This window comes from Columba livia, chromosome 1, assembly GCF_036013475.1.
Source record: "Columba livia isolate bColLiv1 breed racing homer chromosome 1, bColLiv1.pat.W.v2, whole genome shotgun sequence".
NCBI lineage: Eukaryota > Metazoa > Chordata > Aves > Columbiformes > Columbidae > Columba > Columba livia.
Window position 1 is genome coordinate 127,953,499 of NC_088602.1, and position 132,637 is coordinate 128,086,135.

Sequence of the window (132,637 nt, forward strand, 5' to 3'; positions counted from 1 at the left end):
GGTGCAGGGTAGCTAGCGGTGGCCTTGGTGTCACCACAAGCACGTCGCTGCTGCCCTCTGTGCAGGCGGAAGGGACGGGTGACAAGCGAAGCCATGTCGCAGTGTCATGGGCGATCCTACGGCAGCAGCTTGGCAGCAACAGGCACAGCGGTGGTCACTGGCTGTACAGTTAACGCGATAAGCCACAGTAGCTGCCAGTCAGCCATGGTGCATGTTGAGGTCAATGTGCGTGTTAGGTTGTGTGACAAAGGCTTGTCTGCACACCCACAAAGGAAAACGGGACAACGGCATGAGGGGGAGCCCCATCAGCACCCTGCCGGGCTGCTCCCAGGACCATCCCAGGAGCCATCTGCCCACCGAAGGCCCATCTCCACATGCCCAGAGGAGCACAAGGGAACGATGGCACAAACCTTTGTCACACAACCTAATACATGCACACACACACACACACATATATATATGTGTATGCTCACTAGCACACCTCACAGAACCATAGAATTGTTTTGGTTGCAAGAGACCCTCAGGATCATTGAGTCCAACCATAATGAAACCATAACCTCCAACCTGTTCAGCTGGAGGCGAGATGAGGCCACTGGCACTTTGTTCATGTGAATGTTCTGTGTGGCTAGTTGCATAATCTGTGTGGCCATCCCTGTATATATGTTTAAGTGGTGTATATGTGTGTTTGTGCATGTACCTACTGGGAATACAAGCTCAGCCTGGCTACTTCTTGTACCTGGGGACATGGAGCTGTGGCAGCCTTGCCTCTCTCAGGCTACCAGATCTGGTCCAATTTTCCTGTATCAATAAATATTTGTATACGTATCATATGCATACATATACCATATAAATATCATATACATAGGTATATTTCATAGGGCTTCTATATAGCACATCAATTCTATCCATAGAATTGAAATAAGATACATTAAATCAGACAGGCAGCAGCTTTTCCCCAAAGCATTTGCATCAAAAAATAAATAACAGTGACCCTTTTCTTTCAGAGATTTCCCATTTCTTGCCCCCTACTAGTAAGCACAATTATGCTGCAGCAGGAGGTCTGGTTACAGAATTGGTTGGCATTACTGAGATACCTTGAATCAAATTAGCACAGGTGAGGGTGGCAGCAGAGATCTGCAAGTTCTCCTGGTTTTGCTGAGTCTGGTTTCAGGTGCAGCTGAGCTAATATAATGGTGTGATGCAGATACGAGGATTAATTCCTGTTTCCTGTTGCTGTCACTTTTCTGTTCCCTTCTCTCCACCACATGCATATTTGCAGGGATGGTGAAGTACGTTCATTCTGCACTTCTTGTGACAGCCCTCCCTAAAAGGCCACCACAGATGATGCCTTTTTGCAGTACTGCCATCATCTGCAAGCAAGCATGCGTGAAATTTGAGGGGCTGGTGTTACATAAGGCTGCCCAGGACAGGCTGTTTGGGTCTGTGTGATCACTGAGCAACACACCGAAGCTGTAAAAAGTGCCACCAGAGTTCAGACTGTCTGGAAATACAAAGGTCTGAAACCAGACTGACATCAGGTGCCAGTAAAATTAAGATAGAAGGCAGCTTCATTTCTGACAACTGCTTCTAAGTATTTTAGTAACCTGGGCTAATTCAGCTGGAGAGAGTTTACTTCTACACCAATAATACAGAGTTTTTAGAATATTTTTTTACTTCATATAAAAGTGAGGCACACAAGCAGCATGTTTTTAAACACAGTCCTGAAAGATGACAACAGCATTGAAAGTTGAAGAATGACCCTGAACTGGGAGCGAGGGGCGGAAGTGGAGGGGGTAAACTGATCAGCAGTCTTGTTGTGATTGGGTGAAATTCAGGTTTAGGTGTATTACCACTGGCCTCTGCTTTCCCCAGTGCAATGGGATGACAGAAAATGGTATCACGATAACACAGCCCTTTCTAAAAAAGGCCACGGAGCCAGACTGCTAACCATATTTAGCACTATTAAATCACGATTGGCACCAGCAAGCCTTGGTTGTCACCTACTGGCATTTTGTTCAGCATAAAGATGAAAACACGGTTGCCTGCACTGTTTCAAATTATGAGAGTCACTGCAGACTTGCAGATAGGGAAGGAGGAAGATAAGGCAGAGCAGCAAGTTCATCATGATTTAGGATCTCAGAGCCGCCACCACCACAGCCAAAAGCTGTTGTTCTGTGTTTCTGAGGTGGTGAAAAGTGGCCTTGTACAACACCAGTGTCACAAGAGGGTCTTTACAACCAGATGGGGTGAGCACCCACCAGGGAGAAGTAATGTCTGCACCATCTGCACCCCTGAACCTCATTGACATGTAGTAGTACCCATATGCCTGTACTCACCAAGAATATGAAATGCTTACCATGAAACTCACCATGAAATGCTTCAATTAGTTCACAGTGATGGTTAAAAAATGTCTGCTCTCCTTTGCTTCCACAGGTTTGGCTGCAGTAGGGTGACTTTGGTAACTGCTCCCTTCAGGCTTCCTCCCGGTGGCTGGTGGGAGCACTAGAGGGGCTGGAGCTGGGGAGTCTCCCAGCGGTCCCAGGACACTGGGCAGGCAGGTCTGCCTGGCTGCTCAGCTCTGGGCCATTCCCCCTCTTTTTCTGCCCAGGCAGATCAGAAACCCACCATCATCTGCACCATCTGCTGGAACTGGTGATGATGGGAGCAGACAGCATGATGACAATTCCAAAAGCAGGAACCACAAACTGGTGTGGTCACCAAAGAGAGTTAAGTTGTAAGGGGCAAACCTCCATCAGAGAGTGGCAGGGAGCTGACACGGGGCTCTGGAAAGGGCTTGGATCTTTTCCTCTCAGGCAGGGGGCACAGAGTATTATTGGTTCTGCCTCTCACATCTTTTCTGTGAAGTTTCACTCCAGAAGTGACAGTGTTAACAAATACAGTGGAAGCTCTGTAAGCTGAGCTACAAGGTCACATGCACGAGTTTTATTTTTAACATCCCAAAACTACTTGATGTTTCTGTCTGGGCTTGCTCTGTGTCCTCCCATTCTCTCCTCTTTCTTTGCTTGCAGTTCTCCCTTATCCACCTCACTTCAACCCGTCTGAGCACAACCAGAAGAGCAAGTGTTTGGCACACCCACAGGGGCTCTATGATTAAGGTAAGGTTTTGTAAGTAGAGTTGGAGTCTTTATTGGTCAAACCTAATGCAATGGTTATTGTATTGGCCTATGAAAATCAAGAGGTCTTCAAAGCAGCCTTAGTAACTAAGAAAAATAAGAATAATCAGGCACAAGATGTCTTAAATGACACCCTAAAACAGAGACAGCTGGTAACTGTGAACACTTCTGTGACATGCTACTCTAAACCAAAACAAAACAACCTCCATAATACATTCAGTGGATGTGCCAGAGTTTGCAGCACTGTATCTGGGGTTTTAAAAAACTAAGATGCTTATTCTAAGATGGGAGCTTCAGTAGCAGGACAGATGATAAATCAAAAATTCAATTTCTGTAATCACCAAGAAATTCTGAGAGAAGACAAGGATATACAATAAGGGTCAGAGAAGAGGCAAGAGCAATGTTCTGGCAAAAATGCTGACTTAAAATCCAGTGAGTTTTGTAGATTCAGACTGCAAACTATGTTTGTGAGCCAGACTGTATAATAAGATGATGAAGTAAGAATCACAAGTGTTAGAGGCACTACTGTACCCATTTAGAGTTGAGGCTGCTCAGCAATTTTTATTCAGGAATCTTTTCTCTTTTGTTTTCATGACTTTGACTAATAGCTCTGAAATTCTCTGTGTGGGGCATTTGCCTTGGGCTGGGTTTCTTTTGTTTTGCTTAAGACCATTCACTTGATTATCTCGAGAAGTTTAGAGTATGTAAATGAGATTGTTACCTTGTTACCAAGGCATAAAATAGAACCTGAACTCAAAGGAAAAAAAAAAAAGTTTGGACCTTTCTTTTTTTTCCTCAAACTGCAACTAAAGTGGAACCTGTTATTTTGAAGCACTTGCTGAACTCAAACCAAAACCAAAGCCATTTCCCAGTCACCAATGCCAAGTGAGGGTTTGCCTGAATGTGTCTCTACCAAGGACATCACCGGGTCCCCTCATGTGCAGGGAGAGCAGCAGGGTAGCTCCGTGCCACAGCCTCCCCCTTCTCCCTGTCCTGCCTGTCTCCCATACGATGTCCCAACATACTGCCAGCCCAGGGAACCACTTCAGGTGAGCTCTCAGGTGAGCTATGGCTACATTTTGCAGGGTAGGGAGGAGCAAGAAATATTGGTGATGCAGGTCTCACAGCCGGGAGTGCAGTGTGGGGCTGCTGCCAGCAGTGCCCTCTGTTACCCACACCTCGCTGCTCTGAACTCTGCACTACTCCTCCCATTACAGCATCAGTGCATTTCACTGGACAGAAGTTGCAGTAGCAAGTTTCCATGCCTCTTTTCTGTATGCATGCAGCACAGATTTACCATCTGAGGGGGAGGCCTGATGTTGCAACAGATTCTCTTTAGCTCCACACTCCTGCATGCCAGGTTTAGGGAGCTGAAGATAATCTGATGTGCTTCTGTGGGAATGCATGCTCTGAAAGAAAAGCAAGGAACATACCTGACTGATGCACTGTACTGTGGACCTACTTCAACCGTGTAATTTTAAAGCGTTTTTTATTCAGTATAAAGCAATTCCATCCTGTTCGGAAACTCTGAACCAGTGGTTATTGCCATGAAATACCACAGGCTCAAACAGCTGATCCCCAGCTAGAAAATACAGGGAGTAACTCCCTAATTGCCATAGTCTCATCCTTCCATCTTTGGCCTTATCTAACAGGTCAGTTGTCTCACGGGAACACTTTTCACTCTGCATGTCTTATACTGGGGACTTGAGGTTTACCAGAAGGGTTGTCCTGGGATCAAAGTGCCCCTGTAAAACCCATGTGGACTTGTTCAAGGCCTGAGCCTCAAAGACACTGTGTCTTGCACATGCTTACTGGAAATTTATTAGTGCCATTGATGAAGATTTCATCTCTACATTTTATTCTCCCTTTCCACCTACCCTGGGCTGTACCATAGTCATTGTCTGACTCATTCAAAGCTCAGCTGGTAGCATACATATGTGAGATCACTCTGAATGGCACTTGCAGGTGTGCTATGAAGGACAGTGACCCCCTACCCCTAACGCCAAGGTGGTCGCTCAAGCTGTAGCTGTCCCTGCTGTGGGTGTCAAAGTGCAGGGCTTGACTCAGAGATCACCGTGGTGGCATTCTTGGGCTTCCTTTTGATTTTGTATCTAAGGACAAGACTTGAGAAAAATTAGGATTCGGAACACCATGTGTAAATGTGGTACAGCATGGTTTCCAATGGCCTAGTGTTTTCTTCCTCAGCTCCAATGAATAAATATATCTGTGTAGCAAAACAAGACCCAAGCCTGATTTCTTGCTAAGGATGTTAAGTACATAGTGACTGAAGAAGAGCGCTGCACAAAAAGAGAATAAAATCTCTAGTTTAAGGAGACTTAGATGCTCTCCTAGAAAATGTGATTCTACAGCTGGCTCTACCAGCGATTTTGTGCAGGAGGCATGCAACTGCAAGTGAAACATCAGAACCTGAGCATCTCCATGCCTGGTGTGTATATAGATCTATATTTATTTAGATAAAATATTATATTTAATTATATTTATTTTCATCTTTCTATCCTTTAATTGTACATCTGCCAAATAGAAGTAATAGGTGCACTCAAGTGCACCTCTAGCACTGCAAAGATTAATTCGTTATTGGTTGTAAACCTCCTCAGATACTAAGATAGTAAGTATATTGAAAAACCCTGTAAGGAAATTGATAACTCTGTTTTCACCTCAGGTTTTAAGTATGACATACTGGGTAACAAAGATTAAAAGAAATAGACAATATGTCCTATCTGCCCAATACACTTCACCAAAAATATTCACATTCCTTGAAAATATTTTTCTATTGTAACATTATAAATAGTTTTAACATTCTTGGCTCCAGCATTTGGATGCAAACTTTCCTGAGGTTCTTAAATTGCTCTTTATAATATTGTAAAACTTAGCAAGATTGTTTTATGTTCATTTGCAATCTCATCACAGAGGAACTCTTTAAGGTTTCTGGAATCTCTGGTGGCCTTTTTTGATTATTTTTTAAAATGGGAGTCATCCCTTGATTCTGTGAGAAGAGCTCAGATGTGATATAACCTTGGTATGTCATATGATCAGTCACATATAGCAAATACCAAATAAGAAAACAATTGTATTGTTTTGGCTCATTAATTAAACATATTTACTGAATTAAATATATTTACCAAAAATAAATTGTAATTGGTTTATAAACTGAAAGTTATTGTCACTGAACAGATCTGCTCCAGACACAGACATATCTGCAGTTAAAAGAGCAGCTGTGTATTTTTAAACCTTACTTGATTTGCTGTCATGACAGTCTAAAAATAAAGATTTACCAAAGTGGACAGACTGTGAACTGTAATTTGCATCCTTTCTTTCCACAGTAGCTTGGACATGATTCAAGTTAGCATTTCTGTTTTGATATTTTTTTCTAATCCAGCTCTTCGGAAATGTTGCAATTTGTAGGGAAACAAGAAGTGTGCAGGTTTAGAGAACTGTTTCATTGCCTGACATACCTGTGTGTCACCTGCCTCTGGATCTTATGTATCAAATTTACTGAGGCCAGAATTTGTAAAATTTCTGCTCAGGGTTTTGAAAGTTATCATTGGAGTACTGACAATAATGCCATCAACTGAGCCACAGAGCTAAGTAGATCATCAGTTAAAACACAAAGCTCTGTCTTACTGACATATCAGGACAGAAGAAGCATTCAAACCCTGCTAAATATCAGAAAAGTTTTCTCTCCTGTCTTCCTGTCCTCCAGCTTCACAGATTTGACAATGAGAAGAAATTTATAGAAATCATTTGTCTGACAGGACAGCATATACAAGTCAGGAATGAGATAAACTCAACTAGAAATGGCTGATCTGGATAAGGATTGAGACATATTCTGAATCTGAATGCTCTTACATGGTCACTTTTGATAAACAAAGTATGTGTTTCCTTTCTCTACATGTGATTAACATGGAGTTTGTTTCAGCACACGACAGTGTGAAAGCAAACTCCTCTCCAAAAACTTTGAAGTCAGCCTTTCCTGTGATTTTGAAGAACTATAAGGCCCATGCCTCAGATATATTTTGATTTATCAATTATTCCTCTCCAAGAGTTGGTTTTGCAGTGGAAAGTATTGTTCACACATTCATGTTTTTATTGCGGTGTAATGTACCCAGCTTTCCACTGACCTTATGCAAGTCATAGCTGGGACTATTTTTAGAGATTGTATTTGCAGCAAAATGCTACAAGAATGAGAGCAGCAAGGATGCTGCCAATGTGAAATAAATCCATCTGTATCTCCTGCTTCTCTGAGCTGCATAGAATTAGATGTAACTAAACAGCCTAAAGCAGGACAGATACCTCCTAAAATCACATGCATTTATGGGCTGGATGTGGCTGGGGTTGCCCTGGCCAGCACCCTGGTGTCACCTCTGTGCAGAAGCCAGTGGTCCCCAAGACAAAGCAGGGAATGCTATAATGGATGGTCACAAAATATTATTTTTCTGCATTGCTGTCTCAAGCGCTTTCTGTGCAAAGGTGAAGGTACTTGAGCCTTCAGAGTGTTTGTCCCTCGGTTAAGGAACCACCAAGGACTTGTTTTCCTTTACTCCGCAGGACCAAGGAGGAATGGGATTCACTAAGAGATATAAACATGTATTGCTCAGTGTTGGAAATTGCAATGGATGGAACAAAGTTGTGTTGAGCAATTAATGCACATCAAATTCAAACACAACTGTGTGGTCTTTGGTGACTGCAGGAACTAACATGCATTGCCTTTCCCGCACATCTTTCCTTCTCCTGCATTGTTCATGACTTCCATTGCCTAGATGTGAATATGAGAATTTAAAACAGTTCCTTCAAGAAAGAAAGGGAAAGCAGCTTCATGTAGCATCTCTTCCCCTTAAGCCTGAGCCTACTTTCTCTCCAGCACTGCTCTTCTCACGGCTAGGTCACTTAAGTCTGAGGTTGCAGGAGTACTCACATCCAGGCAAATGACACTTCTGTATTTTCTTTAATCTTAGGGGAAAAAAAAAAAAAAAAAAAAAAAAACACTTTAAAATTATTTTACTAATAATGTATATTTTTACCAAGAGCCAAATGAGAGTCTGCTGGGCCTATGGTAGTTCTTACTGCACAGAAGGCGTGGTGGGAAGAACCATCAAAATTAACTTTCTCATTTTCACCAGAAAAAGCACACCCTGGGTCCTATTTGGAAACAGAACTACTGTTCCTCCTTATCATTAGCTTTTTCCCTTTCACAAAAATTCATGGTAGACTGAACCAAGCAGGAATGCAGCCTCTATAGCAAGGACCAGAAAGTCAGAAGTCTGGACTTTTCTACTTGCAGCAGCTCTTCTTTGGACCAAGTTACTGATACCAGCCGAAGTACCTCCAGAGAAGTAGCTCCAAGTAGTGACTGAGCAGCCTCTAGTTCTCTAATCCAACAACTGTGTATGAGGGGAAAGGACTACAGGAGGTCCTACATGTTACTCCTACACAGCATCTCTTTTAGGGGCATTGTTGAAGAAGACTACTGGGCTGGGTAGACCACTGATCTGGCCCAGAATGTAATTTCTTGTCATTTCATGTTCTTAGAGTTTTTTCAACAGAAGGCATGCGTCATGCTAATCACTATCTCCATTTACTTACTATTGGACTCTGTGCTTCTGTTTTCCCATGTTTAGGAAGAAGTAACAGTTATTACTGGGAATTATTGCAAGGGTAGAGATATTATGAGCAATGGGACCTGAGAACTTTTGTAAGCAGGCCTCATAGTGCATTATTTTTACTAACTAAACTGATTTAATTGACTTACTGGGAAAGAACAGAAAGTGTGGTAGTGAAAGCAAAGCTGATCAGCGGTTTGTTCTGACGCAAAGTTAGTAATCTGGTAATGACAACTTTTTATATAAGGATCTTCATACATCATGTTCTTCTGGGTTTTGTTGTTGGACCTCAGGAAAATTGTATGTCCTTTTTATATCAAAAGTTTTTAAGGGGAGAAGAGGATTTTTTTATTATTATTATTATGGAAATGTGAGAACTGTAATGCAATCTTCCTTAAGAAAACATTTAGCCTGTTTATATAATAAAGCTAGTTTAAATTTCTTAAACATTTGCTTTGGCAGCCTCTACTTGTTCTTTTAATCCAGTCTGCTGGTTTCAAAATGTTAACTATAAGGAGCTGCCTGATGCCAGCTGAATTTGTGAAACAGAGGCTAGTATTGCTTATTACTTGTTGCCTGAGACCTCTTACTCTATTTTCTGGCCCCTTGTGGCGTCACTAACACCTTCATAAACTGAATCTAAAATACGATCAACTCAGAATCACCTATTCAGTTCCAGGTAGAGTTTGACACTGACTTGTCAGAAGTATGTAGAGTAAACTGAAAAAGTAGAGCGGTGGTGACCTGTTGTAACAGGTCCTTCTAAAAAGCTTGTCCCCATCTTTCTTAGAGGCCCCTTGTAAGTACTGAAAGGCTGCAATAAGGTCTCCCCGAAGCCTTCTCTTCTCCAGACTGAACAACCCCAACTCTCTCAGCCTTTCCTCACAGCAGAGCTGTCCCAGCCCTCTAACCATCTTGGTGGCCTCCTCTGGACCCTCTCCAACAGGTCCATGTCTTTCTGGTACTGAGGGCTCCAGAACGGGATGCAGTACTCCAGGTGGGCTCTCATACCTGCCTTTTTCCTCACTTTCCTATCTACTCAGTATTCATTGGTGACAACATGGGGAAGAAAGGTGAAAGGCAGTTTGTAAAAAAAAAAAAAGTTAAAGCAAATGGATTTATCTGTGTGAGTACAACCTTGCAACAAGCTCCCTCTGCAGTCTGGAGCTTCTCTCCAAAATGCAGATTGAGGCATCACTTATTCCAGGTTTTGAAACATGAAAGTGGATGTAGCAAATAAACCTGCCTGAAGAGAAGTCCCCTGTGGTTTCTGTTCTACAACATAGAGGCATCACCTGGGAGTGTAAAGGTAAGTAAGGAAAGCAGAGTAAAGGAGGCCAGGAAAATTAGCCTTTAGCCAGGATGGTTTCCATGCTGGGAACAGGGATCATGATGATAATCCTCACTCTCAGCCTTGCTGGTGTAGAGCAAGTAGAGGTTCATTTGCACAACATTAATGTCTTTATGGGGGCTGACAAGACACCTAGGCCAAAAGACCAGCTAATTTTTTCCAAAACAGAGAAAGAAACATCATCTTTCCTATTCAAATGGCGTTGAGGAAGTGGGAAGTTCTCTCACTGTGCCTCTGACTGTCTTGATTTCAGCAGCTTGGTATAGATAGACCCAGTGCGAATACTGGGACAGAAAGCAGCTTGCTCCCAAACCCTGGCTGACCCTCCTGGGCTAATGAGCAAGGACTTTATCTACATCCATGCTGCTATCAGACTACGCTTTACCAAAGGGATCAGGGCTGATACATTACTGTATGGAGTTGGCAATCATTTGCCCACAGCCTTATTCCCTCTAGGAATGCATGTGAGCACCTAACGGATAGAAACCAAGCATGCACATGGAAGGTCTGTGCCCATTCTTGCTCCTTCAGGCAATAACTCTTGTCTTCTTGTCTTTGCTACACACAGCACCGGGCTCAGAAAGCTCCCCCTGGGCAGCACAGGCACTGTGAGAGATGTTTCAGCCGGCAGTGCCGTGCACCAATTGAGCTCTCCACCTCCTGCATGGTGATCAGCTGCCGCTCTCACTGTGGGGCCACCTTCCACATGTGCAAGGAGGAGGAACACCAGTTGCTCTGTCCCCTAGAGCAGGTCCCCTGCCTCAACTCGGCCTATGGCTGCCCTTTTTCCATGGCCCGTTTTAAGCTGGCGAAGCACCTCCAGGTCTGTCCAGCCAGTGTTGTCTGCTGCTCTATGGAGTGGAATCGCTGGCCAAACGTGGATTCAGACACAACCCTTCACAAGAACATTATGAAGGAGACCTTGAACGAAGAGTGTCTGGACACTGCCTTGGCACTCAGAGACCAGAAGATACTTTTCAGGACTTTGAAAATAGCCAACTTGTTTCCAGAGTGGAGGAAAAAGGATGAAGTGGAAGAGCTAATGGATGAAGCCATTGGTGGGGAAGAAGGTGCTGTGGGAGGAGTAGCCTGTGGTTCCCAAGCAACTGACAACCAGTTGTCCCAGCTCAGCCAACATGAACGTGAACTTTTGGCAAAGGACAAAGAGGGTATGGACCTGGGGAGTTACAAAACGTGGGAGAACATTTTCAGCAAAGAGCTCCTGGCTTGCAAGGTAACAGGCTCAGCAGACAGCACAGGACAGAAGACAGAGGAAGCTTCCAAGAAAACAGCGTCAGCCCCTCGTGCTACCAGCTCCACAGAGAAGGCAAAGGAGGTACCTGACAGGGCAGAAGAGGCAAAGGACCCAAAGCTTCAACAAGTAGCACCAAATACAGAAATGACAGGACTGGCTCCCTGGCAAGAAGGTGTCCTGGAGAGGCTGAAGAAGGAAGTTGGTGTAGGTGATTACAACATGTATCTGGTACATCACGGAGGAATGCTCATCCGCTTTGGCCAGCTAGCTGCTTGCACTCCCAAAGAAAAAGACTTTGTCTATGGGAACTTGGAAGCTCAGGAGGTGAAGACTGTCTACACCTTCAAAGTGCCAGTTAGTTACTGCGGCAAAAGAGCACGACTAGGAGATGCACTGGGCCACAAGATGCCAACTTCAGACAAGTCAGTGGATACCTCGGAACTGGGAATAAAAATTGAAGACCTGCCTAAGACAAATATAGTTAAAGCCACACTGCTGTGCGCACTGGAAAAAGAACTGAAAGGCCATGAGATCTCTGAAGCAAGGGGTATCGATGGACTCTTTGTGGATTTTGCAACACAGACATACAACTTTCCTCTGGAATCCTTCTCCTCCAATGCAGTTCTAGCAGATATTTTGGATGAAAAAAGCCCACCAGAGCTCCATGTGGAGCTCTACACTGAATGTGTAACTAGAAGACACAACAAAAGCAGTTCAGCTTTCACATTCACTTGCAGTCATTTTTTCAGGAGGGATGAGTTCCCATCCCACTTCAAGAATGTGCACACTGATATCCAGTCATGTCTGGATGGATGGTTCCAGCATCGCTGCCCACTGGCCTACCTGGGATGTACTTTTGTTCAAAATCACTTCCGCCCTGATGGACTTAAGGCCAAAGTTATATACAGCAAGGCTCTCAATACATTTGCTATTAGGCCAGAAGTAGACACCCTCCTTGGTGAATCAGGGAAGTGCATTTCCACAGTGGCTAATCGAAGGAGAAATACAGACTCGCTGAGCAGCCTCCCAGTGGAAGTGCTCAAGTACATTGCAGGGTTCCTGGACAGCTTCAGTTTATCTCAGCTATCACAAGTGTCAGTGCTGATGAGGGACATCTGTGCCACTCTTCTTCAAGAGAGGGGAATGGTCCTGCTCGTCTGGGAGAAAAAAAGGTATTCCCATGGTGGTACGTCGTGGAGAGCTCGCAAAAAGGCAAGTGACTGTGACACTGGTAAAAAGAGAACCATGGGCTCTCTCCAGATAATACACAAGCATAGCAAGCAATGCTGCATGGAACCATGCAGATTTGGGAAGGTTTGTGAGGTTGTGAATTTGCACCACAGTTATCTGGGATCAGGGCTATAAAATGCAGTACATCCAGCAAAGATAGGAAGGTGCAAATGGCCATCTCTTGACTAGCTGCAACTCCTCACCTAAGTTTGTCTTGGGTAACCTGTTTGCACATGCACTGTATTTAGGCACTGGGAATCAAGAATTACTGCTATTTAAAGGTTACCCGTGGGGTTTTGAAGAACTTGAGGTTCATACGTCTTTTTTCTTTACAAGCTGATCTAGGGTATGTCAAAACTAAAACATGCTTCAGAATGCCAAAGGGCTAAAGAACAAGAAGATGTGGCTGTGAAAGGAGTTCAGGGATTCACATCAACTCCCAAGGGCTTTCATGATTAGTAGTTCACAGGACTGCCGTGAGTGTCTGATTCCTTGGGTTGTGAGCATCTGAGAGAGCAGCATGGGAATAGGAAGCCGCCTTCTGCAAAGCTGGTCTCCTACTGTTTGTGCTAGAAGATTATCATGTCCCTTATTGGCTATTCAGGTAGTCTCGGTGAAATATGTAAATACAGCTCCTTTTAAGTCGTCACTGAACAATAGTTACGACAGGGTTTTTTTATAGCTGATAGCTTTGCAGCTACTCTGACATAAAATTGGTTGAAAGAATGACATGAGAGACTGCAGCTTGAACAAGCAGACAAGACAGAGATCTCGGAACAAGTACTTTAGATCCAAGGAAGACTCCTAAAAGTGATCTAAGGATGTGGCTTTCAAGCAGACCCCTGAAGATCTCCACCTATTGATTCTTATCAAAGGGAAGCTTAGCAGTTTATGACTCTTTATTAAAAGAAAGTACTCTTTATTAAGAGCAAAAAATGAAGTATTCAAAATCCGTATAGCAAAGTTTGGTGCGGGTTGAATTAGCTCAATCCAAAACAGGAATTAGCCATTTACTGGAGGATGTGGCTTCCTTCAGTAAAAGGAAGAAATTCTGGCTGAGTAATCTAATAGCAATTAACTTCAGTTACTGTAATGCAATTTCAAACCAGCAGCCATGAATTTAAACACTGTCTAACCTCTCTCATGTTAACTTTCTGTACTGACCACACAGGAATCTTGTTCCCAGTGCATAGATTCTTCTTGAAAACATCCTGTTTGTAATTAATCTCAATTACTTGATTACTATGTATAATAGCTATGGTTACTTAGGACTAGGACAGGGTCAGGTAATCTTAAGCGTAGTACACCCACATACTGTCTTTCTTCTGAAGGAAGAAACATTTTTAGGGTGAAGAAAGCTAGTATGACTTTTAAAATTTATTTTATTTGATGTACAGCATATATTAAAGTTACTTAATCACAGTCTTATCACAACATGCTAGTGTATCACTAAATGATACTTTGTATCACTACAAACAAAATCATACTATTTTGACTGCACATTTCTGTTTTTTACAAGCTTGTATCTCCTCTAGGAATAACCCTAGCCTTAGATTTCCAAGGTTTGTTCTGGGGTGGGGTGAATAATACTAGTGTTGTGATGTTCATCATGTTGAAGTTACTGATAGATGCTTTAGAAGGCCTTTATGAAGTCAGGTTTCTTTGAGATACATTTCACACGAGCTTGCTGTAGTCATTCTGCTTTATAAATATTTTGGATGCACCTATAAACATCTTAGATCACACCATACATGTGATGGAGTTTTCTGTAGAGGTGCGGTGGTCAGGTGTCCTGGATTTGCCCACACCCCACACTGGTTTGTCACCAAAAACTGTAGAAGGAGAGTTTGCCATTAAAAATAGCAGGTGGTGACTAAAGCAGCAAACCCCGGGAGTACAAGGTACGTAACAACAGACCACATTATTTCTTGTTATGCGAGCCCTGTACAATCACATGTTCACTAACCTGTGCAAGTAATGCCTACCTACTATAAGCATATTTAGATTTTTAAAATCCTGTTCTATTTTTACCAATATTCCCATTTTCTCTTCCCAATTTGTCTCCCCTTTCCCACATTAGATCTGGCAGTTCAGCAGCCTCTTCTCTAGAGTTAACAAGTGGCAGCACAATGACATCACGTGCATGTCAGAGCACTTGAAGAACTGTCCCTTCTACCAAGTGGAGCACAAGACGGACCCCGTGCTGCTGACAGGCATGTGTGAATCTCGAGAGCAAACTCAAAAGACTTTGGTTTCTACTTTCAAGCGCAGACTCTGAACAACCTGCTTCCCCTCTGCCATGCTACTCTCAGGGCCTTTTAAAACAAGATTTGGGAATTTGGGTGTAAAGATTCTTGCTTTCAACTCTCCTTTGGACATACAAAACGGGCTTCTACCTAGTTATGGTTGGAACATCCTGCATTTTTTTTTTTTTCTACAGTAATTTAGTTGTTCAAACTTCATCCACACTGCTCACTGATACCACATGCTTTCTGGTTATGTTTCTCTTCCTTGCTTAATACAGCATCCTGGAGCAAGCAATAAGGATCATGTTTGAAAAGGCATCTTCTCAACTTTGAAGGTAGGCTGCTGCACCTGAGAGATGGAAGAGCAGCAAATGTACCCAGCTTGACTAGGTCTGAAACACCTTCGTTTTGGCTGGTAAACCAAGTTCTGGGAGTACGAGCAGATGCCTTCCTGCCCAGCAGAATTAGGGATCACTACCCTGTTCTGAGACATGAGCAAAAGAAAAGGATCCCCCAAAGTCAAGTGCGCTAATTAGGACTTGGGAATGCACAGCACAGCCACAGACCATCCTTTAGGGCCCCGATTCAGGCAAGCATGCCTAGTTCGTACAGCATTTGAGCACAAGCATAAAGCTGAGCTCATGGAAATATTCAAACCAAACCAAAGCAAACAAACTGGCTCTTTGTTACAAATAACCAAGTAGCAAACAGTTGCAGGGGCTCAACTGACTTTCTCTGTTTTTTGGTTAAAAACATTATTTGTTTTATTTAAAAATCCATTAAGGCCATCAAAGAATATATGAAGTCATATTTAGGATGCCTTACCTACTCAGTTTTGCAATTGTAAATTTCGTAAGCAACTGTAAAGAATATGTCAAAAAAATATTTTTTTTTCTGCCAAAGAAAAGGCATTCAGCAAGCCATTCAGTAACAGTACGGGTAATATTTGCTGGGCTACAGTACAAAGACTTTTTCTTTTTTTTTTTTACAGAGCAGAAAAGTAATTAGGATTTGGTTCTTTTTTTTTAATAAATACATTAATTTAAAAACAGAATGTGCTTGTTGAAGCAACAGATGAGAGAAAATGGGCATGTCACCAACAGCATCTGTCTTATTACACTATTTAAACCCATTTCAGAGGTGCTAGTTAGTAATGCCATAGTTGTGGTGGTGGGTGGTGTTACTCTGAAATGGCTGTAGACTGATTTGACAGCTTACAGCTGCTGCGCAGCCACACCAGTGCCAACTCACACCCCTTTCTTTTTTAAGCCCATAGCCAGAAGTGTGAGCTCAGGACATGAGGTCTGGCTTTCATCTCACCACCTCGGGCAGGAGGACCCTACTGGGAGCTGGGACATCTGCTAGCCTGGACCACAGCTCTTCTTGCTTGGGCTAGCCAGGCAAAAACTGGCCCAAGTGGATGGACACATGCTGCACTTATTACCCCTGGTCTCATTGCAGATCTAGGATAAGGCAGGCTACACAAGAAGGAGCCCTCTCTTACCGATAAACTTTGCCGATGCACCTGAGCTGAGCGTTTGGTAGTCAAAGGCATTAATTGTGTGGTGACCAAAACTGTGCTGTGTGCAGTTCATCCTTGTCTACATTTGTGGTTTAAGTGGTTCCTGTGAGATTTTCAACCATGTAAGGATCTTTTTCTTCTCCACACACATGCCCTCAGGAGCTATTGTCTGAGTTGTGGCAACCGTGGAGTGGTCTCAGGAGCAGGAGTACCAGCAGTTAATTTTTTTTTACGCTATTTTGTTCTCTGTCCCTAGAGATCCTTTCGGGGAAGTCTCATAATGCTTTTACAGATGAGAATAAACTTGTTTGTGCAGGTATCCTGTGGAAAACACGAGAAGTTATGCAGAGGAAACCGAAGCAAATGAACAAGGGAACCTAAGCTGGGCCAAGAGTAGCTAAAGCTGGATGCTCTGATCCTTCATGCTGTGGCTTGAGCCACTGCACAAAGCCAAACTGGCCAACATTTAACATTGTTTACAAAACTGGCCTGTCCTCAAAACATCCCCCTATGAAATAGGTTCCCAAATATTGTCACTCTGTTTTATGCAGGAAGTTGAGAGAGGTGAAAACATAGAGTCAGACTTCCTAGGCCGGCCTCCACACCAGGGCCTCATACTTCACTTGTCATGTATCTGACTGAAAGATGCTGAGCTGCAGCATGATTCATAGCTACAGATCACAGCAGCTGGAAATGCATGTCCAAAAATCCTGTATCAGTATCTGTGCTGGGTACTTAAAATAGAGGCACTCAAAATTTTAGACAATTTGGGGAGGAAAAAAGAAGTCCCATATATAATAGGGTCTCAGCGTAAGTCAGTGTTGAAGGATGGTATAAGAGACTATTAAAAAGTTAGTTCAGCCTGTGAACCATCTCTCACCTGATCAGCTGCTTAGCTCCTGTAAATCGATGTAGCTGACCTGAAGTTGTGGTTTATGTCAGGTATGAATCAGGCTCATTTTTCCTTTAGTGCCAGTGTCACTGGCAGTGCTGCTATTCTGCTTCTGGCCTCCTTTTGTCAACGCCAGTGGACTGCATTCTTGTATCTCCCTGCTCCTGGAGACTGCACAGTTTCAGTGCCGTATTTATCTTGGTGAGCACAACACCAGTTTAGTTAAAAGGCAAGAGGCATTGGTTTGGGTCCAGCAAGCTTTTAGGCTCCTAGTTTAAGCTTGTACCTTGACTGATGGAAAGCTAAGTAAGGAAACTTTCCCGTTAGAAAGTTAGGCTTCTGAACAGGACTTACGAGCCAGAACAGTTCCTGAATTTCAGCTTGAGGGATTTGATTAGAAGAAACAGGGCATTTGATGTTTCTCAAAACAGTTCTTTTGCTGTGGCAGTGTCTGGACTGGAAGAAAGGACCCAAGTCCAGCAGAGTGCTTAGGCTGCTGTTGGTCGAGATCACACACTCCAGACCTCCATGGCTTTGATCCCGTTCGTGCTGCCCACGTGCCTTGTGATGGCAGGAGCGACACTCCGCACACTCCAGGCTGATGTGTTTTGCAGTGTTTCCTCTTACTGGAAGAACAGGAACAGAAATGATGGCATCGTGGAAATCAGAGAGGTCAGGGCAGGGCAAAAAGGCTGAGGACAAAAGGGCACAAAGATGCAGAAAAGGAAAGCTAGTGGGTGTGGACAGAGGAGACCTGCTTGATTGTAGGCATCATGAGGAGAGGCAAGTGGGGAAAAAGGACACATGGATGATGGGGCAGTGGGATGTGGAAGAGGTGATGCAGCTATAAATGTTTTAGGAGGAAACAGTTCGATTCAACAGGCACTAGCACAAGAGTGATGTTTAGGAGAACAGAGACAAAAGGAGAACAGGGAGTTTATTTTACTTGGTTTCTATGGACAAATTAAGACATTTGGATGAGCCTGAAAAACTCAGTGAAATGTAAAATCTGTTTTGAACTGTAATTTATACAGTGGACCTCACTCTGTGGCACAGCCTTGGTTCTGGATTAGAGTATTCAGCCAGTGGATTGTTGAAACATGAGCTGAGAGCCCATGGTAAAATCACAGAGTCACTGATTTTTATGTTCCTGTACACTCATAATTTGCTGCCAACAACAGACATTCTGGATACATGTTTCTCCTTGAGGAAGGAGCTAGAAATTCCAAACCAGTGTTATAACAGTAACATGGGGCAGATGATATTGAGGGGTGAAAGGGTAGGTCACCTACTGACATGTATCATAAATCTGGGTTGGAGGAAGAACTTACTTGCTGGGCCTCCAACTCCAAAAACAAAGTGAGCACAGATAAGGTGAAGTTTATCTGAGTAGTGTTTGTTGTTTTGCAAAACTCTGTAACTCTTCATTGCTTTCTTAAGAATAAAAATTATTATGGATTTTAAAAATCCAGCAAAATCCAAAGTCTTAGCTTGTTTTCTTATTTTCATTACATTAATGTTTACTTTGCTTTCAAATCGGATGTGGTAGTTCCTGTACCCTCATATTCATTACACTCCTTTTCTCTGCTCCACTCTTCATTATAATTGTCCAGGTTGAAAACTATTACTTGTATTTATTTTTTATATTTATTTAGTTTTAACAAATATTTTTATTTTTTACTTCATCCTCTTTGCATAGCCACTCTTTCCTTCCTGGTTCAGTTATTTACTTATTTACTTATATGAAAGACTTTCTCTTCTTTTAAAAATACATCTTCTCATCTTTAAAAATACATTTTACAGATTGACATTACCTTATATCTACATACATTTGAAGAAGAGTTTTCTTTGCCAATGTCTCTTCTTACTTGCGACCTTATGGCTGTTCATCCAGGTAGCTACAGAGAGATTTTTGCTTCTTTACTTGGGGTGCAAGTTCTACAGACACTGTGCATCTCTCTCAGAAATTCTGGGCATCTTTCATGTCTAATTTCCTTACCACTACAGTCCACAATAAAGAGACTTCTTAATTCCTTGGGTTTAAATTTATTTTGAAACAAAACCTGCATGTACAGTACAGGCCTATTCTTATTTAGCTTCCCACCTAATTTATATAGAAGGAAATTATGATCACACACTCCAAATTTGTTTTTATTACCCCCTGCTCTATGACTTAATTTCTATTTACAACTAATTAATCTTTTCTAGGTTTGGTGATGGTTTTATGAAGGAATTTGTCATCTGTCATATACATGGCAGCATATTCTTACCAGGATTTCTCTCTTTTACTATTAGCTCTCTCCCTACACACCCAGTTATGAACTTGAGTGGTTTACAGCTGACTCCGAGCTGCACAAGAGAAAAGCCTCTTCTAAATTTCTGAGTTTCATCTAAACAACCTATAACATCATTCATGTTATGCTAATGCACTATTTTTATCTGCCTTTCTATCAGTCCTGAACAGCAGAATGTTTTAGTACCAGGGATGACTGTTCCTCTACCATATTTCTGTTACTTTCATGATAGCTAGTTTACACCCCAAATAAGTTGCGCATATTTATTTCCTACCAATATCTGGAAGGTAGTTACAAAGACAATGGATCCAAAGTCTTCTCAACAGTAGCAGGTGATATAACAAGGGGCAATGGCAACAAACTGAAGCTTGTCAGGTTCAGGCTGAAATTCAGGAATTACTTTTTTACCAGAAAGGTAATGCAGCACTATAACAGGTTCCCAGAAAGGTGGCAGTATCTCCACCCTTGGAGGGTTTCCAGACTTGATTGGACAAAACCATGGTGACGTTTTTGAGCCAGAGGTTGGTTCAGAGAGCTCTGGACATCTCCTCCCACGATGACTTCTCTGATTCCCCATAATACACAGGGATCTGCTTCCCTGGCCTCACCCACTTCCTTTAGCTGCACTACCTGTATTGTTTGCTGCAGCTTCTCTCATCACAATTAGTATATTCTTTCCCTTTGTGTCTAGGCCTCTGCCCATCGATACCTCCTTATCTGTCATCACGTACTTATTTAACTGGTTTTCATCTCCAGTTGGAGATGTGCAGGAAAACAGATACACGGGCCTCTCCCAGCAGTTGCAGCATCACTGAATGGCTCTCTTGAACATGATACCTACACAGTAAAATTATATTTACTAGCTGGCCTAGTAAGTTGAATATTTTTTTACCAAAGCCGTTCCTTTTATCCAGGCTGATCCAGCATGCAATGGATTGCAGCCCTGGAGAATGGAAGGGAGTTCCACCTTTAGCAGACACCTGGAGAGATTTGTTTGTGAAGAATACTCCAGAGTGGCTTGCTACTCTGCAAAACAAAGTCTGCCACAACCGCAACATGACCTAGTTGAAGATGTACCTGTTCACTGAAGGAGGATTGGACTCCATGACCTTTGAAGGTCCTTTCCAACCCAAACTATTCCATGATTCTATAGTGATTCTATGATTCTATGATGTGCTGTGTTGGAGCCCCTTCACAGACAGTAACTCACAACCCATTTCACAGTCACAGCATAGGCTGCAGACCTCCCCCAGCTCCTCTGCATAAACAGTTGATGGGCAAATCTGCTGAAATGCAGTTTTGGCTCCACTGGAGCAGGTACAAAAAATATCAAAGAAAGGAGCCTTGCCTGAGCAAGCGGATGAAGGAGCTGCACAGACAAATGTGCTCTGCATCATTGGCTCATAGGAATATGTGGTTGCCCTCTAAGGGCACAGATAATGCCATATAATAACATGTAGGGCCACGGGAGTGGAGATGAGTGCACCTCAGATTGAAGTAGGATGCAGGGACCCACAGAGTGTGGCGGTAGGTGTGTGATATGACCTCAGTGAGGCAGTGGGAGAGGTACTCAGAGCAGGTGGCCACATGTGACAGCTCAGGGCTCCTAAGCATAACTTCAGCAGGAAGAGTTACTATTCCTTGTGAGGCTTTTCCAAGAAGGACTGCAGTGGTGAGTGAGGAGGCAATTTGGAAGCATCGAGAAGCTGTATCCAGCCAGCACACGGTGCTTCTTGCGCTGGATATCAGGAAGTTCTACTGGAAGAGCTGTGGCTAGGGGTTATGGTGGCTTCCTGCAAGTGTGCATACATGATCATAGCAGGCCACAGCAAGGGTAAGTTGTGGTACTGCAGGGCTGGCAAAGCTGTGAAGAACAGACCAGCAGAGAAGCAGCCATTTTCTTTCTGTGTGTCTGAAAAACAAGGAAATAGGCAGTAGTTAAAATACCATCAGAGCTCACCCATTTCCTCTCTCACGGCTTGTTTTTTTTCCCAGGATGTTTTATCCCCTGGAGTCGGGGCTGACTTGGCAGCTGGTGGTGGCACCACATGCTGCTGGGCTTGTGGGGCTTGGCCATGCTGCTGCAGAGCAAAACCGGCTCCTGTGCAGTTAAAGAAGAATCCGCAGCGGGGGCGGGGGGGGGAAGCTTCAACATCCAAGTCTCTCACGAAAATAAAGTCATCTGAAAAGCAAGCGAACAGAGATGTGACTGCTTTCAGAGGCTGCTGGAGGTCTGGTGGAGATGAGTTTGCACACAGAAGCACAGTGGGAAAGGCTGATATAATATTGACCTTTAAAAGGACCTGGCAGAAGCAGCTCAGCCGCAGGTTTGGCGATGTCCCTTGATCCCAGCTGATAGCGCCCCACTTAACCCGCTGCCTCACGCCTCCTACGTGTGGCACAGCAAGAGTTAACGCTTTAAGGGTCGAGGGGTTTTTTTTGCCCTTGTGCTTTGCTAGAGTGAAAGCGAAACCAAGCGCAGCAGCCGGGCTGCCTTCCGCCGGGGTTCCAGGGCTTGGAGCAGGCCGGGGAGTCCGCGGCGCTGAGGGGCAGGATGGCCGGGGGGCTGCGGCTGCTGCGCGGGGCCCTGGGTGTCCGGGGGGACCCACATCTCGGCGGGGCCGTGGCGCTGTGCGGGGCGCTGCTGCTCTGCGGGGCTCTGCCGGCCCTGGCGGCGGGTGAGCGGCGGACCGGGGGGAGGGCCGGGGCGGCGGCCGGGGCTTCTCCTGCGCTCACCCCCCGCCCCACCTCACCGCTTCATCGGCACAGTGCAAACGCGGGTCTTCCTGAAGGTCACTGCTGTTGCCAGGGGAGGGTGATGCAGGGCCAGAGGGGGCGGCTGCCAGCAGGGCTGGGAGGACAACCCCAAAGCGGCAGCCAGCCCCCAGCCTCCCCATTATTTATCCCCTATCACACTCTTGTGTGTTTGCAATGGGGTTCATGCATTCAGCCTGTTCTTTTCTCTCCCTAAAGGACCAGCGCAGGCTCCCACACCAGCGCCTCCATTTCGCAGGGTGGATATCGCCCTGGGCTGCTCCTACCTGGGGGAAGATGTGGGGGGCTCGCCCCGTGCCTCCGGGGGCTCATCCTCCAAGCATCCTGCCACCCTCGTGCTGAGGAGTGTCAGCGTCAGAGATGACGGGAACTTGGATGATGTGACGGAGTACAAAGCCCCACAGAAAAAACCTGACTCTTCTTCTCCCCTTGTCTTTGAAGCCTCAGGTGAGTGGGAGAGCTGGGGTGGGAGACCTGCCACCGGGGTTTTGGCTGCTTTCCTATACTGGGCTTCTACAAGATTTTTCTTTGACTGAGTTTAGACAATTTTTGAATGGCCACTACAGTTACATGCGTGATTCCCTGAATTCAGCAATTTGGACTTTAAGAAGGGAAGTTTGTGGAAGATATTATAAATCCCTATTGAGGTACCTCCTTCCTACTAGGGCTATCCTAGATTGCCTGTCTCTTGGGAAATACGTTGCCAAAACCAACTGAGGAATTATTCCACTAAACAGTATTACAGCACTCATAAAAAGTGTTCACATCTTTAGCCGTGAGGATATTTTTTGCTAGAAGGGATAATGGCAGTAAGTGGACATGAAGCAGAACTGTCCTGCTCACAAGGCCGGCTCTGTACAACTTGGCTCTCCTTACTTCACTCATGGGTGCAGACTTGCAGTCCAGTCTCTGTTCCCCTTGCTATGCATGTAGCTTTATAAAGAGAGTCAAGCAAAGGTGTGAGCCTGTACTTCGCTGTGGTCTTGTTTGCTGCCTGCAGTGCCTGTCTGTGAGCATGGGCTTCGCTACAAGCTTATTTGAGGCCCAGAGAATTTTTCAGAGAGGAAACTGAGGGTCCAGCAGGATCCATTGTCATGGGTCCATGCTGTCCTTCAAGTGGTGTGGATGGACTGGGCATGAGTGAGTTCAAACACACGACAGCCAGGCTACTGTTAGGCATTGCAGACACGGAGTTAATTTCCCTGGAAAGCATGTGTAATAGGCCACTAGGATGCTTATGCCTCTGCTTAAGCCCATGCTATGATCAAAGGCACAAATACAGTGTGTCACTACATCCAGCCACTCCTGCCTTCCTGCCACCCTCTCTTTCCTTACCTGGGATTCTTCAGCATCCCCTTTGTTTCTCTATTAAGGCCGAAAAAGGATAAACATTGCAGGTCTTTACTGGGCATATCACATAAACTGCTTGCCTTCTCGAGCTAGCTAGAGGGAATCTGTTCTGTTTATTCTCCTATCCTAACAGCTTCCTTTGCCCAGAGAGAACTCTGTGCAATCTGGCAGGATAAAATACAATCAACACACTGAGGGATGTAAGAAAGTCACAACAAACCTCTCATATTCTTTACGGGCCTTCATCTGTTAAGCATAGCCTGGTATTTCTGGGCTCTGACTGACCCCAGCAGTGCATATTGGCCCTTCAAAATAATGTGTCTCATCAGCTTGCACTTTCTTTCCCCTTTTGGATTCAGATGGCTAAAGCTCTTCCTCTGTCTTCACAGCCCAGTCAGTATCCATCCCACATGCAGAGTCCCTGCTGCACACAGACTGTGATGGGGAGGAGGTGAACTGCGAGATCTCCCCATACAGCCCCCAGCAGGCTGGCGAGGGGCCCTGCCAAACCTCCTGGTTCATCGCAAACCTGCGGCTCTCCAGCGGGATCAGTGTTGCCCTCATGCTCAAAGGACCACATCCACATTGCAGCAGCCAGGAAGAGGAGCACCATGCAACACTGCACCCAAAGCTGAGGATTCCTATGAGCAAGGAGGGGACATTGCTGACCACAGGTGACCAGGTTGCCCAGGGTGCCCCCACAGCACTAAGGGACATGATGGGAGGGGAGCCTGCCTCCCCAAGAGTCCCATACCTGCCCCTGCCAACAGAACCCGAGGGCTGCTTGGAGTAGGTGCCTAGGGAAAGAGGGGTTGTGCAGATTGCCCCCCACCCTGCCTCCTGTCAGGGTTTCCCATGCCCCAGCCCCTGAGGATGACAAGCACCTTCAAGTTCGTGATGTGAACTTGGTGTTTGCCTGTCTACCTTTCCTGCTAACCCCACCAGAGTGTCTTCCTCCAGCTCTTCAGTCCACATGGCCCCTGGGGCATCACATAGGATGCCTGTGCCTCCTCCTCCTCTGGGTGAGGAGCTCACTGCCAGCCCTTCCACCAGCCCTCCCCACCCAAGGATGCCTCTTAAACCACATCTGTTAACTCTCTGCTTGCCTGTGACCTTTCTGTTTCTAGTTGAGTTTCAGTCGTCGTCACGCAACACTTCCCTGCGCGCACGTCTTGGCAGCTCAGTCACCCTTGACTGCCACTTTGCCTTGGCTCCCAGCTCCACATTGTCCTCCCTGGAGTGGAGGAGGCAGCACCGAGGAAGCGGCCGTAGACTTTTCTGGTATGAAGTGGAGAGCATAGGCTCAGCAACACAGCCAAAAGTCCATGTGGATGTGGCAGAGCTGCTGGGGAGTGGAAATGCATCGCTTAGCCTGCAAGAAGTGAGCGTGGGAGATGAAGGGACGTACATCTGTTTGGTGTCCACCCCACTGCATAAGGTCCAGCACAACATCCATCTTCAAGTGGCCGGTGAGGAAGGCAAATGCCTTGGGGCAACAGGAGTCCCATGTCCCCAAGCACTGAAGCTTTGCCCTGCACCTTTAACACATTGCTCCCAACACTCATCATCGCAGGCAGCTTGTCTTCTGCCCCTTGTGCATGGGAACTTTTGTACTCTGCTAACAGTAAGTCAGTTACCTGTTTATCTCCTCCAGAGCCTCCAAGAGTTCGTTTGATTCCAGAAGTGGTGTCATTTGAGAGAGGTGTGACTACTACTCTGACCTGCAACATTGCTGGCTATTACCCCCTGGACGTCTCGGTGAGCTGGACACAGAAGTCTCCTAAGAAAGCAAAAATCCGTCTCTCAAACTCACGTTTCTCCAGCCACCGACAAAACCGGGATGGCACCTACAGCATCACCTCCTACCTCAGCATCAGCTCAGCCACAGCACAGGCACCAGCCACCTACAGCTGCCGTGTTTCACACATGGCCCTGGAAAAGCCCATCTCTGTGAGTGCCCATCTTAAGGCACCAGGTAAGTGTTGGAGCAGAGGAGCAAGTTCTTCGTCCTGCCTGGACTTCCTCCCACCTCATCCACCTACCACAGAGATCAAAACCTCTGAGACACACCACACCTGCCTGTTTCTCCCTGCTTTCCTTCTGTTGTCCTTTCCTACCTATCCTCTCCATCCTGCTCTTCCCTTTCCCTTTCACTTCCTCAGCTTTTATTTCACTCCCTGAACCTTTTGAGGAGCAAATATCTCATTTCATTCAGGGGAAAAGAGATTTTATGACCAAAAGTGGAGCAACAGAGCAAAAGGTTGTAGTATGTGGGCTGTACTCTGCCGGACGGGCACAAGAAAACAGCCATGCTCAGGGAATTAGATGCTGAGCTGGACTTGATGTTCAACTGGAAACTGATGCTTCTCAGGCACTATAGCAAAAAACCCTTCCCTCCCATCGGAGCTTGGGGTTCTCACTCTCCCTGCTGATAGGAGATTGCTCCTGTGTCTCCTCCTGACCCATCAGGGAAAAGCAACCAATACTGTGGTTTAACAAATTACAACACATCAGTCCAGCCAGTATAACTGGCCATGGGTCTGTGTGGCTTTAGCTCATGTGTGTCTTGTCACATCGGTGTACCTGACAAGAGCTTGTGCACCGTCAGTTGCTGGGGAACTTCATTTAACTTGGACAAGTCACTGGCTGTTCAGATGCTCCAGCCAACATCAGATCACTGATCCTCCTCTTCCTCTGCAGAGCAAACGGGATCAGAAGGACTGCTGGGGAGTTTCATCGCTACCATCATTTTCATTGTTGTCCTCTTCATTGTGTTCGGGAGAAGAGCAGGTAGGAGTTTAAAATGCTGAGCCACTTGCCGGGTTGGCAAGAGGCAGCAAGGAGCATCGCTTTCTGCCCTGCACCCCTGCTCAGGAGAGGTGGGGATCAGGATATCCCAGAATCCTGGAGGAGGGATGGGGAGCAGATGAGCTGGAGACTCATTTCTGGTGGAAGGCAGCAGGAGGCAATGCTTTGTACAGCTTTGGTCTTCCTGCATCTTCAATATTTTTCCTCTTCTTTTCAGCTAAACCAGAGTCTGAGCAACTTTCAAGGGCTTCAGAATAGAGGAAACCCTTATGTCACTCACCTGCAGTCCTTTGTTTCCCATCCCTTGACAAGTCCTGCTCCGGAGAGCCAACCCTGTCCAAATATTAACAGAACTATTGGTCAGTATGGGAGGGGTAGGGCTGCCCTTGATGAAGGAGGTGAGTGACTGATCAGAGGTAGACTCACAGGAAGACATGTCTTCATCTTGGGAGGGCAACATCCATCACCTCAGCTCTTTGCTGGGATGCTGAATTACAGGTAACCCACATACCTTTTTAGAAATGCCTCTTCTCTGGTTTCAGGGAAAATTAAATTGTATGTAGATGAGTATTTGTGTGACTGTGTATATGTATGTGTGTATACAGATATATGTATGTGTACGTGTTGTAAATAGGTATGCAACATTTACATATGTATGTAAATATGTATCTGTAGCTGTATATGGATACATTTGGTTAATGCCTATGAGGCAAGTGTTTAAGATATTTATGTGGTGTGTGTATGTGTTTTACCTGTGATGTTGGGCAAATATGTAGGCAAAATTGGGACTTCAAAATGGTAAATCCTCAAACAAGGGAAGTTATGGGTTAAACTGATCACAAATCAAACAAGCAGAAAAATATGACTCTCCAGGAGAAAGTTACAATAATATTTTTAATAGAAATTTCACTTCTAGAAGCTTACAAGATGGAGAAAATCTGCAGTTCTGTAGCTGCAAAAAAGATGGGCTTGATTAAATGCTTTTCCTGCCTAACAGGGAATTTGAAAGTAACATATAGAAATTTTGTATATAACCAGCAAGGGGAAAAAACGCAGAAGGAAGGTGTGGATGGAAAGGAGGTATATGGCACATAATAAAAGTGAGAATTTATGAAGCATACAAGGTGATAAGGAGTGTTCAAAATAATCTGGAAAAACTGGATTGCTGCAAGTGCTAATGGCACTTGGAAGGTATTTTTTCAAAATACGTTGAAAACCAATAAATTCTAGCAATGGCTTAGGCTCTTACTGTGTGGATATAGGTCAAACAGTTGACAGAGATTATTTTTCATGGAAGCTTTCTTATACAGAAAAGATGGTTGGTTGTAAATGAAAAGAAACAGCATTGTGTATTCGTACTACGTGAGGATGGTAAGCGACTTTCTATTTGTGAACTAAGGAGGGTTTTAACAGCATCTGTTAAGTGTATTTTTGGATCAGTAGCCAAGAAAATTTGCATCTCAGAATCATAAAAGATTTGACTGAGGAGACACCTGGCCCAATAGAGTTAGGTTTTTAAAAATTCTGGCATATTAGAGAAATAGCAAGATCTTGGAAAAGTGTGTTGTGCCTGTGTTCACAGAGAGAAAGTGAGATGACATCAACGACTGTTAGATGGTTGTGTAGTAACAGTAATAGGTACAAGAGTGTGAAGTTACTACAAACCAGCTAACAAAGGCTCCAACAATGAAAATAACATCAATAATTTAGTATGTTTAAAAAAAAATGTGAAAAACAAACTTGATGTCATTATTCGATGAAATAATACATTTGGTTGATAAAAACACTGGTACAGATTTAACAAACCAGTAAATTTGTAAATTCTGAACAAAAAAATAATAGTGCATGTATGCATCATAATTTGCATTATAGGGATTAATTATGAGCAAACAGATGAATGGCAAAAATGCGTTGTCCATAAAAGAAACAGCAATCAGTGCTGAAAACATGTGCCTCTCTGCAAGAACTGTGCTGCTTAATATTTGCATCAGGAAATACAATTGTAAAAAAATATTTTTGATAAAATTTCCAAATGGCAAGATCAGTAGCTAAAGTGGAGGGAGTCTTCCAGATCAACATAAGTCACCTGGCCAGCTGAACATGCTGAAACAAGATAAGATGCTCAGTAATGCCAGTGGAGTCTCCTCAGGCACAGGACCACCACGCTGTGTCAATGCTGTTGATCTATGAATCCCTATCAGTTTCCTGACTTGCGAGTGACTACGGACAGAATGTAACTGCTGGTGGAAGCAGTTTTTGCTTGTATCAATTCCTCTTAATTTTTGATGCGTCACCAATAAATGAGTATTTTTAGTTCCAAGGGTTGTCCTCTATGTCTGTGCACCTCCCCACGCCACTCTGTGGGGTCCAGCCCACTGTGTGGCTCCATGGCCAGTGAACAGGGGGCTGAGCCCCACACAGAGGGGGAAACCACCTGGGACTCGGGAAGGGCAGCTCCAAGGGACCCTGGATGTCAATACTGGTCTCCTCACTCACACAGGCTGCTACTCTGGAGCAGGACTCACAGAAGCTCTTTGTAGTGCCTGCTATATTCAAAGACACCCCCAGATAACTGGTGGGTATGTGATAGTGGCTCCTGTGCAGCCAGGGAGGATGGGCAAGCTGCCGAGAGCAGGAACGTCATTGGCGACCACTGGAGAAGTCACTGTCACCCGTGACTGCCAACACCCGAATTGGAAGCCCAGCAAAGCCCGAAGCTGCAACACCCATCAGCAGTGCAGGAGCCCACGTGGGTTTTTAACATGTTGAAAGCTTGGAGGTGATCCAGAGCAAAATGACAGGACCAATTAGGAAAGTCAGAAAGCACCTTACAGGGAGCACTTTGACACATTACTCTGGTCTTACTAAACCATTATCTCTCAATTACACCGCAGAAAATATGGAGTACTGGTGGCTCCACAACCTGCAGAGAAATGCACAGTGAGAACCAACAGCTGCAAGTTATATTTAGGCATGTTCAGAGAAGAATGACATCACATACTCAACAATGAGGATGATTGTCCTAGACATCTGTGAATAAAAATGGTAGGCTATCTCTCAAAGTCTTCAAATAATTTAGTTTTCTCAAGCTACCGTTCAAGAAATTTTTTTTTTTTTTAAATGGCATCAGTTAAAATGGTAAAATTCCAAGGCCTGCGTTACACATGAAGTGAGAACTGGTGGTTTGTCTGTCTTTTTGGCCCATAAATCAACATAAAGGAAAATAAAACAAAGGAAAAGAATAAGGAGGAGATGCAAGAAATACATTATGAGTGACCGTATTCCTCGTGAGGAGAAATATACCATGGCACTTGATTTTATTTGTCTACCTGCTCTCTGATGCTCCCCACTAGAGTTGCTATGAGGCGTCCACATTTACTATGTCTCTGCAGGTCTCAAACTGAATTTAAACCACAAAAACAAGTAAAGCATATAAAATAACCTAAAGTAGAAAAAGTAATACTTACTAATAAACAAAGTGATGTTGTGTTTAACAATCTTCCTTATATTTTAAATAGAAGCCACTTATTACAGAAAATACCACTAAGAAACTGGAAGTTCATCAGAGATAAACCTGATTGCATTATAAATACATGTACAAATAATATTATAAGTTCTGCGCCTCTGGGAGAGAGCCAGACTACCTTCCAAGGTTGAATGTGCCATGGCCAAGTGCCACATGGCATCGATGGCTGGCCACGTGAATTGAGAAGCAGGAATCGGTTATCATCTGATTAGCTGCTAGGCAGACCAAGCCATTATAAGGTATGCTGTGTCTCTATAAATAAATACTAAATGTAGGTATTTTAAACAAGTTCTTTAGGATAATTATTTGATATACAACATGAAATTTGATATGGATTTTGTCAACCTGCAAAACATAAGATTAAGTTATTTGCACTTGACCCAACACAAGATCACTTAGGTAGGGTCTGTGGCTGCGTTGTGAATATGGACAAGCCAAAACTTCTGAAGTGGTATTGAAAGAGCAGTCATTGCAAACAGCAAAGCCAAGCTCAAGATTGTCTTTTCCATATAGGTTCCCCTTGCTTGATTATGCCTCTGCTCATTCCGTTTAAGCTAGCAAAAGAGATCCAGCAGTCTAACTACGTTGGTTTAGATGCACTTTATGAACCTATCTGAAGCTCAGCCAACCTGTGCCTCAAAGAGAATATGCACTAACTAGAAGAGACAGTGAAGTGCCTAATGCACTTCAAAGCTAAACTCCCTCTCCTGTAGCCCACCAGGCATGACAGACAGTAACTCGTTTCAAGCCTACTGTGGAACGGGATACCGATTTCCACACTGAATGTAGAAAAGATGTCAAAATTTCCCCCACCCTGGTCAATGAATCACTGCAACCTACTTTGTAGGGGTGGGCCAGGACAAAGCATCAGAGCCAGCATTCGTGCTCTCCTACTGTGCATTTCTTCCAGATCAGAAGCTTGAAGCAGCAAGCTCCATTGCAGGAGCTTGGCATCACAGTCCTCAGCTGAACCGGCACAATGAGCAGCGAGGGGTTCACACGTACACAGCGAGATGACTCCCACATGGCTACAGCTTCTTGAAAGTCCGTGGACATCAGGTAGTTGTTCTTAATAGCTGAGTGACCTCTTTTCATAGAGAAGGTCATCTCACAGCTGCACAATGGCTGCTTCTCTTCCCTAGCACTGCCTGCAGGAATGCTGCCCCTGGGCTTCTCTCTGTGAGGAGTATGAAATGCTGATCAAAGACACATCTTCACTAGCACTGTGCCTTTGCTTTTCTTAGTAAAAGAAATCTTCTGCATTGATCACTTTCTCCAGCCTGCCTTTTATCTCAGCTTCACTGACAGAAGCAATGGTAAGCTACAGTGGGTAAATAATCTCCTGTAATATTCCACTCTCCCCATCTCAAAAAAGAGAAAACAAAACAAAAACAAAGAAAAAAAAAAAAAAAGAAGGAAAACAAGGGGGAAAGGAAAACAAGAAAAAAAAAGGAAAAGAAAAAAGGGAAAAAGGAAAAAATAGAAAGGGGGAAAAGAGAAATGGGGAAAAAGTGAAAAGAAAAAATGGGGAAAAGTAAAAAAAAAAAAAAAAGAGGAAAGGAAAAAAGAAGAAAGGGAGAAAAAGGAAAAGGGGCAGAGGGAAGGAAAATAAAAAAGGGGGGGTGGAAAGGAAGACAGAAAAGGATTGGTCTTGTCTTTTTGAAAAGCCTCCAGCTCTGTTACAACCACCCCCTAACTTGTGTGCCAGACAAAAGCATGGGACACATGCTTCCTTTCACTGCATATGTGTCATGCTAAATCAGTCCAGCTGATATCCACTGCAGAACTATGCTTCTCCTCCCAGGTCAGCTGAAAATTCAGCTTCTCCCAGCCTCCCAGCACACAGGATGGTGGATTACCATGCACCTCCTTTCAATGACGGATGAGCAGATGCTGAAAAATGGCAGATGCCTTCAGGGCGGAAAATTATCTGAGAAGCTCAAAAAGCACATCTGGAGTGGAGAGGGCTGATTTCAGCTTCTAGGACCAGCAGTAGTTGCCAACAGTTCCTGGTAAGCAGAGAGACCAGGAGAATGAGGACCATCCCCACCCATGTCCCCAGGCAGATGCAATGGTTGCAGCACTGGGAGCTCTTTCTCTTGTCCTCTGCCCCTTCCACCCCTGAATCAGGAGAGGAGAAAGTAGAGGGCCACCACCAGCAACTTCATTTCTGGTGCTGACACAAACTCCTCTATCACTGTTGCTGTCACCTTCACCAGCAGCTGGATCAAAGTGCCTGGACCACAAGACCCATTACATGCTACAGCAAGAACCAAAAACTATGCAGGTCCTAGCTGGCTCCAATGCCGCCAGGTAGCATTCATCCAAGTCCTCAGAAGATGGACAACAGCACACACCTCCCTTAGGCTTGCAGATGATAGTATGGATTTCACAGCCCGCTGGGGACACAAGCACCATGGAGTGGTATGAGAGGCTCAGGACGACTTCTAGTTTCTCCAGACCTTCCTAGACTCTAGCTGTACTTACCTCTCACCTTTTTATTCATGCTATCTTCATCTGAAGCCCAAACAAGTCCCAGAACCCGCCTTCCACTGCCTGCCCCTGCCAAACTGGCCACCTACAGGTCCAAGAGGAGGATGTTTGATTACAGGGGTGTTCCTGGTGATCACACAACCTATTTCTATTCCCTCGTGCTGTTACAACTCCATGTAGAGGATCACAGGGCATTATCCACCACCTGGCACCCTCAGGTGCCTTCAGGAAGCAGTGAGTACTGTTGCAGGTGCTGTGCTCTGTGACCCCTCTTAAATTTCTGTTGTATGTTTTCATCTTATCATGTCCCCCACTCCGCTCACTCCTCACCATAACAACTGGATTTTTCCCTGATTTCCTCTAGCCCCCTCCTCTCTCCTCAGGCAGAGCTCAAGATGAATAGAGCAAATGTATCATACTTCTCATTCATATGATATATCTCATAATATTAAATTCTATTCCAACCTTCAAACATTTTCAGGTCAGGGTTCCTGACTGGGTGTGGTTTCTGTGTTTCAGTCACCCTCCATAGATTGTTTTTTTTTTCCATGAAGCTGTCCATTCTCACTTTGAGACCATGTAGAGTCTCTAAAAATTGGCATCATATTTACTACTTTCCCTACCTCAGGTACCACAGGGGCTGTAAGCATAGGTTAGACACTGCTCGGAGTAGCTCATCTATTTTATTCTTGAGTTCCTTTAAGACTCTTGGACAAATGCCATTGCTCCCAGCAAATCGTTACTGTTCGCTTTGTCAGTGTGTTGAACAGCTTTTTCCACAGCAGCTTCAATTTCAGACACGTTCATTGCCGAACCCCACCCTGCGCAAGAATGGGTTCTGCCATGATGATCTTGTCACTCAACACTTAACACAGAAGCAGAGATTTCTGCGATGGCCTTACCTCCCCCAGGCATTCCTCTCACCTGCCAGGTTTCTGATGTGTTTCAAGAAAGTTAGTTTTGATTCCTTTTGCTAGTTGTACCTTGAAGCCTTGTTTAATCTGACTCACTGTCTTTCTACAGACAACTTGACAAAGTTTATATCTTTCTCTACTTTTCCCATGTGAGGACAACTTCAGGTTTTTTTGATAGATGCTTTTAGTGACTTCTCTTATCCCACTGAACAATAGTTTCTTTATCCCACAAGAAAGGTGTTTATCCCGTTTTTCTTGAGCACACCCACTTAGTAAAGATCGCAAAGGGTGACCGAGGAGTGAATTCAGATTATGAAGATGAAAACAACTGGGGCGGCACTATTGGACAGAGAGAAGAAAATAGTTGTGGTAGGTATTGGTATATGCCATCAACACTGGGCAAAAGGTCAAAACAACAAAGGCTGCCAAAGCAGAGCAGGAAGAAGCAAAGTAGCTGGAAAACAATGAGAGTTAGAGGGTAGGACGCTAAGAGCAGTGAAGACATAAGGTGGGAAAAAAAGGATTATAACACTAAGAATTGAGATGTCACATCAAAAGGGGGCATGAGAAGTAAGAGAGAACAGCAACATTGCCCCAACAGGTACAGTTGGGGCGGTGATGTGGCATTACAAGAGGTGGCAGAAGGGGACAGGATTCACAGTGAGGAGTAGCGGCACAGGACTGTATGGGATGATTACATTGACATCTGGTGGGTCAAAGCAATGACTGTCAGTGAAGCAGGCAGCACTGGACAATGCCGATGGACAGCTGAGGAGAGGTCCACATAGGCTGGATCGAAAATTATAAGGTGCAGCGGAGGAAAGGGAAAAGACTGCAAAGGCAAGAAAGGCAGCACATCATTGTTTTAAGAATTTGTGGACTATCTTCAGCCTCCTGTGCTGTGAACTCTCTGGCATGAGTCATCTTCTGGGAGATATGTGACTTGCCAGCATGTATTTCAGTGTCACTGGGCAATGCAGGCCTTCCCACCACAACCAGGCACAGTTTGTGGGGAACGAGGCCATGGTTTTCTTATTTTTCTGAATTTACTCATTACTGTTCTTTCCATTCAGCTCTCTCTCCTTCCCCTGTTTTCAGCAGTATTTTTTACCATTTTCTTTTCCCCTTTTTCAAACAATTCCGAAGAAATGGGTTTGCTTAGTATTGATTTTTTAATGAATTTTATACTTTTGTATATATCTAAATCATTCTCACAGACCTGCCCTTCCATGAAATACCATCAACATCTTATTAAGTCCTTAGCATGAAAGATCAAATGCCTCAGCTGATAAATATGCACAGCCTCATATCAGGAGGCATGCTGTAAATATTTTGAGATCCTTTACTGACAGGGGATTTGGAAGGCAAAAGGCCCTAGACTCTGCAAAGTGGACTATTTTTCGAGCTACAGGGGAAGATTCTTTCTCTAAAAACAATCCAGCAACTCTATGTGTCTTACTTGAGGAAAATCCCATCCTGACCCCCAAATTTGCCCAGGAGTATAAACTTCTTGATGCATGAGCTGTTTCTGAAACAGTTGCAGTCTTGATATAGAATTAAAAGAAAAGGCGACAGAATGGAGCAGTGACTATCATGAAGAAATCTCACTCTTCTCAGTATCACCAGAAGTGGTCACATGGCTCAACTAAGATCTACCTTTTGTTGGCCAACCACTTCTGCTTAAAATACAGGATGAAAACAAAACAAACAGAACCCTGATGAAATTTAACAAGGGAAAGTGTAGAGTCCTGCACCTGGGCAGGAACAACCCCAGGTTCCAGTATAGGTTGGGAAATTACGTATTAGAGAGCAGTGTAGGGGAAAGGGACCTGGGGGTCCTGGTGGACAACAGGATGACCATGAGCCAGCACTGTGCCCTTGTGGCCAGGAAGGCCAATGGCATCCTGGGGTGTATTAGAAGGGGGGTGGTTAGTAGATCGAGAGGGGTCTTCCTTCCCCTCTACTCCACCCTGGTGAGACCGCATCTGGAATATTGTGTCCAGTTCTGGCCCCTCAGTTCCAAAAGGACAGGGAACTGCTGGAGAGGGTCCAGCGTAGGGCAACAAAGATGATTAAGGGAGTGGAGCATCTCCCTTATGAAGAAAGGCTGAGGGAGCTGGGTCTCTTTAGTTTGGAGGAGACTGAGGGGTGACCGTATTAATGTTTATAAATATGTAAAGGGTGAGTGCCACGAGGATGGAGCCAGGCTCTTCTCGGTGGCAAACAATGATAGGACAAGGGGTAATGGGATCAAGCTGGAACACAAGAGGTTCCACTTAAATTTGAGAAGAAACTTCTTCTCAGTGAGGGTGACAGAGCACTGGAACAGGCTGCCCAGGGGGGTTGTGGAGTCTCCTACTCTGGAGACATTCAAAACCCACCTGGACATGTTCCTGTGCGATGTCACCTAGGCGTTCCTGCTCTGGCAGGGGGATTGGACTAGATGATCTTTTGAGGTCCCTCCCAACCCCAAACATACTGTGATACTGTGAAAACCCAACAACAAACAAACAAATAAAAGCCACATTGGATTAGTTTATAAAAATGAAGACAATCACAAAGTGGATCCTGTTACCCTTAACTTGAATTCATTGAAGTACATCTTGAAAAAAAATGGAGATTCTTTGCTTCATGAACCATTCCAGAACTTCATGTCACTGCTAGCCTCAGATCTTTTGGGGGCTCATAGTGCCTGGGAAGACATAAAACCTCAAGCAGAAAAATGAGTTGAACACATCTGGACAATTATAAAGGAGATGGAAAAGAGGGGTATGCCTTCTACTCTGCCTTTTCGGAAGGTTGTGGTGAGAAGCATTCCATCAAGACATTACACTATGAAATCTTAACCATAAAAGAAACGGGATTTATAGATTAACTTCTCTTTTTAAGGGCTTGCTTCCTGAAGGCCTAACTTCTGGTTCATATTCCAGGGGAGGAGAGGATCACCATCACCAGAGCAAAACTGAGAAGCAGAAGCAACTTGAAACCACTGAGGTTGGAGTGACTGAGGGGGACACCTGGAGAATTACATGAGGCAGTATCAAAAATGAAGGTAAACATCAACTAGGTTGTCATAATGTCAGCTCTAGACAGCTCCAGGTGGGCAGTAGTGAGCACCTGTGTCCATCAAGCAAATGCCTGCTGTGCTGTGCCAGGTGCTGGGTTGGGCTCAGCAGGTGACCGGCCCCAACCCTGAGATCTCCGTCAGCCCGGGAGCAGCAGGCGTCAGAAGAAAAACTGGTCTGAGGTGGCTGCATCTGCCTCCAACTTCCAGGAACAGGCAGGAGAGATCATGAAAGGGGTGGGGACACAGGCCTGGGGAGTCAGGTGGTTGTGGTAATAGTTATATTGTTAAGGCTGGAATGAGGAAATTAAAGGTTTCATCTGTGGCGGGGGGGGGGGCAGGAAACACAAAACTCAAGGAGGCTCCATCTTGATCTCCCCATTTATTAGTTGCCCCACGGGGCAAAGCAGCTGGAGAAATCACCAGCTTTGACATTCAATCCTGGAGTTTTCCTTACTGCTGTTTTCAGCCTGACTGCACACCCAGCTTCCAGATGGGCATTAGTCTAAGCTTAGCTATGCCAGTGGGTGCGAATTTCATCTGTCCATTTGAACAGTTGATCCTATTGCAATAGGACATGACTGAGATCAGTATCTGAGAAGCTGTTGATCTGGCTGAGAGATCCTACATAAGACCCTGGTTTTAGGGAATATGCAGCAGAGGTAGAGCTTGAAGACCCATTTTCAGAGCCTGGCAATTTTCTCACAGAGGACAGGTCACAAGTAGCAAAGGTGGCAGCTGGCTCTGACACAGAACAGTATCATTGAGGTACCACAGGGTCTGGGTCACTGCGCTGCTTCAGCACCCAGGCTCATTCAGGAGGCAATATCCCTCATCCTGCAATACAGATGACAGGTGGGAGAGAGCTACGTTTCTCAGGAGCTGACTCTGATTTCCCACCTAAAGCAAAGCATGTGCAGCCACCATACAGCGTCTCCTCCAGGCTTCATACCACATTGCAGTGTGCAAAGAGCAATGAAAGAAGGTCTATATGGATCTTCTGGAGTTCACTCCGCTAGCTTCATTCACCTAGGAAGAGAGACTGGGTTCCCTCCACGCAGTTTCCAGAAGGATTTGTCTGGTGTTACAGTATTATTTTCATGAGCTCTACCATCCAGTCTGCCACCTTTCATGCTGAAAGACAGAAATAACACACACTGCTTCAGTTTTCTGTCAGGGCTCCTTTCTGTGTCACCAAAGTAGCTCTCTGCAGCCACTCTGCTCCTACAAGGTACATATTAATAAATACATTGAAAAGCAGCCTCCTAGGGACACAAAGGTGTGAAAGTGCATACACGGACATGTTCCTGCTGCTGTAGTACCATTGTTTATTTGGGACAGACACCACTCTGCCTGGCAGGTTCCATCAGTAGGAAGGTAGAACGTATTCAACAGCCCATTAGATTGGCTTGCAAATCCCTGCTAGCTTTTTAATACTGATCTTCTTTAGAGATCACCACCTCTGCCTCAAGGGAGTCCATGAATCCTGGGTAAACAATTCCCCACTGAAAAGCACTACAAAGTGCCACCTCTCATCTACCCATCTTTACCAGCCACTAGGCTGGTGTTTATTTGGCCAAACTCTTCAGTTAAACTTATAGCACCATCCATGTTGTTATTCCTTGACAGTCTGGGTTGCTGGTTTTAATGCAGAAAAATATAAGAAGCTGTAGCTAATCCAGAAATAATAACTGGCTTCTACCTTGCAGCAGAATGAAAACATGGTTGCATGTATGTATATACGAAAGAACTAAACTGATTTAAGGTCTCTCAGATAATTCAAAAACATGTATAAATTGTTATGTTTAGAATCCAGACTGGAAGGGGAGAGGCATTTCATTTTTTTCCCCACTGTAGTAGCAGTGCATAAAAAAAGTTCATTCTATTTTAAAATGTGTGCATTACAGATCACTATCACATTCCTACCTGGACAGACAATAGACATAGCTGGTAAGGAAACATTTCAAATTTGATGTCATAAAAAATGATTCATGTTTACTCAAATGTTGCTCAGCTGCAATAAAAAGCGACCATGCATTCATCTTGTGAAGATACAATACACAGAAGCACTGCCCAGAATAGCAGGGTGCTTCCCTTTTCGAAAGAGAAGGACCTAGTGACAAACATCTGAAGGAGAAGGATCTTTTCAGCATTCAAAATGTTGTTAGAGGTGAAGTAAATAGCATGAATCAAAGGTTCTGAAAATTATTTGTGATGCTTGATGGAAGATCTTTCATGTTAATGCAAGACTTGGGATTTCAGAAGACCATTTATCGCATAATTGCTGAGCCTGAATGGGGGTGGGGAAATAACCATCAGTGTCAAAAACAGTTCCATCAAGTGTGACTCACCTTGATAGGTCAATACATCATATAAATATCCAGAAACTTGTGGATGGGCGTAATGCTCAGAAGACTCTTGTGGTGAGGGAAGTTTGAGATAAAAGTGAATCTAATCACTTAAATTATCAACAGGAGTTGCTTTTGCAAGCTACACTGGTAGTTCCATGTTACTATCTGCTGTCACACTGAGGCGTGCCTGAGGAAAATGATACAATTTATGATTGACAGTCTTGGCCAGAAGATGGTAACTCAAGTGACCTAGTTCATCTACACATAGGAAACAAAAACAGAACAAAAGCTGGGAAGATGTAAATCAAACAAGCAAACAAACAAACCTAAAGAGGTAGCAAATTCTGATGTTCTACAGATGGAGATTGAAACTGGCAGCTGAGGAGGCAACAGATTTGTTGTTTGCATTGTTTCTAAAGTGTTTGGGGAATCAAGTGGTAACGGTGTTTGCAAAAATGTTAAAAATACGTTTTTGGTTCCTTTTTGAGTTGGCAATCAATCTGCAGCACATCTAAAGGACCACAGGAAGGTGAAGACTTTTACAAAGCCACGGCCAAAGCACGATATTCACATGACTGAAATGACTGGAAGTCACCTCAGAGCTGATCCGTGCTGTGAGGTGTGCCACAACAGCAGGTAATGTGCAGCAGCCTGAGCAGCTCACCCACGGGAGAAAGAGGAAAAGGCAAAATGGTGCAAGAGCAAATAACTGTTTTTTTTAATTCTTTAGGGGGAGAAAGAAGCATGCAGAAAAGTGTTCCAAAGAATAAAATAAATATGTATCTAGATGTGCACATAGAGATACATAGATATATGATGTACATCTTTTACACACGTGTAAAAATAAAACATACAATACATGCACCCAAACCCTAATTTTCTGCTATTCTTGTCCTCACTGGCAAAGGCCAAATGTTCTTTCAAACAACATGGTGATGGAAATTGTCAACCATGACAAAATGCTGAGAAAATTGCTTTAGACTGTCATTTGGATATAGCAAATCAGTCTAGATGCTTGAGTATTTAATTATTTCTCAAATCAAAAGAAATCAAAAAGTGTAAGTTAACTTTGTCTCACACCCAGCAAAAAGGACTGTGTTTCTGAAGTCATTTGCAAAGATCACTTGAAGACAGTTTAAAGTGTTTTAAAAGACTATGGAAATCAGAGAATGCTGAACTACCAACACTACCAAATCTGGCTGTAGTCGCTTTGTGGGTGCTGCCAACTTAAATTAGTATTAAATAGGCATTTTCAGGGGCAAAATAATTTTTGTCATTCCAGTAAGACAGAGCCACAATTGCCGTCAGAGAGGCGGTTTGGGAGGATGGTCTGTTAGTGTAACCGTGTAATTTCAAGAGATTACAATAATCTAAATCTAAATAAATAATCTAAATCTAAATAAATAATCTACAATAATCTAAACAAGTTATAAACATCATCTCTGAGAAGTGACTGGATTGTAGTTCCATAGGTTACACTGGTAATTGTAACCATTGATGCTGCATAATTGTTAGTACCTCTGTGTGTGTTCACGGAGGTCAAGGCTGGTTCAAACAGCTCATGTGCATCTTCAGGGATTCTCCAGTCTATCTGAGGGCACAAAACACACAAATGGCACAGGTAAAAAGAATTCACATCCCTCCGCTAAATGGCATCTCCTATGGCACTGCCTGAGACAGGACACAGAGCTGCACAGACTGTTGGTCTGATCCAGGAGGACACTTCTAATGCTGTGAGGAAGCATTAATGGGCTTCCAACACAATGCTAGTTTATTCCCCCCAACCCCTCCCACTTTTGGCAACTCATCTTTGATGGCAGTTCAGAATAAATTGCTTGAGATATAATTAATTTAGAACTGCTTTTGCTCTGCATTGCTTTTTGTCACAGGACAGAGTGGAGGGAAAGCCCTAAGTTGGGTTTTTAACAGACAGCTGGCACAAGGCTGTTCCTGGCATGCTGTCACTTAGCTGCCAGCCTCAGAAGTGCGGTCCTTGCTACTTTCAAGCATGGTGTTTTGCAATATGAAGAGGTAAAAGTAGCTGTGTATTTTGAGTCATTAAGCAAACCACTGCTAACTTCAATAAGGATTGAAATTCAGTGCCAGACAGCTCTGAACAACGACTAATGTGAAAGAGGTATTCATAAGGGAAAGAAAGAAGTGAAAACCTCAAAAAGAGCTAGTTTGAGAGAAAAGCATTTGGAGGAAGGATTGGGAAGGAAGTTCCACTGTTATAATGCGATTCCTGGTCACATTTGGGTGTAGCTGTTCATTTCCATGGTCTCAGCAAATGCACGGAGGTTTTGGGTGATGACAGAAAGCTTTAATTTCCCAGACACAGATCAGTGAAATATGTTCCCACTCTTGGTTGGGCCAGGTAGTTCTGGATACGACAGATTTCTTCAGTTAATGACCCAGCAGAACCAATGCTACCTCATGCATATCACCGTGTTGCCACCAGCCTTCTCTGCCCCAGCACCATCCTTCTTGCAAATCTCACCAAGAACTCTCCATCTACCTGGGTTTTGCTCTTGAAAAGCAAGATTTGGCGACCATAGCTGGGGTTTGTGCACCCCATCCGTGGGCAGGGCAGGGTCCTGCCGCCGCCGAGAGGGGAGTGAGGGGTTCCCGGCCGGCGGGCACTGCCTCCAGCTGCCCTTGGGACGAGCGCTGCCAACTCTCTTCCTGCATCACCTCGGCTCGCTGGGACACCGCGTCCCCGCCGCGGGGGGGTGGGAGGAGGAGAAGGAGGAGGGACAGGCTGTTCCGCAGCAGTACCTGGCCGGGGCAGGGCTCCCCTTGGGGAGGACGGGGGGGGTCCTGCTGCCCGCCGGGAGTACGGCGGCCGCGCCTTGACCCCGCCGGCGCCGCCAAGGTCACCGCCCCCGCGAGTCCCCCGGTCCCTCGGCCTCCTCTGCCCGGCCGCGGACACCTGAGAGCTTAAAGAGGCTTTTCTTCCCCGGGAGCGGTGCCGGGGGGAAGGGGCAGGAGAAGGAAGGAGGGGCGGGCGGGGAGAAGCTGGCAGGGCAGGAGCCGGGCGGGGTGCTGGCTCGAACTGGAAAGGAACCGGTCCCAGTCCAGCCCGGGAGGCTGCGGGAGAGCCGGCAGCGCTCGGGGAGAGCGCACTGGGCCTCCGCCTGCCATGGGCACAGAGCCCCGCGTCAGTCCCACGGCACCGGGCTGGGGGGCCGGGCCGGGAGCAGAGCTGGGGGAGGACGGTGGGGGCTGCTCGGTGGGGGATGATCTGCCCCCTGTCACCCGTGGGAGGGAGCGAGTGCATGAGCGGCCGGGGACCTGCAGACTGGGATGGAGCCAGGGAGGAGGGGGTGAAAGCAGCAAGGTTTTGGGAAGACGAGAGTGCAGGGCCAGTTTTTGCACCAGGCACAGCTTCCTGGAGCCACAATCTTGCAGAGCTACCCCCTAATTCTGAGTTTGTGCTGTAGGGTGGGTCTGTGAAGACAGGGAAGATGCCAGAAGACGAGAAAACAAGGCAATGGAAGCAAGAAGAGGACCAGCAGCAGAAAGAAGAGAAGCGGGAGGGTCTCATTGAATTCTACAGTTCCTACAAGGAGCTATTCCAGTTCTTCTGCAGCAACACAACCATCCATGGGGCTATCCGCTTGGTGTGCTCCAAAAATAATAAGATGAAGACAGCCTTCTGGTCCGTTCTCTTCTTTCTCACCTTCAGCTTAATGTACTGGCAATTTGGGATCCTCTACAGGGAGTACTTCAGCTATCCTGTCAACCTCAACCTCAACCTTAACTCCGACAGGCTGACTTTCCCAGCCGTGACACTGTGCACCCTCAATCCATACAGGTAAGAAGCAGACTCCCAGAGCTGTTGTCTTGCCTTGACTTTTGCAGGCATAGGATAAAAGCATGTGATACTTGTTCTCCTGATGGTCCTTGACTGTCCCCTTCAGTAGCAGTGGCAGTGAAAAGGTCACTTTTCACAGGCCTTTGCTGCTGCAGGGCATTCGCAGTAAGATGTATTAGCTTAGGCAGCTCTGCTTGGTGGTGTATGTTAGCGGGCTGCACTGTAAACTGCTACGGGGCAAAAGCAGATGCATTTATTTCTCTCCTGCATGGACAGTAGCCTGCAGCAAGGGGTTGGATTTGCAGCTGGCAGCAGGAATGTCCTGAATCACGCCAGCAAAATTTGCTGCATGTCTTATTCAGAATGGTTTATGTGCATCCAACCCTAAAGCTGCAGGCCCCTCTTTCCCCCCATATAGATACAGTGCCATCCGTAAGAAGCTGGATGAACTGGACCAAATCACCCATCAGACACTGCTAGACCTTTATGACTATAACATGTCTCTGGCACAAAGCGACTGGTCCATGTTGTCCACCCGAAAGCGTAGCTCAAGGAGCCTGCTCCATCATGTCCAGCGCCATCCGCTGCGAAGGCAGAAGCGGGATAACTTAGTCAACTTGCCAGAGAACAGTCCCTCAGTGGACAAGAATGACTGGAAAATTGGCTTCGTTCTGGTGAGATCCCTAGGTATCCTGTGTCCTTCCCACTCCAGTCTCTGCCCAGCTACTTCTGTCTTGTTAGACCCTTGACCATGCCTTTCTCTATGTAGAAGTCTGATTGATTTGCACTGGCTTTTGCTAATAGCAGATAAAGGGAGAGACTAATCCTTTGCCCAATGCAATCCTGCTCCCCAAGTCCTGACCCTGCTCATGCAGGCTCCTGGAGACTTGTCCATGTCAGTACCCATTTTTTTCCTAGGTAGGGCAGAGAAACCTTGTCCTCCTGAAGGCTGCACCAGCCTTTTGGAGAGCCATTTATTAACATCACCTCTAGTGTTGCCCAATAATAGCAAAGGGGAAAGTACTGGATGGCTGTGGGCCACATGAAATGTGGTTGTGATTGCATTTGTTCCCAGGTAGCAGCTTCCTCGCCTGAGGCTATCTGTGTTTGCATTTAAAAAGGCAGTGAAGGACTGAGGCTAATCCTTGCCAGTTAACTAGAGTTCCCACAGGATCAAAAGCATTTTTCCTAGACATGCCCCAAAGGAAGAGCCCCCCATGCCAGAATTTAAAGCTTCTGGTTTTATACCATGTAGAATTTATGTGCAGCAGATCATCCTGCACACCTCACTAGGACTTGCTGCCTCTTGGGTTTTATTCAGCCTTGCTCATTCACCTGGTGTTTCCCTTCCACCAAGGAGCTGCCCTGGGTTTGCTTTCCCCCATACTGCTGATCACCTTTTGATCGAGCACAGGAGACCTGCAGATCTTGTCCACACTCTCAGGTTTATCTCCTGCCTGTGCTGAGGGAACATAGTTAACCCACAGCCACAACCTCGCCTCTGGGACAGGACTTCCCTGACACGGCCGGTTTTCTTCTTCTCAACAGTGCAGTGAGAACAACGAGGACTGTTTCCATCAGGCCTACTCCTCAGGGGTGGATGCTGTGAGGGAATGGTACAGCTTTCACTATATCAATATCCTGGCGCAGATGCCTGAAGCAAAAGCCCTGGATGAGTCTGACTTTGAGAATTTCATCTATGCTTGCCGCTTCAATGAAGCAACATGTGACAAGGCGTAAGTGGCAGAAACATCCCAATGTGTCTTGCTAACACCACCCATATTTTGTGCCTGGGTCGAGGAGAATTCAAGAAACCCACATTAGAGAACCTCTTTCCCAAGGTGGGATTGTTCCTTGTTCAATTCCTGTTGTCTCAGATGATGTCTCATGAGTGTTTCCTGTGGGTTGTGCTCACAAGGATCACAGTTTCTTTGGACTATGAACCTCAGAGGATGGTTTCTCCTTTTCCTGGGTTTCACACAAATTAAATAGTTGTTCAAACTCTGTTGTGGGTATAGATTTACAGTGTAGAAGTCTCTTTATTCTGCTCTCTACAGTGGTGGTGTGGTACACATCAGCTGACATACAGAAGGAGGAAAAGAAATAATTGTTACAAAAGGACAGTAAAAACAATCGCACTTCTCTCCTGCCATTATGGTAAAAAAGCCGCAAAGAAGTAGTGAAATGAAACCCATCAGCAATGGCTAGGAAGAGCTAGGAGTTTTTTCAATATTAGTAAGATAATACAGTAATTGCTAGTACTGCTAAAACCCATTCAGGCTCTCAAGAGTTAGCAATATGAAAAACCTGGTGTAAAAACCTGTCCAGCTCCAGGACATTTTATACAGCACATTTTTATTGCTTTTCCTGGTTTGGGTGAGTTTACATAACAAATACTGCCCATCTGCTGTTAAGCCCCTCTCCCTACAGGTGGAAAACAGAGTTGTTCCTTTCAGAAAGCCCTTCCCCTTGGTCTCCCAGCCCTTCTCACCCCGTGTGAACGTTTCTGTTCCCATCTCAGGAATTATACCCACTTCCACCATCCCTTGTATGGAAACTGCTATACCTTCAATGACAACAGCAGCAGCCTGTGGACCTCCTCGATGCCTGGGATCAATAATGGTGGGTGAGAGGTGCTCTTTGGTGAGTAGGGAGGGAGAACAGGTCATCTCTGTTTTCCCAAGAGGAGTTACAGGTATCCTGCTGTGCGTTTCCTGGCGGTGGCAGATTGCAGCCCTGCTCTGTCTCTCCCAAGCTGTTTTCACCCATGTGGAGATGGCTGTCTCATGGACATGGCTGTCCCTCGCTGATACCCCACTGAGCTCTTCTCTCTCCCATCAGTGCCTGATCCTTGTGTTCATTGCTCCCTCTGGACCTGTGCTGGCCCTTCCTCAAGTCCTCTGTTGAGTTCCAGTGCTGTGCTCCTGAGAGCCTGTTCTTGACCTTCTCCTTCCCTGTTTTCCTGTTTTCAGCAGCTGACCTATTTGTGTTCCTAAACCTCCTGAAACCTCTCTAGGCCCAGCCTTATGGCCTTTCTTCCATATGGCTCTGAGTCTCTACATGAAATTTCTCTCAGTTCCCAGTTCTGCTTTTTCTAAGCCACAGTGAAGAAATTCAGTTTTCTCTGATCTCTCCTGGAATTTCCAGCTTTGTCTCTGGCTTCTCCCCTGCCACCCTCCATTGCTGCCCAGCTTTGGTGCAGCCCTGGTTGATGTTTTTTTCCTTTCTTACAGACTCACTTCTAACCATTCTGCTCTTTCTCCTGCTCCATGTGACGGCCGGCCATGACATCCCTTGCTCTCTGACATTCCCTCAGGTCTCTCCCTGGTGGTGCGCACCGAGCAGCATGATTTCATCCCGCTGTTGTCCACAGTGACAGGAGCCAGGGTCATGGTCCATGATCAGAATGAGCCAGCCTTCATGGATGATGGGGGTTTCAATGTGCGTCCGGGTATTGAGACCTCCATCAGCATGAGAAAGGTGAGGAAGCAGCAGGGGTAAGAGCTGTGGATGCGGAGATATGAACTTCAGTGGGGGATGATTAACTTAGTAGATAGATACAGATGGGTTGTCATGGACTCCATGTGTGAGGGAGAGGGTTAATCGCATGGAGTGATGAGAGGGAAGAGGAGCTTACTGGATTAGATGAGAAGGATTTGACTGCAATTTATCAGTGAACAAGGAAATGGAGGGAAGCAGGGGGAGCTGCCATCCAGAGGAAAGCATAAAGATCAGATACTGATGGACAAGGAGTGAGTGGCATGGAAGTGTAGAAGGAAGACAACAAAGTGGCAGTTCTTGACTGTAATGACTATGATATTCTAGGAGATTACTATGCGTCTTGGGGGCCGTTACAGTGATTGCACAGAGGATGGCAGTGACGTGCCAGTGCAAAACCTGTACTCATCCCGCTACACCGAACAGGTAACTCGTTATCCCTGGTCCTGTGCCAGCTTGTTTCCCTAGTTTCCCAAAATCCTTCAGTGCCCTAACACTTGTCTGCGGGCACTGTTAACTATGGTGATGTGATACAAGCTGCAGTGGCTTCGGTTGCCTTGTTCAACCTTTTCCACCTCATGCACCTCCAGGTCTGCATTCGCTCCTGCTTTCAGCTCAACATGGTAGAGCGCTGTGGCTGTGCCTATTACTTTTATCCCTTACCTACTAGAGCAGAGTACTGTGACTACACAAAGCATGTGGCCTGGGGTAAGTGGACAGGAAGAATAGTAAAGCTCATGCCCACCTGAACCTGTTTGGTCCATCTCGTGTCCTAGCACCTCTGTCTTCAATGAGCTTCCTGGTGCAGGACATCCAAAAGACACTCTTGTCTTGGATGGTTACTCCTTCTGAGCTTGTGGAAGGAAATCTCCCCTGGATTCCCCTCACTGTCACAGATCACCTTTCGTATACAGATACTGTGAGCTTACCTGGATCTACTTTCTCTGCTGCTCAGGCTACTGCTATTACAAACTCCTGGCTGAATTCAAAGCTGACGTGCTGGGCTGTTTCCACAAATGTCGGAAACCTTGCAAGTAAGTTTGAACATCCATCAGGTGGATTGGGAACTCTTTACTTCTAGAAGTGCTGGAAAGCATCCAATCACCAGGGCAAAAGCTTCAGTCAATAGCTGAGCTGCAACCCAAAATTATATTTCTCCCATCAGGAAGCTGACAGCTGAGGAGCATCAGTGTCAGCTCAGGGGTGAGCTCCTGAGGACTGTGCAGAAGCTCAGTGGGAAGTGGGCAGAACTTCAGCATGGGAGGGAGTTTCCAGGTGTGCTTGGGGATTGAGAGACCTGGCCTTGTAGCTCCTAAAGCTTCAACAGCTAACACAGCCTCTTGTCTTCCAGAATGACAGAATACCATCTGTCAGCTGGATATTCCCGCTGGCCTTCTGCTGTCTCAGAGGTAAGAAGAGAGTTTCCTGGGCTCCCCAGCACTGCTCCAAACTCCCATTTTGTCCTTCCTTGACTGGTACTGTGGTCATGTAACACAATTTATTGCACTTTAATTTCAGGACTGGGTTTTTCATGTGCTTTCACAACAAAACAAATACAATATCACATCCAAGAGGTGAGAGCTACTAAACAGAGGATGCATCCAAACCTGAAACCATCCTAGTGGAGTGTGTGTGTTGGGGGTTGATAGATTAAATAATTTCTGGGAAGATTAGACATGGCACCCATGAACAAGGCCAGTGGATTTGAGTCAGAGTAAACTGAGACTTCAACAAGGACTGGGAATCAAAATGAAGAGTCTGAAAAGGTATGAAAATAAAATAGTAAGCCCCAGGCTGCTTCCATGTGGTCTGGAGTCACGGTAAGGGCTAGTGGAATAGTGGGAATGAGAGCCACACAGGAGCTTGTACTTAGCCAGTGTAGGATGCCGCAAACATTGGGTTTCACAGCACAGTCTCAGAATTGCACTGCAAGTACCAAAGACTGTACTTAGTGCAGAATGAGGAAACCACAGAGATGGGGAAAAGCTTCTGGGTGGTATATGCGGGAGGAGGACAAGTGGCAGAAGGGGACAGAGAAGACAAACTTCATGAAGAATTGAAGGGATTGTGGATTTGGGATTATTGAGCCCCATCTTTCATTTACAGGAACGGAGTTGCCAAAGTGAATATCTTTTTTAAGGAGTGGAACTACAAGACTAATGGGGAGTCTCCAGCTTTCACGGTACACACTTTACTGCCATGTCCTCTCCAGCCACCCATTCCCCGCTGATGTCCCTCTATATTGGCTGGTGTTCATCCCAGCAGCATTGCTCTCTTCTCCTGTGGCAGGATGGGAGGAAGCCCCCACCACCACACGGGCACTGCTAGTGGGAGCAGGCAGGGAGGCGAAAAGCCTGGAATGAGGGCTGTCCTCACTGCCCTCTCTCCATCTCTTGCAGGTAGTGACGCTGCTGTCCCAGTTTGGGAACCAGTGGAGCCTCTGGTTTGGATCCTCTGTCCTGTCTGTGATGGAGCTTGCAGAACTGATTCTGGATTTCACTGCCATCACCTTTATCTTGGCCTTACGCTGGTTCCGCTCCCGGCAGCAGCTCTCCCCATCGGCACCCCCTCCAAACAGTCATGATAACACCGCTTTCCAAAACGAGGCACCAGGTCTCAGCACTCCACACCGCTTCACTGTCGAGGCTGTAGTGACCACACTGCCATCCTACAACAGCCTGGAACCACATGGGTTGAGCAGGGATGGGGAGGTGGGACACGAGTGAGGCAGTGGCTTATTCCACAGCTCAGACAGGTGACAATTGGAGCAGAGGCTTCACACTTTCTCTATGGCACCTGCATTTCTTTATTTCTGGGGTGCTCTACCTGGACCATAGCAGAAGACTGCTCTGTGGTTGGCCTGGGTTCATTGCTTTCGCCACCATAGCTGAATTCTTCAGTCTCATGAAATACTAGTGCTCTGGGATTCACCAGGGATGAGAATTAATCTAGTGTATATATGGGGGAGATATCAGCTTGGTTTCCTTATACTCCTTGCACACCTACACATACATACATGCTTTCTTTTCCCTGCAACAAGGATGCTGCCACAGTTCTGGACTGTCATTAATTAAAGAGATTTGGCAGGTATGAGTGGCCTCCTCTGTGGCATGACAAGGGACAGGAAAGGCCTCTAAACTTGGGTACAAGGCTCTCCACAGGATGAGCTTTGTTAAGCTCTCCTTCAGATTGGAAACTGGTTGCTCTTTCCTAGGCCTTGCTGTCTAGTTTTGATCCAAAGACCAAGCCACCCATCCTCTCCTTCCAGAGAGGAGGGGCTACTTGTGTAGCCAAGACATGACAGCCATTGACATAGTCTTAATTTATATCATGCACAATACTCTGGGGAGGGAGTTGATGCTTGCTGTCACTCAGGTCAGGAAAAAAACAGACCTGGCAGAAGATGGTTTCCCTTTTTAAGCTGTCTATGTGGTACTAGTAGATCATACCTATATAGCAGGATCCTTCCTTGTGATATACCACACATATGGATGTCCAGCTATTTGACCATTTGCCAGAGCATTCAGGATAAATTGATCTATACATAGGAGCAATGGAAACAAAGCGTACACCCTCAAAAACATCCCAAGCAGTATCTCTGCTGCCATGAGATTCTGCAAAAGAGGATCAGAATAGCACAGGTCAGTGCCTGCTCTGTTCTACTCATCCCTCCTCTGGTTCACCCACAGAGGCTCTACTGAGGATTGTGAAGCATAGGAGAAGTGCTGCAGACCTAAAGATCCTTCCAGAGGATGTATTAGCCTATTAGAATGGACTGCATAGGCAGTCAAGGTCAGAACAAAGAATGTCCTCTTCCCAGGAACTTTGCACAAGACCACACATCTTATTTCTTGCAGTAAGCTTGCCATACTATTTTTTACAAATACTCAGACTTCTGCTGCAATGATGTTTACACAGCACTTTATGTAGTATCACGAGAGCAAGGGTGATGTCCTTAACTAACAGGATTACCCACTTGACCGGACACAAACAGAGATACCAGAATTTAAGCATATAGTTTAGGCAAAGACCTGTGGTACCATATACCCAATATCATTACAAACAGCCTCTTTTGAATTTAAAAACTAGTTAATCATAACAAAATAAAAACTTCAGATATTTTTAAAATTAATGCAGATACACCGCCCTTGGGAAGATGGAAGATTCTAGTGTAGTATATAAACTGTTGCCTATTTCTTCCCTTTGAGATGTTAAACACACATTTACTGTACTGCTCTTGCCTTGAAAATGCACTTTTTCACTTCCCAGCAGAGGGTGAGTTTTCTTCCTTCTCACAGACATTAACACTATATTTTTTATTACACAAATATTGATGGTTTTTCAAACTTTATCCCAGTGCTCAGCTGATGACCCTTGTATGAAAGTGAAGGTCTCTCTCTGCTGGGAATAGATGCAAACAATTCATGGGTGTCCTTCAGCAAGAGGGGCAGCCTAGGAGGAGGGAAAGCCCTGCAACCACAGGCATTCAGAGTTGTAGGAACATGTATTCCCCTGGGAGGCCCCCCTGGGAAAAAAAATCAGGACATCTACAAACACAAAAAAAACCCCACAGTTTCTGTGTTTATTGGTGATTTAAAATGAAGAAAGAGAGTGGGTAAAGAAAGGAGGAAAGCTCAAAGTTGCTTTAATGAAGGGACTTCCGTGTTCTGTAAAAACACTGCCCAAGAGGCAGAGTTAAAAGCTAGGTTTAGCAGCTAAAACAAAAAAGCAGCTTTGGTCACAATTAAAAACAAGACAGACAAATTGAGGAATCAAGATGCTGCACTCCCAGACCAGTTCTTGGTCATGAGTTCAGTACTGCAGACTACTGCCTTCCATAGATTCTAGCACATTAATGAGCAAAAACCTGACACTGGACACATGAAACTGTTTGCTTCACAAAACTACCTCCAAATCATGAAAGGAGAAAGAGTAGGTGCAACACCTAAAGCAGTCTCTGTGTATCACAAACATACAATGATTTATACATTGAACATGATCTCTTCAGAATATCTGAATAGCAAGACAATTCTTCACATCACACAGTGCCTTGTGATAACCATACAAATTGATGCGACCCACTGCATCACACATAGATAAATGGGTAATTAAAGGAAGATTAATCAGAGGCATAACTACTTGAAACATTACATTCTCTTTAATGTCCTAAAGAAATACAGCTGTAGAAGATTATGTATTCCCTAGGGGAAGCTTGCACCATATTATTTCTCTCTTCTGTAGAAGTATTAAAATGGAAAAAAAAAATGGCCCACTTCTGCGTAGCTGTAAATCCAGAGTTAAAAGCCTGTATAAATGTGAAGTTGTTATACAAGTTGGTAAATAGGTTCGCTCTCCCTGTCCTGAGGATCAGTGCAAAAATGGTCATCTTAGGAGAAATCAGGTGATCCTCTGAGGAACATCCCTATACTTCTTGTAGGCTGATAAGACCACAAATTCTCAGCTCAACAGATGTGTAGTGAGCTCAGTTTGGCTGAAAACAAGAGACAAGTCCACCAACAGTGCAGTAAGAGCATGGAAAATTGAGTGTTTCACTGAGAAAGTGAAATACTAGAGGAAGTGAGCATTTAAAGGGATTCGTCTGTCAGCAAAAGGTAAATTAAAGGTCTGAGCTGGGGTGAATTTGTACAAGAGGAGAAAGTTGTGGGGAAGTAAATGCTCAGTAGTTATACGTATGTTAGAAGCATGGCAGTTATTTGGAGTACACAGAAAACATGCAAGGAGCAACTGCATGTTATAGGACACTAAAGAAAAAGCAAGTCATGTCTTTTTGGACTAGGAACATTCTGTCATGCAGGGGTAAAGCAGAGAAGTAGAAATACAACTGCTTGAAGGGGGAAGGGAAGTGCAAGAGGAGAAAAATATTTTTGTGGGTAAGCTGGAGTATTAGAGTGGGTTGGTTTGCTGGAGTAATCGGTACAGGAGTCAGTGGCTCCACATGCTTAAGAGAAACAAGGATGAGGAAAAGGTTTATAGGACAGAAATTACAAAGGGAGAAGAGGGATGAGTGTTTAAGAGCTAAAACCAATAACAAATGATCTGTGGAAGTGTTTGGTGCTGCTGAAATACAAGGAAAGAGATGTGAGCCCTTTTGAGATGTGGAACAGCACACAGCGACAGGGTATAAAGGGCACCAGTGTCTGTGGGACCACAGTGGTGGCATTTGCAAGGTGACTGAGGGCTAAGGGCATTTGAAAGTCATATACTTGCCAAGAAAAGGATACAAGGAGCCTGGGAAATGTAGGGACATTGAAGTTTCTGAGGGCTCTAACTGTGAGGTCAGATTAATTTGGAGGATCTGAGAGCCTATAAGAAAACTTGGTGTGCAGCAGCAATAGAAAGTACTGGAAGAAAGGGAAGAATGAACCAGCCCCTCCAGGAAACAGAAAAAGTAAGCACAGGATGGTTGAGAAGGCAGAGAACACCAAGACAACACCAAAGGCAGGCATGCCCCACTCTCTGCTGAAAACTTGTTCCTTAACAGCATGGCAGTCACAATGTGACAGACACCTTTTTTTTTTTTTAACATAAGAATTAAGGTAATACAGGAAATGCATGGAAATACAACCTAAGTGTCTAGAGAAGCTAGAAAGGGATAAAAAGCAACACCTCAGAAAACAAGCATGGCCATGTTCAGTCTTGCAGTTTTTTTATAGTTACCAATGTTCAGTATTTAAAAGGTTCCTGTGAGCACAAGAAAGAGCCTTCAGCTTCCAAGTACATGCTGGAAGGCAATGAGCTAATTAAAAAAAAATATATTAGTATCTGGAGATTATGGCAAATTTATTTAAAAATAGTTACAAGTGGTTTTGGAAAAGAAACCTGACATGAGAGAACATGAAAATAAAGTAATTTTGGCCTCCGCAATAATCATTTAGTGGGTCTTTGCACTGAAGGATGTTATGAGGCTATTCACACTGGAAACCTTGGGAACAAAAAAATAAGAGTGCTTTGAATAACTGTATCTGTCAAAAAAGTTCAAAGACTAACAGAAGTATAGCAGTTGAAGTACAACTTCATTTTGGCCTGTAAACGAGAACTTTTATGAAGGCGCCCACTTAAATTCTCTAAGAGGAAGCATTGTAGGGAACACTGCGCTGAACTCACATATCCAACACACACAGCTGGGTTGCCTATTTTGTAAAAACCTACATCCTTATCCTCTGCATCTCTCAGAGAGCAATTATTTGCTTGGAGATAAGAACAGGTAAAACCTCTGTACTTCCCCGTTATTGCCTCTCTTCTCCAATTTAAGGCTTCCAGCCACAGTGGATACTTCAGAGCAGGGACCTCTGTCACTTCACAGGGAAGCCAGGTCTATTAAACAAACATTGATGCTGCATTCCTACTCTAGAAAAATGTTGTGCATCTTCCCCACCACCTTTCGCTTAGTCTCCAGCTGAGACAAGAAACCAACAATCCCTCCAACTGATTAGAGTATGCAGTCTTCTCCAATCAGTACACAGAAATATCAAGAAAGACCAGAACAAGGCCTAGGGCATCCAGAAACATGAATGTTTAAGACACATCCATTTAAAAGCAGTAGAGTTGAGGTCCCACCACATCTGAAGGTGTCAGGATGAAGCAGTTGAATACAAGAGTTGCATGTGTAAAGGCAGAGCTTGAATATCTAATTATGCTCTTAAAGAACTAGTTTGACAAAGCCTTCATCTTGCTTTTAGTGCACATTTGAAACCAGGATAACAGACTCTGCAGGAGCAGCAGAGGTGCTAAAAGGATGTTTAAAGATTTAAAGAGGTGTTTAAAGGATGGCACCTAAGAAGGGAGCTCCCTGCAGAGCACAGTACTTTAAACATATATAGGACTTATAGTTAGACATGCAATTATTTTTTGCAAACTTGCACAATATGACTCATGAGTTGGCCACAACCCTGGGGCAGCTTTCCGCAGCTTGTTTAGCCCCTATGTGTTCCATACCAGCCGGTCAGCTTCCGAAAGCAAGCACTTGGGTCCCTAGGTTCGGCTAGGGGCTTACAGACTGTGTAGTCAATGATCTGGAAACATATCTGTTGTAAGAAAAAAAGCTTTTCCTACACCTGCAGACAACACAGGGATTGTCAGAGACACAACGGCCAAACTTAGGGAGGGTCTAGAAAACAGGAAGAGATAGAGAAACCCTAAAAGGATGGTTTGAGTCATGGTTTAGCCATTCACCACGGTTAACCACCCTGATATCTACCTTGGCAGGACCGATCATTATGGTCACATTAACACTGATCTTCGGACCCTGCATACTAAATAAGCTTGTGGCGTTTGTTAAAAGCCGGCTAGAGGGAGTTAACATTATGCTGATTGAACGCCAACAACTCCTTTAAAAGGAGGCATTTACCCAGTTATCCCCAGCTATCCTTAGTTACAATCCATTACTAACTGTCACTTTCTAGTTTTCACCAGTCTATGGTATTTTGCTGCTAACATTATTTAGTCTACCTCTAAAAATTACTTACATAGTATTGTACTCTATTACCTCCTAGTTCTAACCAATTTATAGTGCCTTATCGTTCATTGTAATTATTTTACTCACAGAATATTGCACTAAGGTAAAAGCATAACTTTTTCAGACTGTTACATTTTTTTTTTAGCTAATTTAGTTTTGCATAGGGAGGGGGGAAATGTAGGCAGTTAGGGTCTGGTGGCCAGAAGATCTCGTGCTGTACAGAAGGGTAGTAGCCCCTCCCTAGACAGGTAGGAATGTGTGATGTAAGCAAACGGAAGTGACATTGTAAACTCAAGGTATATAAACCTGTGTTACCTGCTAATAAACACCATTTGCCGTCCACCACATTGGTGTCTGTGAGCTGATGGACCGAGCGGCCTGGGGTTGGTCGCCGTGCTGTTCCTGAACCAGGTCGCTGCTGCCTCGCAGAAGGCAACATACACCCCTACATAAACAAGGCTGATAACTAACAGAAAGACAACACACAACTTGGCACGAATTGTGGCATGAGTAGTTCACTCTGGTTGTGTGGGCCTGATCTGTGCTGAAGTTCAGACTGTTCAGGCTGCTTTAAACCACTACCCAGTCCAGACACGCTTCTTTCTTAGTAAAGCTTCCATCTTTGAAAGAATTAGCCTGGGTGCACCGTTCCAAATTTACCACAGACCATACATTGTTCTGGTATGATTTTGGTGATGTTGAAGGTCGGACAAAGATCAGTCATAAGGGATCCACAAGCCACAGGGAGTATTGTTTTACAACCTATGGTGTGTAACTGAATGGACAGATAAGGGCACAAGTACCTCATTTTAAAATAAGTCTGCACTTGACAAAGCTCTGTAATTTCTTTTTAATGAGTTTCAAGCGTTCAGGTGAAGCAAAACAAGGGGGCACTTACCTTTATTCCAGCCATGCTCCAAGATACACTGTGAACAGCACCCTACTCTTGGAGGTCTTCATTTGGATCATGAACACGTCCCAACACCAAAGAAGAATTGTTTTCTGTGTTTAAGGATCTGACGATAGGTTGTTGAAGTGCAAAAGCAGCACAGCTCGAGAAACTAGAGCTACCAGCAACACACCCTCCCATTCAGGGGACTACCTCCCTGTGCATTATGCAGTGGCTAGACATTTGGTGGATAGGAGTTAGACTGGGCAGCCTCTTCCCCAGAGGCGCTGGTCCATACATCTTGTTAGAGACTTACCAGGGAGTTGGTCCAGCACACAGCTAGTTCCAGTATAACTGGAAGTACCACCATTGCAACAGAAGACTACCCAGTGCTTTGAAAGCCAGAACTTGAGGTGTGTGTAGAGTATGAAAGTGACATAAAAATTATGTTCCAGAAGCATTTGGTATCCCAACCCCTTCCCACCCACTGACAGACCAGACAGACTCAGTAAGGTGGTGAATTGTGTTTCTTAGAGACCATTTAAAATACATGAGCTGATTATTATATCATGCCAGAAGAGATTACAGTTGTGTTCATATAGGAAGGAAATAAACTGCACGTGCGTGACTGGCTGTAATGCTGTGGACAGCAAAGTCCCTTGCTTTTACTCAGAGGGCCTTGGTGATTTTCTTTTTTTTGCCCATGCATAGAGACACAAAGGAGGGGAAAGGGAGCAAAAGAGGCAACATACAACATCTAAGAGAAAGAAATGGAAGAGACAGCCTAGGGGGACCTCAGCCCCCAGAGGAATAGGAAGAATGGGGCACCAAAGGCTTGTTTAGAAGAGTTCAAGAGAATTGCTGGTCTGGGGGCCTCAAGCTTGTATGCCCAACCCCCTAAAATGATAGCAGTAAGTAGTACAAGCAGGCCCTGGCTCCTCTTCAGTTGATGCACTTCTGACCGTCCATCACATCTCAGTTCCATGGGGAATTAGGGAAGTGCTCAGGGGACGAGGGCTGCTTCGCTCCAGATCTTCATCTCTGCCCCCACCCAAGGTGGAGAGGGATGGAATTGCAGGGAGATGAACTCAGCGCAAATGAAATGCTGGGGCATGGAAGTAAGCATGCAAACCTAGCCCCTTCTCAGATGCTCTGTGAAGAGGAAAAGGGCTTCCTCAGCACACCCAATGAAACAAAAAGCATCTGCTCCTCCCAGCTTTTGTACTTCATTCCTACCTGGGAACTTCAGTGATGTTCTCTCCTTCCTCCTTGCATCCTCTAAAGCCTAGACAGATCTCAGTGTATTCTAGAACCAAGGCAGAGCTTTCTAAAAGGAGTACCCTCTTTCCAGTCTGGATTACAAGCTACAGCTCAGCTTGTAAAAAAAAATTAAAGAATTAAAAAAAGCACATTCCTCAGAAAACTCTGCAGAAACTGAGGAACAGGGCAGCTCATTTAACCCCAGGTTTGACAACACATTAAAGCAATTCACAGCTCTTGTAATTTTTGAGAAACAAGGAGATTGCTTAAAGAAAGCCACAGCATTCCATGCTGCAAGTTTACTTCCAGCACAGACCACCTTAGAGCTAAATTCAAAGGAACCCATGGCAAGTAGGAGGATTTCAGTTCAATAGGCAAGATCTCTAGAGGTCTAAGCTGCTGTACTGGGACATCTGATACGACTTTGCAACACCCATGCCCAGAGCAGCATTTACCTTTGAATCCCTACCTAACCATTCCACATATTGTCAAACTCATGCTGAAAGTTAGGGCTTTGTGGGAGCAAAAAACAGAACAGTTTGTAATCAGAAAGCTGTGTGGCTTGTTTAGTCTAATCTGGAATACCTCCAGTCTCCTTCACCTCCATCTGCTATGTAGTGGACTTCATTTGGCATTCAACTCAGTAACACAAAGACAAAACACCCATTCCCACTCTGTCACTACCCCAAAGTCTTCCAGAAAGCTACAAGACAGTAGAAAGCACAGGGTCCTGGCTTGTGTCTGCATAGATGAAAGGAATATTTGACACCCCCCACCAGACTCCTTATTGTTTTTCTTTTGTTCCTTCTGGCAGGAGATTTTACTCCCAAACATGCCTTTTTGGTAGTAACAAAGCTCCTTTCACTTAACTGTGTTTAGTCTGTTGCACTTGACTGAGGTAATCATGTAGGCTCTCCTTTATAATAACTGAAATGGCCATGTTCAGACAGCAAGTAATCTGAAAATAAGGACAGGAAGAATAAATTGTTTCTTTAAGTGCTCATCTCTCCATGGCTAGAGAAGTCTAGATGACTGTCTCCAGGCTCGCAGTCACTGACCAGCACAAACTAGCCTTTATTTCAGAAGCTCAACGAAAAGCTTAAGTCATGCTGCCACTCTTTTTAGGCAGAACACTAAATAATCTTATATGCTGAAGTCCTTCATCCCCAAAGGCACTGCATTAAGGCATTCTTATGTTGCTAGAGTCCACACAGGCACTATTTGACAAGCTCACACCCAAAAATAAACCCCAAAAATTCCCTGCAGAAGAGAATGAGCAATAGCTACCCACTCCTCCTCTACTTCCCTTTCTTCTAAACTAGATGACCCCCCCTAAAGCTGTAGCAGCTGTTGAAGAGTCTAACCATGTTCAGTAGAGCACTTCAGAGTCCTATACAGAAGACAAATTAAAACCAATAAAGAAATCAATGAAGAAGCTAGGTGGAAGGGAAGGAAAGATTTAGGGGCAAGAAGAGACAGGCAAGGTGACAGGGGACAGTAGGCTGCAGACTGAAGGAGCTACATTCAAGTAAAAAAGTAGACTGGAGACAAAGCAATAGGGAAAAAAAGGAAAGAACAAAAGGGCAAGTTACACCAAACATCCCCCAGAGACCTAAAAATCCCCAACCAGGGAATGGACTTGCCAGCCCACCCAACTCCAGGGTAAATGCCCCTCATACTTACCAGTTCACCTGATCTGGCAGACAGAATTTCTCATTTCTAAAGTGATAGCCAACCCCAGTTCCTTCTGTTATATGTAAAGCATACCACTTCCACAATAAGTGTGGGAGTTCTAGCACCACCACCTCCCTTCCCCAAGGACTGAAGACAACATTTATGCAACTAAGACCCTCCAGATCTCAAACCAAAATTGGTGCTTTGATCCCGGGCTTTTCAGTACTTACCTACAATCACCACCACCACAATGGCACAAATCACTCCCATCATGATCATCATCTGAAGAGAGATATTGTCAAAGAGTAATACTTAGAACAAATTGACAACTTCCGATCTTCCCTTACAGCCAGTGAACCTATGCCAGACCCTGAAGGTGGGACAGCCAAGGCCTCAAAGTCTTTCCACAGTAAAAAAATCCTATACATTTGAAATAATTAGGCCTCAATTATGCTCTCAAAGCCCTGCAGGAGAAGACTAGCCCGATTTCCTTCTAATAAAAGAGACCATAGCACTAGGAAACTCACCTTGCAGTTCTTCCACCAGTACTTCCTTTTCAGTTTTGCTGCGCTACTTTCAAATTGTGAGGCACCGGCCTGAAGCGCATCTGCCCGGTCATCTAGCTCTGACAGTTTCTGGTCTCGTTGCAGCACCTTGTCTACATTTACACGCATTATATCAACCACCTGCAGAAGTAAGAATAGTAGCAGCAGTTGCATTGGTAAAGAGTGAAAAAGTAAGAGGAGCAACTTGGCCAATAACTAACAAATGAAAGACCCAAACAAGGCAAAAAGGTCATGATAAGGAACACCTTTCCAGGTGTTGCCTACACTGAAGTGGGTGTAAAAAACCTAGACCCCCAGTTCAAGCACACTTAAAACAGGTCCTCAGTCCCACATTCTAACCTGTTTTCAAAAGCTCTCAAATCCAGCAAGCCTAAGCCACCCCCCTCACTAATCATATCCTCACTGCCCAGTAGCTGCAAAGACAACTTTGAGCTACATGTTGCTGCCCCGGTGAGGCACAACGGCGTTACTGCATGTCAGCAACCACACTACAGAGACTGACGCTGGAAAGTCAGGCAAGGTTCCTCACACATCGAGCCTGCACATAACCTATTCTCTTGAAGCAGCTAGAAAGGATTAAGAGCTGTTCTGGATGCCATCTAGCTGTATTTCCATAACAGATGCAGAACACATGGTATCAAAAGCGTAACAAGCCTGGTCCTCAGAAGTCATATCTGAAATAAAAAAGTTCTTAAAGATAAAGCATTCTGTCCTGCAGCCTCTTTATAGGTCTGCCGTTATATTTTGTGTATTGGGTGTTAATGCATTTCCGGTATTAGCATGACAAAAGCATCCACCCCTTCAGCAACAGACACTTGTCAAGAGCACCGCTGCTGCAGAGCAGTAGGAAAAGGCTCCAGGCAGCCTGTGGGAAGCCAGAGCAGCTGGCAGAACTACTGACCTCCTCCACTTGGGCCTGTGTCTGCTGCAGCCGACGGTTACTGCTCAGATTGGGGGGTGGTCCGGGGGGGCCCCCACCAGGGGCTCCCCCTTCGGGGGCCCCAGGAGCAGGTTGCTGAGCTGGATCAGACCTAGGGAGACACACGTATTGGCAAAGAGAAAACCGGCTCAAAACACAAGGCACCTTCTCCCTCAAATCCACCTGAAACCCAGTGTCCCCAGGCTGGAGCAGCACAGGCAGCAGCCCCGGGTGCCCGTGCCCTCCCTAGATCCCCGGGAGCGGGAGCAGGCAGGCTTAGAGCAAAGACAGGACCAGGAGGGCAGCAGGGAGGGCCAGCCCAGAGGCAGGGGGGCTTGGGAGTGCGGCTGTGCCCAGCGCTGCAGTCTCCTAGGGCCGAGGAGGAGGGTGACAACCACCTGGCCACGTTGAGGTGACCGGGAGGTGGCCACCAGCGTGCTGCAACCGCCGCGGCGGGGGGAGAAGAGGAACAGGGCCACGACGACCGGGGGAGGCAGCGTGTGGGCGCCCCGGGGGGAACGGCAGTCCTGGGGCTGGGAGGGGGTGCGGCGGCCCGAGGCCCCGCGCATCACGGGTGGGGCACGGCCCACGCACACCCCACCTCTCCTCCCCCCGCTATAGGCCCCGGGCGAGCACCAGGGCGCGGGGGGGCGGTGCGGGCAGCCCTGCCTGCGGCTGCTGCAATGCGCCACTCGGCCCCGCCGCCGGCCAGGACGCGAGCTCCGCACTGGCCCATTCCCTCCCGTTCCACCTAGCTCCACGACGCGCCCGCCACAGCCCGCCCAGGGTCGGGCGGACACTCACATTGCCGAGCCGGACCAGGACCCCCGGGCACGCCGCAAGAAACAGCTCCACACCGGCACCCACAGCTATACAGTAGAGCCGCTTCTGGGGCCCCGAACTTATGGGCGATTAGGCCCCACCCCCTAGAGCTAGCAGCCAATCAGAAGTAGCGATAGGCAGGACTCTCCAGGAACAGCAAATCAGCAGCGTCTTAGGGTGCCTCCGCAACCAATCAGCCCTCTACCCCTCCCCGGACTTCCGAGGGTATAAGCTCCGCCCCACTGTGGCTCGCCCTCGGGGCTGCCCAATGGGAGCAGAGTCCGCACCCCCGGGTCGGCATACGCGGGCCGCGCGGCGCCCCTCCCCTGCGGCGGGGCGGGGTTGCCCGGTGCTTCTCCCACTGTCTCGCTGGGCTTGCGGCCGCCATCGCCCCTCTGCCGGCCCCGGAGGGTCTGGGCGGCCTCTGGACCCCTCCCGCGGCCTGGCAGTGGACCCGCTGCTTCCGCCGGCCGTGAGCCGAGGCCCTGCCGCCTCCGTGTGGGTCACGCAGGGCCCGAACACGGAACCCCGTCCGTGCTAGTGCCGTTACAGAGGGGCCGCCGCAGCTCCCGCCGCCGTAGCGCGTTTGTTGGCTCGGGTTAAAGCGCTGTCCGTGCAATTACGGTATGGCGTGGCTGGCCCGCTTCCACCGTACATCATGGCGTCAACGGGAACCCAAATGAATCCCTGAAGTGGCTGCGTTTGAGCCTCTGCTGCCCGAGAGGGGAAATCAGGCTCCAGCAGCAGTCCCAAGAACAGCTACACGTTTGCTTTTACCCCTCTATATGTTTTGAGGAGCCTGCTGGATCAGAAGGGAGGACTCTTCGATTCAGGACAAAAAGGGAGGCAGGAGCGTGCTGGCACAAGAAGTCTCCAGACAGCATTTGGTGTGGTGAGTAGTGTGGCAAGTGACTGGTTCACACCTACACTGAACTTCAGTTTCTTCTCATAAGGTGATACAAGCCATTAATAAGTTTTTAGTGTCAGATCTGACAGGTTAGCAGGTACACGAGATAGAGATGTTCTAAATTATAGCCTGGGAACCGAAAGTCTGACTACAAGGAAGGGGAAAGCTTCATACAGGGCTGTGACTAGAGCTAAGTGATTTGCAGGTAGGACTACTGAAGGTTAAGGAGCAACTTAGCACTAGCCTCAGCAGAACTGAAGGGTTTTCAGCTGTGCCTTCAGACAAGCCGTGAAGGGACAAGTCGTGGTAGAAGCTTCTGTAGCTTGGCAACCTTCCCACCGCAGTTTGAGGACCATTCCAACAACCGTTGTAAATAACAGAAGATGGAGCTTGTGGAACTGCTGCACAGAGTCCTTGCCAAGTTGGTGCTTAGGTACTAAGAGCTGACAAAGGGCACAACATACTTTTCTCTGATGCTTTTCCAGTTTCTGATATTTTCAGCAAAGGGTTTGCTACCCCTGTGGTTTATGTATGTAATAACCCCCAGCTGTTGCCTTCTAGGTGCTTACTCAGTCTCCACTTGGATGTGTGCACATTTCCCAAAACCACACCACCTTATTACAGGAGTCCCACCATGCTCCTGAGAATTAGGACTTCAGCTTCCTGAACAGAGACTTTGGCTTCACCATCCTAAGACTTAGACTGAAAGTTCTTCTATTCCCTTCCTCTTCCAACTAAGTGGTTTTGAAGACAGAGTAGCATTGCTCTGTAACAGGATGTGTAATCAGCAGACAACTCCCCAATTACCTAGCAGCTGAAATAACAACTAAGGGAGAAAAGACAGGCAAATGAGGCAAGCAAAAGAGCAGGCATTGCCTGCTCATCATACAGATTTTTCTGAAGTATAAAATAGTCTCTGTGATACTGGAATACAGGGATGTCAGCTTTGACTCACTATGACTTGTCCTTTAAAGGAACCAATAACAGTTATGGAAAACTAGAAGTTAGAGTTTTAAAAAACAGTTAAGTGCCTGAATTATTTTTTCAAATCCTAAATTGTAAACAAAAGGCCACTTGGTCAGTAAGTGTCATTAGTATGAAGTTAAGCCATCACGAGTGTGAAACAGAGAAAAATCCTGCTCTTAAGACAGGTTTTGATGCATTTCAACTGACATTTGGATCATCCACACTTAACAATAAAGGGAGGCCAAGGAGGCAAGCAGTGAGTACAAAGACATATTGGCAGGCACTCTTAGCACTAACTTGAAAATTTGGCTATGAGGAAAAAATCTAAGCTGGAGTGTACTGAAATTGTCAAGTAGGATATGAGAACCTGGGGCTCACAGAGACTGAAAGGAAGCTAGAAGCCTAGCCAAAAAATAGAGGACTCAGGTCAAGTTCATGGATGCAGGCTGGAACAGATGTCTGTGAGAAGTACGTCAGAAATAATTGTGGGGGCAGAACTTGCACAGAGGAGCTCAGGCTTGGAGCAGCAGCAGGACCTTGAATCAGGGCCAGAAACGCACAGGAAAGGTTGCAGAAAGCACTAGGAACCCAACTGTGTGAAAGCTGGCTTTATTTTGACCGCGATGCCACAAAGCCATACTCCGTGTGCTGAACCCATAGTTGCTCCTAGCGGTGCTTCCCAGTGCGATTGAAGCGCCTGTACAAATACCGGATCCTCTTGGTGAGCTTGAGATAGTCATCTACAAACATCCGATCTCCCACCATCTGCTTCTTGCGGATGCACCTCTGCAGCTCGTTCCCCCGCCAGCCTCGCAGCCACTTAGGCCCCACAATGAGGTTCTTTGGGTGCATCTGGAAACCGCCTGAGAACAGTATGGCAGAAGCAGAGAGGATGAAAGTGAGCCCTGGAGGAGGCTGCTCCCCGGGCAGTCAGCCCGATTCCCCTCGCCCTCTCGCTCCTGGAGCAGCCGTTCACCCGCAGGTGGGTCTGTCCTCCCTCCCCTCCTGCCCTAGGGCTACAGCTAGGCGTGGGAAGTGCCTTACCCAGTATCCCCACGTTGTCGTAAACCCCAAACAAGGCCCGTTTTTCCGTCCACCGATCCACCTGCTTGCGCTTTGGGGGCTCCTTGATTCGGAAGGCCCGGGTGAGCCCCGCTAGGGGCGAGGAGAGGGGTACGGGGAGGCCGGGCCGCACGGGTCCCCAGCGCGCCGTGCCGCCACCGCTAATGCTCCGCTCGGCCTGGAGCAGGGGCGCGACCCGGCCCAACAGGGCTCGCCCCGCCGCCCGCACCAGCGCCGCCATTGCGGTGACCCCGGGGGCGGAGCAGCGGTGTCGCCGGCCCGCCCGGTCCCTGGCTGCGGCCGTCGGAAAGCGGAAGAACTCATGGGTGACGTCGCGCTAACGGTCGAAGGGAGGAGAGGCGCGATTGGGTGAGGCGCTGGCGCGCGGTTGCGTTTGCTGGGCGCTGATAGGCTTGTGGAGGGGGGCGGGGCGAGCGCGCCCGCGCGCGCTGTTTTGAGTGCTTGGGCCTGGAGCGGCGGCCTGTGGGGCTGTGTTGCGGACCATGGCGGCGGCCGCCGCCTGGGAGTTTCACCTGCCCCTCGTCCCTAGCGACCTGCTGCGGGACAGCGGCCCTGGGCGCTACGTGGTGCAGGACATTCTGCCCGCCCGCGAGCTGCCGCCCGCCCTCACAGGTAAGGCCAGACCCTACGCCCCACGTACACCCCTCTGGGCCCGGTCCCGCTACCGGCTCACGGCCGCGACCGCCTGTGTCTTCCCGCGCCCCTCCCCGTGTTTCTCCGCAGCATTCCGGGCCGCCTTCCGGGCGCAGGGAGCGCTGGCGGTGCTGCAGCACTTCGACCCCATCTACAGCTTGCTGCAGTGAGTACAGAGCCATGAGCTTGGGGCCGGGGCTACTGGGGAAACTGGGAGCAGAGAGGCTGGTGCACCCGGGCGCTCGCCTCTCGCCCTGATGCTGTTTACTCGCTGCTTTTATGCACTCTGCTTGCCCTGCAGCCACTTCCAAGCTGTGGGGATCGCTGTGAAGGAGGATGCCCTGGAGCTGATGATGCAGGGTGGGTATCTGCTGTAACCAACAGGAGTGATCAAGAGGTTGTTCTCCTTTGGCAGTTCAATGATGACATAAAGGCTAATGTGACTTGACTAGCTGGGTTGCACCCTCGGCCCATTCCAGTAATACGGGTCTGTAATCTTGGTGAACAATGCTGAGCTGTGCATGTTCGCTGTAAGGGCAGGCCGACAAAAAGTCCCCTTCCCCAAGTCCCTGGAAAATACATCTTTGGGATGCATCAGCTTTGTGTGAGTGTTTCGTTGAGCTGATATGGGGTTGTGGAGATAGGACAGGACAGCGCTTCCAAGGTTTGGGTTGCAGGGGGCAGCCCTTGTTACAGCTGTCAAGATGTGAGCACACATCTTTGGTAATCTGATGACTGCTCTAAGTCTCTAAAAGAGGTGATGATTGAGGGGCCTGGCAAGGAGTGCTCATGGCTTTCTGCCTTCCTTCAGTGGCATCTCATCACTCCAATGAACTTCCTGCCATCTTGGGTGATTCTGGGCTGAGCCATTCTGACCGTGCTGCTCACCTCAACACTCTCAAGATGAACTGCTACTTGTTGGCTGGTCTGGTGGATGCCTTTGAGACGGAAACCTGCAGGAATGGTTTGCTGGAGGTGGATCCTGCTGGGAAGGTAGGTGAGGGGACTAGGGGGAAACTGAGGTGCTAAAAGTAGAAAATGTTGTAAGTTTGCTGAACTCTGTGGTATCAGATTAGACATGATGCCAGCAGGAGCAGTGCATAGTGTGAAGTGCTGGTATTTCTGTGAAATTGTACATGGAAAACAGCCAAAGGACAATATGAGTCTAAACATCATCAGGGATTTCGATACTCAGGCCTCTTTTTCACTCTTCAGTGTCTGGCTAGTACTTAGTGTGCCAGTATTTTCTTAAGAGTTCCGTTCTGTGGTCAAAGATGACAACAACAGTCACTTGATATGGGCATATCAGCTTCTGATACATCTCACTGTATGTCTAATGCTGTAGAATTTAACAGTAGTTTTCTTTTTGGAGGGAAACAGGGTAGTGATGGCTTTTTTTCTGTTGTCAAGTTGCTGATGTATCTCATTGTCTAATCTCATTTCTAGAACAAGAAAAATCGTACCAAAACCTCTGGATCCGTGTGGGAAGAGGAGAGGGAGCCGCTTTTACGGCTGCTCATGCAGCTGCTGCAGCTGGACCTCTGTCGGCTTTGGGGTGGTTCGGTGGTGGAAGAAGAGTTTGTCAGGTATTGGATGGAATGGATGTAGAGGCGGGATGAGTGACTGGTTTTCTGGAAGGGAGACTTAAGTGTTAAATCTGCCAATGAAGTAGTATTACAGTCCTCTGTGGGGTGCATATCACTGGGAAACTGAGGAAACCATCTTGAGGCAAAAGTGGTGCATTAGGGTAGTTCCTTTTCCCTAGGTTTTTTGGTGGCAGAGATAAAATAAACAATGTATTTGCAAGGTACAGCATAGAGCAGCTCAAGGTGGGTGCCTCCTGTGGAGGGACCCTCAGTAGAAAAAAAACTTGGGACAATTATACCCCTATAATCCAAGCCCCTACTCCACACACGTCACTCTGGGTCAACAGCAAAATTAGAGTCTGGGGTCTCCCTATTCTTCATTCGATCCCTTAGTTTTTGTCAGGCAGGTTGTCAGTCAAAGTTCTGACATTCAGTTGCTATTTTGCACCTGCAGCTGGGGAAAATAAGCTCTTGGTAACAGCCAAAACATTCTTCTTTTTCTTGTCTTCTGTTAGACACCATTCTGTTCATTTACTTATTTCCAGTGATGCGGATCTACTTATCTTCTGAGGCCTTTTATACTTTAAAGAAGCCAAAAGTTCACATGTTCACAGCTTGCAGAAGTTATGCTAAGCCAGCTTACTTATGCTAAGGGAATTCTATATAAGCAGTTTTTAAACAAGTTCTATAAGAAGCAATGTACTTACGGATGTGTTTAGGAATGACATAGTTTCCTCATGTAGGCCTCTAAAAATCAACTGTTGTTTTCTCAATATTTTAAGGATACTGAAAAATCTCTCTGGTGTGAGAGAAGTGTTTGCCTAGTGCAGTGTGCTTGAATGATGTTGGTGACAATTGTGACAGTGAGGTTCACTGTCTCTCTTCTGTGGCTTTAGCTTAGTGACAGGAAGCTGCTACCGTATCCTGGAGAATCCAAGTATTGGTCTTCAGAAGTACCGTGCCACACGGGAGACTGTGACACGTCTGCTCGCTATGGCTCTGAATCATTATGATCACCAGTTCAGTGAGTTCCTGCTCTTCGATCATCTTCCTGAAGCTGTTCCCAGTTACTTTCCCTGACCTCTTTCTTTCTTCTCTTGTATGAAAGATGCCACTCTGAAGATCACACAGATGCTGCAGCACTTTGAACATGTAGCCTCAGTGTTTGCACAGGCTGTGAGCCTCTGGGCTACAGAGTATGGTCTGAAAAGCCTGGTGGGTGAATTGCTAAGGTAAGAAAAATACCCTGAGGTTTGTCCTTCTGTCCCTAGCAACTTGAGGTACCCTATTCATTGTGTCATCTTTCTGCACAGGGAAATTGGACAGAAATGTCCGCAGGATTCAGCTCGTGAAGTTTCTGGAATGAAGGGCTATGCTATCTTCATATCTGAACTGGCTGAACAGATTCCAGCTCTGATGCTATCCAACATAAGTGTTCTCCTGTGTCACTTGGATGGGGAGGTATGTTTTCACAACATTACCTGTCCAGAGAAGTCAAGTGGTGGGGGTGCTGCTATCCAGTTTTTCTGTCCGTAAACAGAAACTCTTTGATCGAGAGGAAATAGCCAAAACCCTGCCCCTTGGAATAGGCTATGCCCTTACCTAAAAAATGTAAAGGAAACAGAAACCATGACATCTACTATCTGGTTGTCACTCTCAGATACCAAAGAATGAGAGGCTGTTTACTAGTCTGAGATCCCAGCTCTTGTCCCTTGTTCTTTGGTACTTAATGAGTTTGTCATTGTGTTACTTTTTCTTGAACTGCCCTTAAAAGCTGTGTTTCTCATATCAGTTCTTGGCTTCTGTGGACTCAGTTGATAGCAGAGTTGCATTACTCTGTCTTGCAGGCACAGCCACGTTCACCCAAGATTAATAAAATGTTCACAATGGAGAAATGCACTTAAGGCTGCAGCCTGGGACTTAAAAGGCCCAACCTCTGGGCCATCCTTCCACTTGGCATGTCAAGTTGTGTTTTTGTCTGTTCCTGGTTCAACAACTCTTTTTGCAGAGTTATATGATGCGAAATGCCATTCTGGCGGCTATGGCAGAAGTGCTGGTTCAGGTGCTGAATGGTGACCAGCTGGAGGAGGCTGCCCGTGGTACTCGGGACCAGTTCCTGAATATACTGCAGGCCCATGTCTGTGACATCAGTGGATTTGTGCGCAGCCGTGTGCTGCAGCTTTTCACTCGAATTGTTCAATGCAAGGTAAGCCTGTGGTAGGGAAATGGTGTCACCTTGGTTGTCCTTTCCCCTGTTGTGTTTTCTAAGGGAATTTCTGTCATCCTGCTCTTTGCAGAGACTGAAGTTTCATAGAGAAAGGTGTTGTCCCTGTATACATTGTGTCTGCAATTCCTTTTTCCCAAGAGACCAGAGATCCTAGAGATGAGGGGACTGGGGAATAGAAATTAAATTCTGCTCTTTGTGTTTGGGACAAACTAGAAGGAATCACACAGTACATAAGCTCTTTTTGGACATTGGTGTGAGAAAATATTACCCATGCTAGATATGCTAAGACTCAACAGGTCCCTGGATAACCTAATCTAAATCCTTGCTCTCAACAGAGGTTGGACCAGAAGATATCCAGAGGTCCCTTCAGACATAAACTTTTCTACAAATCCTTGCCTTTTAGTACCTTAATAGGTCTGCAGTAAATAACTTTTCGTGAGTCTCCAGGCCTTCTTGTTAACTTTGTCTGTGTTCTCATTATGTCCTAGGCCCTGCCTCTGACTCAATTTCAGTCTGTGGTGTCGCTGGCTGTTGGGCGTCTCAAAGACAAATCTGTGGTAGTAGTTAAAAATGCAATCCAACTCCTGGCTGCGTTTTTGTCCAACAATCCCTTCTCCTGCAAGGTAATTGCAGCCAGTGTGATGAATATGCTAGATGTCTGTTTGCAGGCTGAGTATCTGCAATGTGCTATAACCAGGGAAGCAGCTTTCCTGTGTCTTGTGGGAGGGACAACGTAGCATTTGATTCTGTGGGTGCGAGCTTTCTGGTTTTCCCAGGTTCAGATCTTGCTTTCTCTGGCTCTTCCCTCTCTTGGTGTAATTGAAAGGGATGCTGGAGGCCAGGAAGGTTGTGCTTGATTGTGGAAAAACCTGGAGCAGTTTGATTTGAATTCATTGTGGGGTTTCTTTAGGATCAGAATTAGTCTTTTAGAATATTCTGCACAGGGCAACAGCTCTTTGTGTTTACTGCTCTTTCACCTGAGCTGAGCCTCAAACTGTCAATTTACAGTAGGTGCCATTCTAGGATGATGGCTGGAGTCTACTACTCCAGTTTCCAAAACCAGGGTTATCTGAGGGGCTTAAGATCTTAAAACAGAGTGGAAGAGAGAGAATTCTAGTATTTCAGAAAAAGGAGGATAAGTAACATATTTCTTATTCTCTTCCTGCCATCTTCAGTTAAGCTGTACTGACTTGGCTGAGCCACTGAAGAAAGAGGTGCAGAAGCTGCAGGAAATGAGGAATCATAGCAGATCCGCAGCAGGTAATTTCCCTTCTTCCTCTTTTCCGTTTGCAGGGCGTACCAGGGCTTATTTTTACTCATCTTAAATTTGCTCCTAGGTTGTGGTGGCTTTTATCTCAGATATTAATTCATGTGACAGTGAGGCCAGACAACTGGGATTAAATTCACAAGTTTTTTGTACAATGGTGTTATAAAAAGACTGTATGAATGTCCATATCTAGATCAAGAGTCCATTTAGCTAAATATCCTATTTTCAGGGTGAGAACTGAAAATACCTATGAACATCCTCCCAGGTTTTCATTTTCAATGGTTCAAGGACTGCTCAAGCCATAATTTTGGTTAAATATAAAATTAAACTTGAGTAGCTTTGGACCTGGTGCTGCCTACAAAACGATAAATAGCAAATGATGGTTCTCTCTTACCTGTCATTTTTTTTACTCTCCGTAGTTTCTTTTTTTTTTTTTATGCCAAAGAGTTCTTATCTGATCTTCCTGCAGTCTGGGTGGGATCAGCAATGGGAATAATGCCTGTCTGTAGATGAAAAATAAATAGTAGAATTCCTAAGTTCCAGATTAATTTCTCTCCCCATTTATGGTGTCATTTGAGTCTCTGTATTCTTTGTTTTCTCTTTTTTTTTAATAGCTCCAGCGATCACCCCAGAGGAGGAGTGGGAGGCAATGCTGCCAGAAGTTAGGGCTGCCACACAGCAGCTCTTTCAGCCACTGCAGGAAGAGGAAGAGGAGGTGCTGGAGGTTGAGGAAACAGTGGAGAGTATGTTGGAGCAAATCACTGGGCTGCTGAGGAAGCTGAATTACAAGTAAGAAGGCTCTGTAGTTTGAGAGAGTGTTTATCACAAAGAGGTGTGTTGGTCTCCAGTTCTTTGTTCAAGAAAGGTTTGAGCTCCAGGGTAGAGGGGTGATTTCCAGTAACATTACTCTGTAGGAAGGGATTGACTTGAGCACCAGCACAAGATGCTGGCAGGAGCTGCTTTCCCAGGTGTTCTTGGCAAAGTTGGATGATTTCCCTTGTGTTCTGCTCTAACGGCTTACCGATATTCTTCTCATGGGCAATGTCGTTGTTCAGGAGTGCAGCCCGCCTTACGCAGAAGGCCCTGTGTCGCTTCCAGGGGAAGGAGCCCTTCAGTGGTCTCGCAGAGGAAAACGAGGAGGCAACAATCCTGGGTGTTCTGAAGAGACTTTACACAGGTAACTATTTCAGATCACTCTCTTCCCTAAGTCCAAGCTGATGCCAGAGCTAGACCAAAACCCTCTGCAATGTCCTCCCTCTCCTTCTGACCTGTGTGGCTTAGTCTGTGTGTACTTGACAGTTCATAGAGCAGCACCATCTCTGCATCATTCACTTGTCTAATGGCCTGACATTTTGGCTGGATCACAGTAGTCCTGTTGTTTCATTTCTGCTCGGAATCACTCAGTGTTCCCACTAGAAGTGCATTTCCAATACTTTAACTCGCATAATAACTACTGAGGGGAGTTTACCCCAACTGAACCATGCATTTCTCCACCCCTGCATTAAGATATCATTTCTGTAGTGCATCCCATTGTAGTACTGGAACTTGGTCTACAGCATGTTGAGATTTTTGTCTTTGTAGCTAAATCTGATGGTAGAATTTGGATTTTTGTGGAAAACTTGCTCTTGGAAGATGTCACTATGAGGTGAAGATAGAAGGGTTGAAACCATGCCTGTTTCTCTTGTGCCCTCAATACTGTTCACAAACAAGTGTTTGTGCTGTGCAGGCTCATGCCCAGGTGAGAACAGTGAGGATTCTCCACATATCAACAGTAATCCTAAGACTGCAGACATTGTACCAGAGGAGCAGCCTCAAACAGAGCTGATCAAACAGGAGATGTTGGTGCAATACCTGCAAGATGCTTACAACTTCTCAGTGAAAATCACAGAAGCCCTAAGCCTGATCAGCAAGATGATGTATGAAAACTGTGTCTCAGGTGAGTAAAGTAGCCATGGAGCCCTTTCTCCCCTGTTCAGCATTTCCGTATCTTTTCCCCTGCTGAATAGGCGACATGAGAGTGGTGGAGCTCTAGGGGAAGGGGAAAACGTTGAAGGACCTGCTCTTCGCTGAGCAGATGTTACAGGCGCTTCTAGAATGTTGGAACAGCAAACACCATCTACATGAGTGTCGTGAAGAGGTTACATTAGGGCATAAAAGGGCTTTTTAGGCATCCATTTTTTAAAAATATTGAGGTTGAAAATGTTTTTAAAAGCCAGGTGACCAAAATGACTGAATTTATGGAGGCTCCCCCCATCCTGTGGGAGGGGAGGTATGATCATAATCCCAGCCCAGATTCTCACAAAGAAAGCATGGCCAATGAACTTGGCTTCTGTTACCTGCTCAATGCCCTGATGCAGCTTCAGATGTTATGCTGCCCACCAGAGGGGAACTGAGCAGCTTGTCTTGTTCACCTCACCTTTACTTAAACTTTATTCTGTAGCTGAAATTGATCCTGATCAACAGTTTCTATGGCTTGGTCCTTTTTAGTGCTGTAGTGAAAGGTAGTGATGAGTAGGCCTTTGAGTTAATTCAGCTGTTCATATTTAGTATTAGAACTGCTGTAACCAGTTAGACTTTTTTTTTTAAACATTTATCGTGAATCAGCACTCCCGAGGGGGCTGGGGCATGGAGGGGCACAGCTCTCCCATCCTCCCTGGCACATCCCCGTGCCAACCACTCACACAATGCTGGGGTGCAAATGCATCTGGGCACTAAAACATGCTGGCTTCATGCAGACACTTCTGAGGCTTCATCCGTGTTAAGAACTCATGTGTTGGCCATGATAAGCATGTGGGCTTCCCCAGTGAGGTTTCCATGTCATTAGCACAAAAATGAACTTCTGAGTTGTGTCTTTACAGGTTATTTGAAGTTCCAGCCTGAGAGAGTGCCCCTCACCCAATATTTAAACACCTGGGGTTTTGTTTATGTTTTTTTTTTTTTTTAATGGTTGCACAGATTTTACTAACTTTCCACCTCCCTGTTGTCCTATGCTGTAGTGTAAGGAAGGCAAGTTGAGTGTATGGACAGGCGAGACATTTTAAGACATTGTCTCCATTTAGACATGGTATGCTGCTGGGTAGGGGGATAGTGTTTAAGTGATGCATGTGCTCAGATTTACAGTTTTTAATTAAGATTTAAGATTTAAAGACTTAACTTTATTTTTTTCTGTTGCGAATATGTGTCTTGTGGTGTGACTGGGGGCAGGTGAAGGATACCAGCTTTTCTGATGGGGATCTTCATTCAGATTTATAATCACAGAATGTTAGGGATTGGAAGGGACATTGAAGATCATCTAGTCCAATCCCCCTGCTGGAGCAGGAACACCTAGATGAGGTATAAGTTGAAACTTATACTAGTATAAGCTCTTACTTAACCAGAGGTCAGACTCTATGTTCATTGTACAGTCCTTCTAATCATTACTGTGACTCTCTTGTGAATGCTCTCCAACTTAATGGTTTTCTTGCCTTATGAGCAGAAGACTGGGCAGTGTATTTCAGGAGTAGTCAAAATGCAATCAAATACATTATTCCTTACCCCATTTGTACATCAGATAGCTTAGTTCCTCTGGTTACAGCATTGCGCTGGGACTTAGATTTAGCTGCTCTTGTCTGCTGTGACCAAGAGATTATTTTTTTTTCCTGAAGCTACTGTTTCACAGATGAGAATTCTGTTCTTTCTCAAACATGCTCTCCATGCTTCTTCTTCTAACTGTATCACATCAGATTTTTAGTGCAACATTGTTAACCTGTGCCGGTTTCCTCCAGAACATGTACAATCTGTGTACCAGTGACCCCATTCTGACCTGAACCCTCTGCAGACAGTAGCAGCGATCTTAGGCACTTGCAGAGCTTGCTGTGAGAGCAATACACCTATGGATTTGTTTTGATGGCCTCTCTGATGGGGATTAGGAAATAACTGCACTAACACAACTGTTCTTCTCTCCTCAGTGGTGCAGGAAGCCATTGAGTTCTTTGTGACAGTCTCGCAGTTTGGCATGCCCCAGGCACTACTTGGAGTCCGCAGGATGCTCCCCCTCATATGGTCAAAGGAGCCTGGTATTAAGGAGGCTGTGCTGAACGCCTACAGGCGGCTCTATCTGAGCCCCAGCGGGGATTCAGAGAGGTATGGCTCTGTCTAATTATAAGGTTGCTTTCCTTTTTTTTTTTTTTTCTCTTCCCTCTCCCCATTTCTTCTTTTGGGGAGCTGTTTGGAAACCAGTGTGGACAAGAAGAGAAATGAAAGTTGCCACACTTTGTGCTGAGCTGAAACGTAAGGTTATATATCTGAGTATCCCAGTCTTCCTGTGGGGTCTTCTGCTGAGCTTCTGTTCTTGGTTTGTCATAGTGTTCATATATAGGAAATCCATGCAGCAAAACTTCATGTGAGACCATATGGAAAGAGAAGCTGAGAATTATTTTAAATTACACTGTTATCAGGCACTCACACTTAACATTCTTATAAATTTCACTCTCATGCAAGGCACTGCACCAAGACACATGTGCTCAGATGATCTGAGTAGGGTCCTTGTGTGATAGGGAACAAGGAGTGTCACTTATGAGTGTTTGTTTTGCCAGTGGATTTCTTGTTTGGCAACAATGAACTGATATTTTGGACGACCCTTTCGGGAGTCAACTGTTGTTATGGAGTCATCCCGTATCGAAGAGACTTTCATACTTTACTCTCTGGGCAAAGTTGTTGCCCATTGTCTATTTCCACATTTTGGAAAGAGGAAAGGTATACAGTGTGGTCTAAAGTTGGAGCTATCTTTCTGTTACCAGAGCTCAGTTTTCTTGCTGACAAGCCATGCATGCTGTGGCCTTATCTGAGTGCAGACATTCTACTTCTGACACATTCCTTGCTGTTTACTGGTTTTCATACTATCAGTTGTGTCCTTGATTTTTCAATATACATGATTTCTTCATGCCTCCCACTGTACAAGGCTAGTTGTTACTATCATATAGGTGCTTTCACACACATTTCTATTTGTATTTAATTCAAACTCATCTTAAATGTTTTTGTAACAAATCTCTGTGTGGCAGATGAGAGGATGTTAGTGCGGTCTTTGCTAATCTTTATTGAGGATTTGGGGGTGGGAGCTGGGTACTGCTTTCATGCTTGTTTCTTCTGCACTGGAGAGGAGCTGTGTCTCCTCTCTAGGGTGGCACTTTATATTTTTATTGGCACTTGGCCACGTGTAAATCCTGTTGGATACACATTGACTCAGATAAGCATGATCCCTGGTGAGACTCACCGTACCTCACCCACATTTGTACCATCAGGGCAATAAAAAGCACTCTCTGCTTCTTATTTCTTCTCAATAGTGTTGCCCGGAGAGGACTCCTGCAGTCTGAACTCTGGCCTTATTTTTTCGTGGAAAGATTTTCAGTTTCTTGTGCTCTAGGAAGTAGTACTTGTGGTTGAAAGGAAAGTGGGAAGTGGGTGATTGAGTGCCCCTTGTTGAGCCTTTGAGCACCAGGAAGAGCAGCAGTGGACTTCTGAGCCCATGTTGTGCTCATTGGAATGTGAACTGGGTGACTTGGAAAGCTCCAGCTTGCGGAGGGAGAAGTTTTTCTGTCCCCAGGGATCAAGTCTGTTATTCAATATATGTTCTCAGCTCTCTGAATAGGAAAGTAATTGTGACAGTTGTTTTTTCTTTACCTTTTAATATTTTTTAAAAATTTCATTTTATTTTTTCCCCCTTCAAAGGGCCAGGGCCCAGAACTTGGTGCATTCTCTCTCTCTCATCATGGTGGATGCATCACTAGGAACAATACAGTGCTTAGAAGAAATAGTGAGTACTTGCCTTCCCTGGGTTTGGATTGCATTTGTGATCTTAAGTGTCCATTGTATTAAAATGATAGTTATTGCAGTTAATGTCTTTGGTTTGAAGTCTGTCTTCCTCTGCCTCTCCCTACTTGTTTCATTGCATTTCCTTTCCAGCTCTCAGAGTTTGTGCAGGCAGATAAAATAAAGCCTGCTGTGATCCAGCTGCTTTGGGAGCGATTCACAGAAAAATCTCAGTGCTCGGAACTAGAACGGCGTGCTGCTGTGATGCTGCTGGGGATGATGGCACGGTGAGCCCAGGGCCTGGTCTAACTCTGTGAGTGGGAGGATGTACAGGGAGTTGATTTTTATTGAAGAACTGTGGGTGCTGCATCAGCTGACCTTTTGTTCTGCAGCTTCAAAATTAGTAACCAGGTCATGGGGTAGTGAAGCCTGGAATTAAACAAAGTGGTGCTGAGTCCCACCAGCACAGTCTCTGAACAAGTATGACAGTGTTACAATCTTTGTGTTTTGAAAGCCCATCCCTCCTCAGGGTTTACTGTGTCACAGCTCTGCAGCTTTGTCTGTGTTTGGATAAGAACAGTGAGAAGCTGCTGAGTAGAGATGTCTGGAGCTTTTACCATGGAGGGAAATGAATCTGCTTCCCATTCTGGGGGCAAAAAGAGTGTAATTGCACTATAAGGTTTTCTTTCCCTCGGTTTCCCAGCCCAGTAACCCTGTAGCATTTAGCTTACCTGCTGATTTCTTCTTGCTCTTCCTACTTCAGTCCTTCATCAGTCAAAAACAGGCCTGCATAATAATGATATTAAAGTTCTTGGATCTGGAATTGGAGCCAGTTCTGCAATTTGAGTATTAGATATTCTTTCCAAAGTATTTCTACCACCCCATCCCCTGTACATGTAGCAGAATTGCAGACACTGTCTCAAAATTAATATCCTTCCCTAAAATAATGTGATTTAAAGAAAACTATAGGTTTCTGGGGTATCCCATGAGATCCTGTGTGGAGTCCATGGTTATGTGTGTAAAATAAGAATAGCATCACCTTCTTCACAAATCTGCTAAAGGAGAGGTGATTTTGCTTTTGTCCTATAGTTATGAACTTTTTAGATTCTCTTTTTGAATGCATTAGATTCTGTTCTTGCCATCTTCACCCAGTTAATTGTATGTTCCTCAGACCAGGCCTGCATAATTCTGCCTTTCGGAGGCAGAAAGCGAGTTGTGTAGGCATGCTTTTTTGGGGGGGTACTGTTGTTTTGTTTTGTTTCCCACAGTAAGGGAGGAAGTGTCACACATCACCAGTCCTGAGCTGCTGGACTCTTTTCTGTTTTGCAATGTTTTACTTTGTTCCCACCCTTTTAAGTTTTGCTCTTTTCTGATAAGGAGATTCAATAATCTTCTTTCTTTGCAAAGAGACTGTGCCCAGTGCTGTTCACTTTGGAGAACCTACTCTCTTAGTGGAGTATGGATTATACTGGCTTCTGTGGAATATTGCTTGCTGCTCCTAGAGCTATATCTTGAGTCATTGGATGGATTTATTTTCCCTCTCTTACTCAAACCCCTGCCTTCTGTGAGGCACAAGGAGTATTTCTGCCTGTTATGCATATTCCTGTAAACTTTCAGCAGCAACTTCTGTAATACCCCGTCCCTTCCATTCTGTAGGGGGAAGCCAGAGATCATAGGTAGCAACCTGGATGTCTTGGTGACAGTAGGGCTGTCTGACAAGGTATGTGAAGATTATTGCCTGGCTCAAGAAGTATGCAATGCCATCTCCAAACTTGCTGGTAACCCTAAGGTAAGACTCTTAGCTTGTTCTTGAGGTCATCCAGAAATAGAGTTGTCTAGAGACAAAGAAGAGAGGGAAATGTTTTGTATTGAGAATAGAGAGAAGTGGTAAAGTTTCTACTGATTTTGAAATTAAGGAAGTTGAGACCATTCAGCAGCACTGTCTAGAAAGCTTAGCACACATCAGCGAACACATAATAAAAGCATTTTCATTAGGCAACAGGCTGAATTCAATTAGTAAAGAGTTCAGTGCACAAGAAAATATGTTTTTCTTTCAATTATTTTCCTCAGACTCTGAGTTCTAAGCTGATTTGTGTTTCCTCAACCATGAAGTCCTTTCCTCTACTGATGTTTTCTGGTGTTGTGATTCTTTAGCCCTCCCTATTAATTGATATTTGGGAGTTGTCAGCTGTACAGCTGAATATAAAACATGAAAGATTTTCAAATCTGCCCATGTTGTACTTACAACAGCATGGTGGTTGATGACTTCTTTGTCTGAAGAACAATTTATACTTTTTGAGGTTTTTTTTAATGCACTTGAAAAAAAGAAAAAAACTTTGTTTCTTCACTCAAGCATTTTGGGCATTTTGCTTCAGGCGTTCCAGCATAAAAGCAGCCCTCCTTCACACAGCACTGTCATTCTGCATTTGCATCTTCAACTGGGGATGTTACTACAGGACCTTCACGAATTAATGTGTATTACAACATTCTTAAATGTCCTGAAGGTGACTGTAGTTCAGTTTTAGGTTAACTCTGCATTTAATTTTGTATGTGAGAAGGGACTGAACTGTAGATAGTTGAATGACTGTGGTATTAATAGCTCATCCTTTCCATTCCCCCTTCCTCCCGAAATATAGACTGTATAGACGGTAGGACTGTGAATTGAGAGATTTTTGTTTCCAGCTACTGAAAGCTGGTAAACCCTCAAGCAGTAACTTGTTCTGATCAAGTATATCTTGATTAGGCAGCCACAAATGTGCTAAGACATCTTGGGCATTGTCACTCATACTTGGTTTAATAGTTCTCTCAGTTATCTTATTCCATATTAAAACGTGGTGGGACTGATAAAGAGCATATGCAACAGCCTAAGTGTGAGGTGGTGTTGGATCCAGAGCTGTCCTCTGTTATTCCTACTGATGATATTTTGCTTTTAAACAAAACCTCATTTTTCTGGAGTTATTACTAGGCATGGGCATGTAGTTGACTTACTGTTGGTAACTGAAGATGCTCTAAAGGTTTTCCTCTTTGCTCACTGTGGAGAATGAGTAAATAACATCAGATCTTGAGAGAGTAGTTTTGATATTTCAAAAGAGTTATTTTGATTTAAGATGAAGTAGTGGATCTCTCTGGGTTGGCCTGGGATCATCATGTAGTCAAGCTTCAAATCCACCCAGTGCTGCCACCATGCCTTCAAAAGAGACAGTGATGTCCCTGCTGTGTGCTTAGTTGCAGAGCAATACTGGTTGTCCCTGCCATAGGTTTGATTGGCATTGTGCACATAGCAAGGTTATGTACTGGGAAGGGCATGGGGGGTTCTATGTGGTAAGAGTAACTCATCTGTTCTCTCTGCAGCCAGCACTGGGGAAGAACAGTGCACCTTTTCGGCTGCCACAGGACCACATGCTCTTTGGGTGCCTGCGTGAGGCTGTGAGTAAAGGTGAGCTCAAGTTAGCAGTAGGTTTGGAGGCGATAGAGTTGGGCTGTGAGACAGCCTGTGTTGTTGCTGATACTTGTGGTACATGGCTCCTTCTCATCAGGCTTTGCTCGGCCAGACAGTCACTGGATCCCCTTCATGGAGGCAGCAATAAAGCTCATCTACCAGCTAGCAGAAGGGGCAGAGGAGATATGTGCTCACATCCTGCAGGTGTGCGCTCAGCAAGCTCTGGAGAAGCTGCAAGAGGCTGATGGGCCAGAGAACACTGGTGAGGAAAAAAGCTGGTGGAGGAAATTTTTTACCCATGGTTTCTAGTGCTGCAGCTGGGTGGCCTAAAGTAACTGCATGAGGAGAACAGGGCAAGAGAGGCTAGTGAAGCTGTTGGCGTGTCAGGGTGTGAACACCGCAAAAAGAGTCTGGAGCCTGGAGATGGGTTATACAGTGAGACTTGGCAGTAACTGATGGGAGAGGAGGTCACTGAACTGCAGTAATTTTTCTCCACTAGATCCAGGGATTTCCCCTAGCAGAGTCTCTGGTGCTAGCAGTCTCCCCACATTCCTGCTCATGCATCTGGTGTCCCTTGTGGGACAGGTGGCAGTGCAGCATGTAGCATATTTGGAAGTGTCAGTGAGTGCAGAGCTACGCAGACGCCGTGTCCTCAGAGAGCAGGAGAAGAACAAGAAGCATCCTAACAGCAGCGTGAAGAAGCAGAGACCCCAGGTGAGAACTGAGGAGTTTTTTTGTTTTTTCCAGTGGGCAGCTCTTCTAGTGTCCCACCTACTGCCCTAGCAGACTTCTGGAGAATGCACTCCTGAGGATGCACAAGGTCCAGGATAATGTGCACTTTTGGTATAGAAATGGACATGTGTTGGTCAGGATTGACAGGGAGAGCTGAGGTCTTTCAGTGACCCTGTTCAATAAAACTCTCATGCTGGTCTTGGCTTTTGAAGAGCCAGACAGGAGGGAATAAAGGCTGATGTGCTGGCCATGCTTATCCTTCTTCAAGTCAAACATTTGCTTTCCATCATCTCCTTTCTTACCAGTGCAATATTTTGTAATTACTGCTAGTGGTGAAGAACACCCTGAGTTTTGGAAAATAGCTTCTGGAACTTTATGCCATGGAGCTTGAGGGTCCTATTTTCTCTCAGGTAGTAATAACGAAAGTTTAATAGTAGCCTTCTTAACAGAATCTGTAAGATAGAAATACCCTATTTGGTTAGGTCTGTCTTGGAACATTTCACAGTATCACAGTATGTTTGGGATTGGAAGGGACCTCAAAAGATCATCTAGTCCAATCCCCCTGCCAGAGCAGGAACGCCTAGGTGAGGTCGCACAGGAACATGTCCAGGCGGGTTTTGAATGTCTCCAGGGAAGGAGACTCCACAACCTCCCTGGGCAGCCTGTTCCAGTGCTCTGGCACCCTCACTGAGGAGAAGTTTTTTCTCAAATTTAAGTGGAACCTCTTGTGTTCCAGCTTGATCCCATTACCCCTTGTCCTATCATTGTTTGCCACTGAGAAGAGCCTGGCTCCATCCTCATGGCACTCACCCTTTATAAATATATAAATATTAATGAGGTCACCCCTCAGTCTCCTCTTCTGCAAACTAAAGAGACCCAGCTCCCTCAGCCTTTCCTCATAAGGGAGGTGCTCCACTCCCTTAATCATCTTTGTTGCCCTGCGCTGGACTCTCTCCAGCAGTTCCCTGTCCTTGAACTGAGGGGCCCAGAACTGGACACAATATTCCAGATGCGGTCTCACCAGGGCATAGTAGAGAGGAAGGAGAGCCTCTCTCGACCTACTAACCACCCCCCTTCTAATACACCCCAGGATGCCATTGGCCTTCCTGGCCACAAGGGCACAGTGCTGGCTCATGGTCATCTTGTTGTCCACCAGGACCCCCAGGTCCCTTTCCCCTACACTGCTCTCTAATATGTAATTTCCCAACCTATACTGGAACCTGGGAGTGTATAGTCCAGAGTGTAGCGATGCTGAGTTTATTAGGTAAGAATAGAGAAAAATGTTGTGTGTTCCTGGGTATCCGGTCTCTGTTAGCTGCCTACAGGGCTGTGTCCAGAGAAATTTGTAGTTAATTTCCTCATCCACCCTGCATATATGTGCCACTACCATTGCCCACACAGAAGGAAGTTACTGTGAGATTTTTTCCAGGAAGCAGCAGTTGGATGCAGATTTGGTCACCATGCAACACCCGTGTCTCACGTTGCTTTTGCCTTGCTGCAAGGTTTCCCATCATCTGGCTCACAAGATCAACAATTCAAAGGCTGCTTTGAACTTCTTGCTTTTGGGATTTGCATGTCCCTTAAGCTATGCCAGACTCTGACACTGATGCCAGATATGTCCTATGTCTGTCTCAGCTTAGTAGTGTGAGCGGCTTAGGCTTTCTTTTCATTGGTGATCTGTGGCATGTGGACTAGCAAATCCTGGACTACACTTCACAGGTTCATTCAGATCTGAGGGAAAAGCAGGTTATAAAACTCTCCCATCAGTCTGTTGTCCTCAGCTCTAGTCATGCTGCTGGTAACATCCATGCATCTCTTGCCCAAGAGAAGAGTACTTCATGAAGGAAGGGGTTATCATTGCCTGTCACCTTTTCACAGTCTTCCTTTCTGCCCAGAGCACAGGAAATGAGACCACTATGGAGGAGGAGCTGGGCCTCGTGGGAGCCTCAGCTGATGACACCGAGGCTGAGCTCATCCGCAATATTTGTGAGACAGAACTTCTAGATGGTAAGTGTGGCTGCCAGCAAGGAGCACTGGCTCTGGCTGCCTGTGTGAAAGAACAGGTATGATGGGTAACAGATCCAGGACAAAGGCTACTGCCTTCAGAAGGAAACACTGCCATTTTTGTCCAGTGTCTGTTTCTATGTGGGCTGCCTGTTTCTTTGCTCTGCCACTCTGGAGGTGGTTTTTCAATGCTGAATCAAACAATTTCTGTAATCTGCAGTTCTGGGATAAATTGAGTAATTGTTCTTAAGGAGGGATGTGCAAACACAGCTCTCATACTTGCTGTCTTCATCCCCACTCTCTAGGGAAGCACTTGTTCTCTGCCGTTGTTCCACTGGTGCTCAAGATCTGCAACAACCCTGGGCTTTACAGTGATTCGGCGCTCTTAGCTGCTGCAGCCTTGGCCTTTGGCAAAGTCTGCATGATCAGGTAACACCTAGTCATGCTGGTGTTCATTTCCCAGCCTTCCTAATACTAAAGCACAAGCAAATGTTGCAAGTCCTTTCCTGTGGAGAGAGCAAACACAAAAGAGTGTTCATAGATTTTTGGTTTGGGAGTGGCTTTGTGTGTCTCTGCTCTCTGAGAGATGGGATTTTGGTATCTATGTCATCTTTTCTGTACCCTGTCCTGTCAGCTCTGAGTTCTGCGACTCCCACTTGCGCCTGCTGTTCACTATGATGGAGAAGTCCACTCTGCCTGCTGTGAGATCCAACCTCATTATTGCAGCAGGAGATCTGGCCATCCGTTTCCCCAACCTGCTGGAGCCTTGGACGTCGCATCTCTATGCCAGGTAATGCTGTGCTTATTGCTGGGAGAGGATAAGTGATGAGAGCTCTGTGGAAGGGTCACACTGGGCCTCTAGAGGGTAAAAATGGTCCAGGAAGCCAAATCTGAAGGTGCCAGTGCAGGGAGACAACAGCCCTGGGCTGTGGAGTAGGCTGTCATGGGTATTGGTAACATAGAGATACTCAGCTGCTTTCTGCAGTACCTATGTTTTTCTCTCAGGTTGCGGGACCCCTGCCCAAGCGTGAGGCAGACGGCTGCACTGGTGATGACTCACCTTATCCTCAAAGACATGGTAAAGGTGAAAGGCCAAGTAAGCGAAATGGCAACTCTGCTAATAGACCCAGAGGAGGCAATCATGGGAGTGGCTCAAAACTTTTTCAGTGAACTCTCCAAAAAGGCAAGTGGATGCTCAGGGCCCTTCAAGAGAGGGGAAGGGCTGGTGGAGGTTGAGTCAATAACACAAGTTGAGTCCTGGAGAAAGTGTGTCAGTGGTGTAGAGCAGCTCTCTGTCCCTCTGTGTTGCCTAAATGAGGGTAGATCAAGGAAATTTTTCAACACAAGTTTTGTTTCAACTCTGATGTTGCTGAATTTTACTTCATCCATTCACATCAGAAGGCAGGCTCCAAATCAGTGCCTTGTCCTTTTGCTTTCTTGTCTATGCCTAGGACAGGGTTGGGAACAGGTTTCTGCAGTTTACCTTTAGACTGAACAACAGGGTTCCCTGACCGTATGGTTCAGGCAGTGCATTATCTCTGAAACCTTTCAAAGTTGTTCTTGGCTGTGTGACATTGAGACACTTAAACTGAAGCAGGTAAAAACAGTAGTAGCATTGCCCCATACACTGCTCATTCAACATGAAGGCTGCTGCAGGCCCTTCAGAGTTTGAGATTTACTGCCTGAGAAACCGCAGTGATACTGGGGCTTTACTATCTTGGCTTGCTCTGTTAAAAGCAGAGCCAGCCACCTAACTGCACTGAATTCTTATCTCTGCAGAGTCTACGACAAAACCATGTAAAAATAGTGGGAAAGGGAATCTGGATTGGATCTTTTCAGGCAAGATCAGAGACAGTTCCTTGGCCTGAACTGCTGTGCAAGATTCCTCAATCAGGAAGCTTTTTTTGTTGGGTTGTGACAAGGTTGGAAAGGAAAGAAACTGCATCCAAGTCTGCCAAAGACCAGAGATGTTGCAAACCAAGGGTTGCAGTTGTTGTTATCCTGCTGGTTGTTTTTTTCCCTCCTTAGCTTCAGCCAAGTAGTCCTGGTTAGCTTTCGCTGGCGGTATACAGCTGATTTCAAAAAGCTGGTGTTTTCAATAAGTAGATTTGGGATGGCGAGGAAGGAGGTAATTTTAAGTGGGCAGCTTATCTGGCTTGACTCAAGCCATCCTTTGTAATTCTTTACCTCATGTAGAACCTTCATTTCTGCACAGGGTAATGCCATCTATAACCTGCTTCCAGATGTAATCAGTCATCTCTCAGATCCTGACTGTGGCATAGAGGAGGAATCCTTCCACACTATTATGAGGTATTCTGGGGTTAATGAAATCTCTTTTGACCAGAACTATGTTTATGCAAAGTGAGGGTGCCAGATCCAGGGAAGACGGACTACAGTGACATACAAAATTCTTTTTCGGTTGTTCTCCTTGATCTTTTTCAGTCTGTATCTGCAATGTAGTCATGCTGAGGGGAATCGATTCTAAATCCGCATAGCTGGGAGTGAGGAGAGACTCCATAGAGTTTCCATTAGCTCATTCAAAATTACTTTCGCTCTAGAAAAGGAAATCTGTTGGTTTTATACATGGGAACATGTATATACAACATCAGGAGAACACAACAGATTTGAAAGACTCAGCTGCCTTTGTCATTTTGGTGGCCTGCTGGAGTTTAGTAAAGCTGTAATTAAAGTAACAGATTTGTGATCGAGTTGTTTGGTTTTGTTTGTTTGAGTTGAGGGCTTTTTTTGTTTTGTGGGGTTTTTTGTGGTTGTTTTGGTGGTAGTGGTTTTGTTTGTTTGTTTTCAAGAATGCCTCCATAGTATAGAGATACATTGAAATATTTTAATCTGAGGGCATCAGCTGCTCATAGACAGCATGAAGAATGTCTTTAGTGGTAAATTACAGAAATTTTCCTTTCATATCTGAAACTTAACCACAGGAGGAATTTTCTGAGTTGCCTGAATCCCTGTAGATTGCAGAGGGGAGTGTTGGACAAAACAAAAGTATTGCTGTTGCTGAAGAGAGGAACAATAACGTCTCCAGTGTTTTTTTCAACTAGAGTCTTTCTGTCCACAAGACTCTAGTGCATTTAGGAAGGGGGATGTATTTTGGACAGGTAAGAGTTGCAAGGCACAGAAAATGTCTATTAGTGAGGCTGAAATTGAGACTGAAAATAATGTATGGCTGCAAAAGTATATGTATGTTTTGCTTCAGCTTTCAGTAAGGAGGGTACTGTGAAATAATTGGAAATACAGCACATGAGCACATATAAAAGGGGAAGTTAGTGTCTGATGTGGAAGCAAATCATCAGAGAACCCTGAAGAAGGCATGTATGAAAAGAATGGGACATAATCCTTGAATTTTCAGTACAATTTTTAATAAATGTCAAACTGGAGGTGTTGCCACAGACCTAGAGAATAAGTGCGATTAATGTGGTTAAGACAGCTATAGATGGACTTTTCTGACTTCCAACAGCATGTAGGGAGAGAGCTGGAGGTGTGTGGCAAATAAGAGAAAAGGCAGTATTGATTTAACAAAGTAGACCAGGTATCAAGTTAGTTTAAAGCTAATTAATTTTAAAGAAGACCTGATCATCAGTGTACCACATCATATCCTTTAAATCAGAAAAAAGCAGAGTAATTGAAACTGAACTATTTCCCTGTGTAGTACTATAGAAAATGCATACGTTGTGGAGAGGATCCATCTTAACTTGGAAACTATGGTGAACAAAGTACATGCTAGGAAGGAAGCAGTGGCTTATGCTGCAGGAATACTTGCCAGACTGGAGAATAGAGAAGTGTAAAAAAGATTGGGGTAGTGGGGGGAGCATCACTGTTAAAGGACTAACTTGTGCAGAATGAGAGGGTTACAGTAATAACCAAGATTAAAACTAGCAGAAAAATGTCTAAGATTGAATGTTTAGAAGTTGTTTAACCTCTGCTGCAAAGCTATGGCTGAAGTTAGAGATACTTCCCACTTGCTGTTTTAGCAGTCAAGTTATTTCTGGTTTACGTATAAGGAAGCGTAGGACATGCTGGTGAGACCTTGCCTGGAATGCTGCCACAGTTCTGGTCACTTAAAGAAAGATGAGTTGATGCTGGAAAAAATGCAAAGGGAGGACTACTGAGGATCTGGTCTCTGTTCCGTATCTTAGAAGAGCAGTTTGGTGTTGGTGGTTGTAGACATAACAAAGACTGAACAAGGATGTGCTTGGAGCAGTTACATCAAGGCCAGTGGCAACCTGATTGAGCTTGAGTTAGCAGAATTGGTGGTACAAGAAAAAGAGAGGCCATCAGGACCTTCTTAATAAATAGAAGTTGTTTAGTGATTTCTGTAATGACATCATGCAAAATGTAGAAGTATTTAACTGTGTTAAAGTCCATGTCTCTTTATTCCTCAGCATTTAAGTTCTGTTAGGCTTTGTTTCCACTTTAGTGCAAAGTAACTCTCACTTTTGCCTGGATCCAAAATACAGCAACATACCTTCAAGAAACTTAATGAAAGAAAAAAGTCACAGGAACAGTTTTGAGGGAAAAAAACCTGCACGTCACCCTGTTCCCCTCAAGGTCTGCTTGTAAGACATACTAGTCTGCCAGTGCAACTTGAGAAGTGAGGAGATTGTCTGGAGGTGTTGCATACTCCTGAAACTGGATGGAAGGAGCTGATCAAAAGTTGACACTACAGACTTCCATCCAGTGTCCCTCCTACCTCAGACCCCAAACAGATATTAGCACTTCTCACTCCAGGCCTGCCAGGGTTTTTGCTCTAGCTGAGTTTCTTCATTTAAACCTAGGCAGGTGTTATTATGCAAACATGCTGTTTTAATTATACGTGATGTCATAGCAGCTGTCCCCCAACAGGTACTGTGATTACTATTTGAAAGGTATATAGGCTTATAGCTTCAACTGAACCAAGTCTGAGGCATGCAGAGCTCTCTTGTCTTCTTTTGAAGACCAGCCAGCTGATAGCATAGCTGCAAGCATCCCATGATGTAGGCAGAAATGGGGTTTCCTCTCTGGGCTCTTAACTTCATCATTTTTTTCCTTTGCAGACATCTCTTCTCATATATTACCAAAGACAAACAGACAGAGAGCTTGGTGGAGAAACTTTGTCAACGATTCCGGACTGCCAGGTGGGTTCTAATCCTAATTTTCCTGACAAGCAGGTCTGCTTCTTGGGAATTGTTAGAAGAAACTACCTTGCGTACAGTGCTTTTAACAGGTTCCCATCATGTTCTTTATGTGACAAAGTGACAAATGCTGAGAAAACCTGCATTAGGTCCCTTTTTCTTTTTTTTCTTTTCCTTCCTATCTTCCTCCTTAAAATATATTAATAAATATGTATAAGTTAAGGCTCCTGGTCTTACTACGCTGTTATTGGCCCCTGTCCCCTCCCACCTTTCTCAGGGAAAATGTTTTGTGACAATTTAGATCTTCATTACAGCTGAGCAAGGACACACCCCATGTGGGGGTTTTATGCACCTCTGTGGTCCTTTCCCTTGTATCTAGGCTGAGAAACTGGTGTGTTCAACTGGGAAGCTGGGGTGTCCCCAGCAGTCCTGCCTGGGGTGATCTCAACTATCTGGTTGATTTAGACCTGTCCTTGTTCTGTGTGCATGGGCTGTGCAGAGCTAACTCAATGCCTCAGACTTCGTTTTCTTATTTAAGGGCTTGTGCCACTCTGTGCTTATGTCTCTGCTCTGTCTGAGAGATGTGTATGTCTTGCTCATGGTGCTGAGTACAGAGTAAAGAGTGCAGAACCCATCCCATGAATCTGAGATATTGTTTTGCTTCCTGAGTTTTGAGGGGTTTTTTTGTTGTTGCTCCTTTTCCCAAGATGTAACCTCACTGACACAGATGTACAGATGTACTTTCTTTTTTTTTTTTTTTTTCCCCAAGATAGTAGAAATTTATCTGCCTCTGTCAGGTACTTTCAGTGGTATCTTCATCCACTTGATGAAGACGCACTTCCACTGGATTTGATGCACCCTGCCTTCCTCCATTCCTGTGGTTTTCCTTCTCCATTGTTGTGGGTTTGCCCTTGAGGTTTAAGCTGTGTCTGCTTATCTTGGCCATTCGTACACAGTGCCTGGGCATGTGACCTGCTCAGCTGCCTCAGGGATTGCATATTCCCCAGAAATATTTTGATTTTATTTCCTGAGATGGAGTGGAAAGCGGCCTCTCTTTCCAAAATTGCCTCCTGAGAACACTGGTGAGCTCTTCACATTTGTAAAGAACCATCTGTGTGTAAGCCACATGTGGCCTTTACTAAAATGCCCTAATATTTCTATACCACAAAGATGATCACTTTAATGCACGCTATCAGTAATGCTAGAGCAAGGCTCTCCAGGTTAAAACAGGAGTTTATCAGAAAAGATTTTGCAGCCACCATCATGCTCCTCAGCTTTTCTGGAGCTCCAAACGTAGCAACCTGCCAAGTATCATTCAGACTTTAGACATGGAAACAACTGGATGCTGCAGCTTTGTTCTCCATCTGTCTGTGTTTGAACAGTGCATTCTGAGAGGGTATATGCAAGACAAACTTCTGGCCCTCTGGTTTGTATATATTAATAATAAGGGCTTTGGCCTAGCTTTTTTTTCCCTCCCATTCCACCACAGTGAGCTACATTAAGAATGTTAGTTTGCCTTTCTTTTTTTTTCAGTAACTACTTCTGGAATTGAAATGTGTCCTTTTTGAAACAGCAGTTGTCATCTGTTCACTTTGTACCTTAGTGAAAATGGCCTTCTTTATGTTACTGGCCTGTCACTGGGCAGGAAAAAATAAAAGAGAGAACAACAAGTAAAACTTCTGCTTGAAAAGATCTCAAACATGCAAAAATGACTAGCCAGGGTTGTTTATTATTCAGTTGAAATAAGGCCCTTCAAGAAGAGTCCTCACCTCACTGAGTGTATTATTGACAGCTAGGAGGAAAAAACTTCTCATGCTTTTTAAATGAGGGACTGTATTCTCTAACAATGAAGCCTTCATGTTTGTCTGACAGACTCTAACTCAGTGTCTTTGATGGAATACAGTGGTGGTTGTGAAGTGGTTAGTATGGTATGGCCTCTAACTGACCTGTAACAGAACAACCTGAATCTCATGTTCTGCAGGGCAGAAGCACCTGCAGGAAATGCTTCATCCTCATGTACTGTGCTTCTAGGTAGGATGTGCACATCCTTACGCATCCCTTTTCATAAGAGCAATCTTTGTCTTTCCTAGAACTGAGCGTCAGTATCGGGATCTGTCCCACTGCCTCGCTCTGCTTCCCCTCTCAGAACGGGGCCTTCACAAGCTGCAGGACAACTTTGACTGCTTTGCGGACAAGCTCCAAGACCCAGCTGTCTACAGTTGTTTCCAAACTGTGCTGGCTCGATTCCGCAGAGCAGGCAGCAAACCCGAGACTAAAGTAAGGATGGGTGGCAAGTGTCCGGGCCAATAAAACGACTTCTTTTTATACACGATGATTGGGAAAGCCTTGTAGTTTTCCATGTTAAGCAGGCTACTCCTTGGCCCCAACAATTTATCAGAGAACTTGGTGACAGTTCTGCTACAGATGTAACACTTCTCTCCCCACCCTTTCCATGCTTTCTTTTGTCTTTTTTTTTTCCTTTTTTTCTTCTTTTTTACCCCACTCTGTTACAACATTACATCTCCATCAGGTTCTGGCTGAGGAGCTGGAGCAGAGGCTGTCAGCCTCCCGAAACCGAGGGCTGGATTCGGCGGAGACATGCCAGGAAGGTAGTCAGTCTCCAGTGCCAGAGCCGGCCAAGCAGAAACCAACAGGAAGTACGTTCCTTTTGTGAGACTGCAGCCTTCCCCTGATCCTGCAGTCCAGCAGAGACACCTAGGGACTTTTCCCTACGTGACCCTTACAGACAGAATGGCCGCTACCTTTATATTTCTTTTTCTTGGCAGGTTCACGTCGCCAGCCCCTGAGCACAGCCAACAGGGATGAAGATTTTGTCACACCCCAGCCTCGCGCTCTCCGAAACCATAAGCGTACCCAAAAACGCCCTCCACCCAAAAAAGCTGTTATTGCTTTCTCCAGTGATGAGGAGAACAGCTCTGAGGACGGTAAGGCACTGTACATGTATGCTCAAAAGGTGAAAGTGGAGGAAGACTATAGGTTTGGCCCATCAGGGATGTTCCTTTGGTAATGGGCAGGTGTGTGGGGGTTCAGAGGGCTGCTTAGGTTGCCTCTAGCTTTCTCTGTTTAAGGCAGTGGAGTGATGGTTATTGACACATTTTACTCCCTTAGAGCTATTGGGAAAACTGGAGGAGGAAACCCCGACGAAAACAACTCCCATCACCAGATCTTCAGTCTCCCGGCTGCGCTAAGGGAACCATCTGCTACTGTCTTTAATGAAAAATAAAACTTGGTTTATGCAGCAGTTGTCTTCTCTTGTCTGAAACACTGGGTAATATGACAGTGCTTTAAATGAGGATAAAATGCAAGCTATACACCAGGCTGAAGCAATTCCAATCCTGTCTTTTGATATCTCCACAAAGAAAAGGCAGTGATGAACATAGCTACTGCTTTGAGTGGTTTCACACTGGCTGTGCACATGAAAATAAACCACTCTTATTAAAAACAAAAAAAAACCCCACACCTTTGGAAGAAAGTCTTTCTAAGAAGAGCCAAACTAACCACTGAGTACAAAATACTCATTCCCTTCCATTTTGTACGTGGTTATAAGTACACCATTCAGCTTCTCTTAACACAGGACCAATACAATTTTTCTGACTTTGGGCCCTTTTATGTTTGATCCTCTTTGAAGCTCTTGCCATGCAAAGCCCTGCAGGGCTTTGAGGGGAAGTTACCTGCATCTTTTCCTTATACAAATCTCCTCAAGAGTTGAGGGACTGGGGAAGTGATGAGAAAGCCAGACTTGGGCTATAGCTAGAGTGCTTCAACAGAGAATATGAAAAATCAGTAAAGACTTAAAGTTTAAAGCAAAACAAAACCACACAAAAACAAAACAAAAACAAAAAAAAAACCTATGCCTTCAGAATTATCTTTACCTAACTCTGATTTGCTCAGGTTACTGAGTATACTGGTAACATGGGTAGTCTCACTGCACTTTTTGTAATGCATTTGCTGCGAATCCAGTTATGTTTCAAATAAGACTGGCACTTAAGCTCTTTCCTTCCAGGAATGCCAAATTGGTGTTCAAGTCAGTCCTTGCACTCCTTGGACTGCCATGTGAACACGAAGTGCCCTGAATTTGAGTTAATCACGTAAACAACCTTTAACCTCCTGTCTCACAGGCAAATTGGCATTTGTCCCAGAGCTATTAGTACAGAATTATTTCCTCTTACCTGTCAGTTACCTAGAAAGCAGACCAATCACTAGCTGGGCAGGCATCAGAAGGGTCTTCCTGTCAGCAGGTTCCTGCAGATCTTCCGTGTTCTCTGTCTCTGGGATCTACCAAGTTCCTGCAGTTGTCATGGTCACCCTTGGTTCTCCAGCATGTAGAACCTGCTGCTCAGTTCTGTGGGCTGGCTGCATGAGTAGTGACAAAAGCCTGCTGTAGCTTATTTTGGTCTCTATTAAAAAAAGAAAAAAAAGCATTAGGAATTGCATTGCTTTGCATTTGCCTTAATAATATTTTTTTTAAATGCCAACATATGAATAGACATAAACATGTTAGATGCTGTAGAAACAAGTAGACTAGGGAATGATGTGATGACAGGTGTATTTATTGGGCTGGGACATGGGGATCAAATCCCACATCTGAGTCCCACAGTTCACTGGAACGATGTGCCCTCTTGCAGCCACTAGTGTAAACTAGCCAGATACCAATACAGACATGCTCCCCAGCTCCAGAGCACCCTGGTGAGAACCGGAAAATCACATGAAATACAAAGGTCAGAAGCTATAGCAATATTGTCCCTCTTACCTGTCCTCCCTGCTATAATACTCACTGAAGGCTACAGGAGACAGAGGCAGCAGCTGCGGCATTAACAGTAAATATGACGTGCAGTCATGCATACTGTACGTGATTCCCCCGTCACCACTCACAGGTATGTCACTCACAAATGAGAATGAAAAGAAAAAAGCATAAACGGATTTCTACGCAGGCTCAAGGCTTTACAAGTCTGCAGTAAATCTTGCATATATGTAATATGTTGATAATACTGCAGTTAAAGAGATATGAATGAGTGAATGGAGGAAACAAGGTGGCCATAAAACTGTCTAAGTACCGGTTTACCTTCAGGCCATGCTTTTCCACTACAAGCGGTTAAACTTTTTCCTTTGGGAGAGACATGCAGCCACCTTTCTGAGGCGGAAGGTTTGGCAGTCAATGACTGGGCTGATATGGTGGCTCCTTCAGTGCATCGCAGCCTGTCTTCTACCCTTTCGTGGGCACAGCACTGCCTGGTCAAGTAAGCGTGGAAGGTCAGTGAGTGCGGGTCTGCAGAAGGATGCAGCAAAAACTAAGAGGGGTTAAAACAGCTACACAGTGGCTGCTGCCTTAAGCAGCTGGTTGCTGCTCTTCTATTCCTGGCAAGCAACTATTCTGGTGGCTGCCATGATGACCAGGCTGAGAGAGTAACCCCACTCCCTCGCTTCTGAGGCAGTGGGATTGCTCAGTGCCGAGATCAGTGGAGTTTCCATTCTCTAAGGGACTGCCAGCCACAGGAGGCTCCAGGCTCCTACACATGGTGCTAGTGGAGTGACATGAGTATAGTTCTTGCTTCTAGAGCCTGCAGCAACCATCAGCCCATTGCATCACCACAGGCCAGGGGCTGTTCCCCCAGGCTACTTCACACAGGGTATTGCTCCTTGCCTTTGTAAGCAACAGCTTGTAAATATCTGTGATTCAACAGGAGACCACTTTTCTGGTGGTCTCGCAAGCTCTAGAATTGGTGTGCCAGATTCAGAGCGGGAAGGGTTTTTACAGAGGAAACTTGTTGGCACCAGAGAGGAAAGAAGGACAATAACCTATTTGAGTCTGAGAAAACTGGGGCAATCGGGGACTCGTCTGCCAAAGCCTTTTCACTCCACAGTCATTGCCAGGATGTATCAGAGCAACTATTCAGTTCTACTGCAGACCCAGCAAGGATCTGGGACACAGCAGCTGCAACTTCACAGCACCTGAGTCATTAACACCTGCAATTTATCCAGACTTTGCTGGATTTTCAAGAAAATTTGCAAATCTTCTGCAGACCCCAATGTTTCTTGCTTGGTGTGGACAATGATGACTCCTCCCCTCCTGCTAGCCTGAGGTTTTGCTGGACCCAAGGCAGGGACCTGTCACTTGAGAGCTCAGAGCCTGCCCATCCCTGCAGAGCTCAGTCTGTGTGCAAGTGGGCTGGAATTCAGGGAAGTTGCAAACACATTTCTGGCATTCTTCTTGCAGTATGGGGTACACCACATTTAAGGGATGCCAGATCAAACCACCACTACATTTCTTATAAAAAAAAAAGTGTTGTTGCTTTGGTGCTTACCTTGCGCTCAGGGACAAGCTGACTCCCAGAACCAGTGCATTCAACTTGAGATGCATCTGCCTGCAGCTGTCTTGCCAGGAGCATGAATACCCTAGCAGACTGACTCAACTGCTTCTGGATGGTTGAATGTGACCAGAAAGTGCAGAACAACATCCTCTGAGACATCTTGCATGTGGGATGGACACGTGCTCACTTCCCATCCTCCTTCTCTTTCCCACCCCTCTGAAACATTCACAAACGCAAAGCTCCATACCCTATCACATCCAGCACACGGAGGGGCTGGCTGTGCACACACATCCCGCACTCCTTTTGTACACAGGCACCCCATCTGAAAGCCCACACAAACAGCGCATCCCGTGATGCGCTGCACAGGCACAGGCAGTCACCTGTGCTTTGTGGTTTAAAAGGCTGGTACCAAAGTAATCCCATTCCCCATGAAATGTGTCACTCAAGGCCATAAACCAGGGGAGCCTCTCCATTTGCTGGCATGCCCCAGAGAGCTGGCCTAGGTACAGGGGTGATGGGACTGCCAGGCAGGATCACCAGAGCATTGCCCTGGAACCAGCACCACCCTTGGGTTGCAGGTATCAGGTGGAACTAACATACTTGGGTAACCTTACCTCTCCTGCTTCCAGCATCAGTGCTCCATGCTGAAGCCCCATGCCCTCTTTTCATGGACTGGATGTAAAATGGTTTGTAAAGCTTTCTGGCTTCTTAGGTAGGGAAGAAAGGGAGGAAAAGGAAGGAAAAGGAAGGAAGGAAAAGGAAGGAAGGAAAAGGAATGAAGGAAGGAAGGAAGGAAGGAAAAGGAAGGAAGGAAGGAAGGAAGGAAAAGGAAGGAAGGAAAAGGAAGGAAAGAAGGAAGGAAGGAAGGAAGGAAGGAGCAAATATCTGAACTGTGACTTTTGTTATTTCTGCAAAACACTTTTCTTCTTCTAATTTTCTTCTTTCCTCAAAAAACAAGCAAACAAACACACACCACATAAAACCAACCAACGAACCAACAGCAGGCAGCAGAACACTATCAAGTTTTGACCCAATTGCTTTGTGCAACAGTACTGAAGAAAGGGAAGTTTAAGGTGTTATTAAACTCATCCAGCACACTCACAACTAATCCTGTACTGGGGTACAATCCCTCCATTCCTCTCCCCTGACAAACTTTCCTGATTAGTTTCTGTCTTCATACCCAGGCTGACTTCTGCACCCTGGTCTCCAAACAGTGACCTCATTGCCTTGTTCAGCTGGTGAGAAACTACAGTAAAATGGGAGAGGCAAACAAAGGCGGGGGGAACTAACGGCCAGAAGATTTAGTAGGAATGAATCTGCTCCTTGCCATCCCACTTCCATTGTGCGTCTGAGCTTGAGAAAGTGCAAGCTGAGCCTCGATGAGCTCTTTTCTGTGTCGGTTCCTCTGGAAACTCAGCCCAGCCCTACAGATGGTGCCTCAGGACAACCAGCCTGCAAGTTATATGCCTGCCTAGTACTAGACCCACACTCCCACTGCAAATCCCATAGTTAGTGCTGGAATTCACACACCTTCTGCAGCGAGAGCTCTTCATTCCCAGGCCAACCAGCGCACCAAGATATAAATATGAAAAACAAAAGCCTGTATTGTCACAGAGCTGAATTTGTGTCAGCCAGCAGTGTGGCTACTGCTAGTTCATCCTCATGATGATTAGAGGAATAGTGTTAATAGCACTCTGCCTACAAGGAGTATGTCCAATATCACTATAGAATGCAGCCTTCAATACCCTCCTTTGGGATGTGTTTCAAAGTGTCACCCTGTTCCTGACCCTGACAGATACCTCCAGGTCCTGGCCAGCAGCAGCTCAACTCACATTTATCTTCCAAGACACTCAGTAAACACCTTTGTGTCCCTTTTCTTTAGAGGAAGGGGTCTTGCTGAGCTCACCCTGAAATATATCACCCTGGACAAAAGGGCTGAAAGGTTAAGAAGCTCCAGGGGGTGGTTCAGCAGAGAGCTGGGGGCCCAGTCCCTGCCAGAACCAACACTATAAAGGCAAAGAGGGGCTACAGACTGCATCTGACACAGATGCTGCAGGTTCTGCCTCGCCTCCCACAAGCCCTGGGATAAAAAGAAGATGCTGAGGTTCCAGTCGTGGCCTTGCTCGCTTTTCCTCCTCTTAGTTCTGCTCTCTGCCAGAGTTCAGACTGTGTCCTTACCAGCACAGAGGCTACAGGTAGGAAGGACTGGGAGAGCACTGAGGGAGGTTTCAGGAGTAGCAGGGGCAATTTGGGAAGGTCATGGTCAAACCTAGAATAAGTGGGGGATCCAAATTCCAGCTACCGGAAGCTACTGTTTATTCTCACTGCTCCCTCACCTCCACTCCAACAGCTTCAGCTCTTGGATGACTGTGTCTTTATAACCCAGCTCCTAAGAAGCACCAGTATTACAAGGGAGCAGACACACAAAAGCTTTTTAGTGAGCTCTGGTCTGGGGCAGGCTGTCTGTGGGGCTCCCCATGTTGCCTGCAGAGGCTTTAACGGTGAAGAGACTAGTGCTATCTAACTCTGCCCTGTGTCAGCAGCCACCAGAAATTATGGTTGTCTCCCTCATCGTGTGCAGTGTTCTGGTTCTGATGTCTCAGAGGGCAGGCTCATCCTGCTACGTCAGGATTTTCACTCCTAAGTCAGTACTACCCTCCAGTAGCCCCTCTTTAAGGCCAAGAGCCTGTCAGGATGCCAGCTAAGGGTTTCTTCACTTGGGTAAATCATTAACCCTCAGCAATTACAGCAAAAATATTTTGGCTTTCAAATCTATCAAGCTCTCTCTTACCCAAATCCTAACCTGAGCTCCAACACCTTGCTTTTATGTCATCCTGGGAAAGCTACAGGGAAGTAGTTAGGACGTGAACTAAAATCACAAGACTGATGCTGCTATGACTCACCACTTTCTACTCCTTGCTGAGGATGCCCGTGTCTGCTTCAATTAACTCGTTACCGGAAAGAGCTGCACAAAGGCATCTTCAGCCTTAGCTCAGCACCCACGTGAGGGACAGATGTGGAATGGCTATTGCAGGCTGCTTCCCTGGGCAGCCACGCCATGCTTCTGCTGTGCCCAATGCACCTGCCGACCCTCGCCTCCCTACAGCCAGAGGCTTCCAGGGGTGTGTGATCAGCATATGCCCGCCTGCACAGATACCCTAGAGGATTCCCAGTAGATGGAGAGCCCCCCTTCCTCACACCTGCATCCTCAATGCTGCTGTTCCTGTATCCCACTCATCTTCAGAGGCAGGTATTTGGGAAGGTCTGTCCTCCCCACCACCCCTCTGGACAAACAGAAATGCCACACAGCAGCACACAGAGGTGCTCAGCATCAGCAAAAGGAGCAAGGACTGAAGTCTGTTACCTTTCACGTTTGAGGGGGTACGATTTGACAAGACCATGGCAATCTGCACACAGGCAGAGGCTCATAGCAGCTGCCTCGCTGCTCTTTTGGACTGCAAAATCATTTCAGACTGCAGGAGCTGCTGGTCTAGCCATTCCCTCTGTCTGGATGCAACATCACGGACACAAAGCCTGTGTATTGGCACCATTTTATGTCCTGCCAGAGCCCAAGGGAAGGTGTAGGGCAGAGGAGTACAAGGGGGTACAAAGCTTATCACCAGGAGCACAGTCAGCTCTACTCTCACCCCTCTCTCCTCTCTGTCCCACTTTCCCAGATGCTCCTTTCCCAGTTGCTGCCCCTGGAGCCTGAGCCCACACTGGCTGAAGAGGACACGAAGGAGGGGTCCAGCTTTGGCCCTCAGTTGCTCTCCTCCACGCTCCCGTTCCTCCCGTCTGGGGCTAGAGCTGCCCGTCCCTCTCTCTGGCGCAAGACCCTCACCAGTCGCAAGTGGGCACTGCCTGGAGATTGGGCCTGGAAGGCCATACCCAGGGGCTGCTTTGGGCTGAAACTGGACCGGATCGGGACCTTCAGTGGTTTAGGGTGTTAGCTCCGGAGGGGTTCTGAGGTGAGACAGCCAGCTGTAAGGGCTTGGCCGGGCGGGCAGCAAAGAACTAAGGGGAGATGTGAGAGCACGGATGGGGGGCAGTGACGCGGGAGCGAGGGCCGGGGTCAGAAGGGCAGGCTGTGGAGCCCCCACCTGCCTGCAGCCGGGGCGATGGCTGGGGCGCGGGACCCTACCTGCTAGCGGGGCCCGGCCGCGGTGCCAGAGCGGGCGGGCTGCACGCCGCTGGGCGGCTCACCGGCCCTGCTTCTCCGCAGCCAGAGGAGGATACCCAGGCGCCCGCAGGACCGGACTGAGAACCAGCACGGCGTGCCAGCGGCTGAAACCGGGAAGCTCCTGCGCTGAAGGAGCACGGCGGCGGGGAAGCAGCGCAGCGCTACGAGGAGGAGCTGCCCGGCTCCGCGGCTGCCCCTAGGCCGCAGGACCCCTGCTCTGCCGGCAGCCCCCTGCGCCCTCGCCGTGATTGAGGACTCGCTTGCTAATTAAACAGAGCTGTACCAATTGCTGCGTGCGAGCTCGGCGGCAGCGCCCCCGCGGGAGGCCATGGCTGTCCCCAGGCCGGCGGGCTGTGCAGGGCCGAGGGCCTGGCAGCGAGGAGAGGCCGGACCCGGCGGCAGCGCCCGCCACCCCCGGCCTGCAGGCGCTGGGCCACGTTGGGTACGCGCCGCCATTGCGGGTGGGCCGGGCGGCACGCGCGGCTGCAGCGCGGCGCTGCCGGGGCCGCGGGGGGGGCGGCGGGTGAGGGATCGACCGCGGGCCGGGGCAGAAGGGCCGCGCTGGCCCATCCCAGCCGCACTCTGTCCCCCGGCGCTGCGGTGTTTGCCGAGCGAACACAGGGGCCTCCTGTTTGTGCAGAAGCTGTCCCCAGAGCCCCCCGCGGCGTGCTGCGGCTGGGGCACCACGAACCCCGGGGTGGGCTTGCACCCCTTCAGCCCTGCGCTGGACCATGAGAGCCATCATCCCCTGGCCTTTAAGAAAAGGTCGTAACCTCAGCTGGGGCTAAACTTAGACACCAGCCCCTCAGTGGCACCGGGAATAGCAGTGGTATAAGGAGAGTTGGGTTACGTTCAAGCTGTGTGACCCATCTCTGGACCCCCTTCCCAGTGCCCGTGTGGCTTCCCCAGCCAGCTCCTCCTTCCTCATCCTGGAGCCCAGCTCAGCTGGGGGCACGGGCCTGTACCCATCACCCCCTGACAGCCTGGATCTGCATCCCCACCACTCCCACACTTTCCTCTGGGACCCCCTCCCCAAGAGATGGAGGCTTTCCAGCATGCTCTGTGCCTTGTGCCTAAGATGGCTTTGTCCCAGCACACCTGGGCTGTGCAAAGCCAGGGGGATGCAGCCTGGCGTGGCTCAGGGAGTGAGCGTGGCACGGGGGAGAGCAGGATGGGCGGCAGCAGTGGCCATACAGGGAGCGCTTCTTCCTCGCAGGTGGCCGGGGAAGGCGGGCCGAGGCGGCAGACGGGCAGGATTTCCGCCGTCACGTCCCGCGGGTAGCAGCAGTGCCGCAGTGCCTCATTAAGATGGTGCTCACGCTGCGGCGCGGGGCCTGCCGGGGAGGCAGCTGGGCCGCCGGCCCCAGGCCCCAGCCAAAGCACGCGTGGGTAAATCCCCCCCAGGGGAGCCGAAGACAGGCAGGGAGTCCCCAGCCTAGGGGCAAGAGAGCTCCTAGCGCTGGGGGAATGGGAGATGCTTGGGGAGCTGCTGCTCCCTCAGGGTGTCTCCAGCATCTCTGCAGCGCCTTTGCCTTTGCTGCTATGCTGGGGGAACGGATCGGGCTGGGGAGGCGTGCAGGGCGCAGGCTGCAGCTGGGGGGGGTCTCTCCTTCGTGAAACAGCACGCACCACCGCCCCGGTCGCTGGCGGCAGCCTGCCCCAAGAAGGCAGCCCCTCACCGGAATGGGAGCCTTTCCCGCCTCCCCAAACAGGGGCCCAGCCGCCCTTCCCTGTCCTGGGTACAGCTCCCAGCCGCAGAGCGAGGACCGGTGTCCTCCGGGACCAGAGCATCTTTCACCAGCACCACGATCACCCTCGCCCCCCCGCCCAGGGGTGGCTCGGGGGGGACCTTTGCGGACCTCCCCTACCCGGCGCGGGGCCTTTGTTCGAAGGGGGGGTCGCTCGGGGGGACCGAGGCAGCCGCACCCGCAGCGCGGGCGCACGTAGCCCGGCCCGGCCCCCGCGCTCCCATTCGGCGCCGGCCCGGCGGGGCGGGCCCCAGACCTTCCCTGCGCGGCTATAAAGGGCGATGAAGCGCCACTGCGCCACCTTCTCACTGCGCGCCGGGGCGGCTTAGAGGCAGCAGGTAACGGGCGGGGGAAGCAGATGCGCGGGGGCGGAGAGAGGGGGTGGGGAGGACCCCCACCACACACCAGCCCCCACCATCGCCTACCCGGGGCTGGCGCCGCGGGGGTGGGCCGGGCTGGAGGGGGGTGCGGCGGGCGGCAGCCCCCGGGCGGAGCGGCGCCGCGTGGCGGCGGGGCCTGCGGGCACAAAGGCGTTGCGAAGCGGAGCGCCGTAAGATGGAGGCGGCGTGGGGCGACTGAGGGGGCGTTGGGGGCGGGGGACACACACACAGACCGCCTTGGGGGGGCGGGGGTGGGTAGGCGTCGCGGCGGGGGGGGGGAAGATCGCCCCGGGCGGGGGGCGGTTCGGAGCGCGTCCACCTCTCCCTCCCTCTCCCCCCGGCGGTGGGCGAGCCGTTAACGGTGCGTGGGGCGGGGATGCGAGGCGCGGCTGCCGCGGGCGGTGGCCGGTGACCCGCCTCCCCCGCCCATCCACGCTCTGCGCGCCTCACCGGCGGTCTCTGCCCGCAGGAACATCCCGAAGAAGCAAAGATGGTGAAAGTCGGAGTCAACGGGTGAGCGCCGGCGCTGGGCTGCCACAGCGGGAGGCGCGGGGGGGGGGGCAAGGTCGCTTCAAGGGCGGGACGGGGGGGTGGAGGATCTGTATGCCCCCCGATCTTTCTCAGTCGTCGACCCCATGCCGGGCTGAGGGGCCGGGGCAGGGCGGGCTGCTGAGTCACTTCCCCTTGCAGATTCGGGGTGACTCACCCCGGAAGCGCTGGTGTTCCCCACTTGCTCTGGCCCCCTCGCCGCGGTCTCTGCACCCCTCCGGCGGGCTGCGGCCCCCCACCAAAAGGTCACCGGGTGGATCGTGTGTCGGCAGCGGCCCGGGGGATATGACCTTCTCCTGCCGGGCTGAGGAGTAACCAGATCCCCAGGGCCCTCAGTAAATTTAGCTTGACCTTTCCGGTGCAGGGTCACTCTTAATCTTTAACGGAGGCACTTCGGCCTTTGAACACGGCTGCTGGGCTCCCTCCCAAGCCCCTGGGCAGGGAGCGGTGGATGCTCCGGAGGGGAAGGCAAAAGGACCTGCCCAGCCTAGCAGGTTCTCTGTTGCTCCTCCTCACGCATGTGTCTCTCCCCAGATTTGGCCGCATCGGCCGCCTGGTCACCCGGGCTGCTATTCTCTCTGCCAAAGTCCAAGTGGTGGCCATCAACGATCCCTTCATTGATCTGAACTACATGGTAAGTTGCCTTACAGTGCCCCCTTGGGGCCTCTCCAAGTAGGTCTCCTCTGGCTCTGTTCTAGTAGCTTCCGAGGAAAAACAGGTATGGGATGGAGGCACAGGGATGAGAGGTTCAGCAGAACCAAGTGTAGCGCAGCAGTTGGACAAGGTCACTGAGGAGGTGGGGAGCTGGGACTGGGTGTAGGTAGAACAAGGGTTGGAGAGATGGTAACTGGGGTGACTGATCTTCCTCTCTCCCTCTCATTGCTAGGTTTACATGTTCAAATATGACTCTACTCATGGTCACTTCCGGGGCACTGTCAAGGCCGAGAATGGGAAACTTGTGATTAATGGGAATGCTATCACCATCTTCCAGGAGTAAGTATCTCTTTGCCCCTTTGGAGTATGAAAGCAGGCTTCTTACAGAGCAGCTTTTACAGTTTTGTCCTTCTGCAGGCGTGATCCCAGCAACATAAAGTGGGCAGATGCTGGTGCTGAATATGTTGTGGAGTCCACTGGTGTCTTTACCACCATGGAGAAGGCTGGGGTGAGTATGCTACAGTGGCACACAGGAGAAGGGACCACTGCTCCTGTCTGTCAGGTGCATCATCATGTACAGAGTTGCTCAAGCTGGGAAAAAGATGGGGCTGGGAGGGAGAACAGCTTGTCTGAAGAAGCGAGCTGTTGGATGGATTCTGAGTTCGTTTAATCTTCTGTTTTTCCAGGCTCACCTGAAGGGTGGTGCTAAGCGTGTTATCATCTCTGCCCCCTCAGCTGATGCTCCCATGTTTGTGATGGGTGTCAACCATGAAAAGTATGACAAGTCCCTGAAAATTGTCAGGTAAGGAGAAAGGAAGATGTGTGGGGGTCTCATATCACCTCTGTAGATGCCTCTGGCTGATGAGCCTTCCTCTTTCTCTTCGACAGCAATGCCTCTTGCACTACTAACTGCCTGGCGCCCTTGGCCAAGGTCATCCATGACAACTTCGGCATCGTGGAGGGTCTTATGGTAGGTCTGGAACTTCCTGCTCAGGAGGGGCCCATGTGAGAGGAAAAGCATTTTTATTCCCTGTGCCCCTTGGGGTGGGGGGAAGGTGCTTGGGATGCTGCTTCTGGAGAGCATTGACTATGTTCTTATGCCAGTGCTCTCTTCCTGCAGACCACTGTCCATGCTATCACAGCCACACAGAAGACAGTGGATGGGCCCTCTGGGAAGCTGTGGAGAGATGGCAGAGGTGCTGCCCAGAACATTATTCCAGCATCTACTGGAGCTGCTAAGGCTGTGGGAAAAGTCATCCCTGAGCTCAATGGGTGAGTGTTGTCCCTTCTTGGTTGTCAGGAGGTGGCAGCCAGTGTCTGGCCAGCTCTGACCTATTCCCAGCAGAATGGAGGGCTGGCAGAGGGGTGCTGGATGCTGTTCCGTGCTGACTCATGTCTTGTACAGGAAACTTACTGGAATGGCTTTCCGTGTGCCAACCCCCAATGTCTCTGTTGTGGACCTGACCTGCCGTCTGGAAAAACCAGTAAGTGTTACAAACAAGACCCAACAGCCTCCAGATCTGCCCCTGCTTCCTCTAAACTCTTCTCACCTGGAATTGCTCTCTCTGTATTTATCTCTTCCCTAAGAAGATTTGATCTTGGTGAAAATAGCACCTGCCACGTGTCTCCTCCCCTTCCAAGGCAGACATTTTGTGTGACTTGGCATCTGACCATCTTAAATTTGTTTCTGCTTAGGCCAAGTATGATGACATTAAGAGGGTAGTGAAGGCTGCTGCTGATGGGCCCCTGAAGGGCATCCTGGCATACACAGAGGACCAGGTAGGTAACTCGTAGTCTCTTGGCCTGTGGCTAGCGTTGCTTACACTTTTTTTTTTTTTTCCTGATGGTAGCAGCTTTGTATCCCGATTTCTGGATCGACCATATGTATTACAATTTCCTCTCTGTTCCAGGTTGTCTCATGTGACTTCAACGGTGACAGCCATTCCTCCACCTTTGATGCGGGTGCTGGCATTGCACTGAATGACCACTTTGTCAAGCTGGTTTCCTGGTAGGCACTGCCTTGAGGGTGGTTGGGGAGGCTGTATCTGAAGTTACTGTAGCCTTGTCCTTACCCTACTGGAGGGCATATGGGGTGCTTACAGCTTTCTTTACTGGAAGTGGATGGGAAGTTGCCTAGTTCAGTTGTGTGGGATGGGGCAGAGGAGCAGGAACAATTGAGGAAGGAGATGCAAGAAATGGGTCAGTCCTGACAGCACTTCTCTTTGTCTGCAGGTATGATAATGAGTATGGATACAGCAACCGTGTTGTGGACTTGATGGTCCACATGGCATCCAAGGAGTGAGCCTAGCACACAGCCCCCCCTGCTGCCTAGGGAAGCAGGACTCTCCTTTGTTGGAGCCCCTGCCCTTCTTCACCACCGCTTAGCTCTGCATCCTGCAGTGAGAGGCCAGTTCTGTTCCCTTGTCTCCCCCACTCCTCCAACTTCTCCCCGAGCCTGGGGGAGGTGGAGAGGCTGATAGAAACTGATCTGTTTGTGTACCACCTTACATCAATAAAAGTGATCACCATCTGAAATGCCTTATCTGTCAGTGGGAAATGGGAGAAAGTGGGGGGTAACGAGCAAATGTAGGTGCCTGTTTAAGATGGGCTCTGCCAACCTGGCTGCAACTGCTGGGCCAGGTCTTCTAAGCAGTGGCACATGGACATGGGCTGTGAACACAGGCAGCAGAGACATGGGCAATGCTGTAGGAGCTGTTAGGACAGCTGGGGTCATCATGCACAGGCATGGCACAGCCCTGGATACCTGACTTGCAGGAGCAGTGAGTGCCCATCTTTGGGCTGCAGTGAGCAGAGCTGTGGCATGCAGACTGGTGAGCAACCTGTGCCAGATGCAAGAAGCAAGATTCCTGCCCGTGAGCCAAATTAAGGTGTGGTGCAGGGCTGCACTCAAAAGACTACTGCATAGAGAAATCGAAAGCAGCTCTGCTGCTCCATCTGCCTTGTGGCTCTCTGGATTTGTTTGTCTGATGAAGGCAGAATGAAGTGCCAAGCAGCTGACTTCTTTTGCATTTGGTTTGGCAAAGGGGCACAAAAAACTAATTATTTCTTCTCATTCCCCTGCCTTAGCATAAATGTTACAAGGAGGATTTTTCATTTGCTTTTACCTCTTGGAATGAATCAACTTGCCCCAGAGGAAATGGCTGCCTAGGGACGTGTGGGAGGCCAGTGTTAGCATGGTGGTAGCTGGTCTTAATTCTGGATTAATTCTCTGCAGAAGGAGGGGCTGTTGCAGTTAAGCTCCCTGAGCAGCAGATCTCTGCAAGGTGAGTGTCAGCCCTATGTCAGGGATGTGTTACCTTCTGGAAACTGAAATGCTGCTGGCAAGTGACCAAGTCTTCTATAATCCATGAGTACTTGGGTAGAGAGAAGATGCACTGCACAGAAGCATGTAGCCCTCCATTTTTGGCAGCTTAGTTTACTGTCTTGGGGCTGGTGTGTCAGCCTCTCCCTGGCAGGCAGGGTTGGAGCTTCAGACCCTGATCTGGAGCAAGGACTTACTTGAAGCTAGAGGACTTAAAACTCCCAGGACTGGGGTACATTGGACACAGTTTCTTGGAGCTGCCTAGTTCCAGTGATTGGGCTGTGTAAAAATTAAATGTTTACTGGGCTAGAGGGCAATGACTCAAACCTGCTCTGCAAGGATAAACAGGTTGAATAACCTGGGCCTGGCTAAGAGCTGGGACTCTGAGCACATTGTTAGCTCTGGGACAGCAGCAACACCTGCCTTATCCCACAAATGGCCCCAGGGGGGATCTGGCAACTCTGGGGTTAAATGGGAGCTGCCTGATGCTGGTGCTATCTGGTGATAGCCCTGCTGTAGAGTTGGGTTTCTGCTGGGGTGAGGTGCAGCCCGCGGGCCGGCAGGCTTACAGCGTCTTGGGTTGGTCCTATCCCGTCCTCGACTGCTGTGCTTGGGTGCTTTGAGCAGCTGTCCTGTGTGCTGCTGCTGCCTGCACATTTGTGTGTGAGCTAGCGAGTGCTTTGTTTCATAATCTGGAAGTGCAGAGAGGCTACTGGAACTCCTCATTGTGGGGGATGCCTGTTTTTCCATGTAAAGAGATTTTTGAACTGAGTTTGAAGTAGGAGCAGGTTACCAAGTCACCTTTTTCCTCTAAAAAGCCTTGTTTCCTGAGAAAGATAAGGCTGCTTGGAAATTCACCTAGAGCAAAGAACTCAAGAGCACTTGTTATTTAACAAGAGCCCTATGTAACTGGAGATCAAATTGCTGTGAGAACAAGCAAATTCATACAGCCTGGGGGATTAGCTGGCAGAAGAGTATGTGATCTCGGTTGAACAGTTGCTGAGAACATCTCAGATAAAGGTTCACTGTTTTAAAATGCTATTTCAACTGGTTTACAATCTTGAAATTCCTGGAAAAATGATAATGGTATGTAGGTGATGCAAGCCAGGAATCACAAAATTTAAAACATGGTTGCTTTTATACAGAAACAGGGTAAGCACACACAGCAAACAAGTCGTGCAGCCTTTGGACTCCCTGGAGGGCTTGATTTCCTCTCTCATAGGCTTCCAAAAAAGCACAGCTCTCCTCAATCCCCATTTTGTGTCCAGACACTGTGCCTGCAGATGGCACCACAGCAAGGCCTCTCCAGACAGATGGAAAAGCCAGCTCAGTGGTCCGCCTGTCCAAAAACTGCAACCCTGTCCTAATTTTTTTTTTTGACATGCATGACTGCGGATGGCACTGGGATAAAGATGGGAGATTTGCTGTGGCAGCTGCTTCTCTCCCTGGAGAAGTTTTTCCCTAATGAGGGAGCTTTGCTCTTAAAGTATTTTCAAGGAAAATTGATAGAAATGCTTGGTCAGCGAAGGCAGACGTTCAGGCAGTCATAAAGAGGCTCTTGTTCAGCAAAGGAGCTAAAACCACTCATGCTACTCTGCTGGGATGAACTGGCCCTAAGAGCAGCTGGGACAAGCCGGAATCCATCCTGGTTTATGAAAGCCTTGCAAGGGGAAGATACAGAAGGATATTGACCCTTGCCAAGTGCTCGACTCTGCCTTCCTCAACTGGCCTGGCACCAGGGCTGGCTGCATTGGGCCTCTGGGGGAGAGGGATGCACCTGAGAGGGATGCACCCCTTTGCAAGGCTGTGCCAACACAAAGGTTTCCAGCCAACCCAAGGGACAACTTCTCTGATGGGAAGCCAACCACTTCTAGGAGTGGTAAGCAGCACCTCTTGTTTTCTTTTTTAAGACAGAGAAAATTCAAGTGATGCTGCTCTATGGTATTTAGTAGTCATGTTACAGGAAAATTCCCTTTTATGGCAACTTTGAATGTTTAGAAAAATTATTTTATACTTCATTGGTATTTGCATACACTACTAAACGTGCACTATTCCCCCCAAGAAAGGGCTAGTTGTCCTCAGACCACCTTCTCAAGATGTCAGCACAAAACTTCAGCATTAAGGAAGATACCGTGTGGTGAAAAACATCTTGAGCAGATGTGGAAACTAAATAAGCTTGCTTGAAAAATCACACCAAAATGTAACAAAATGGTGACTGCATAAGCACAGTAAAAGCAGTCTTGAACATTTAAAATATACTCTGTCTGCTTCTGAAGTAAATGAGTCTTTGAACAAAGCAATCAACAAGATCTGTGCAAGGAAAAGGAGATACAGGTCTCTGATAGGAAAGACTATGACACAAGGCATATACTGGAAAGTTGTATAAGACAAACACCTGAAACTATAATGTTCCAAACTCCTTTTTAACAGATGCCGTTCAAAAAATGCAGGTTCCTGACTTGAACTCGGGGTGTGCAAATACTCATAGAAAGCAGGCATTGAAAACAAGCTGCCTACCTTTGGGCAATTGTATTGTATACACTCTGCAAAACCCAATAAATTGTTACTTACTCTTCTGAGCTGAATGTAATTACTTACTACAGGACAGCTAGCTTACCTCCATATATTATATCTTGCTATCAAAGTGTCCTCTTCTTGAGGGAGTTATTCTCAATTAAATGTTTCTAGAAGGAAGAGTAGTACTGAATTATACTTTACTGAATACAATTTGCAAAGGCAGCATTCAAAAAGCTGAAGCTGTAGTCGAATATAGAAGAAAAACTTATGAATACTAGCAAATTAAACTTGAGACCAAAAAGGACAGAGGAGCTTTGGGGTATTGCTAGACAAGAGAATTTTTTTCCTCAGCAGCAATGAGACAAAACCACCGTTCCAAACTGAAGTGTCAGGACTTGAGAAGATGTCCATGACCCAAAGGGCAGGCAAACCCTCAGTACCAGGTGGCCAGACTTGGCCTCCAGCACAAAATGGGTGAACAGGTAGCCATACTATAAGTAATTAATGACTCACATCAGCTCCCATGTGATGAAAAACAACTGGATTTAGGGGAAAAAAAAAAACAGACTGGCAAAAACCTTCAAAGAACCTGAACTGCCCTGGGACAACTCTCCATGCTGAAACCAAGTGGCAAGGCTGGTGGTGACTGAGAGAGAAGGTGCAAGTAACCAGCATCTGAGGACACTGCCCCAGGGTCATTTCCATTCAACACCTTCAGAACAATTTGCTTTGTTGATTATGCAAAATGATGTAGGCACACAACACTGAATCAGCCTTGTAGAAAGGTGCAGAAAGATCTTGTGACTGGGTTATGAAAAATTATGGGTAAAATTCAAGGTTGCTAAGTGAAAAGTAATACATGCTGGGGTGGGGGGGGAACTCTGACATTGCAGGTTTCAAAGCCCCCCCCCGTAATGTTGCCCCAACTCCCCACCAAAAGAGCAACCTTTGTTGGCCTTGCTCTCGAGTCCTGGGACAGAAAAAATATAGGTGGTTTGTAATCTCTGTAATCAGCTTTTCAGTTACAAACGTGGGTACTGATTTAGGCACTGGACCCTAAGCAGACACTGAAATCTCACTGAATTCATGTGGCTCCCAGCTCCTCCATCTCCTTCAGACTCCTATTATGCCTTCCTCAGCCTGACTACACTGCCATCTAGGCCATCATCATGAAGTGACTTTATACACTGGGCAAAAATGCTCACTCACCTTCCTCTTTTAAAGACCAAAATAACTATATTTTTCACTCTCAGAACATTTTTCTCCAGCCTGGAATCATGGCTAGGAGTCTTTTTTCCACCTACTCCAATTTGTGATGCAAAGCAGGACAAAGCACACCAATGTCACGTGGGCATGAAAGATGTTTAGATACCGTCAGCTTCAGCATCTGGCTGGGAACTTGCATGAGTTTGCTTGTGAGCTCTGCTCTCTAAGTCTTTCCAAACCTCCAGTTGCCCTGAGGATGATGAGTCACTAGTATTTCTTGTTCTTAGACGTATCTATACACAGCTTAAATATTGGTTATATGTGTATGGCAATATAACCTATCCTTTGACTCTATTTTAAAATACATTTTAATTTCTCTTGGCATTTTTGACTGAGATATTTACTCCTTTTGAGAATCTATATCATTCCTACATATCAAAAAATGGTATCAGTTTTGGCTGTTAATTACTTGTCCCTCTGTAAATCTGTGCAGCTTTTTTCTATTCCTCCATGATTTCTACTCTCCTCCCTTCTCCACTGATTTCTCATTGGTTTTCGTACATGGCTTGTCAGACTAACCACTGACCTCATTTGTTCACCTGCCTGCCTTTTTTAAATGTTTTCCCCAATGCATTTAAAAATTGACATCAGCAGACCACAGATTTCAGCAGCCAACACTTCTTCATCACCACTCAGGGTCAGAGTGCTTTGCAAAACACCGTTTGCAGGAACGCAGCTGCAGTGCTGTGCTCATTCCCAGCACCACTCAGTCCCTCTCCCCATGCAGCCTCAGGCTCTGTGCAGTGGCTCCTTCGCTGCTGCAGCACCCTGTGCACCTCTCTGCTGCTCTAGGTCATCTGTGCCTGGAAATGTAGAAGTGTTTATTCTGAGAGGATCCTGTCAGGGATCCTCCTTAATTGCTAACGGCCTGGAAAGTGCTTCATCATTCCCCTCTGACCACATTCTGCTCTTTCTAAATGCAGAACAGACATATCTGGTGAGTATTTATATTTTTTTCCCCCTCATTTTCTTTTTTTTTTTTTTCCAATTTCAGCCAAGAAGAAAGGTTTATATTACTGCTAGTATTGATTTTTCTTTAAATATAACTATATCAACTTGTTAGTGTCCTTAGACATCCAGCTATTGTTACTTCTTGCTTGAGGTGAAAGGAGTAGCTGAAGATCTTTTTTTACACAGCTGAATTATTTTGTTGTCCCTCTATTCCTTTTCCTGCACCCACAGTTGCTGCAGTTGTTACAAGGTTTATTTTAATTAATTAAGGTCAGGCTTAATTATTTTTTTTATTATTATTTCTAAGCACTGTTGTCACATGGCCACTTATTCAAGGAAGTAGTTTACTGAAAGCTATTTTCTCATGCCTACTAAATCACAGCTTTTTGGATAACTGGGAAAACTCTCTTATTTCCAAAGGTCTCCCACTTAATCATACTTTTTTAATACTTCCCCCAAACAATTTTGTAGTAGGAAAAGGCTACATGACACCATGCAGTTCTTTGTTATGGCATTTTTGTCCTGGGTAATATCTTGATTTGTTTCTCAGTTGATCCCTTGTCTTTAGGCAACCATCAATCCTAACCCAGTCTTCAGCTGTCATAAGGACATCTAAGATCATTGCCTTACATGGGCATGCCATCATTTGTAAATTGATGAGAAACTCTACATGGCACAGCATATTCTTCAGTATCTCCAGCCAAGGTCTCCCATGACAACGTAATTTTCCTTTTCACACAAAACAGAGAGGTACTTAACAAATAAATCACTGCATTTTGTTTGGTGATTCAGGAATATATAAAAGATCCTTCAATGCCTTGACAAAGTTGTGTGTCAGATCATGTTGTTTTGCTGTTAGTTCTAGAGTTAATATGATTTTGAGCACAGCTTGCAACCCCAATTCACAATTGTTCTTGCCTATTCCACTTTTACCAATATGGTTAGCTAGCAGTTCTACAATGTATCTGTGAACATTAAAAATGTCAAACGCATTTCTTCCTTCCCTAAGAACTTCTGTTTTCTCTTGCACCTTGCCCAGATGCAGTCTGCCATGGAAGGTGAGAATGCTACCTCTTCCCGTCTGTTGTGATACTGGTTTGACTTGGTCACAATACTTTTAGTAGCCACTTGAGCTCCTTTTCCATAGTGTTGCCTTAGTACTTTCCCAGCCCAAGCAGCAGCTCTCCCAGCTCTGAAATCTATACTCCCCTCTGCCAGAGGACTACAACATCCTCTCCTTATTCCTGTCCCAAGACAAAGTGGCCTAAGCATTTAGAAAATTCACATGTAAAAACACAGTCTCATACACCCAGTGGAAGATTGCCAGTGGTGACTGCACTTCCCTAAAGCTGTCTGTAGCCCACCCCTTTCTCCATGCTGTTTTACTATCACTCCCAGCATTTACCACTGTGCATAGGGTCTTGCAAGATGTCCAAGGAGACAGCACTCCACTGTGTTCTGCACTAATTCTGACATATCCTCTCAAAAGGAAGTTTTTTTACCCTCAACCAGAGCATTTGACATCCTTGATCATCATCAAGTTCTGAGACACTCTGTGCCACAGGTACCCAAGACAGCAACAACCATAAACATACAAAGAGTATAGCCTTTCGAGAACAATCAAAGCTTTTGTGGCAGATGTAGGAGGCTTAGGAAAGCCAATCTCCTAGCGCAAATCTAGAAACAAGAACATCTTTCTATGCAGCTTTGATCTCTCCTACTTCTTGGCTAAGAAACAAGATAATCAGGTTAACAGGGAATCAAAAGTTGCTCCAGCAAAAGCTGTCAGCATCACATTTAGGTCCACCTAAAGAATCCTGAAAGGGGAAAAAAGCTATCTCAGACAAAGCAGAGTCCTGTGGGCCAGATGACTAAGTGTCTTCAGCAAAAGGGTGCTGGGTGGAAAATACAGGACCTTAACTGAATGGAGTGGCAAATCAGATTCTTTCAGTTCTGAGATATGATCTAAAATAGATGGGATCCAGGAATGAGAGATGGGAGGAAGCAGGCTTGCTTAACACAGGGAAGAAGAACTGGACTACTTAATGTTGATGGAACCCTCTCTAGAGCCAGTAAGAACATCCCACATCCACATAGTGAGGGGCAATGAGGGCGATGCTCTCTGTCCTCTGTGTGGGAAAATCTGGTATTCATCAAGAAACTCAGGGGGCCTGGTCTCAGTTAGCTTGCCATACAGTGTCATCTCTGAAGATGAGGGCTCACCTTTCAAACGAATCCTAGGCAACTTCATTAGAGAAGGGACAGGGGAGGCCACTCTGCATGCCACAAGATCAGAAACACATTCAGCAGGGAGCCAGGGCTCACTTCTGCAACATGCCTGGCACCGCCTGTTCTGATCGCTTGCCAAGAGGCTGATCTCAGCACATGGAGCATGCAGAACTGCATCTCCCACTCCAGCTCAAAGGCTGATCGTGCCCCTTATCACCTCATCGAGGTGGGATGATGACAAGAGGATCTGTCCCAGCCTAGGGACAGCTCTTGCCTCAAGGAAGGGTTTTTGTGCCACTCCTACTGTCGATATACAAGTTGTGCCAGTCCAAATGTTGGGGAGTAAGAAGCCAGAGCAACCACTAATATGTTCTCAGACTGCCCAAGTAAGTTTCCACCAACACAGACTTATGTAGGGTGGGGAAGCTGAACCGGCCTGCCTAAATGTTAAGTGGGAGGACCTCACTGCCAGTCCAGAGAGACATAATCCTAAAAGGATGGTCTTGGAGAGATGTTCATGGAGGTGAACAAAGAGCAGCCACCTCCGAAGAGTCCCGAGATGGCTGCTGACAGAGAGACTACTCAGATGCATCCTGTCATGAGACTCCATTCAGTAAGAGACATCTGTGCTTGGGCTGTACTTGGGCAATAAACATTGCTATTAATCCATGGACGCCAAGTGAGACAGGAGATGCTAAGGTATGCTCTAGTGCACCAAGGACCACAACAAGCTCAGCTGCAACATGCTCATGGCTAAGCATGGTCAGCTGGAAAGGGGAACTGACCTGTTCCTCCAAAGTTCATTTCATCATCATCATCATTTCAACTCATCAGCTGGGTCAAGAATAGGAAAAGGCCTCTTCCATCCTTGGCCAAGCTGCCCCTGCAACCAAGACTTGGAGAAAGTTTAGGCCAAACAAAGATTTTTTTTAATAGGCTGGGGTCTAAGGGTAAATAAGATACACAATTATTTCCTGTGAGATGAATACAGACCAGTAGGTGTTCAAAAGATCAAGCAGCTGAGGCCCGGGTCTTCTCTAGTCAATTTCTTCTGGTATTGCTTCCTGAGCCTGGTGTCTTGGGAAAGGGCTGAGGCTAGGGAAGTGAGAAGAAACACAGCACTGAACAATTCCCAGATACCACAGTTCCCAGCAGGGCTCATGGTGGAGAAAAGCAGTCTAGATACTCCCCGAACAACTGAGAGTAGCCCAGAGAAGACTTGGATAAATGGAAGGTCCACATCTCTTCATATTTGGCTTCAAGGATATGGGGTCACCACTGATGGATGGAGAGATGCAGGAAAGACGGTCCAGCTAACACTGGAGGTCTTGGGCTGTGCTTCCCATGCCAAGCAATATAGTTCACCAGAGAACTGTATCTTGCACATGTGGGCAAAGGAGATCTTCGTTTCACTGTAAATGAAGTCCTGACAAGCAATGTGGGACTGGGGCACCCACATGTCCCGGGACACGGGCGTCCGGCAGCACTAGCTGCTCCTCTGGGCATCTCTGCTTAAGGCAGAGGTGATTGGTCCTTCTGTGCTTCATGTTTGAAATTTCTCAGTGTACATGCTCTACAGTCCTGTGAATTTCTTAAGCAGTACTAAGAGGCCAAGATATGCATATGATGGACTACACACAGGGGAAGCCAGACTTATTCAGCCACTCAGAGAAATCTCCACAGCAGAGAAAGAATGAAGTGTTGCAAAGAAATGTATGGGAAAGAGGATTTGCATCAACCAAAAGAGCCTTCAGGCAGGATATAAAGTGATCCCTGAGCTACTGCATGTGAGGCATCATCACTAGAAAGAAAAAGCCCAGCTTAAAATATTTCTTCTGACTTTGGCCCTTTTAGGAAGAAAAATAGGGAAGAGGGAAAAAAACTGAAGCAATTGGGCAAGGCTTGGAGGTGAGGTGCATGGAGAAGGCCCTGTCCCAAGGCAGGCAACAAGGCACAGGTCCTGTGCAGCCCCATGCTGCTGGAGCAGGGGAAGCACCCCTCTGGTGTTGTCCCACACCTGCTGCTCCCATGAGGCACTCATGAGTCAGAGCCTAGGCACAGCAGACCATTGTCTGATTAACTGCAATTTCCCTGAGCCAGCAGCAAAGCCCCAGCTGTGCCCTGGCCTGGAGGGTTTCCTCGGCTGCTGACTTCTCCTGCCATTTGCAGGGCCTTGCCTCACCACCCTTAGCTCAGCCTTCGCTGAAACGCCAACACGTGCCTCAACACGTCTTGCAGGCACCGGCAGAGGACCTCACCTTGCACAAAAAATGACCCCCTGCACTGCGCTGTGAGGATGTGCCCATGCTCACAGCTCAAGTGCATGGCAGCGTTAGCTACCTAAGCCAAACCGAAGGAGACAAAGTGTTACATCCCCCAGTCCCCATTTTATCTACCTTATCTAATCTTAGAGATGATCCAAAAACTCTACTTGCCATCTACTTTTTTCTTCCTTCAGGAACGTTAATTAGGAGCATTTTTCTCCGGAGCTCCACCTGCCTTGGCTGTGCATCCTGGGTCCACTGGTCAGCAGACGGTGCCAGAAAACAATTCCTCTCAGCAGGCTGCTCACCCCATCTTGCAACCCTGCCAGGCACCAGCCTCCCATCACTGGAGAAGCAAGTGCAACAGCCACCCAAGCAAATGCTACAAGAGATGACAGGACAGGGGAACCCCTGCTGTGGTTATGCCAAGGTTGGATGTGGGACGGGGGGCAGGCAAGAAGATGCTCTGGGATGTCCTGGTAAAAAGCTGACGTGGCAGAGGAGGCCAGGCTCTGGGAGAGGAAAGTCCACAGGTGTGAGCCACATTCAGCTTCGTTTTCCCCACAGGAGCCAAGACCTTTCCAATCCCTGAGTCTCAGCATCGGTGCTGCTCCATGGTTAAGAACAAGGCAGCTCATACAGCATCAGTGTTACACATGGACAGCCAGTGGCTCCCAGAACAGGGATCTTGCCATTGTCCCATCTGCCAGCCCCATCTGGCACATCCCAGGGATGGGAGTGTCCCATGGGAGTTCCCCATTGATGTGGGGTTGAGGGTCCAGCAAAGGACACTCCCTGCCTTGAGCCGCACGGCGCCCGCAGCAGCACAGGGAGAGCCCACACCTGGCGAAGCTGTAGAAAAGGAAACTGTCCCATTTAATGACCCCTCGCCCCCGTAACACAGAAAGTGAGCGTGCCGCCAATGCACGGCAAAGCAAAGTGCACAGTGAGCAGGACTCGGCCCCCACCCCGGAGGAGGCAGGGGGGCTCGGGGTGTCCTGTGCGGCATGGGGACTCCCAGCCGAGTGCCCAGCCAGCAGCAAGGACGGAGAAAGCCCGGGGCTCAGTCCAGTTGGCACCAGTGTCAGGTCCAGTTTGCAGGGAGGTACGGCTCTCGATCGGCTCCGTGTGGTGCAGGGAGGGCAGGGGGTGGGTCAAGCGTACCAGGATGGAGACCGGACGAGATGGGTCTGGGGGGCTCAGGGAGAGGTCCTGGAGAATGCCACCATGGCAGGTTTGGAGCCTCCCTGCCCAAACCACGGTTTAACCAAAGCAGGGAAAGGGAATAGAGAAGGAGCTGGGGGCTGAGCAGCCCCAGCAAGGGCCCTCAGGTCTATCTAGCTATTCCCATGTGCAGAATATCCGGCAGCAGCGGGGCATGGGGTCTGCCAAACACCCCAAAACAGGAGTGAGCCTGGGCAAGAGATGTTTACCAGTGGCTCCACATCCCTGACAGTCTTTTTCAGGTGCAGCTCAGGCACCCCTGTGCCAGGAGGGGGGTCCAAGGGAGCAGGGTGTGCCCTCATTATCTGATGGAAGCATCGCTGGGGGGGTCACGGTCGGACTCCTCGCTCTCCTCATTTGGGGCTGACTCGCTGTTGGAGGCCGGGGTGAAGGCAGGAGACTTCCTGCAGAGAAGAGTAAAGGGCAGCAGTCACAGCACTGGCCAGGGGAGGGAAAGGACCCAGTTTGGTGTGGGCAGTGGGCACCAGAACAAGGAGAAGAGAAGCTGAAGCGTCCCTCTTACTCCCTTGAGACATGTGTGGGTCCATGGGAATCCTTGGGTGCCAAAAAGGGTGTCCCAGAGAACACTAGCCAAGAGGTCCAGAGCATGAAGCTAGGGGAGGTGGAAGAGGGAGCGGGCTCAGAGCAGGACACTGTCAAGGCAGGTGAGGCTAGGGGTCAGTGAAAGCCCACCACTGAGGTCCCCAGCCTGGAGCCACCCTGTTTTCACACACCTGTGGGGGCTTGTACAACATCCCTGCACAACAGCAGCCCCTCTCTCCATTGGGGATGTCTGGCTTCACCCATCAAAACTGACTCCTGCACACAGTCCACCTTCTGCCGAGGTGGTACCATGGAGGCTGGTCACCACGAGTCCAACAGCCTACGGGAACTCTCTTCTCCCCAGACCACAGCAGGGCAGGGCTACTACCCTGTGCTTCAGCTCCCACCCACCACACCACACTGGTTCTGGTCCTTGCCCAGGGAGCCCTCATGCTGAAGCTCACCTGTCCCCAGACTGGGTGATGAGCCGCCGGCAAGTCTCCATCTGCACGTCCAAACCTCGCTTCATGCTGCACATTTCCATGTACTCATGCAGGTGCCGGTTCATATCGTTCTTGGCTGTGGCCAGCTCCAGCTGCACAAGGAAAACAGCGCAGAGATGAGCTCGGGGCACAGTGCAGTGCAGGGCAGGGGGCACGGCCAGACCCGAGCCTGCTGTCCCCCATTACCAACTACCTGCTCCAGCACGGTGTCTCCCTCCCCTGGGGACCCACTCCCTCACTTCCCATCCTTCTGTGCCATGTCCTCCTCACCTCCTCCTCCTCTCACCTCTATTTGGTCGATGGTTTCCTGATACTCCTTCTCACGGCTCTTGAACAGCGACTCCGTGTCCTTGATCACCTTCTCCAGACTGTCGTCCTGCTGTTGGGGAGAGCAGATGGCATGTTTAGAAGCATTCAACATGAGGAACCAAACGCAGAAGAGAGAGAGATCAGAGAAAGAACTAGCAGCAGTTGGAAAAGGGGAAGAAAGAAGAGCAACATAGTATAAATAACGCACGAGTCAGCCCTGTCAACACAGGGTAGAGACTCAGGATTCCCCATGCTGGGCAATGAGCACATCAGCCCAGAACAAGCCCAGCTAATGCACAGAAGCTCTGGAGAGCACAGACCGTTCCCAAGCATGATACATCCCCAGGGGACGGCAGAGGGCCAAAGATGTGGGACAGTGAGGGCTTTGGCCAGACATTGAGGTCACTGTTTGGGCAGTGCTGCTGCATAGTGGCCAGGTGGGCTGGAGAGCCTGAGCAAGGGACCACCAGCCAGAGAATGTCTCCTTTTATGAGAGGGCTACAGCTCTCCATGCATGTGTGGGCCGTGCCCTCAGCACATCTTTCAAGCTACACGTCCCTGGTCTGTCTAACAAAGAGACCTTCGTAAGGATGCAGTAATGTATTCATGTAGAGGAGATGGGGTGTGGTGGGGAAGCATCTGTACAGATTTCCAAGGGATGGAGGGGCTGAAGTCTGGTCTTTGAGGGAGCACCTTCCCAGTTTCAGGCAGAACCAAAGTGTCTCAATGCAGGGCTGGATCCCTGCGGGCATCTGACACCACCGTTACCTCCCCCTGCACCTCTGCAGCTGCAATGGCGTATCCAGAGAAGTCCTCCCAGAGGAGCAGCGTTTCTTCTGTCTCCTCCCACGTGAGGCTGTCACAGTCATCCTCAAAGTCATATTCCCTCCTAGGAGCAAGGGAACAACACATCAGCACCCAGCAGGAAAACCATCGGTGCTGAAAGCCTTGCTCCAGTCACAGACAGGGCTGCAGCACTTGGAGGTCTGGCCAGGGTGAGCACAAGTGTGCCCAAACCCAAGAGCTGACAGAGAAGGGGCTAGCTTCATGGTCAGGAGCCCCAGCAAATTCAGGTAGGGACTCCTGAAAGGCGAGAAGGGGGGCAAGAGGAGGGGAGCTGGACCAGCTCACACCCATTGCACAGGTGGGCTCAGTTCTCCTGAGAGGTCAGTCCCACTGCATCACAGGGTGTATGTACCCCATGGCAGCACCTCCCATTTCACCCTCCCCCAGGCACAGGGCCCACAGCCCACCCCAATCCTGGGCACTGGTGGGGAGCCCAGTGCCAGAGCCTCGCTCAATACTGGTGGCAGAAATGTGAAGCAGCCGCACTCACAGCTGGTTCAACATCCTCTGCATTTCCTCATTGATACTCATGGCCGTGGTCTCGTCCTCCTCTTCCTCGTCAGGCTTTCGGGAGGCATCGCTCTCTGACAGTGAGGTGTCTTCGTCACTGACCTGCTTGCGCTCCCGCTTCCGCCCCACCGAGGCTGGGACCTTAACGGGAGACAAGTGCAGAGACTACAGAAACGAGGCCGGGTCCGAGGTCGGGAGCAGGTAGTTGGGAGGAGATGGAAGGGAAAGGAATGGTGGAGGGACAGAAAGGCAGGGAAAGAGAGAGAGAAAGAAAGGAAGGAAGGAAGAAAGGAAGAAAAGCGAGAGAGAGAGAGAGAGATGGGCTCATTATGATCAGGTTAAAGATGGTGCAATGGATAAAACATGGTTTTAGCATTTTCTAAAATTAAAACTAAGCAACTAAAGATGGAATCTATGAACCTGATGAGAAAAAACAATGTGGTTTTACTGCAGAAAAACTCAAATTGCCCACCACCCCAGTCCACAGACAGGGAAACACAGTGACAGAAACAGGAAAAAAGAGACAGAGTCTGAAAAAGGTGACATATGTCAATATTTACAATCCGACCTTATTTAAAGAAAGTTTAAAATTTGTATGCTTTCTCAACTGAATGGAACTAACCAGTTGCTTCTGTAGGGACAAAGAGAGCGAGACAGAAAGGCAGCAACATCCAGAAAGAGAGAAGAGACAGAGATAGAAAAGAGAGACAGAGAGATGACGGAGAGGGGAAGGGGAAGGAGAGAGATGGAGTTAGAGACAGACACTCAAGCAACTCATCTCCCTCCTGCAGCTGCTCCCCTATCACTGAGGGGTCCCTGAGCCCAACACAACAGGTCAGCAAGAGGTTGAGGGGACTTGTGATGCCCAAAGCAACATCTGCAGCTTTCCACCTCCTCTCCATGCCCTTTTGCCTGGTCCTCCCAAGAGAGGCAGAGAGCGAGGGACCGCAAGGAGTAAGGGTGAGGGTGACCAAATGTCTCCCCTAGCAGGGAGCTGGTGTTGTCTCTTCTACCTCCTTTGGGAACTCTTCTCCCCAGAACCAGTGGCTGAGCCTGGAGCAGCAGCAGGTGCTTCTCACCTGAAACATCTTGATCATGTCCTCACAGTTCCGCTGCTGCGCCACGTCGCACAGCTTGGCAGTGATGTCAATGCGCCGGCAGATGTCCATGTCCACCTTCATGGCCTTCTCCTGGATCTTGGTGTCCAGCTCTGTGATGTTCTGAACCCACAGCGCCACAGAAGGGGGACAAAGAAGGAAGACTGGGCTATGCAAACAGCAATCAGAGCCCCCAGGCTCTCCCCCATGCTGCACGACTGCACCCTGGACCAACTCTGCCAGACCACCTCTGTGCTGAACGTGCCCCATCAAGGAACTGCTTTTCTATGCAGCCCCACCACTCTGGTAGGATGCTGCTGCTGGGTTGGAGACGGGTTAGGGACTCACATTGCTCATCAGTCCCTTGAAGACAACAAGTTCTGCCTTGAGCTGCTCCACCTTCATGGCCAGCTCCTCCTGGCAGGCTTCAGCCTCTTGGGCTTCCTGTCCCGGGCAGAGGGAGATGTGCAGATCAGCATCAATCAGTGTGGGGGAGCTGGGGTGCCGGGGTCAGGGAGGACAGTGATGCTCACCTCCTGCAGCTCAGTCACCCGGTCCTGAAGCTGGACACGCACTGTGTACTCCTCTTCCCATCTAGGGAGACAAACACTCTGGTCGGATCCCACCAGCCTCGCCTCGCTGGCTGCCAGAAAGGACGGAGCAGCAGCTGCTCACCCCAAAGCTATCTGAGAGGGGGTGATGACGGCACCGGGGTGGGAAGGACAACATGCCCAGGAATGCATCTCTGCTTGTTTCCAGACGACGGCAGCTGCCAAACGCCTGTCAGCCCCACCCACACCCAGCCATGAACCCCTTCCCCGCCATGCTTTCCATTGTCCCTACCATGGGCTGGCCCACAGCTGCCTGCTCCACAACAGGGAAGCTGGGGACACCAACTGCAGGCTCTGTTTAGCAGCTGCACTGCATGGCCTGCCATGCTGGTGCTGGCCCGTGGCCCGATGTAGCCCACTGGCCTCTCCATCTACTCCCAAACCCCTTGGCCTCAGGTCACATTCTGTTCAGCTCCCACACACAAGAACAGGCTTGCAGACATTGGACAGCTGCCCCCACCTGCATCATATAAAAACACAGAATCATGGAATCATAGAATAGTTTGGGTTGGAAGGGACCTTCACAGGTCATCTAGTCCAACCCCCTGCAATGAGCAGGGACATCTTCAACTAGATCACGTTGCTCAGAGATCCATCCAGCCTGGCCTGGAATGTCTCCAGGGATGGGGCATCTACCACCTCTCATGGGTAACGTGTGCCAGTGTTTCACCACCCTCATTGTAAAAAATTTCTTCCTCCTGTCTCACCTGACTCTCCCCTCCTTTAGTTTTAAACCATTACCCCTTGTCCTATCACAACAGGCCCTGCTAAAAAGTCTATCCCCATCTTTCTTGTAAGCCCCCTTTACATTGAACAGCTGCAATAAAGTCTCCCTGGAGCCTTCTCTTCTCCAGGCTGAACAACCCCAAATCTCTCAGCCTGCCTTCTCAGCAGAGGTGTTCCAGCCCTCTGATCATTTTCATGACTCTCCACTGGCCTATCTCCAGCAGGTCCACATCTTGTGCTGAGGGCTCCAGAGCTGGATGCAGTGTTCCAGGTGGGGTCTCACCAGAGCAGAGGGGCAGAATCACCTGCGTCATATTTGTGACCACATTTGTGTGTCTGCAGTCTTGCAGTTCAGGCTGTCCAGAAGCACAAAACCCCAACCTAATGCCAAACTATGTTACAGTGTGAGTGGCCATGATGTGTTTCATGATGTCATTTTCTGCCTGTACCAGTGCAGGGGGCTGCCCTGCACTGGGCCAAGCCACCTGGGCAGGGGCACAAGTCTCCTTGGCAGTACTGCCACATAACATGCTTGATTAAATAACACTGTTTCATCCTACAAGGAAACAGGATGGATTGTTCCAATGTATACCAGGCTGGCCAGTGGGTACTGTATCAGGCTCTGCAGCTTTGCAAGACTGAGCTGCAAGGTGCCCAGCCTTGCTATACAAAGACACATCGCCTAGCAATTATTATATTGTGTTTCACTGCATGAGATCATAATTTTGGGCCATGCAGCAGTGTTGGCTCCATCCACAGTCTGTTGGGAGGCCACCAGGCTGTACTGCTCTTTGCTAAATGACTATCCCATAGAGCAGACGGGTTGGCATGCTCTGCGATGCGGAACGGGGCAGGGCTGCCGCATTCTTACCCAGCTCCTGGCTCTTCTGGGAGAGCCAGATTTCTCTGAGAAAGCAGGATTTCTCTGGGAAAGCAACCAGAGATGGGCCCTGCCTGGTGCTGTGATCTCCAATTTCTATTTAATGCTTTCAAGCAATGACACAGGCACTGCAATCCTGCATGAGGATGTGAAAAATATCTCGCTTACATCAAGTTTGAAAAATAAATCCTAAGTTCTAGGAGACCAGAAAGCATATGAAAAGCCCTCACACTTGTTATCTTGGGGTATCAGGACAATCTGGTAACGTAGGAGAGTCCCGCCTTATGAATTTCCAAGTTCTTAAGGGTGGCAACGCTGCTGCTTACTCAAACAAGGAAAAAGTGTGCAGTCCTCGTGCTCGTGTTGGCTCCATCCCGCAGCTACAGAAAGGGAGTCAAAGGGGGCTCCCATCCCTTTAGGGGAAGAGGAAGATGAAGAAAGAGGGAAGGAGAAAGTTAAAAGGTAGAACTGCCCTTATATGGGAACTGTTCAAACAAAGCCTCCCTCCCCGGGCATAAAAACGCCTTCCACCACATGAAAAAATTGTCAGCATCTTTCTCAGCGTGGCACTTCCTCTCTCTTTTTTGGTCCCCGCCTCCCTCCGGGTCTCTATATAGCCCGGACTTACTGGGGAAGTAAAGCACAGCTGCAAATCCTTGGAAGAATCATTTCACACGAGTCCTACAGAAGATGTGTGTGAATCAGACAGACGCAAATTTAAAGGCAGGAAGCAACAGCGATTTGCCCCACAAGCAACAAATCTGCACATCTATCCCTTACGAGCCTCTCTCCTGATCACCTCCTGCCTGGCTCCTTCTTCCCTGCTCCCTCCTGCAATGCACCACTCCTAATAATAACCCGCCTGCAGCACTGTGCCCGCAGCCCTGCACGGCCGCAGCCGCTGCCAGGTCACTGCCGGCTGGAAGCAAGGCTGCCCCACACAACCCCATGGCCACTGGCGCACGCCAAGGGGAGACTCACGTCCTTCCTGCACTGCTGCAAGGCAGCGACCTGCCCAAAGGCTGAAATACAGGAGAAGGTAGAGAGTGAGGACAGGAGGGTCCCAGCAGCAAACAGACCCGGCCATCTCCTTGCCAGTGACAAGCGAGCCCTCCCCAAGCTGGGGAGGCAATCAGATGCAGTGCTGTCCCTCCTCTAGGTGTGGCACCTCAAGAAGTTCACTTAGCAAAATAAACAGCCCCCTACATCTTTAAAAATCCTGTTCACTGCAAAAGGCACTGGGGTGCCTTACCCTGTGCTGCACAGCTAGTGCACACCGGTGCTGCGGGGCACCCTTTGGTCTGCTTGGGGCTTGAAGCTGCACGTTTTCCACTCTCACCATGTTTGAACTTCAGTCTTAATGGTGAATGCCCTGACACCCTGCACACCTCCTTGGAGGGCAATTACAACAACAAAAGACCTTCTTGTGGCCTTTCAATATAGAAAGGAGCCTTATAAGAAAGATGGAGAGAGGCTTTTTACCAGGGCCTGTAGTGACAGGACAAGGGGCAAAGTTTTTAAACTGAAAGACAACAGATTTACATTGGACATAAAGAAGAATATTTTTAGTTTGAGGGTGGTGTGATACTGGAGCAGGTTGCCCAGAAAAGTTGTGGATGCCCCATCATCGGAAGTGTTCAAGGTCGGGGCTTTGAGCAACCTGATCTAATGAAACCTCACAGCAGGGATTTGGACTTAAAGGTCCCTTCCAATCCAAACCATTCTGTGACTCTAACTGTGCCATAACACTACTCAACCCACACCTCCAGTATGTCCTTGCAGCATCCAAGATAAAAACTACTTTGGAATACAGATGTAGCAGACAGCACAAACCTGATGAAACTCTCGGATCCCCAGCACTTGGTGGGTCTGCATGATACTCACAGACACCCTTTGCCCCCCACAGGCCACCTAGCCTCAGTCTGCTCTCCCAAGTGGGGCTCCTGTGAGCCTCTCTCCTGCTGCTGCATCTCTTCTGGTCCTGCACTATTGCCCCTTCACCCCTCCTAGAGCCCAGACTTGAATTTCAGGCCTGACACATCTCCTGCTGCACGACTCTGAGCACTATGGGGTGCATAGTGGCAATGCTGCCCTGAAAAAAGCGCAAGTTTAAGCACCCGAGCTGTGGGCCAGAGAACCGGGAAGTCCTCTGTTAACATGATCTCTTCCCTCTGTCCCCAGGCAGGTGGCAAAGGGATGACACCAGCCACACTGTCCCCACAGCAGATCAGAGCCTGCCATAGTAGGGAAGTCTCTGCTGCTGGGGGATGTCGGTATCTGCCCTCAGCATGGGGAAGGGTGTGGAAACGGGATCCTCCTGTCCCATTCCCCTGTTTGGGACCTGGCTGCAACCGTCAGGAAGTTCCAGTGCTGGAAAGGGTCTGGGGGTGGGGTCTGCTTTTCCCCAGCTCCTGGTAACACAGTCCAAAAATAGATCCCACCAACAACATTGGCCCACAGCAGCTCATGGTGTCCCCCTGCCTGCCCCCAGGGTGCCCGCTCCCTCCATCATCACCCCCCTGCAGCCTTCCCCAAAGTCCGCTTGCCAGAGCAGGACAACCCCCAAAAGCTCTCCTCTGTCCCAAAGTTACAGCAGCAAAGCAGCCAACTTGTTCCCCACTGGCTGACCTGCTTTGAATGGGTGAGGCTTGAGCCCCCTGTACCAAATAAGGTGCCTCCAGCTACCCGATATCTGACCTGAACACAAGGCAAGGAGGCCCAACCCTGAAGAAGGAGCCTGACCCCTGGCTTAATAATAAAAGTCCTTAGGTACACGCGGCAACCGGTGGGAAAGAAGAGATGCCAACTCCTCCTTTCCATGTGCCTTGCCCAGTGCACTCAGAGCATCTGATAGGCAGGTCTGTTCAACTTGGCCTTATAAAGCCAAAAACATAAGGTGTCATATTGGATTCCCAACCTTGATCTTGGCAAGAGAGCCCACCAGGTCAGTGGCACGGCCCCTGTGGCTAGAGTACACTCTTTTGCCCCTTTGGGGTACATAAGCAGTTACTTTCTAAGTGCTTCTAGAGCATCATAAAGTGACTTTTGAAAAAAAAAGAAACATACAGTCACTAGGGTGGTGTCAGTTGCCAGTGGTGGTCTCACCCAGCCCTGTTCTCTGCCCCACACCCTGATCCAGTGACACCAGCCCCCTGCCCAACCTCATCCTATGTGCAGATCTGGGAGCAGCCTCGGAAACTGGCTTAAAACAAAAGCGCCGCCAGTGCGATGCGAGACCAGCGACTAACCCACATGGGAAAGAATCAGCCAAGAGATTAGCTTTGCATTCTGCTTCGCCCTTCTCCCAGGCACATGCCAAGCCGCAGCTATTTTGGGTTGGGAGGAAAGCCCCAGAGGAGTAGGGTGCTCCTGCACAGTTTGCTCCTGTTGAGGCACCAGCTGGGAGACCACTAGGGAGGGAACGGGCCCGGAGAGTCAGTCATCCTGCTGAGGGGCTTCTCAGTGCCATCTTACATACCCAGAGCACCATTCTCCTCCCAGCAGCCTTTTCCAACCCACCTGGCTCACTGCTGCACATCCACCTTCCTCACCTACTTTCTTGCTGCTCCTCCTTGCCGAGTGTTTCCAGATCCCCTCCCTTTTAAAACGCTGCTCCTGGAGTCACGTTATTTCTTCCCCACTTGGAAAGGTATTTCTAGTCCCTTGCACCAGGTTGATAAGATTGAAAAAGGCACAGTGAGCATCCCACGGGGGTTCAATCACCAGGAGGCAAGTGAGGAGACCCAGGCATAGGCAGATGCTTTCAGGAGTCCACATTTTTGCCTTACAAACTCCCTCACCTCAAACTGCTGCCTGGAGCCCACACTCACAGGCAGTCAGACCAGGGCTGCCTCTCCACCCCTGCCTGCTTCTCCCGCACCGGTACCCGTTGTACAGAGCCCTGCAGCTTCTCCAGCGATGGTTACGGTCCCTCGGGGGACGCGAGTCCGTCCCCCTGGCTCCCGCCGCCCCTTCTCACCTGCGCTTGTACTCGTCGCGCTCCCTCTTCACCTTGGCCAGCACGTTGTAGAGGGCACGGATCTCCGGGGTGATGGTGTCGATCTGCACGCCCACCCCGTCCGGGTGGACCCAGGAGACCCCCGGTCCCTGCACCAGGGTGGTCTCCGGTCCCGGGCCCAGCCGCCGGGCTTGCGAGAAGGACCAGATGGTGCCGGGCATGAAGCGGGAGGCGGCCGAGAAGGGAGGAGACGGCTGGGCGGGGGCGCTGAGGCGGCAGGCGGGGGAACCCAGCGCCCGGGCCGGCGACAGCCCAAGCCCCAGCCCCAGGGTGCGGATGGGGCCCACAAAGCCAGTTTGCACCGCTTGGTCGCGGCGCGGGGGTCCGCGGCCCCGGCTCCCCCCGCCGCCGCCCCCCTCCTCCAGCGCTTGCTGCAGCTGCTTCTCCAGCTGCCGGTTGCGCCGCTCCAGCTCATGGACCTTGGCCAGGAAGCAGCGGAACCGCAGGTTCAGCGTCTTCAGGACGCTGATGTTGGAGCCCAGGTCGTTGCGGAGGGCCATGGCGGCGGGCGGTGCGGGGAAGGGGCCGGGGGGCGGCGGGGCGGCCAGGTCCCCCGCCAGGGGCTCGGCGGGGCGCGGGGCGGGCGGCGGCGGCGGCAGCTCGGGGCCCGGCAGCCCCTGCTGCTCCTGCGGCAGGAGGAAGAGGTTGGGGCCGAAGAGCGGGTTCATGGCGGCGGCGGGACGGGGAGCGGGGCGCGGGGGGGAGCCGAGCCTGCCGGCGCCAATCAGGGGCCCGGCGGGGGCGGGATGCGCCGGGGGGCTGCGCCCGGCCGGCCCCGGCGGCGGGGGTGCGGCTTCCGCTGCGGCGGGGATGCGGCGGCAGCGGCGGGGCCGGAGAGCCGCTCCCCCGCCCAGCCCCGCGCCCCGCCGGCCGGCCCCGGGCGGAGCGAGCAGAGGAGGGGACGAGGCAGAAACAGGAGGGGACAAAGCGGAATCCTCCCTTTCCTCTCCCGTCCCGTCCCCCCGCCCTGGGGGGCGCGGCTCGGCTTCCCGGCGCTCCGCTCCGGCGGGTTTCGGGACTCCGCAGGGGAAAAGAATGGGGAACAGGCGGGCAGTGCGGCGACGTCTAGCGGGACTCCGGCCGCAGCCCCCGGTGGGCACCGTCCGGCCTCCGCGCTGGCAGCCCCGGCGGCAGCAGGGAGGGACCCCGCTCCAGCACCGCAAGCTGAAGTCCCACCGGGCACTGATTCCCGTCATCAACCCAGCATCAACCCAGTGTGTCTGCGCTTTCCTGGGTTTGAATAATTATTGGGTTTTGCACAGCCTTTAGTGCTTTCCCCTATGCCGCCCCCCCCTAAAAACGGCATAATTTTCCCTCTTGCACTCTTGAAGCCCCCCTTACCATCACTCAAGCCCCCCTCTAAAAGCAGTACTGCTCCACCAGCAGCACGCCTACGGAGAGCTGCCACCAAACAATGGCGAGCAGGGCAGAGGAGGTTGTGTGGAGGCAGCCAGCCTCTCAAATATCATGTTTGGCTTGTGACTGGCTTTCTTCTTTGTTGTTCTCAAAGCAGCCTCAGGTCTTGTTTCCTGCCTGCTATTTTAGCCTTCTTTAGGTCTTTTCCTATAGTGTCTTCCTGCTCAGCCTGACCTCAACCCTAGGTCAATGTTGCAAAAAGCACTGGCATGGTCCCTCACCCCATTTTCTTGTGGGAGGAGATGGCACACAAATTGATCAATACATAAACATTTATGGACATGGGCACCTGTGTGTCTGTGTGCTCTTGGCCCATTCCCCCAGGACTTCCCCTGCACAGCTGAGCATGGCACTTGCGCAAACCGGCCTCTGAGATCTCAGCCGAGCTTTTAGCAAAGGATGAGCGAGCAATGGGTTTGAATTAAAAGGAGATGCCTGGTGTTGTACTACATTGAGCTCTGTGGCAGAAGGCAGGCAGGTTCCAGTGGGGTAGTGTGCTGCAGCCCTTCCTTTGGGATCTGAGGTTTGGCTCATTCCACGCTTCCAGAAACTTCCTGGACCCACTGATTATAGCCAGCTTTGCTAGTCTTGGCTGGGAGTCTGCCTATTGCATTTTTCCTGCTGCTTCTCCTCCAGGCCTGCAGGGCTCCTCCATCCCTCCATTATTCTTCTGCCTTCTTTGCCTGGGAGCAGACTGAACGAAATTTGGTCCCCTCACCTGCTTTGCTGTGTCCAGCATCAGCTTTGTCCAGTGACCTGCCTGTCTCCCCTGTCCTGCCCACAACTCTGGGCTCCCTGCAGCAGTTCCCACTTGCATTTATAACACCTCCTCTCCTGCCAGTAACCTGGCTGCATCCTCTCTGGCATTCCTGTGACTGCTGGAAGTCATAACTGGATTTCAGTCTCTCCTATATGGGCTTAGAGTGGGCAATGGAGTGAGTTTTCCTTCTCCTGTCACCTCCTTTTTAATGTTTTTTCCTCTTCTTAAGTGGCTGTTACCTTGTTCTGCCTCTGAGCAGAGAGGCCAAGCCATGTCAAACAGTGCTTTTGTCAAGGGAGAGGAGGGAACAAAGGCTTTTCTCACAGGGGCTGCAGGACATCCATGTCTTCCAAAAACCCTTGCTGAAACAGCAGCTGGTAAGCAGCCACGCTCCCAGCAGCATTACTACCAAATCAACAGTCAGGGAAAAGGGAAGGACAGATGGACAAGAGAGATCCTGGTCTAGAAGGTTGCTTTGAAGCAGTGGTGGCAGCTCCGGACCTCCCAGCACATGCCCTGGAAATTGTCACTGACTCCCTCCTGCTTGTTGCCACGTCCCTTCACCTTCCCCCCACGCTATTGCATGCACAGCAACCCGTGTTTCCTACCAGCATCCTCCCCGCTTGCATACCCCTGATTTTACTCCCACCTGCTTGCAATCCCCTCCTATTGCAGGCAGGCAAGCAGGGTCAGGCAGCGGGTGATCTGCTGCCGTGTGCAGCCAGCGGGGAGCACGGGTGAGAGCAATGCCAAAAACCATGGGGCAAGCCCTTCCTTAAGCTCTGCTTGGCCTGCTTCTGTCCTGCTGGGGAAACTTGGCAAGCAGAGCTGATTAATGAAATGCCAGTGGAGGAAGACATTGCCATCCATCAGGACAAGCTTTTTCACCAGGAGGCCAGCGCAGCACTGGAGCAGGTGGTGGGGATCTCCATCCTTGGTGGTTCTCGGGACTTAGCTACACAAAGCCACAGTGATGTGACCTAGTGACAGTGTAAGCAGGACTGCTTACAACAGCAGGCTGGGCTACAGACCTGCAGTGCCTCTTCCTGCTAACACTCCTGCTCCTCTCCTGGAGATGACAGGACAGCGGGGAGCCTTTTCTTTTTTCCCCCCTATCTTCCCTTGCTCGGGATACTCGCTGGGAGGGAGTTCAGCGGCGGGCTGTGAAGATGATTAGGGGCTTAAAGCATCTTTCTTGTGAGGAGAGACTGAGAGAGCTGGGTCTGTTCAGCCTGGAGAAGGCTGAGAGGGGATCTTATGAGATTTCTGTAGCTCAGGTCAGGTACCTGTGTGGGACTGTGTCTCCAGTTACTGACAGCACAGTAAGAAGAGATAGAGCCTCTACCATTACCCTTCATATTAAGCCAGATTCCCCAAGTGGCCAACCACCTATCAAAATGATGAGCCTTGCTTAGTTATAACATCCATTGGGAGTTTGATGCTCAACTCCTCCCAGATCACAGAACCTCTTACTAGCTAATGCATCTTTCTTGCAAAGGTGTGTCATAGATGAAACCTGTTCAAATTCACTCCACAGCTTTCTTCAAGGATCTTTTTTAAGGCATAGGTCACATTAGTGTGACCCACCTCCCTGCTCTTCTTCTGTCTGAGTACCCCAGTGCTACCTTCTCCCTTGCACCACACTGCTGGAACATTTCAGTGTAAACTCTCTAAGTCTTTCATCTTGCAGGATTCTTTGCTAAAACCAACCCATAAAATTGCTCCTCTTCACAGAGGCAGGTGCTGCAATGAACACACAACTTTTGGGCACCTTGCTGCTTTGCTAAGCTGGCAGCCCAGAGATTTGCCTAGATTTGGGTGCAAGTGGGGAGAAACTGGCACAGTGGAGCAGCTGCCAAGAGAGGCTCGGTGATCACCACACTAACCAACGCACAAAAATATCCCTGTGTAACAATAAAGGAGGCAATGGATTTTCTTTTACAAAACCCCTAAATACCAGTCCAGGAGGGAGATTTGTAGCCAGGTTATGTGTGTGAAAGCAGTTCTAGGTACTACAGCCAGGAGCCAGGGACCTAACTGACCTTACTTGGCAATTCCCCATTGACTGCAACAGGCATGTAGGACTTGCAGACATCCTCTTTGGGGGCTCTCCACACCCTCCCTAGTGGGGATGGACAGCTTGGAGGAGCAAAACGTACTTGTGGGAGCATGGTCATTTGTGGACTCGACCCCTACAAAAGCATATATATCTATGGGATGATGTGCAACAGAGTGTGTACTCAAGGATTTAAATTTTATACCCAAGACCCTGAAGTGTGCAGTGCAGGACTTCAGTCCCTTCCTCTGGATACAGCCTGACACGGGACAACACAACCACAGGCTGCGGAAAAGACCCTGACATGAGACAACACAACCCAGCACGGAACAGACATTACAGCATATGACATCACTGGAATTAGTGTCTGACTCGTATTGGAGTCTCTTCCCTTTCCATTATGCACTATTGTCCCCAGAAGTCTTCGGTTTCCTTCCTCTGCCACGCCAAGGGTGCAGCAGCGCAGCACCCTGCCCCTGCCTCTCCCTCCCGCTTTGCAGAGGTGAGCTGGAAGCACTCTAGAGTCCGGCTGGTAGGAGCTGCCAGCTGGCCATCTTAATTGCATCCTGATAAGGATTCTCTGATAGACTCATTCCTCTCTGGGGAGAACAATTTGAAGAAACTACATCTAATTCAAGATCTTACTGTGTGCATGATATTTCTCCCACTGTGCCAGCAGTCATTAACACAGATCCTCACCTCTTCCACGCACCTGGTTTGTTTTGCACACTTCTGGCCTTGTTTAGTCTAAAATAACTTTACACCATGTGGCAACTCTATTACAGAATTGCTTACCCATTTTTTTTTTCCTTCCAAGTTATTAAATGCCACCTGGGTAACATTTGTGCACAGCACATTAGAACAGGTATCACAACATATTACACCAATTTCTCTCAACCATCTTTTTATTTATTATGGCATTTTTACTCCTCAGATCTGCTTTTAACCCCTGCTTTGCCTTAGTTCTTGCTTTGCTCTGCCTTTCAGATATTCAGATAATGTAAGGCTGAGAGAGTTGGGGTTGTTGAGCCTGGAGAAGAGAAGGCTCCAGGGAGACCTTATTGCGGCCTTTCAGTACTTAAAAGGGGCCGATAAGAAGGATGGGGACAGACTTCTTAGCAGGGCCTGTTGCAATAGGACAAGGGGTAATGATTTTAAACTAAAGCAGGGGAGATTCAGGGTAGACGTAAGGAAGAAATTTTTTACGATGGTGGTGAAACCCTGGCACAGGTTGCCCAGAGAGGTGGTAGATGCCCCATCCCTGGAGACATTCCAGCCCAGGCTGGACAGGGCTTTGAGCAACCTGATCTAGTTGAAGATGTCCCTGCCCATTGCTGGGGGGTTGGACTAGATGACCTTTGAAGGTCCCTTCCAACCCAAACTATTCCATGATTCAAATACATTAAAGAAAGGTACTGAAAGCTGCTCCAGTACTCACATTTTCTCAAAGTCTCAGCTTTTAGGTAACAGAAGATTCCCAGAGTAAGAAGGTAGCTGCAAACACAAGTCTAGTGTGACCAGGAGCCTCGTACCAGAACACAGAGGGAAGCCACCACCCTTCATCCCCAGCTGCCGCACACCCAGTACTGTCCCCAAAGCTCTGCTGCAGCATTTCAGCGTCACACTCAACACTATCTCTGAGCAGTGATAACTCCAATGGCTGAAATAAAGAGCAAAAGAAGAGTGAACCGCCTAAGAGAGCTGAAAGTTTCCTCTGTCTCTCCCCACCTACAACAAAAGGTTTGCAGGCAAGCCAAGTGAGCGGGATGATGTTTGGTAAGAAAGAAAAGTTTGACTCATGTGGTTAAAGCAGCATCTGTTCCCACCTTTCAGAGGGGACTGACATAATTTGCAGATCTGCTAGGAACCAGACAGTTACATTGGGATCGTGACCAAGAACTTTCTATCCCTGCCACTAGGGTTATCAAGATAAACTGGTTATCAAGCTGAGACTAAACACTAGTGTAGGAACCTCGATAGGTGGCAACATCAAAGCGGGACAGGTCAGCAATCACTCCTGAAATGACAAGCTTATGGCTTGCCAGAGGTAAAGGCCCTTCTAGATACAAGTCACCCTGTAGGTGGAAGATTAGCATGTGGCTCCAGGTTTGAGATTTATCCTAAAATCTTGCATCTCAGCACTTCTGAGGAAATCTGGTAGGACTGAAACAGCAATAAGGCTGGAGGAGCAGAGGCAGGGCTCAGCCTACCTGGAAGGTGGTGTTGCCACAAGCAGTGCGAGCCTTGTACAGTGAGGACGCAGCTGAGGGATACGAGGTGCTAGGCAGAGCTCATGACTCACCTTGGAAGAATTAAGGGCCAATGCAGCAGCCACCTCCTAAGCTGGGTCTGACCGATGGTCCATCTAAGCCCAAGACTCATTTTCCAGTGCATGATGAGGACAGAGGGGTCTGTGACCAGGGCACGTGAGCAGGAATTCCTCGTCACAGTGCTCTTCCAGCCTCTTGCAGTTCACAGCTCACAGATCTTCTGAGCCTGTTGGTTTACCAGCCCTTACAAAACAAGTTTTTCCCTTGTGCATACAGCTAGGTTTTCAACCTGCATGAGCTTCGAGCATCCACCATGCCCTGCAGAAAGGAGTTTCACAGCTACCTTTGCCTTTGGTGCATTTAGGGTTTGGGGTTTTCCTGTTTATTGGAAATGAGCAAGCAGTTGTTTTCCATTCATATCCATGCCACTAACAGTTTTACACACCATTATATACCATTATATCACTTCTTTCCCCATGGTCTCTTTTACAGGCTTAAAGAGAGCTAGACTCTAGCTGTTCCTCTCACAGAAACCCTTCTGTAACTTTAGTTGTATCTGTCGTCCCTGAACGTTTCCCAGTTTTACAACCTTTATTCAGATGGAGGGCACTAGAAATGCAGTATTGAAGTGCATGTACAGGGAGGCAATTTTATAGAAGGAGGCAATAATTTTCTTGATTTTGCTATCTAATAGTTCCTTTCCTAATAGCACCTAGCACTTATTTAATTTTTCTGAATGACCCCAGAAAACTTCCCTCTGATCCTGTATGTTAGGCAACCCAGAGACCTCACCACACAAACCTGGAGTAAGACAGTCACATACAGAGGCTCCTCCTTGTCCTAATTCACTGGGAAGTATGACGAAAAAGTAATATTCAACTATAAGGATATTTGGCTAATGGCTATTGAACACAAAAAGACAAAGTCTTTATTTATAACCGGAGTTATAATAACTTAAACAGATAGATACATAAGCCCTAAAAAGCAGATGATAACACAGGCTGTGACAAAAACCAGGACTCCTGAGGCACTGACAGATTGAATGACTACAGGAACCACTCAAGTGCAACCTCAAAGAGTTTCAGGCAGAAACTTCACAACTGATAAGAAAGCAAAATTATTGCGGGCTTCATGGGAAAGAGCAAATTTATTGCAGGATGCTTGAGAGGAATTGTGGGAGTGTGTAAAGTTTATCATGCAATGCTTTAAGGAAAATTATGGGAGTAAGACTTGCTACAGGATGTTTAGGGGAAGAATTAAAGAAGGGGAAAAGGAGGCAACAGACTAGATCAGGGAGAAGAGAGCACAGGAAGTGGAAAGGAAGAATAAATAGACAGGGCCAGGCACAGGGACTGGCTGTTGGTCAGTGTGCCTGTCTGGCTGAGCCCTTCACCTGATTATCACCATCTGTCCCAGCCTGGTATTAAACTAATCCCAGCCGTTTCCTCTGCACACACACACATTTGTGATCTGCTTGCAAACTGCAAGCTGGGCAAGCCCTAAGTAGGAAAAGAGGTCTGAGAGCCTCTGGACAGAACACAAGTCTGAGGACAAGCCAGCAGTTATTCATGAAAGTGCACGTATGCACCCGACAAGCACACTCCAGGTCTGATGGGACAGGGAGCAGGAATAGAATTTGATCTATTTTGCCACTCATGATTTGCAACTGCTGTTTGTGTTTTCCTTGGGCACCTGCCACAGCATTTTCTTCTTTTTTTGCTAATTAGTCTGCATCTGGTTGCATCTCTGGCATCTGTGCCTGTGTCTGAGGGAGCTCTGGAGTTCACACTCAGGCTCACCACTTGCTGAGCCTGGGAAAGCAGCAGCCTCACACGTAGCAGACCAGGACAGAAAGGACTCCCTAGATCCTACAGTCCACTACATTCAGCTCTCCTTAATAGCAAACGCTGGAATAGCACATCAAGTTCTGCCACAAACCCAAAGCTTGGTGAGGAAAACGAATCAATGGAAAGCT

At 47.6% G+C, this 132,637-nt stretch overlaps 9 protein-coding genes, 1 long non-coding RNA gene and 1 other non-coding gene across 26 annotated transcripts; 7 read left to right on the forward strand and 4 right to left on the reverse strand.

Annotated features, from left to right (window-relative positions):
• The first annotated feature begins 2,859 nt into the window (after positions 1–2,859).
• On the forward strand, positions 2,860–17,142 carry FBXO40 (F-box protein 40). Of its 2 annotated transcripts, XR_010469805.1 has the most exons (4): positions 2,860–3,116; positions 10,672–12,570; positions 14,669–15,169; positions 16,104–17,142. XR_010469805.1 is itself a non-coding variant. In XM_065049995.1 (3 exons), the coding sequence occupies exons 1-3, from the start codon at positions 3,108–3,110 to the stop codon at positions 14,864–14,866; spliced, it is 2,106 nt and encodes a 701-aa protein (XP_064906067.1). In that variant the 5' UTR covers positions 2,860–3,107; the 3' UTR covers positions 14,867–15,860. The 2 variants fall into 2 exon arrangements, 1 of the variants encoding a protein (XP_064906067.1); XM_065049995.1 differs by lacking the exon at positions 16,104–17,142 and having other exon boundaries at positions 14,669–15,860.
• Positions 17,143–21,995: 4,853 nt separating this feature from the next.
• TAPBPL (TAP binding protein like) lies at positions 21,996–28,795 on the forward strand. The gene is made up of 7 exons (XM_065050029.1): positions 21,996–22,220; positions 22,516–22,764; positions 24,057–24,341; positions 24,795–25,136; positions 25,322–25,642; positions 26,368–26,457; positions 26,693–28,795. The coding sequence occupies exons 1-7, from the start codon at positions 22,097–22,099 to the stop codon at positions 26,731–26,733; spliced, it is 1,452 nt and encodes a 483-aa protein (XP_064906101.1). The 5' UTR covers positions 21,996–22,096; the 3' UTR covers positions 26,734–28,795.
• Positions 28,796–36,839: 8,044 nt separating this feature from the next.
• On the reverse strand, positions 36,840–60,878 carry VAMP1 (vesicle associated membrane protein 1). 11 transcript variants are annotated; one of them, XM_065050041.1, is made up of 8 exons: positions 60,727–60,878; positions 59,905–60,034; positions 58,965–59,123; positions 58,668–58,719; positions 55,513–55,616; positions 40,342–40,414; positions 38,824–39,010; positions 36,840–37,606 (listed from the first exon to the last, which is right to left on the reverse strand). In XM_065050041.1, coding segments are annotated over exons 1-5 (405 nt in total). In that variant the 5' UTR covers positions 60,729–60,878; the 3' UTR covers positions 36,840–37,606; positions 38,824–39,010; positions 40,342–40,414; positions 55,513–55,554. The 11 variants fall into 11 exon arrangements, with proteins under 11 accessions (XP_064906113.1, XP_064906119.1, XP_064906115.1 ...); XM_065050047.1 differs by lacking the exon at positions 55,513–55,616; XM_065050043.1 differs by lacking the exon at positions 38,824–39,010.
• SCNN1A (sodium channel epithelial 1 subunit alpha) lies at positions 41,851–49,228 on the forward strand. Its single transcript, XM_005506269.3, has 13 exons — positions 41,851–41,983; positions 42,267–42,640; positions 43,059–43,314; positions 44,189–44,376; positions 45,162–45,262; positions 45,957–46,120; positions 46,466–46,564; positions 46,729–46,846; positions 47,094–47,172; positions 47,490–47,547; positions 47,657–47,712; positions 48,245–48,320; positions 48,538–49,228. Exons 1-13 carry the CDS (start codon positions 41,966–41,968, stop codon positions 48,862–48,864), a joined length of 1,914 nt encoding a protein of 637 aa, XP_005506326.1. The 5' UTR covers positions 41,851–41,965; the 3' UTR covers positions 48,865–49,228.
• Positions 60,879–63,210: 2,332 nt separating the features above from the next.
• On the reverse strand, positions 63,211–63,920 carry MRPL51 (mitochondrial ribosomal protein L51). Its single transcript, XM_005506271.2, has 2 exons — positions 63,662–63,920; positions 63,211–63,480 (listed from the first exon to the last, which is right to left on the reverse strand). The coding sequence occupies exons 1-2, from the start codon at positions 63,918–63,920 to the stop codon at positions 63,284–63,286; spliced, it is 456 nt and encodes a 151-aa protein (XP_005506328.2). The 3' UTR covers positions 63,211–63,283.
• On the forward strand, positions 63,458–89,763 carry NCAPD2 (non-SMC condensin I complex subunit D2). 2 transcript variants are annotated; one of them, XM_065049991.1, is made up of 31 exons: positions 63,458–63,599; positions 64,424–64,499; positions 64,635–64,693; positions 65,145–65,326; positions 65,780–65,919; positions 66,816–66,943; positions 67,028–67,151; positions 67,233–67,380; positions 67,928–68,125; positions 68,635–68,769; positions 69,322–69,406; positions 70,028–70,202; positions 70,469–70,590; positions 71,140–71,349; positions 73,361–73,535; positions 75,120–75,204; positions 75,354–75,487; positions 76,857–76,989; positions 78,552–78,636; positions 78,737–78,901; positions 79,139–79,353; positions 81,267–81,378; positions 81,681–81,804; positions 82,010–82,165; positions 82,381–82,558; positions 83,591–83,685; positions 86,427–86,507; positions 88,595–88,781; positions 89,035–89,161; positions 89,291–89,449; positions 89,634–89,763. In XM_065049991.1, exons 3-31 carry the CDS (start codon positions 64,684–64,686, stop codon positions 89,711–89,713), a joined length of 3,948 nt encoding a protein of 1,315 aa, XP_064906063.1. In that variant the 5' UTR covers positions 63,458–63,599; positions 64,424–64,499; positions 64,635–64,683; the 3' UTR covers positions 89,714–89,763. The 2 variants fall into 2 exon arrangements, with proteins under 2 accessions (XP_064906063.1, XP_064906062.1); XM_065049990.1 differs by lacking the exon at positions 63,458–63,599 and adding an exon at positions 64,034–64,312.
• On the forward strand, positions 64,748–65,070 carry LOC135578380 (small nucleolar RNA U85). The gene has a single exon (XR_010469894.1). It is a non-coding gene; the product is annotated as a small nucleolar RNA U85 (small nucleolar RNA).
• Positions 69,768–97,110, reverse strand: LOC135578315 (uncharacterized). 2 transcript variants are annotated; one of them, XR_010469809.1, is made up of 4 exons: positions 96,975–97,110; positions 90,695–90,922; positions 75,932–75,986; positions 69,768–69,916 (listed from the first exon to the last, which is right to left on the reverse strand). It is a non-coding gene; the product is annotated as an uncharacterized LOC135578315 (long non-coding RNA). The 2 variants fall into 2 exon arrangements; XR_010469810.1 differs by lacking the exons at positions 69,768–69,916; positions 96,975–97,110 and adding an exon at positions 75,459–75,629 and having other exon boundaries at positions 90,695–94,777.
• LOC135578314 (C-type natriuretic peptide 2-like) lies at positions 94,930–97,299 on the forward strand. The gene is made up of 3 exons (XM_065050054.1): positions 94,930–95,028; positions 96,511–96,801; positions 97,056–97,299. The coding sequence occupies exons 1-2, from the start codon at positions 94,930–94,932 to the stop codon at positions 96,781–96,783; spliced, it is 372 nt and encodes a 123-aa protein (XP_064906126.1). The 3' UTR covers positions 96,784–96,801; positions 97,056–97,299.
• A 1,761-nt stretch (positions 97,300–99,060) lies between these two features.
• Positions 99,061–102,875, forward strand: GAPDH (glyceraldehyde-3-phosphate dehydrogenase). The gene is given in 12 exon segments (NM_001282835.1): positions 99,061–99,099; positions 99,611–99,654; positions 100,225–100,324; positions 100,577–100,683; positions 100,762–100,852; positions 101,031–101,146; positions 101,233–101,314; positions 101,465–101,616; positions 101,750–101,828; positions 102,040–102,123; positions 102,255–102,352; positions 102,577–102,875. Coding segments are annotated over 11 exon segments (1,002 nt in total). The 5' UTR covers positions 99,061–99,099; positions 99,611–99,631; the 3' UTR covers positions 102,647–102,875.
• Positions 102,876–113,746: 10,871 nt separating this feature from the next.
• On the reverse strand, positions 113,747–125,032 carry IFFO1 (intermediate filament family orphan 1). 3 transcript variants are annotated; one of them, XM_013368282.3, is made up of 9 exons: positions 124,122–125,032; positions 118,459–118,519; positions 118,274–118,369; positions 117,908–118,048; positions 116,809–116,969; positions 116,241–116,361; positions 115,450–115,542; positions 115,125–115,255; positions 113,747–114,521 (listed from the first exon to the last, which is right to left on the reverse strand). In XM_013368282.3, exons 1-9 carry the CDS (start codon positions 124,826–124,828, stop codon positions 114,419–114,421), a joined length of 1,614 nt encoding a protein of 537 aa, XP_013223736.2. In that variant the 5' UTR covers positions 124,829–125,032; the 3' UTR covers positions 113,747–114,418. The 3 variants fall into 3 exon arrangements, with proteins under 3 accessions (XP_013223736.2, XP_064906098.1, XP_013223735.2); XM_065050026.1 differs by having other exon boundaries at positions 116,253–116,361; positions 116,809–116,993; XM_013368281.3 differs by having other exon boundaries at positions 116,809–116,993.
• Positions 125,033–132,637: the final 7,605 nt, after the last annotated feature.

Coding starts and splice junctions, on each gene's coding strand:
- FBXO40 (XM_065049995.1), top strand. Junction 12,571..14,668: donor CGTGGAGAGCTCGCAAAAAG/GCAAGTGACTGT, acceptor TTCCCACATTAG/ATCTGGCAGTTCAGCAGCCT.
- TAPBPL (XM_065050029.1), top strand. CDS start 22,097: ATGGCCGGGGGGCTGCGGCTGCTGCGCGGGGCCCTGGGTGTCCGGGGG. Junction 22,765..24,056: donor CCTTGTCTTTGAAGCCTCAG/GTGAGTGGGAGA, acceptor CTGTCTTCACAG/CCCAGTCAGTATCCATCCCA. Junction 25,137..25,321: donor CATCCATCTTCAAGTGGCCG/GTGAGGAAGGCA, acceptor TATCTCCTCCAG/AGCCTCCAAGAGTTCGTTTG.
- SCNN1A (XM_005506269.3), top strand. Junction 44,377..45,161: donor GAAGCAACATGTGACAAGGC/GTAAGTGGCAGA, acceptor TTCCCATCTCAG/GAATTATACCCACTTCCACC. Junction 47,548..47,656: donor GGCCTTCTGCTGTCTCAGAG/GTAAGAAGAGAG, acceptor CTTTAATTTCAG/GACTGGGTTTTTCATGTGCT.
- VAMP1 (XM_065050044.1), bottom strand. Junction 59,124..59,904: donor CACAGGCCCAAGTGGAGGAG/GTCAGTAGTTCT, acceptor TTACTTCTGCAG/GTGGTTGATATAATGCGTGT. Junction 55,617..58,667: donor TGTGGTGGTGGTGATTGTAG/GTAAGTACTGAA, acceptor CCTTAAACACAG/AAAACAATTCTTCTTTGGTG.
- MRPL51 (XM_005506271.2), bottom strand. CDS start 63,920: ATGGCGGCGCTGGTGCGGGCGGCGGGGCGAGCCCTGTTGGGCCGGGTC. Junction 63,481..63,661: donor CGACAACGTGGGGATACTGG/GTAAGGCACTTC, acceptor TACTGTTCTCAG/GCGGTTTCCAGATGCACCCA.
- NCAPD2 (XM_065049990.1), top strand. CDS start 64,183: ATGGCGGCGGCCGCCGCCTGGGAGTTTCACCTGCCCCTCGTCCCTAGC. Junction 66,944..67,027: donor TCATTATGATCACCAGTTCA/GTGAGTTCCTGC, acceptor CTTGTATGAAAG/ATGCCACTCTGAAGATCACA. Junction 71,350..73,360: donor GTATGAAAACTGTGTCTCAG/GTGAGTAAAGTA, acceptor TTCTCTCCTCAG/TGGTGCAGGAAGCCATTGAG.
- LOC135578314 (XM_065050054.1), top strand. CDS start 94,930: ATGCTGAGGTTCCAGTCGTGGCCTTGCTCGCTTTTCCTCCTCTTAGTT. Junction 95,029..96,510: donor TACCAGCACAGAGGCTACAG/GTAGGAAGGACT, acceptor CCACTTTCCCAG/ATGCTCCTTTCCCAGTTGCT.
- IFFO1 (XM_013368281.3), bottom strand. CDS start 124,828: ATGAACCCGCTCTTCGGCCCCAACCTCTTCCTCCTGCCGCAGGAGCAG. Junction 118,520..124,121: donor CGCGACGAGTACAAGCGCAG/GTGAGAAGGGGC, acceptor TTGTCTCCCTAG/ATGGGAAGAGGAGTACACAG. Junction 115,256..115,449: donor AAACCATCGACCAAATAGAG/GTGAGAGGAGGA, acceptor TTCCTTGTGCAG/CTGGAGCTGGCCACAGCCAA.